Source organism: Polypterus senegalus, chromosome 14 (genome assembly GCF_016835505.1).
Source record: "Polypterus senegalus isolate Bchr_013 chromosome 14, ASM1683550v1, whole genome shotgun sequence".
Lineage (NCBI taxonomy): Eukaryota > Metazoa > Chordata > Cladistia > Polypteriformes > Polypteridae > Polypterus > Polypterus senegalus.
This window is the reverse complement of record NC_053167.1, coordinates 76,937,063-77,073,350: the sequence shown is the minus strand read 5'-3', so window position 1 is coordinate 77,073,350 and position 136,288 is coordinate 76,937,063. Positions and strand designations below refer to the sequence as shown.

The window sequence follows — 136,288 nt, the reverse complement described above, 5'->3', positions numbered from 1 at the left end:
TACAAGATTTCTTAAAGTAAGTTTAATGCCATGATTGAAATATTTTTCACTTGGCTGAGATTTCATTTTTGTGGTGTATTAGGATTTGATAAAAAGAAAACAAAAATTTATAGACGATAATAAGCACTAGCTATTAAGAAGAATAACTAAATAAACTTAAGAAAATTAGAAGGAAAGGGACAGGTGTGAGTACATATGAAAAGTATTTTAAGTAGCATTTAGATAATAGAAATGTAAGAGAAGTGCTGAAAGAGTTAACTCAATCCAAATACTCGTGCTTACTATATTGAAGAATAATTTGAGCCATATTTACAGTTTGCTGAGCAAAACAGCCCTGAGACAAGAGTAGAAAGAAAGCATTAAAAGAAAGATGAGGCAACAGAAAAATATGAGAGCACATACTGTAGACTATGTGTGTATGCTTATATTTGTATATTTATACGGGAAAAGAATATAATTAAATGGGACAAAAAGCAGCATGTATCATATTCAGTTCTGATGCTGACATTTGTGTTGTAGGTGTTATTTATTCTGTGTATCCGTGTGTGTGTGTGTGTTAGTGCTGAACCTATTCAGTGTGTGTGTGTCACCAGTGGCCTTTGTGTAAAGTCGCTTCTAAACCCCTTATCATCTCTCTAGTGCTGTGTGAGTGGAAAACAGTTTGTTGAAATTTATTAGTATATAAGCTTGGACAGAGCTGTATGTTTGTGGGAAGAGAAAATGAAACCTGGAGACTTCTGGGTAATGTAGTTCTATTGTAATAAGAGTGACTGTTCATAGGCTGAACTGAGTATTGAGGAAAATCAGAAGAGAGACATTTGGAAGGCTTACAGACTTTGAGCAAGTGATGTCTGAATGAAAGGACAGATGTTATATGCAGTGGATTAAAGATACTCAGATTGTTAATTGCGGAACAGTATGATTGTGGAGGAAACCATGTTGTGAGTGATTGTTTTAAACCAATGCTTTGTGTATTTGAAAGTGTATTTGTTCAAGCAATTGCTGAAAATATGTTGTGCACACAAATTTTTAAAATGTTGGATATAAATTTCCAGAGTTTTGATCTAATTTGGGTTGAAATGAATTTTTAGTATGTGCAATATTTGATAAAATGAAAATGTCTCCACTTTGGCTTATAAAAAATGTTTATGAATGTGCAAAATATCTTTCCTTCAAACCCTGAGCAAGCTTTAAGGAAAATGTTCTTTTGATAAGTATAAAATACAAGGGAGGCAATTTCTTTAAATTTTCTTCCCTTTATTTCCTTTCGTTTGGGAACTCTTACGATGGAGCGTGTGGTGGCACAGTGGTTAGCACTCTTGCCCAACAATGGGAAGTGAAGGTTCAAGCTTATATGTATTCTGTGTTGAGTTGGTATATTCTCTGAGACTGCGTAGCTTTTTCTAGGAATGGTTTCTTGCTGTGGTATCGTGCCACATGGTTTCATAGTGGTTGGATTTGTTCTTGTTGTTGCAAAATCAGATCACCATGGAAGATTATTCCTTGTTGTCGCCGACTTGGTTTGCCAACAGACTTTCCTTGATCTGGAGATGAGTGTGATATAGAACTGACCTGGATTGTGTTGTGTTCGCTATTTGATAAAGGTAACACTCGCTTGTGTCATGTGAGTTTGTTTGGTGTTTGTTTGTGCTGATCAGAACATATAAACATAGAAGGCAAGGAGTGTGTAAATGCGTTGAACAGTGAATACTTATAAAAAAAAAGAAAGAAAGAAAAACAAATACAACCTTGAGTGAGTTTAAATGTGTTAAAGACAGTATGTTGTGTTAAGAGGGTCCCTGTGAGTGTATTAAAACAAGTTTAAGTGTGTTTGAGAATGTCCGTATCAAAACAGTATGTTAAAATAAGTGGTGCTGTTTGAAAGGATGCAGTGATTGATAAAAATGTGTGTAAGATTGGAAACATGTTAATGTTTGTTTGAATTAATCCTACCTGAAAAAATATGAGTAAGTGGGGTAAAAGGTCTCCAGATTAGACATAATGCTGTATATCCACCCCTGTCTTTTTGAACACTGGCCAGGCTCAAATAAAATGAAGATTGTTTAATAATTTTAAAAAGTAAATTCAAAGTAAAAGGAGACATATTCTTTAAAACAGTAAGGAAGCTGAAGATAACCACTGGCTTCTGGTCGAGGTCGTATTCCATACTAAGGTATGCTTTGCAAAAAAGGGGGGATAACTAACAAAAAGTTAGACCGTGCCTTTTTCTACAGAGTCAACGCACTGGAAAAGATGCAAGAAACAACTCGGAAGACATCAATAAAAAAAATGTGCGTTGAACAACTAATCTTAACAGAAGGTAATGGTTAAAAGAAATTAATGTTGCTAAGTATCGATAATTTTTTATATATTGGAATATTTTGTTACTTTAAAGTACTGTGGTGTTAACTGGCAATCAATTTCCAAATTCAATATGCAGTGGTGAAATGTACTAACTATCCTGAAGGCATTTTAACATGTAAATAGATTTTAAATTATAAGGTATTTGAATGGATATCATATATCGATTTCTTTCTTCATTCCTTTCTTGTGTCATAAGTAATCTGTATATTTTAATGTTACATGCAGTAGGATATTGATGTATTGAATGACGATACAGCTAATTTTGTATGATTTTAAATAAGACAGAAATGTGTGTGTTGCTCTAATTAGTAAATAATAGCTTAAAGGGACATAACTAGGATGTGTGTAAAGAACATGTTTTAGTTTTTTGGATAACAAATTAACATATATATTAACATTATACACAATTATTAAAATTAACACATATATATGCTGCTGACTTATGAAATAATTTAAGGGATTTTATATTGGGAAGTATCAAATATATTTTATATGAATTGCCCTTTTGGCCTTAGACATAGTGAAATATAGATGTTTTCTGCAAATAGTCCGAGCTTTCACATATTTGAACAACATTCTGTCATTAGAACAATGTAAAAGGGGATGTGGAGCCTAATTGTTTTAGTTATTTGGTCTCGTTTCCAAAAGATAATTAGGAATTTAGCTGTCCAGACTGTAGATTTCTGTTTTGACTTCTGCTTCCTATGCTGACTGAGAGATATTCACTGGGGGACACTAGTGTATATTAGCTTCCATTGAGGGGAAGGTGTAGAGAGTGTAGAGACAAATTTGTACTTTAGAATAATCATCTGAAATTTCTTAATTTCGACAGGAACCTCCATGGAGCATGGCTCTTTTTCTTGCAACCTCTATACCAGGCATGTCAAACACGCGGCCCGCATGACAGATCCTAGTTAGCACTGAACTTGTACAAAATGATTACTATCATTTGTGATTGAATCATTCTGCATCTTCGGCATTACTTATTGACTTTTCTTACTTCTGCCTTCTGACAAAAGTGCATTTTCCCATGGTATTATGGTACTGGAAACATCATCTGCTAGTATAGCCACGAGCCTTGACCAAAGTTAATGAGCTGCAACGTCACAACTGAAGTGCTAGGCTGCAGCAGCGGGCAACAGGGGTGGCTTTAGGCATGTGCAAACAATGCACCTGCACAGGGCGGCCACGCCAATATATATTGAATATAAAACAGAAAGAGAAAATAACGACATAGCTGACGGCAATGTGGCCGAAAAAAATTGTGTTTCTTGTTAATTAGTATGCTGTATTTACTAATGTCGCTAGAATCGGAGCAGTAAGCTATATGTAGTATTATAACATTCTGCTGTAATGAGAATATCATGGGCCGCCACTTGGTTTTCAAGTTACGGACACGTGCATATAGAAGCGTGTCATGAGCACAAGGTGGCTACGCAGTGTCCGCAACGGACGTGGACATCCGCCATGCATAAGATACCATATTGACATTGGCAGGCAAAGGGACCACCAATTCTTTCTCTGCCCAGGGCTGCCATGAGCCTAGAGCCGCCCCTGCAAGTACACTACTGGCTGGGCTGCTGAGACTGGCCACTGGGCAGAACTGACCATCACGAGTAGTAATAGCCTGCACATTTTCATGTTTTTTTGCTCTAGTTTTATGTAATTTTGGGCTAGTATTGTAATGAACAATTAGTGCACACTACAGCTGAAGATCTGAAGTGGACGGGAGAAGTTGGTGAGTTGTTTATTAACATATTTTTGTGATTTTGAGTTTGTAAAATTAGTGTAGGTCAGGTGGCTTTTTGCATATCGGCTTATTTTACAATATAAACTTTGAAGTAAACTTAGTAAAGTAAACTTTGATTTTCTGAGAATTTGTTTTCCAACTATAATTACTGAGCAATGAGCAGTGAGCGTTTTCATGATTTCAGTTCCCACGAACAGAACTTTGCGCTGTTCTGTTACAACATTGAGAATGCGCCTGAGAATATTCAAATGGAATTAATTGAACTACAGTCAGATCCTATTCTGAAGGCAAAATACAACAAAGTTGGTGTGCCAGGCTTGTATATGCTTACCTGCCACCCTCGTATGTGCAGATCTGTACGTTGGCATCGACAGTACTGTCTATGTTCGGAAGCACTTACCTTTGTGAGAAATTGTTTTCGTTAATGAAAGCTACCAAAACCCACATCGCTTAAGACTTACTGTCGAGCAGCTTTCATCCCTCATAAAAGTTGCATCTGCACAAGATTTCAAACCTGATATTGACAAACTGGTTACTAACAAGAGATGCCAAGTGTCAGGACAAAAGAAATAGATCTCAGACTGTAAGACTCCTATATAAGCAATGAATATAATATAATGAATCTATACTAATAAAAGGCAAAACCCTCACTGACTGATTGACTGACTGACTCACTCACTCATCACTAATTAGGTAGAAGGCTGAAATTTGGCAGGCTCATTCCTGACAGGTTACTTACAAAAGTTAAGCAGATTTCATTTCGAAATTCTACACGTAACGGTCATAACTTAATCCTACTTACGTACATATATACGGCCATAGCCTGAAGCTCGGTCGCCGTGTGAGGCAGAGTTGTGTCCCCATCACCATTCCTTCCACGTAGTTGGCTGCCTGCCTATATTGCGTCCCCCATTCCCACACTTCCCGCGTAATTGACTGCCCAAAAGTCGTGGTACATTTTCTGATGCGGCTTGACGGAAACAAGTTCGTCACGCTGTCGCTAAATACTCGCAGAAAAATCCACAAGTTAATAGACACGCTGTCACTAAAATACTCGAGGGTAAATCCACAACTTCATAGAGACGCTGCCGACAAGAAAGCAGGAAAGAAAGAAAGCAAGGTAAAGAAATGGAAAGAATATCTTATTTATAAACGGCGCAAATATATTCACATGTACTTAACCTATATTACAACTATATACACGTATAAATTAGACACCCAGACACACACAATCCCAATACTTTCCCCAGTCCTTTATCTGAACTTTTGATTTATATAAAGGAGAGTTGGGATCCGAGAGACTGTGTTTGTGGAGGGATGGAGAGTTAAGGCAGGTGGGGGAGTCATGTCATCATCTTCCCTCCCATTCACGTCATTTCATTCACTTTATTTCACTCCGAGCTGAGCTCCACAGCTGACGTGGTCTTGCCATTCTTTTTTCTTAGTGTTTAGTCCACTCTCCTTTACTGATTTATATAAAGGAGAGTTGAGATCCGAGAGACTGTGTTTGTGTGTTTGTGGAGGGATGGAGAGTTAAGGCAGGTGGGGGAGTCACATCATTATCTCCCCTCCCATTCACCTCATTTCATTCATTTCATTTCGCTCCAAGCTGAGCTCCGCAGCTAACGCAGTCTTGCGGAAACAACTTTGTGACGCTGCCGCCAAATACTCACAGAAAAATCCACAAGTTAATAGACACGCTGTCGCTAGAGTTTCTCCACACTCTGAACCCTCCAGGCACTCCTGAGCATAATCTAATTTTGAAGACTGGGGCACCAATAATATTACTGAAAAACTTACAGCCACTGAAACTTTGTAACGGCATGAGACTTCAGGTCACGTGTCTGCAAAAGAACCTAATTGAGGCAACTATTTTTACTGGCAGTTTCTCAGGGGAGAGAGTTTTTATTCCTCGCATCTCCGTTATACCCTCTGATCTCCCATTTCAATTAAAATGCCTCCAATTTCCAGTAAGGCTCTGCTTCGCGATGACAATTAATAAGTCTCAGGGACAGACCCTACAAAAGGTTGCCATTCATTTGAGGCAAGATTGCTTTTCACATGGCCAACTATACGTTGCACACTCAAGAGTAAGCTCGCACAGCTTGGTCATATTACAACCAGAGTGCTGAACTGACAACGTGGTATACAAAGAGATCCTTAACAAATAATAATTGATATATTTTCACTCAGTTTAAAAAGGTTTACTTTTCTTCTTAATTAAAATTTAAAATCAGTACTTCGCCGCTGCGAAGCGCGGGTATTTTGCTAGTATAATATAATAATAATGTGAATTATATAATGTGAATATAATATAATATAATGTGAATTTCCCCTTGGGATTAATAAAGTATCTATCTATCTATCTATCTATCTATCTATCTATCTATCTATCTATCTATCTATCTATCTATCTATCTATCTATCTATCTATCTAATAATATAAGGACCGAGCTAAGAAGCTAAGACTCTAATTGTACACTGTTGTACAGAGTGAATTGAAATAAATAGCTTTTCTTTAAACCTAGTTACATTTTTTAAAGCTTTCAGTATTGGAAAGAAAGCTACAGTATAATGGCATAATAGTATTTGTTACAGTGCGGCCTGCTGACGCACACATGGCAGTTGAAGCGTCCCACCAATGGTAGTGAGTTTGACATGCCTGCTCTATACCATTCTGTCTTCTCTTTTCTTCTGTTTGGTTTACATCCCTGGATGTATTTGGATTCTCTATGAGAGAGTTATAACATTCAGTTTTTACTAAGCTGTTATGTAAACAGGATCGGTTTCAGGGTTTTTGCTGTCTGATACCCTCTAACTCCACATTTCCACTAAAAGGAAAGGAAGGTAATAATATCAAAATTGACACAATTGTCAATAAAGGGGGGTAGTGTTGTTATAATAGATTATCACTAGAATCTCTGAAGCCTGCAAAAATATTCATAAAGCCGGGCCACCTTAATTTTACTTGCACCTCCTCATCATTGCGTTAATTACACATCAATAGCATCTTTGTTTTGCAAATGGGTCAATCGGCCAAAGGCAGGCAGACTGCTATCCTATCCCCCACCAAGGCAGCTGAATTCAGACACAAACTTCTCAAAGATGAGGTCTCTTTATCTGGGAGTGAGGTGTCTGCAATTGTATAGGAAAATAATATATTGTTATTTAAAAAACACACATTTCATGTGTCTACAACCATCTGTGTAAATGTAGGATGAAATCCAAATATCAAATAAACACTTTCGCAAAAGGTACAACAAACAAGTTTCCTTTTATTCAAGACTAGCAAAATACCCGCGCTTCGCAGCGGAGAAGTAGTGTGTTGAAGAAGCAATGAAAAAGAAAAGGAAACATTTTGAAAATAACGTAACATGATTGTCAATGTAATTGTTTTGTCACTGTTGTGAGTGATGAGTGTTGCTGTCATATATATATATATATATATATATATATATATATATATATATATATATATATATATATATATATTATACACACACACACATAAACATATATATATACATATCTATAAATATACACATATATACACATACACATATATACATACATATATATATATCTACATATATACACACACAGCTATTTCAGATCAGTGCAATACGCTGCTTGTTAAAACGGATAACTCCCGCTCTTATGTGCAATTCTGCGTGGATATTGTCGTATTTGTTCAAGTTCTATTTAAATTTTAAATAGAAGGAATTTTTATTTAGTCGACAGAAATATCTTTGGTAGGAATGGTAAAAACAGACAGGAATATTATTCGAGAATAAATCAACTCAAACCTTAAATAACTTAAAAGAACAAACATTCAAATTTCTTTACTCTTATGTAAATTTATATAAAAAATAAACTTAGATTTTAAATATCCCAAAAGATTTTGCTCTCCATAAAAATATATCCTTTCAAAATTATACAAATTCAAATATGAACATGCTGCATAACAAAACCTGGAAATATAAATAAAATGTGTTCCTTTCAGCAATAACAAATCAAATCATTAAGTTGTCTTTGCTCATATGTCATTTTAGAGCTGGACGCCTGGCATCTTTTTTTGGCAACAGGTTCGTTTATGTTTGGTGTGAGGTTCTGTGTTGTGGAGATTCTCAGGATGGATTGCAGGTGCTCATCAGTGAGGCGACTCCTGTGTGCTGTTTTGTTATTCTTTATCACTGAGAAGAGCTTCTCACACAGATATGTGCTACCAAACATGCACAAGGTTCGAGCCGCATGTAGACGGACTTTTTTTGTTCTTCAAAGTCACCAAAGCGCCGTGCAAACTCAGTGCGCTCGGTTTATCAGCAAAGTGCGTATTTGGGAACACCGTAGTGACGACTTGGTTTAACATTACTTGGCAACAGGGAAAGTTGCACTGGTGCATTTGTGTCTCCCATAAAAGCAACTTCACTTGAAATCACTTTGTGATTGTGCACGGGTAAAACGTCCGCTGAAGTGTCAGATTCTTATTTAATTCTTCTGCTTTCTGTATCTTCTGCATTGCATTCAGGTCTTTCAGCCTCACTGATGAGCACCTGCAATCCATCCTGAGAATCTCCACAACACAGAACTCCCTGATGTTTTGTCTCATAGTGCCGTCTTAGATTAAATTCTGTAATTACAGCCACATTAGCTCCACAAATGAGACACACGGGTTCAGTAAACATATACTCAGCCTCCCATCGGTTTTTAAAGGCTCTATTTTCAGAATCAACTTTTCTCTTCAGCATCGTGTGAGCTAGCTTCGCAATAACTTGCAGCATCATAAGCTAGACTTGATTAATGTGGTAAGTGTTTGGCAAGGCAGCTGAAGTGCTGCATTATGGGATCTGTAGTTTATTGTGTTACCAGCGCTTCATATACCCGGGCCATTAATAACAATAATACAGTATATAAAATGATCTCGCGGGCTGGATATAATTACACGCCGGGCCGGATGTGGCCGCGGCCCTTGAGTTTGACACATATGGACTAAATAGAACTTGAAAAGATATATTTTTCAAATGTGATCGCGCAATTCAGATAGAGTTGACGCACTACAGCCTGCATGCCTCAATAAGTCATCCTCCCTCGCTCTTACTTTTTACCGCTCATCTAATGAATACACTGAGTATGGCTTTACCAAAACAATCATTGATGGCGAATAAAGTATCCATTATTCGAGTATGTAGATCGGGATATATATATACATATATATATACCCGCGTATCAGCGAGAAGTAGTGTGTTAAAAAGCTAGAAAAGAAAAGGGAACATTTTAAAAATAACGTAACATGACTGTCAATATACAGTATTTGTTTTGTGAGTGTTACTGAGTGTTGCTGTCATCAATGATTTGATTATCATTATTTCTTTCAATCAGGTTCGTATTTGTAGGATGTGTTGTGTTCAAGTTACATTCCGTGTTTGTCAATCGTTGTAAAGATGACAGGTTTCATTCATCGATTCGTTCTTACTGCATCAATAAACAGCTCGTCTTCTTCTTTATCCGAGACCTGACACACTGCATGCACAGGTTTTTTTTTACACTGTCTTCCTTTAGTGGGACATTGACTTTTTCCACCGTGTGCTTTGTTTCCGCAGTAGTTGGATTTATGAATATGCTTGTATGTATCAGACGCTTCATATTTTTGCTGCCTTTTCAATTGTGTAATTCGGTTTTTGTTCAGCTCTTTGGAACTGTTGCTTTTATCTGTGCACTGCGCCAGTTCACGTGAGCCGCTCGGTGTACATGCATCGAAGGTTCCCAGCTGTGCTGGTGCCATCTCGTGCTATGTCCATGGCTGTATTTAATGTTACCTTAGTCCTGGCACTTAAAACTTTCTCTCGCAGTTTCGCTGAGTTTGTGCCAAACACCACGCTGACCATCTCATCTTCCTCTGCATAAGCACAGTCCTTAACCCGTGAATATTTAGTGGGAGTTTGCTATTGGATTGCCGCTGACGGACGGCCTTATATGGGCAGGCACTAAATTACAAACGCCAGCGGCAGCCTGTCTATGAACTTAATTTAAAGTGTAGGTTTACATCGTGCTTTGTTTCAGTAGCAGAACTCATGAATATGGTTGTATATGTCACTCGCTCGCTTCTTATTGTTTCGCTGCCTTCTCAATTATATAATGCATGTTTTCTTCAGCGCTTTTTCAGGTCTTCCTGGTTTTCTATGTACTGCGTGATTACATGGGAGGCGTGATGATGTCACACGAAACTCCGCCCCCACGGTGTTCAAGCTCATCTCCATTACAGTAAATGGAGAAAAACAGCTTTCAATTATGACCATTACGCGTAGAATTTCGAAATGAAACCTGCCCAACTTTTGTAAGGAAGCTGTAAGGAATGAACCTGCCAAATTTCAGCCTTCCACCCACACGGGAAGTTGGAGAATTAGTGATGAGTCAGTGAGTGAGTCAGTGAGTGAGTGAGTGAGTGAGTGAGTGAGGGCTTTGCCTTTTATTAGTATAGATAAAATTTTAAAAAACTTTCTTTTTAAAAGCACATTGATATAAGGATTTCCTACACTGAAGTAAATTATATTGAGCAATTTGAGTTAAGGGTGTGTTATTACTGTGAATCGACAATTATAAACTTGAAAGTTTCCATAAAGGCTGAACGTTTACAGATAAGACTGGAGATGTGATGCAACCATTCTATGTAGAAATGTTAAAACTAATTTTGGCCAAAATGATTGTACCAGATTATCAGCAGCATACATTGTTCATCATTTGTCATGTCAATCAGACTGTTTTGACATTTTCTTCAAAGTTTTAAATATGGTTAATTCTGCCAGCTAATAAAAAATCTTAATTAAACACGTCAGATTGCCCTCGGACATTGTAAAAACTTTACAACAATACACCACTTGCATTTTATACCTTTACAGATGATCACCATCTTCATTTTTATTGTTTATGCACCTTTTTCCCATTGTTCTCAATTATTTCATGTTGTTTGTTTTCCAAGGGTGCCGGTAAAAATAAGATTAGTCTATCAGCTGCATAGTTCTAAATTAATAAACGGATGTTAGCATGCACCACAATGGTTAAAGCTGCTGCTGCACAGCTCCAGATCCCTAGGCTTTATTCCTGGTTGTTTAGATGGAGTTTGTTTATTCTTCCCATGTCTGCCTATGTTTTCTTTATCCTCTGTGGTTTCCTCCACATCCCAAAGACATGCATTTTAAATAACGGAGAAACTGAACCTAGCCATGAGTGTGCCTGCAAGTTTTTAGCACTCAAGATGAGCAAAATGACTGTGCATTTTGGCAAGACAGTTCTTGGTGTATCCATGCCAGATTTTTTCTACATGTGTGCAGAATTTCTAACATAAATATTAACTTACCTAATAATATTTAAGATACTGAGAAATTAATTCACACTTTTGTTTTTAGTCCACTAGATTACTGTAATGCACTCCTAATAGGCCTATTAAGAAAGACATCATTCGGCTGCAATTAGTTCAGAATGCAGCAGCAGATATCTTAACCAGAAAAAGAAAATCTGACTATATCTCTACAGTTTTAGCATTGTTACACTGGCTATCCGTGTCTTTTAGAATTGACTTTGAAATACTACTAATAGTCCATAAGCTTTAAATAATATTGCTCCTTCCTATATGTTGGAGAGTCTGTCCACCTACATTCCAAGTCATAACCTCAGATACTCTATTAATTATGTTTATAATTCCAAGAGCACTGTTTTTGTACTCCCAAAAGAACACAAATATATAGAATTATTGTATTCTTCAGGGATTTACAATCATTACTAATTTCTGCTTTTCTCTACACTTTCACCTAGTGTTTCAGGGGAGCATGCGGTTTTGATAGGCTGTCTCTGCTGTGTCTTACAACATTCTACCTTATATAAAATTGAGAAACGCTGTGTTTTTCTTTTTATTGTAACTTTTTGTATTACCAAGAGAACTTATATCAAGGCGCATACACACACATAATGGTTAACAGTATACAGTACTAATATACATAACAGTCTCCTCCTCTTGTCTGGGTTACAGTCTTCCATCCAACCCTGCTGGCATGCCAGCCCATCCATTTTGGTGTGTTATATCAGCCTCCTAGCTAACACAGGGAATGGGGTTCATCCCCAGCATGGACGCTACTCCACACATGCCATCCTTCACAAGTTTAAAACCACGCACTAAATTTTTGATGCACAATGTATTAGACTGGAGAAGTCAACAGAAATTCAGTCTTTGATCACAAGATTATTAACAGTCTGATTTTCTTTTGTTTTTATTTTTTGAAAAGTAAAATGCAATTAGCAAAATTTATCTACCCATCCATCTACATTCTGATCCTGGTTATCCCATATGCTGTAAGGAAAGCAACCTGGCTGGCAGTCGTACCAACCTCAAAGAGACAAACGTGGTCTCTGAAAATGTTCAGATACCTAAGAAATATTGCTTTACTTTGCTTAATGCACAATGATGTAATAATAAAGCACTGTCAGCTGAATGTCTGATAATGTCATCAGTGCCTAAGCACCAGTATATGAGTAAAAAACTAAAAACAAACAGCAAACAGCTCCCATACAACCAACTGAACAGCACACATTATTACAGTATTCTAATTCTAATTCACCTTATAAGACAATTGCACTTGGTTCCAATGTTGCTTTCCATTTTTATCCAGTGTTGCTGTACATACTGTACCTTCTCATCCTCATCAGCCTTTGATGAATATCCTGATGAATGGATACATTTTATATGCTTATACTAATGGCTTATATAGTGTTTGACTGTTGTGCAGTCATAATGCTCATGCCAGTAATATACGGTACAATCACCTGAATCTAACATAGAATTCAAGTTATATCATAAAGTAGTTAATTCTCTAGCTTTATTATTTGCTCTATCTTCTTTTACAGTATTCTTAACCAAATTAAAATTTGTTCCTTCATTTTTCTCAATGCAAGACTGAAATTGTCAGTATGGAAATAAATGCATCTCTGCGGTATCTTGAAACAGCGTTATATTTTGATGTATTGCCTCCTTTCTTTTACCACCCCCAGCTACTCCTTCAGTCACTCCTCATCATGAAGATGAGCTAAAAACAAATGAGCACACAACCAACTGGATGATCTGTACTTTGGGTATTCCACTTTTACAGTAGCGTTCTTTGAATCTCTTTTCACTGTGCAGCTGTTTAGTACTAGCCTTGTCTGTTACAAAACATCTGGATTTGATTTAAACAACCATTTCCTGCCCAGTAAGGCGGAGTGGAAACTCAGAGGCTAGGGATCTGCGCCTGCAATCGGAAGCTTGCCAGTTTGAATCCCGTAAACGTCAGAAGTGACTCTACTCTGTTAGACCCTTGAGCAAGACCCTTAACCTGCATATTGCTTCATCCTGGGTATGAGGTCAATCTGCATCCAAAGCAGGTCCTCCAACCTGTAGGGAAAACATGGGGGTAGGTGACCAGAACAAAACCTCACACTGTTCCAGTGTGGTGCTGATTTGTCGCCCATTGCACATCTGGACTCAGGTATCTGGGTGGTTTGTTGTGTGGTGGGTGCTCCAAACCTCTCTCTCTTTCTGCCCAGAGTTATTTGACCTCTGAAGAACATGTAACTTTTATGCATTGTCATGAAAACCAGAGCAAGACAAAAAAAACTTGTTTACTCAAAGATGACTGAAGATTGAATACAAATGTAGGCCATAGCACTGTGAGCTCTGGTTTATAAAGAACAAATACTCCTCACTATAAAGTAATAAACAGGAAAGGAAATGAGCCTGTCCTATCACAACATGACAAATGAGACAATAAGGATGGAACATAAAATGTTCAGGTGATAACATAGCATACTCATAATCAACTTCTAAGTACATAATAATGTAAATTGGTGTATTGCATAATTGAGAAATCAAATTAAAATTATATATTTGTAGGGTTGGGGGACACAGTAGTTAGAACTCTGGAATTCTGGGTCAGAACTCTAGTCTGGGGAGAGCTTGTGCAGAGTCTTTATGTTCTCCTCGTGTCTGTTTAGTTGTTTCTCCTGCTAGTTCAATTTTTTTCTTAAAGATGTGCATGACTATGGCATACCATTGAAAACTGTCTCTTGTCTTGCATCTAATTTTGAATTTCCCAATGGGATTAAATAACGTTTATGTAGTTTTTCAAATCTAATGCTGCTAGTATAGAATATTCACCCCATGTACAGTATGCCCTGTGGTGAACTAGTACTTTTGTTAAGGTATATACTATCTTTGTAGTTATTGTTGCCAGGATAGGCACTGACTCTGAGCTGGATAGGATAGTTGGAAAATGAGCAGATGGATGAATCTGCAATATTTTCAGTATAATGATTTTTGGAAGTCATTAGTTCAAATATTTATCATAAAATTGAATTCAATGACAAATCAAATATACATTTTGTGTAATGTAAGAAAATTTTATTATCATTTTTTAAATCTGTGCGTGCTGATGTTAGGATTCGCTCTAATCTACTGAGTCCCTCCATTGAATTCGTAAGCAGGCTTGAGAATGTTATGTTTTAATAATATTTTTCAGATGATTAGTCATGGTTTGCGTTATCTGATTAAACTCATACTTTTGTTTGCAATTGTGGTGCCCCATGCAATGGCACCATCGCACAATTTCAGACTCCGGACACCTAAAGCCATAACTGAACTACTAGGCGATAGGAGAGCTGAGACACACACAGTAATGACTGTTAAAAAAAACAGAATTCTGGTTTATTTCAGACGTGCCATTAACTATTTACAGTAATGTCCTGCAATTATATACACAGTTCCATACAAGAAAATTAACAAAAACAAGAAAATAAGTACACCTGCTATATACAATAATTACAGTGAGTCCAAAGCAAAAAGTAAAGAGAAAAATACAACAAAAAGTAAAAAAAGCCTTTCTTCCTCCTCTTTCTTCTTCTTTCACAAACAGTCCATGAAGGACAGACAGAAAAATAATCAAAAACAAAATGTGAAAAATTATGCACAAAGACAATAATGAAAAAAATAAACGCTCAGACTACTTCTACTCAAAAAATATATGTACATAAATTGAAAGTAAACTGTGTTTACTTATATATACAAAATTAGGCACTATTCTCTCTACTCTACTAGCTCAGAATAAAATAAGTTTCTGCAAACCCAAAGACAGGTCAGAAGACTATAAGAAATGTTTTCTGTAAAAAACAAAATGAAAACTTACATGAAAGTATACTGCAAAAAATTTAAACTAAAATGAAATAACATCATTCGCAATTTCATTTTCCACACACATGAATCCTTTGTGAAAGTTTCAAAAATAAAATGAAATCACCCTATTGTCATTTCAAGAGCATTTTATGGTCTTACCTGCTTTATATGAGAGATCTTTCACTGTAGTTTGACATGGTAGCCTAAAATTTGAAATGGTGTAGTGCTTATTTGCTGTACTGTTGTTAGTTCCTGAGCTCCACCACCCATGTGGTGTCTAACAATGCCACACACTCAGCCACTGATTCACATACTGAGAAGAACAGAGAGATCCATTGTCTGCTCTTTGGTGGCACCATTCCTTCTGTGTGTAAAGGATTCAGTGGTGAAGCAGATGGACATTGCATCTCTGTCATAGTACACAGGTAAACAGCATTTTAAATTATCCTCTTCTGCAAAGACTTTACTTCATTTGATGTACGCAACAGCAGTCAAGCAAATCAGATAGCTGACAAATGAACTGGTGTGCACTGCACCCAAACTATTGCAGGAGGTGAAAACACATTTCACTTCCATTCAATTCAATTCACTTTATTTTTGCATAGTTCAAGGTCAACTTGGAAAAAGTGAGAAATCAATCTGCAACTCTGAAAATGAGGCAACTACAAGTTTAGACCCCTTATTTGCCCTGGCTGAGGTGTTATCAACATTTGTGAGTTGTATCAACATTTTATATGTTAATAAATCCTTACAGTATTTGCGACCCGAGTTTTCATAACAGTTTTAATAGCGACCCCCTAAAGTTTTTTTGAAAGGAGCCCAATACCTATTTGTTCTTTTTTAATTAATGATATATTATAGATGCATATTTTATTACACCTACTTAACTTTTATTGACATTTATCTAACTCTATATTTATTTTTCTAGTATCAGAATGTAGTTTAAGTTAATTTGTTTTGGTTTCAATAGATGTATTTTTCATATTTTTGATTCTTATTTTCTTTTTTTCACATCTTCGCACCCCCCTTTTTGTTAATTCACGCCCTCCTAGGAGGGCCCGCCCCACAGGTTGAGAACCACTGCCTTACAGATTGAATGTAGGACTCTGCCGATGATATTTCTGGTATCCTTATAGAGAATGCAACAAATTATCCAATTTGAGAACTTCAACACTGTGTCATTGTTAGTCATGTTAGATATCAACCTTTTGGCCTCTTCTGTCTTCGATCACTGTCCCACATTGGTATGGTTTGCAGTCATCATGAAGCCATTAGCATGAGAATACAGACCTCCAAATTGGAGCTCATTTTTCTTTTTGGAGTAAGATTTTTTTTTGTGATTGTAAAGGAGGATAGGAGCAGCACACCCAAATAGAAAAGAAGATTAATTTACTTCGGTCTTATCTATAAGAAATAGTAGGGATGGCTGTCAGACTGGCACATGATTCAGTGAAATGGTGACATTACTGCAGACATTGCACTAGAACGTATTTATTTAAATGGGAGTTCACCTTGGATGAAGCTTTTGTTTTACCTCTCCTAGTGAGCTTAAGGCATTGCTCACAAATGTGAATTCACAAGTACACATGTTCAAAATGAACTGCCTCTGTAGGGCCAAGGACTTATGCCTACTACTACTGTTCTGGCCTGACAACAGTCACTTGTGGCAGTCTGGCCAATGAGTCAATTGGTCTTTATGAATTTAGTGGTATACAATACAGGGAGCTTTGCAGTCCTTACTACAAGTAGAAAAACTAGAAAGTATCTGTCTTCTATGATACATTTATCAGACCAAATCTTGAGATCCTCAGGAACGAGACCCAGGACAGACCCATAACATCTGGGAGGGAGAAGAAGGAGACAAGGAAGGCTGTACTGAGCCTTTGACCTTAATGTTGAGAAACACAAGCAAAATGAAAGAGCAAATATTCCCTACTTCCATACTTGTTTAACTACCTAGATTTGATACTACCATAATGTGCATGCAATCCACTGTTCAAGCTTGTATTGCAGTGTTTCACTGTAAAAGCTGTTTTATGTAACCTAGAATCTCTAATGGACTGTACAGACTGCACAACTGTCCTCCTGGTGTTAGATCTTGGCCGCAGCTTTAAATTTCTCAGGATCTTATGACATACTAATGAAATGCATACACCATATAGCATGTAGGTAATAAGTTGTGGCATGACTGCATCATTATCCGTTAATTGTACACTCTTTATCTGGCTTAAGATTGTGGCAGCTTTGGATGTAAAGTAAGAACCGACTCTGAATTGGATGCCATTCAGTTACAAAGCCAACTCTCCCCCTGTGTAGTTTTTATTCTAGAATTGCACTGTTGTGTGTCACAGCATCAAACCACTTGACTGTCTCAAGATCTTTATGTAGATTGCCTATGGTTTCTTTCCACAGTTGAAATTAACAAAACTTCTCTGAGAAAAAGTGATTTAAAAAAATGGAAGACTGGATGGTGTATAAAAGCTTGGCAGTCTTCTGCTCTGGACCTCAGATCACAAGAGCACAAGACGTGTTCTGGTGAGTAGCAGCCGCAACATGTGATGTTAAACAACATAATAAAAGACTAAACAAGAGAAGGTGGCATCATTATTGTCCTTTTCAATTACTGTACAGAAAACAAAGAGCCTTATTTTTTTCCCAGAATTCTAGACAAAAGGGTTTGATTGTAGAATGGCAAGCCTTTCTGCTTTCTCTTGCTATGTTGCAGTCTTCAGAAAGTTCATTCACTTGTCTTACTTTCGATGGCTTCAGCTTTATCAGAGGAAGTTCTTGCCAGTTGATTTTCCATATTTTTGTAAATATGCGAATTTCAGTTAGTTTCTCTATAAGAAATAGCTCTACTGCTAAGAAAGCAAATATATGACAGGATAACAATACTAAACCCTAAACCATATTTGGCAGGTTAGAGCTTGAAGACTAAATGGTATTTAATGGTTACTGGCAGGATATCAACCCACAAGAAGATTTTTGTTTCCTCTAAGTTTAAAGACAGGTCATTTTTTTCCTCAGCACATCTATTTACTGAAACTCACGTGGAGGAGCTGGAGCCTATCTTGGCACGAGACACAAACCATTTGTAGTCGTAATTCACATTAATATGGATACAATTGGAAAAACATCTTTTTATTTGCTTTGGCCTTTAAGTTCTATACTGAAATGTCATTTTCAAACTAATACTGTCCAATGTGTGTAAACTTTAAACTGTGGAGTCTCATGTAGATGTGTGAATGGGGAAAAAAGCAGCTTTTCAAAAATGCTTGTATGTTATTGTAATGTGATCAGGCACTGACTTCTTTTGATAATTCCCTGAGCTCATCTTTACTTGGTGGATTGTCTGTGCCCAAGTCCACTGCAAGAGCCGACTGGTCCTGTGCCTTGAAACACTCAAATATGTCCTGTATTTATTCCAGCTGGACTCCCAATGCGTATTTTCCCAGACTTTGGCAATCTTATATTCGATTGGAATCTTTAAAAGCAGTTGCATTTCATCGCCTACCCAGACAATGAAGTTGGTCTTGTTTTTCCTTTACTCTATTGCCATGTTTATTTGCTTTGGGTTTGCTATGAAAATAAGTGGTGCAATGATGAATTCTCAGCATGCTTTGTACCGAGTCTTCCCTTTCACAGGCCTCATTGTGTACCCTGCTGTGCAGTATATTTAGGATTTCTCATCTTTCATAACTTATTCTCGCAGCTTCTGTCATTTTACATGACTGGATTTTACTTCATTCACTCCAAGTTAATTTACTTTTATGTAACTGACTTCACTCCCCACATATTTGACCAGGATAAAGTAAATGAAAGTACAGTATCTCTGTGTCATTGTGGAATGCCATTATTCATCTACTTCCACTCAACAACAACAACATTTATTTATATAGCACATTTTCATACAAATGATGTAGCTCAAAGTGCTTTACATGATGAAGAAAGAGAAAAAAGACAAAGTAAGAATTAGAATAAGACAACACTAATTAACATAGAATAAGAGTAAGGTCCAATGGTCAGGGAGGACAGAAAAAACAAAAACAAAAAAAACTCCAGATGGCTGGAGAGAAAAAATAAAATCTGCAGGGGTTCCAGACCATGAGACCACCCAGCCCCCTCTGGGCATTCTGCCTAACATAAATGAAACAGTCCTCTTTGTATTTTGGGTTCTCATGGAAGGACTTGATGATGACAGTCATGTAGACTTCTGGCTTTTAATCCATCAATGTAGGAACATCATGATGCTTTGATTACATGGTGGTGGCGCAGGTCGCCACCATAAAAAACCGAGAAACAAACAGAAGAGAGAGTAGGGGTTAGTATGGATTTTAGAGCCACCATGAATAGTTATGATAATTAATTGAAAATACAGTATAGAGTATCAGAATTAAATTAAAATGAAGTTATGATAAGGCCATGTTAAAGTATGAGTTTTAGCAGTGTTTTAAAGTGCTCCACTGTATCAGCCTGACAAATTCCTATTGGCAGGCTATTCCAGATTTTAGGTGCATAACAGCAGAAGGCCGCCTCACCACTTCTTTTAAGTTTAGCTGTTAGAATTCTGAGCAGACACTCATTTGAGGATCTAAGGTTACGATTTGGAATATAAGGTGTCAGACATTCCGATAAATAAGATGGAGCGAGATTATTTAAGGCTTTGTAAACCCTTAAGCAGTATTTTAAAGTCAATTCTGAATAACACAGGTAACCAGTGTAGTGACATCAAAACTGGAGAAATGTGTTTGGATTTTCTTTTCCTAGTTAGGATTCTAGCAGCTGCATTCTGCACTAGTTGCAAACGATTTATGTCTTTTTTGGGTAGTCCTGAGAGGAGTGCGTTACAGTAATCTATTCGACTGAAAACAAAAGCGTGAACTAATTTCTCAGCATCTTTCAATGATATAAGAGGTCTAACTTTTGCTATGTTTCCTAAGTGAAAAAATGAATGTCCTAGTGATCTGATTAATATGCGATTTAAAATTCAGGTTACAGTCAACGGTTACCCTTAAATTCTTTACCTCCGTCTTAATTTTTAATCCTAATGCATCAAGTTCATTTCTAAAAACTTCATTATAACCATTATTGACAATCACTAAAATTTCTGTTTTCTCTTTATTTAGCTTGAGAAAATTACTATTCATCCATTTAGAAATCCAGGGGCTATTGATAAATACAGCTGCGTGTCATCAGCATAGCTATGGTAACTCACATTATGTCCTGAGATAATCTGACCTTAAGGAAGCATGTAGATCGAAAAGAGCAGCGGACCCAGGGTAGAGCCTTGTTGAAAACAATATAGAATATCATGTGTCTTTGAGTTGTAATTACCACAACTAACAAAGAATTTTCTACTGTCAGAGGTGGCTGGGGTGGCGACCCGGCCGGGACGCCCAGAAGGACCGGAGGAGGGCTTGCATCTTCCCCAGACCATTTGGGGGTGATCGCCCTGGTTCCTTTGGGGGCCACGGGTACAGAGCTTTGAAGCTCCACCCTGTAGGGGCCCGTGGTTGCTGCCAGAGGGCGCCCCCATGCCTTTGGAGCCCTGGACCTCAGCACTTCCGCCACACCAGGAAGTGTTGGGGGGAAGAAGAGCAGGGACACTGCTTCCGGGTATGCAGCCGGCACTTCCGCCATACGGGGGCGTGTCGGCGGGTGATTGCTGGGGAACACCTGGAGCATATCCGGGTGAGGATAAAAGGGGCCGCCTCCCTTCATTCGAGGCTGGAGTCGGGCGGAAGAAGGACAAGGTCAGGAATGAGAGAGTGTAGGAGGCGGCCTGAAGAAGAAGGCATTGTGTGGCCAGGACTTTGGGGGGTTTGTGTGTGCACTTTTGAACATTGTAAATAGCTGTAAATAAACGTGTGGTGGTGGAAAACAACATATCTGCCTGTCTGTGCCCGGGTAATGTTCACACGACCTGGCAGGTAGGATTCAAACCAATTTAAGACACTACCAGAGAGGCCCACCCATTGACTAAGGCAATTTCTAAGAATATTGTGATCAATGGTGTCAAATGTGGCACTCAGATCTAAGAGGATGAGAACAGATATTTCTGCATTTACCTGCAAGTCATTTACTACTTTAACGATTGCAGTTTCTGTACTGTGATTTGTTCTAAAACCCGACTGAAACTTATCAAGAATAGCATGTTTATTGAGGTGGTCATTTAGCTGCATAATGACTGCCTTCCCTAGAATTTTACTTAAGAAAGGCAGGTTTCTATTTCTGATTTCTCCTGCATTCTCAAAGCTGTGGTGAACATCACCATTTGCTTTGCTGAACACAAGATAGGTTGATTGACAACTCTAAGGGTGACCATTGGTGTGTCCTTGTGTGTGTTTCTGTGTGTGCTCTTCAATAGACCGCCACCCTATCTGGGTTTTTGGTTAATTCCATCAGGATAGTTTTCTTGAGCTCAGATACATTAATTGAATTGCCAAAGAAAATAAGGATGATGGACTGAATGGTCTTCTTTCATTTGTAAAACTTACGTAAATGAATGGGTGAATGGATTTATTTTAATGAAAACAATCAATTATAATAAATTTCCCAAGAATCAGGTGTACCATATATGTTATTATTTTAGAAAGAAAAGGTTCCAGGTCAAACTTATTTCTTGTAAATTATGACAAGAATGACAAAATACTTATTTGAAGCTGCCATTTACGGTACCATTAATGTAGCAGAAGAAGCAGATCAAAATTCTGGTTTGAGACTCTTACTGTAGCATCTTCTCTAGAAAGTACAAGCCATGCTCTCTTCATTGGAAAATGAGTTTGCTCACATACTTCTGAAAAGATCAGCATGTATTGACAGAAAGCATGATGCAAGGCTTTCTCAGAAAACATATGATATGCTTATTTTTCTAACTGGGTCAGTATCACAAATTAACAAAGCAAATTTTTCTATAGGTCATATCCATCTGCAGACCAATAGTATCCTTGAAGCTCTGCATAAGAGCATTTGAAGGTTTCCATGTTAGATGCAGTCATTCAAAGAAACATGCTCATCTGATTAATTCCTAACTACTGCATGTCATTATTTAATCCAGTCTTTTGTTAGTAAAAATATTGTTAGCTCCTCATTCTCACATCTTTCCATTTTATTTTTCCTCTTGTCCTTGTATGAGATTTGTCCTTTAATAGATCTGCTGGGTTAAAAAGGACATCTTCAATCATACACCGGAGCTATGGCCAGGATAAGATTACTGCAGGCTCAAGAAATCATCTGGGATTTTGTGAATGAGAGAGTCTAACCCAGGACCCTGAACTGGATAAAAGAATCATAAACTGAATTGATATATCATTAGTAAAGACATAATCATAGTTCTCAATAGCATTTAAAATATTTGCTATTTTGTATTACGTGTTAGATGGGTCTATCCTTTCATTTTAAGTCCACACTTCAACCAAATTCACTGTTGGGAAAGAAGGTTAATATAATTCTGGCAGCACTGGGCACAAGGCAGGAATCAATTTGGCCCACCTGAGTCACCAATCATCTTAAATGACATGACTCTTGATTGTCAGAGAAAAAATGGTGTGCCTGGAAAAAACTCAGTGCAGACACCAGGAAAACCTGTAAACTCCAAACAAGCATTGGCATGTAAATCCCGCTTCTTCATGCCCTGAGGAAACAGTGCTAACCTATATGCCAAATTACCACCTGTTCTAATAGTTTTTATCGGCAATTTAAGAAAATGCAATAGGTTGTATCAAGGCCTTATGATTATGTTGAATAATTCCCATTGTCCCAGTGTCCACTTATATGTAACAGATTATAATAACTATTTCTGGACTTTTTAAATTTTGTGCAGGGCCCTGCAGTCTGACACATGCAAATGTGGGTCCTATCTGCACATTAAAACAGATAATGCAAGGCCAGTATAAAATGTGTTAATGTCAGTAAATTAATAAGTAGTAGTAGTGTCACTGCTCCAATGTCTTACGACATGTGTTTGGGGGCTTCATGAGTGTCAGATTTGGTAGACAGCTTTCTCAAATTCAACATATACAGTTATCTATCAAAAACAGTCTAGTAAAAACAGTCCCAGCTCTCTACAATTCCATTTTAGAAATAACAAGCACAGAAAACTGGTGGACAATAAAACTCATTATGGCATTATAACATCCACACAAAAGCTACTTATGCTTTAAGATGTGTGATGAAATAGAAATTGTTTCCTCCTCCACTTTCCTCTGAAAACATCCACAATTGCACAACTGGGAATCTTCAACCTAAAAGAAAAAATTGGGACCAAAGGATTTAAAGACACACAGGCAGCAGTCATTGCTATAACTGCTGCAGTGTTGAAATCTGCGGTTGTTAGGAATTCCCCTTTAAATCTCATTGGGTGAATGTTTTCTTCATGTGTGGGAGGAGCCAGGTACACTTTAGGGTCTTTACTTCAGGAGTCCTTCACAGAAGCAGCAAACCTCTTTGTAGAACAGCATGGGCACAACTAACTACTTGTTTTTTTTCTCTTTATTTCTACTTTTGCCTCACTTAACCAGTTCAAAGATAGAACTGGTTGACAATGGATACAGAAACATAGTGATTGCAATCCATAAAGCTGTGCCTGAAAATCCTCAGCTCATTGATAATATCAAGGTAAGCCTTAAGCAGGCTGGGGTCCTGAACTCTGCTTATATGCCATTATAGATGTACTGTTAGTATTATGAAATCTTAGGTGGGCTTTACACTGCCAGTGTCGTGGTTATTTTTTAAAGAAGACTTTTGTTTATAAAGTTATTGATTTTTCTAATAAAAGAAAACAACATGCACAAGCAGAAAATAATGAAAGAATTGTGTAGGCTCTGCATTTTGGCAACTTTGCAGAAAGGAAGATGTTTGTAGTTTGAAGGATCAAGTTTTTGTTAGCTTTTTTGGGATTACCTTTGGTCTTTTTTTAAATTTCTTTAAAGGAATGTATTTAGTATTATGGGTGATACAGTAGTTAGCAATACTGCCTCAAAACTTCAGTCAAGGCACTGCCTACGTGATGGTTATATGTTCTCTCCAAGTCTGTCTGGGTTTTCTCTCCCGTATCCCCAAAGACATAGAGGTTACATTAATCGGCCATTCCAAACTGACCCTATTTGAGTGTGCGTCTGGAGGGTGTGCATAAGTGAGAATTGTGATGGGCTGATGCCCTATCCAGGGTTGTTTCTGACCACTTCCCGTGCTGCCTGGATAGGATCCACCTCTCATGGCCCTGAATTTGATTCAATAAGATTCAAGAAAGAGATGAATGGGTGATGGACTGGCAACCAGGTTTGGTTCCTTCCTGCCTTGTGCTTAAATGCTGCTGGAAACCTGTGAGCCTGAACTAGATTAAATTGGCCAATGGATGGGTTTTTTTATGGCAAGGTATTGTCTACAGTATAATGAAATTACAGCAATTTAAGGTTTCTATGATGGTGAATGAAGCATTTAGGAAGCCAGGCATGTTTACAATAAAGAAAGTTAGCAAATCTGAGAGTTTGCTGTCCCATCAGTACCAATGGATTAGAGATCTTGGGCGTGGTGAGCGGTGCTTATATCAACTGTACTGCCCATGCCAGGCTCATTAAATCTGCATGTAAACAAAAGCTTAGGTGTCATGTTTCAGGGGAGTGTGTTCATTCTTAAATGTTTAACGAGAGTGCAGTATTAATTATGATTGGGGATTTCTGAGAAATATTTTGAGCACGTGTTGTGGAGTTTCTGCTCTTTGTGCACTGCTATGCCCTCCAGCTTTTCCTTGTGATCCACATTCACACTACATTGAAATTGATCAAACAAAGGTTTATTTCATTTGTGTGTGTGTGTTTGCGTGTGTGTGTGTGTGTGTGTGTGTGCAGACACAAAACCTCATCCTGCTGTGGGAACAAGCTCAATCAGTAGAGCAAAGCACTGTGTGTTGTGAATCTTCAGCACTGCTGCTCTTTCACAAGCAGAAGATACTGCAGCCTCTTTCATTTGTTTTCCTTGTTTTCTCACATTATTCATACTATTGTGGAAGACTGCCGGCTTCCCAGGCCGGTCCGCACCCCCAGGCCGACAGGAGGAGCTCTCCCGACACCAGGATCGTGCCCGAGGTCCAGCAGGGCCTTATGGACTTTGTAGTGTTTATACACAGCCCTGCTGGATACCTTGGGGACCACCAGGAGTCGCTGTGGGAGGACTTGTGGGATCTGTTGTGCCCTATGACCCTTCACAGTCACGGACGGGAAGGAACGGGTGAAGTAAAGACTGATTGCCCTGACCCGGAAGGAATAGGGAACTGTGGACTGCTGGGACAGGAACACCTCCGGGTCAGGAGCTCGGTGCCTCAGTCCAGACACTGAGCTGTGCTGGGTGGGAGAGGAGCAAAGTGTCTGGGCGAGGAGGAGAGGTTATTGTGTTTATTGGAGTGTGTTTATTTGTGAAGAGTGTGGAAGGTGCTTGGTGCACTGTGGAAAGAAAATAAAAGAGTCTTGGACTGTTACCTGGTCTCGAGTCACCTGAGGGTTCGAGGGTGCACTACTGCCCCTACTGCCACACTATCCTTTAAATTCTTTTTCATCATTATCATTTGAGTCCATACATATCATTGTATTCCTCACTTTTAAAACAACAATGATTCTTAAAATGATCTGTGAATTTCTGTGTTGGGCTGCTAAGCTCACACTTAATGAGAAAATGTGGAGCCTAGAAGATCTCAGAGCAAAACCACTACTTCTCAAAATCAAGGGAATTCTTGTTGGGGAAAGGGTTCAACTTCCCATTTAGGAGTAGACCCATGGGGCAGACCCAAGATGAACTGAAGGGAGTATATCTACCAATTGGCTTTGAAGTGACCATGAATTTCCAAAGGGAAAACAGAAGACTTTTGCACAGGATAAGATGGTCTAGTTAGTTACCACTTTTTAACTCCCATGGGCCCTCACTAACATTTTAATTGTCTTTACTTTTTTAGGAAATGTTAAAAGAAGCATCCAACTACCTATATGTTGCAACTAAGTTCAGAGTCTTTTTTAAAGATGTGAAAATATTATTACCTGACACCTGGATGAAAAAGCCTGATTTGTATAAGAAAGCAACTACTGAAACCTACAGCCGGGTAAGAACAGGGACTTGTAAAGAAAGGTGTGGCGTAGATAAGCTTGATAGCAGCTGAGGATAACTAGGATGTGACGGAGAATTGTAAAATTTTGAAAATGTTATCTTCTCCTGTTGTTTTACACAGAATTTTAAGGGAGCTAAATTGTTAGCCATGTTGGTCACTTTCCGGCTTTTATTTAAATGAGTTCTGCTTTGCTGTTCTTCAGCTTATAAAAACCCTTTTTATTGTTTTTTTTTTTTGTATGTTCCAATAACTCAGCAACACATTGTTTGGAAAAGAGTAACTATTTTACTTGAAGAGTCGTAAACATGTACAACAATGTCTGCAAACACACCAATTCCTACTACCGCTTCTTGTATGTAAATTAATTAAGACATCACTATTAGCTCTCAAGTTCATAGATCAACATCAACTACCATTACACTCTTTATAGTCGCTTACAGCAGTGAATGGCCTCCTGTTATCTTTTCACACCCAATATGATGTCAAAAAACTGTATGCTTTAAATCCTTGTCTGCTAAGCCATGTGGGTGGTCCACATTTTAAAATCTGAAGCACACCAAGAATCTCACCTCTCATGTCTCTTAACCCTCAACCTTAACCTTTTTCTCCAGTCAGTGAGCCTTCACCTTATCTCCCTCCCAAAAAAAAGGCTCTATCAACTCTTTTCTGTGAGGTAGTCTTAAATCCGCTTTTGGATTCACATCTGTGGCAACGGCGGCCCTTCTAAAACTCCATAGAGACTTGGATATGCTTTACAATGAGAAATACCTTACTCACACACACCCACAATATAATAATAAGCTAACTAATTTCAAATACTTGGAAACTAATGTAAATCATAATGTTACAATCAATGTAAATAAATGCCCCACACAACTCTTAATTACTGGAGTTTCAGTAGTTTACCTGAATTGGTGCTCTGTAGCAAATGGTACAGTTATCTAGATCAAGGAGCACAACTTAAACATTGAAAAACAGTTTTCCTTTTCTATGATTTTGCATTATTTGATCTATGTTCTTTTCTGCTGTGTTTCACAAACTTTCCTACTTGTAGAAAATTAAAAATTAGAATGATTTAGATGAGAACAGGAAATTCAGTCTAACAAGTCTGCCAGTCCCATCCACTTAATTCCTCCAAAATAATATCAAGTCTAGATCTGAAGGTTCCTAAAGTCCTCCTGCCTAGCAAACTACTAAGTAACATATTCCATGTGTCTGTTGTTCACAAAATGAGGAAAAGCTTCTTAATCATTTACCCTTAACAAATTTCCAGCTGTGTTCCTGTGATCTTGTTGAACTCATTTTAAAATAATAGTCTCGATACACTGAACTGATTCCCTTCATATTTTTGAACACTTCAGTCATTTCACTCCTTAATCTATTTTTGCTTAAACTGAAAAGGCTCAGCTGTTGTAATCTTTCCTCATAACTCAACTCCTTTAATCCTGGAATAAGACTAGTCCCTCTTCTCTGGACTTTTTCTAGCACTTCTATGTCTTTATGATACCCTTAAGACCAAACCTGCACACGGTACACCAGATGAGGCCCTAACAGGGCATTATAAAGCTTGAGCATAACCTCTTTTGACTTGTATGATACACAACGATTTCTCTAAACTAAGATTCTGATAGGCTTCTGAACACTCTGTTTGATAGTTCATAGTGTACTGTGACTCCTAAATCCTTCTCATAAGGTTTACTTTCAATATTCACACCACCTACTCTGTATTCAAATCTAACCTTTTTATTTCCTACATGTAATACTTTAGTACATTCAGTTTCATCTGCCATAAATCTGCCTAGGTCTTTATGCTTCCCAAGCCATTAATGATGCAATAGCAATCTTCCCAGCTTGGTTTCCTCTGCAAAGTTGTTGTGTATTCTAATCCAAATCTATATATATATATGTATGTATTGTGAAAGAAACAGCCGGACACACAACAAAGGTTTGGGGCAGCCACCCATATAGTTTCCCTGGCTGCAAAAGGCTTTAAAGTAGAGTACAATGTGTACTGTTTAGAGCCCAAAACAGAACTATTCAAATATGGAGGATGAGGGTTTTTTATAGCTCTGCACTTACATTGTTTATATTCCTTCCTATTGCTGAACCTTTATGTTGCCACTAAGAACTGTTCAATGAGGTAGAATATTTTACGCCCTATTTCCTTTTTACTGAGAAAATTTGCTTACTGAAATTTGCCACTAGTTATTTCCTTATTCTCTTGTCTGTTTCTAATGCTTCTTGTGCCCAGGGAGCCCCTGTCTTAACCTCTTTGACGTCAGCCACTTACTTGAAGTTAAAATTAATGTTTTCTTCCTAAGGAATGAATGCATATACTGTATATCCTCACTTTCTACTAGCGCTAACACATTACTTTTCTAGTGCTAAATGGTGCTCTATCCAATTATTCTTTATATGCTGTAACATATTCACACCAAGGAATAACTGTTGCTTTAAACGTTTCAAGTGCAATGTCAGTTACAGTATTTACTTTAGCTACTGCTTTCTGCTCTGCCTTGCCTCCTTAGTGGTAATCAAAAAAAACAAACCTTTAGGGGACAAATTTATATTTTAATTAACTCTCACACAGCCATAGCACAACACACTCTGCCCTTCTTCATCCAGTTCAACTCATAAGGATGATGCCAGCATATCTCATAGATTTGTAGGCTCTTTACTGCTCACTGTGCTCCTTTGTAATGCAGCTTCTTCCTTTAATCCTTCTTTCTGTCACTCATCCCTTAAGAAACCTTCTGTACAGATCTGTACTCCTACTCTGGAGCTGTACCACGTCAGGAGTGCCAGGTGGTTGCATAAATACTCCCAATCTCTCAAGATGGGTGATTTGTATCTGTAATTTTTATGAAGAAAACCTGACAGTTACTTGACTGCATGTAACTGGCAACTATTCAGAGCATTTATTCTTCTAGTGATGGTGGGTAATGTGCCTGAATGGGTGCCACCTATTGACTTGTCATTCACTTTTGAGAGTTCTTTTGTTATTTGGTAACAGACACAGACAATTGCAAAGAAGTCACTGCAACAAATGGCTTATCTGACCTGAATCCAGGCAAGGAATCTTTTGTTGAATATCTAGAAATGGGTCATACATAATTTGACTACCTTTGGCACTCAATCAACTAAAAAACTCCACAGTTCAACACAAAATGTTTAAAATCAATCATTTTATTTCTCTTGACCTATTAAAAGCCATTTCTTCTTCCCTGATTAACATAAGGGGATATTATTTCATAAAAAGCTTTCTAAGCAAAAAACAAAATAGTTCAAGTTAGTAATATATATAAAATCATCCACAAGGCTAAGCCTGACTCTGGTTATTGGACTGGGAACTCTAGCAGTAATGGGAACAGAATAATTGCATGGCCCTATCAGGATGTTCTGCCAACTTCTGTGACCTTCAGTGAACTGCCTGCAGTCTATTGCAGTTTCAGAGTTATGTAAATTGTACAGACAAGTCTATTAAATTACCCATAAACCTCCATGAGTGTCACTAACCTGCACAAACTTCCCGCTGGCCTATAGTAGCATGTCTGGAACAACCAACATCTGCAGAGGAAGCAAAAGAAGCTGTGATGCATTCTGAGTTCTCAAATTATTTAAAAGTGTCTTCCGTCATGCTCCTCATAATTTTTTGCAAGAAGACAAAACAAACTGTGGCAATAAATTATGGTATGTTTGAAAGGAGGGTGCCTGAATCTGAAACCACTTCAGACAAAAGTTAATAATTGATACTGTAGTTATTTTAAGCTAGGACTGAGTTGTCAACTGTTGAATGGATTAATTCAGAAAAATGATAAATTCTACATACTACATGTGTTCAAGGAATGCTTAACTCATGCCTATTGTTTCCACTCCTTTTGTGAATTTCATGGAATATAGTACCACTGAAGCATTATGTGTATCCAGTTTTGGAGTTTCTCCGGTATTTGCAGGAGATGTTGTCCTTTCGTAGTGATCTGGCTGTTACCTCAAGCTTGCATCGGACAAATTTCAACTGAGAATAGAATCACTACTCACAAATCTGAGGTTATGGTGCTCTCCAAGAATGCATTGTTTGATTCTGAGAAGAAGGCTCAAGTGTAGACATTTAAGTGACCCAATGTGTGTTTTACAAGTAAAGGTGCATAGGACTGTGAGGCTGATCGAGGGATTGCTACATGAGTGGTAGCACCATGGACATAGGCCTTCACGGTCATGGTGACAGGGAATTCAACTCACAATGACGAAACTGTGTTTGTCTTTTCACAACTACAGTATGCCTTTTAGCTTAGGAGAATAAGTGAAAGAAAAAGATTGCAGGTTCAGTTGGATAAATTGACTTATTCTCTGTAAGTAGGTCACTTTTTAAGAAGGACTTTGAAGTGAAGGCCATGCTCCTCTAGACTGAGAGGAGCCAGTAGTGATAGTTTGGGCACCTGGTGATGGCACCCACTGAATGTCCCTCACTGGCAGTGTACCATGCACATCCTACTGGGAAAATACCTTGTGCAAACCTAGGAAATGTTTTCATGAAAGTACCTTATAGTTCCTTAGGAGAGGACTGGAGACTGTGGTTGAGATAGAAAAACATGGTCTGGATTGTTCATCTTTTTTTAGCCATTGCCATAAGCAAAAGAAATGGAAAAAATATGAGAAATAAATGTAACACATCAATACTGTAGGAGTGCAAACTATAATAGTGTAAACAGGCAACCCAATATATTATAAATGTTAAGGTTAAATTCAGCAGGGTGTAAAGATATTCCTAAATATTCTCTAGCTTCCTTTCCCCAAAACATTTTCATAGTATAAAACATATTTGACTGTGCAACTTCTAATTTTAAACTGTTAAAATCTTATTCAGTTTTTTATTGTCTTTTTTCCCCAATGATATTTAAGGCTAACATCATCATTGCTGGACAGAAAATTACAAAAGGAGATGAGCCTTACACATTACAGTATGAAGGTTGTGGTAAAGAAGGACTGTATATTCACTTCACACCAAATTTCTTATTGAATGACACATTTATGAAAACTTATGGACCAAGAGGTATGTGGGTTCTTTTATTTTTATCTAAACTATGTTTTGTTGCTTTATTGTGACAAGCCAAATTGACATTAGGAGATATTGATGGAATTATTCTAAAAATATTAAATTGCAGTTTACATGTTTAGATAACTGAAATTAATTTTGAGTTGTATAGTGGCTTGGTTAATAGGACTGTTGTTTCAAAGCAAATAGGGTCTAATGGAGAAGTGCTTCACATTATCAAGGTTTTACAGTAAGCTAAAGCAGAAGCAAACTGCAAAGGCTGGAGCACAGAAAAGTTAATCACTCTTGTTGAACAATCATTAATAGCAAATTATAAACACCAATACTTATCAATTAAGTTGAGAAAAACTTAAATATTGAATTAATAAAATTAGCTTTAAGAATTTATCAATACAATTTTATACTAGAGAGAATAAAAGTAACAGATTAATATATTATATCAGGCTAAAACTTCCTTGAAGTAACAGAAAACACTTTAAAAACTGCACAATGGCACCATGCTTCATTCAGTATAGCAAGTATGTCTCAGGATCGCCTGCACCCCACCTTTATTCCTCAGCATTACTGAAGCATGTATTCACAACCCATGGCTCTTCCCTTAATAATGCCTCCTTGAATTAAGAAAATATACACAGCCACATCTTTTTGAATCATCTTTAGATTCATCAGCAATAATCACATGATAGATGTAAGGACATACATGTAAATCATTTTTTTAGTTTTTGTGGGAAAAGGAAAGCAGCAGACTCAAAAATCATTTTGTATATCAAAGCTCGTTATTTTTGCATGTTTTACCAATTTGTTAACACAAGTCATAATTTCAGAATTATACTTAGCAATTTAAACAATTGCAAAAAATTACTGGTTTGGTGTCTATTCAGTTTCTCTGTGCCCATGCAATGGGATATCTTATTTGGCACAGAATATTACAACCACTTTAATATTAATATGCATGCAGTTTCTTTCAACAAAAGATAAATTTGTGTTATCTCTGCTTAGTTGATTTGAAATTGTGCTTTTTCTTTGATTTTTACACATCTGCATCAAATCTTGTTTATGCATTTATGTGCTGTCTGCTAACCTGGTTTTTTAAAACAGGCTCAACTCTGATGCTTCCAATCACTGAAGCCATCTGTCATGATGGTATCAGAATTACCTCAGTGTAGCTTAAAAAATGTCTACACGGTTTTCAAAAAAACTCCCATCTCTAATTGTGCTCTATTCCAGCATGAAGAAAAATGTTCAATTTTTTATTTTTTCAAATATTGTGTTGACTGGAAATTTTACCATAGCTTTGTTTGAGAGGGGCTTGTTCATTCAATCCTGATATACAGAATGGTGAAATACTGTAACATCCACATTGAGGATGTAATGTTTCTTCTGTGAGGACATTTTTCCCATTAATTTAGGCCTGAGAGACACGTGAGAGCTTGCTTTATCAAATTTTGATTTCTTCATGAAGAATTTAATTGTATTTTAATTTTGTTATTAATTGGGGGATTTGTAAATTCATCAGAATAAAATTATGCATGGAATGAATGTGATAAACCAAAGTTAGTTCAAAGTAAACTGCCAAACAAGGATGTGTTAACAAGGAGCAGCCATAAAATAAAAACACCAATAAACCTTGACTTTACCAACACTTTTCAAAATTATTCACCTATGGGTTTTCAGTATTCACTGAACACTGACCATAATATCTAATCATTTAGACAGGTGCAAAATGATGTCTCATGAATTGGGTGGGCTAGGCTTTTCAGCTGGGGCTAGGCCCACTGCAGCTCTACCCCTGAGCTAAAGTGTAGCCTCTTTAGTACAAAAGTCAAACTCTAAAATTCAGCAAGATCAGGAGAATTATTTAGCCAGGACAGTCTGATATAACAGAAATGGACTTAACTAACTGTTATGCACCGATAGACTGATTAAACTGACTTCCATAGGTTATTCAAGAATGATAAACTGTCTCAGTTCATCCTGAAAACTGCTTAAGGAACTACAGTATGCTGGGCTCCATTGGTATAACAGTAATCTTTGAATCATCCAGAGCTTTAACTAATTATCCATCCATCCATCATCCAACCCACTGAATCCGAATACAGGGTCACGGGGGTCTGCTGGAGTCAATCCCAGTCAACACAGGGCACAAGGCAGGAACCAAACCTGGGCAGGGTGCCAACCCACCGCAGGACACACACAAACACACCAAGCACACACTAGGGCCAATTTAGAATCGCCAATCCACCTAACCTGCATGTCTTTGGATTGTGGGAGGAAACCCACGCAGACACGGGGAGAACATGCAAACTCCATGCAGGGAGGACCCGGGAAACGAACCCGGGTCTCCTAACTGCAAGGCAGCAGCGCTACCACTGCGCCACCGTGCCGCCCCTTAACTAATTATATAATAAATTAAAAAAATCCATGACAGGTTCCGAATTTAAATCACTGCCTCTGTCACTCTCAATGTGTAATGTGTATGTTTTCCTCATGCTTTCTTTGAACTTTTTTTTTCCCCACGTCAGAAATGAGTGCATTTTAGTTTGATCACAGATCTGAACTAACAGTGTGAGTTTGTGATGTGCCATTTACTGGACTTGTGTCATATCTGCCATTGTTTTTAGCTACTTGGTCGATGCTGTTGGGATAGGCTTCACTTCCCAGTCTCCCAGTGAACCGGTAATGAATTCAGCAAGTTCAAAAAATTAACAAACGGATAAATTAACAAAATTCTGCAAATTGTATGGATAAATTTATAAAGTATAACAATAACCTGCCAGCATTAAGATGTCTTTCAAACTTTCAAAGAAGTTTCTCTTCTACTTTAAAGTCTATTAATATAGAGAATGAGTCTCATTTAAAAGAAAATTTTCTATGTCATCTAATTTATCCAAAATGTATCCATTTTTCTAACCTAGTTATCAAGTGCAACTTAAAAAAAATCTTAAGATGTCATTTAAAATGCATGTTATGTCCTGATACCCAAATATTTTTAGATATACACAATGCATCCTCTCTGAATGTTAAGTTCACCCGTGAAAGTCTCACATTCTTTCTTTTTTTTTTTTTTGTTAAAATAACAACAGCTGTGAATGAAGTCCTGAAAAGTTCCATTAGTATTTTTTTCCTCTAAGTTCTTGTTGTAGTTCTGAAAAGGGAACTCATCTTCTTGACACTTTTGGGTTTAATTGTTGCAAAGGGATAATTTAATGCTAGATTTATGTCTCTTCTTATTTTTAATTAGTGTTAGACAAAAAGAACTGAACTTTTGACTCTAAGGATGTCTCTCACCTGTAAGAGCTTTCAAATGTAAAAAATATACAAATATGTGTCTGGTTATGCATAGTGATGTGCAGGGTTCATGAAAAATCCTGCTGTGCTTCATATACTCAGTTTACGATATCTGACCTCAGTCATTTCAGTCAGTCAGTGCAGTACAGTAAGTGTTATTAGTGTGCTCTCCTGAAATGGATTCAATTAATTGTAGAATTTTACTGATAATCCATAATTCCAAATAATAACAACCAAAAATACAAATAAAGGAAGGGAGTGGTAGATGATGACTTAAAGTGACTAAGATATTTAAATGTAAACCAATAGACTGGTTTTTCATTGCCCACCACAGACTCCTTCTGTGACCTTGAGAAGGAATCTGGTCCAATTATAGAAATCTGGGGAAAAAAAGTATAATAAACACTTTTGATTTGTTAGTCACCTTGAAAAAAGCATCCATTAGACCAAAAAGAATTGCTTGGTAGAATGTACAGCATCGGGCAGCCAACGGCATAAAATAAGAATAATACTTTTTTTTAAAAGAGTTGAAATTCAGATTACTAGTGGAACTTCTGTCTTACACCAGTTTACACGGCAATGGCCACATTAAGTTAATTAACTCTGGCATTGTAGACACGCTCCTCACCCACAAGGCATGTTAACAAGCTTTTATTTTACTTATATATTTATTATGTTCGAGACAAGTTTGCTGCAATATTGCACTGCTCAGAATTTGGGGGTGTACATGGTTATTGTTTTTGTACTCATCTTGTGTCCATTGCTCCTGTTGTGTGGTCCAATATATAGCCTTAGAAAATTAGTCAATTGTGCTTATTCTTTTTTCTCCTTTTTTTTTCTTTTTCTTTTCTAATTATTTCATCTCTACCCTAAACGAGACTGTTCAATATCATTCCCTTGGTTTATTGTTATTGCTATTACTGCATTAAGACTTGTTATGCTTATTCTGGACACATTTTTAACACCATCCCCCGGGTTTATTATCTGGGTGTATCATCTTAATGTACTAAAATTGCTGAGGACTATATATATATTTTAAGTGCAAAACTCTTTTCTTTTTTTTTTTTTTTTTTAAGACTATATTGGTAAGAGATATCTCTATCTTTTAACCCTAAAGCGCCACTGCATGGGGGCTTGTTGTGCTTTGGACGTGCTCTGTCTCTCAGTATGTCAGAGGACTGGTACTGCGTGAAGTGGGTTTTAACCTCACTTGGGGAGGCAAAAAGGGAGGGTGGGGGGTTAAGGGGGGAGAGAAAGAGAGCAGGCCTGATCTATACCTAACCTATCCTCTCAATCTTTATAATTATAACTACCATCGTAATAATAAGCTGCATGACAACAACTCTTGGGGAAATAGGAAATTAAGACCGAAGCTGTCTCACTTCCAGTTAAGACTATAAAATGACATCAAAAACTCAGAATCAGTGTCTCCATGATGGGACAGTTAACTTTGTAAGCTGGAATGTTAAAGGCCTGAATCACGAATTAAAGAGAAAGAAAGTACTCTCTCACCTAACAGGTCTAAATGCTAAAATAGTATTTTTACAGGAAACCCACTTAATAAGCAAGGATCAGTTCCGGCTGACAAAAAGACTGGACTGGCCAAATGTTCCATTCTAGTTTTACGAAGAAAACTAGAGGTATGGGAATTCTCATACATAGAACTGTACCATTTGTAGCATCAGATGTAGTATTGGATCCTGAAGGGAGATATGTAATGGTCATGGGAGACTTATCTAACTGTAAAATGATTTTGATAAATGTTTATGCACCTAATATGATGATAAGGAATTTATACAAAATTTATTTGCATCCATTCCCAATCTGAACACTCATAAAGTTATAATGACTGTGGACTTTAATTGTGTTCTAAATCCACTATTAGATAGGACTTCCTCCACAGGGGGATCTAACATCTAACATAATTACAAAGTTTATAACTGATCACAACTTATCAGACCCCTGGAGGTTTTTAAACCCAAATTCAAGAACATATTCTTTCTACTCACCAGTACATCATTGCTACTCAAGGATTGATTACTTCTTTATAGACAATAACTTCTTGCCTAAGATTAAATCTTGCAAATACGATGCTATTGTTATTTCTGACCATGCACCTATGATCTTGGAGCTGAAATTACTAAGCCCCATACACTCACTAGATGGCCTCAACCTGCTTCTATAAGCTGACGAGAATTGTACTGAATTTATATCCAAACAAATCAAATTCTTTCTAGAGACAAATACATCCCCCGAGATCTCTGCAGGAATACTCTGGGAAACTCTTAAGGCCTTCTTAAGAGGACAGATTATCTCATATCTTTCCCACTTCAAGAAAGTAGCAGAGATAAAAGCGAAATTACTAAAATAGATGAAGAACATGCCAGACTACCAAGCGAGACTCTACATAGAGGAGGCAGGCTCTACATTCAGAATTAAACCTCTTGACAACTAAAGAAACTGAACAACTAATTTACAAATCCAGACATCATTTATGAACATGGAGAAAGCTAATAAGCTTTTAGCTCAACAAATTCACAAGCAAGAATGCATAGCAATCTCGAGATCTCTAATTCGGAGACAAAATCGTTGAACACATAAATATAATGCACACTTTCAGACTACTATAAATCCCTATATACTAATGAGTTTAAAGAAGACAATACACAATCTAATGCATTTCTGGATACATTACAGATACCACAAATAGACGCTTTTAGTGTGGAGGAACTTGATAAACCTCTGGCATTATCAGAATTACTAGATGCTATAAAGTCACTCCAAGGTGGAAAGCAGCAGGCCCTGATGGCTACCCTGCAGAATTTTACAAGAAATTCTCCGCTCAGCTAGCTCCCTCCTATTAGCAACATTTACAGAAGCCAGAGATAACCAATCTCTTCCACAAACCTTTCGCCAAGCACTAATCACTGTCTTTCCAAAACAAAATAAGGACTTATTACAATGTGCATCATAAGACCAATTTCATTTCTGAATAATGACGTTAAAATACTCTCTAAAATCATAGCCAGAAGAATGGAGAAAGTGCTCCCTCGGTAATATCACAAGACCAAACTGGATTTATTAGGGGCCGCACTTATCTTCAAATCTTGACGCCTGTTTAATGTAATATACTCACCAACTAAATCAAACACCCCAGAAATATTATTATCATTGGATGCAGAAAAAGCATTGACATGATTGAATGGAAATACCTTTTTACTACATTGGAGAAGTTTGGGTTTGGCCCAACATTTGTGCATGGATTAAATTACTGTATACTAACCCAGAAGCTTCAGTTTGCATCAACAACATTTGCTCAGACTACTTTAAACTAGAACGTGGCACTAGACAAGGATGCCCTTGTCACCACTGCTGTTTGCATTGCCATTGAACCACTGGCAATACATTGTCGAAATACTGATCAGATAAAGGGGATTAGCAGAGAAGGACTGGAACAGAAAATCTCATTATATGCAGATGACATGGTACTGTATATATCGGACCCAGAAAATTCTGTGCCTGCAGTCTTAGCAGCACTCACAGAATTTCAAAAGATCTCTGGTCTCAGAATTAATCTGAATAAAAGTGTACTCTTTCCAGTGAATTCTCAAGCATATAATATTAGATTAGACACCCTACCTTTTATCATTGCAGAACAGTTTAAATACCTAGGGGTAAACATCACAAGTAAACATAAAGCTCTTTATCAACAAAATTTCGCCTCTGCATGGAAAAAATTAAACAAGACTTGCATAGATGGTCAACCCTTCATCTCACACTAGCTGGAAGAATTAACACTGTTAAGATGAATATTCTTCCTAAGCTCCTTTTTTTATTTCAAAACATCCCAATATACATTAATAAATCATTCTTTAAGCAATTAGATTCAACAATAACCTCATTTATTTGGAATTCAAAACATCCACGCATCAAAAGAGCGACCCTACAAAGACAAAAGGCAGAAGGTGGCATGGCTCTACCTAACTTCCAGTTTTATTACTGGGCAGCAAATATACAGGCGATAAGAACCTGGACACAAATAGAAGAACATACACAGGCTTGGACCGCAATAGAAGTAAAATCCTGCAGTACTTCTTTGTATTCCTTGCTCTGTGCTCCAATAAACACACGCTATCGGCAATACACTAATAACCCAATTGTGCTCCACTCACTTAGAATCTGGAACCAATGTAGAAAGCATTTTAAGACGGAGAAGCTTCTATCTGTGGCACCTCTGCAAGAGAACCACCTCTTTCAACCTTCACAAACATACGCAGTTTTAATATCTGGAAAAATTTGGAATTAACTTGCTTAGAGATCTTTATATAGACAACGTCTTTGCATCCTATGAACAATTACATTCCAAATTTAACATTCCAGCTACACATTTCTTTCACTATCTTCAAATCAGGAACTTTGTTAAACAGAACCTTCCATATTTTCCTCATCTTGCACCCTCATCCATGCTGGAAAAAATATTGCTCAAGGACTTAGACTCCATCTCTACAATATATAAAATCATTTTACAATCCCTCCCTTTCAAAGATCCAAGAGGACACTGGGAAAAAAGATCTCTCAATTAATATATCAGAAAAGGAGTGGAAAGTAGCAATGCAGAGAATTCACTGAGCTCCATATGCAAAGCATACAATTATACAACTCAAAATTATATATCGAGCACATCTGTCTCGACTAAAACTCTCCAAAATGTTTCCAGGGCATGATCCAACCTGCGAACGTTGCAACCAAGCCCCAGCCTCACTGGGTCACATGTTCTGGGCCTGCACCAAATTAACATTATTCTGGACAAAAATTTTAATTACCTTTCAGACAGCCTTGGACTCACAATCCCTCCTAACCCATTAACAGCTGTGTTTGGTGTTCTTCCAGAGGGTCTTAAAGTGGAGAAAGACAAACAAATTGTGATTGCATTCACTACACTTTTGGCACGCAGACTTATTCTGATAAACTGGAAGAACCCAAACTCTCCTCTTTAAGTCAGTGGGAAACCGATGTGTTATATTATTTGAAATTGGAAAAATCAAATACTCAGTTAGAGGATCCGTACAGACTTTTTCAAAACATGGCAGGATCTAATCAGTAATATTTTAAAATAAGTTCATAAAGCACAGAGAATTTATTAATTTAGGTATGTTTACAAGCCTTAAATTTTAACGCTTTGGCTTGCTCTCTCTCTCAGGGGTGGGGATCGATCTGTTCTTAACTCAATTTTTCTTTTTGTAAAAACTTGATTGCTTTGTATTGATTGTAATAAAATTAATAAAAGAAAAAAAAAAGAAAATTAGTCGAGTAATTTATTATTGTTAAAATCCTGAAAATGTGGTACATTTTGCCTTAATAATAGCACAACTTTGCTTTGTGAATGGTGTAGCCTATTTTTGTTTATTTTTACACTTGAAGAGTATTTATGAAAGCGTCATTCTCTAAATAGAAAAGATTCTTCTGCATGATAAAAAATTTTATATACAATTCATCCATCAAACTACTAGACAGTCTCATTTTTCTCAGTTTATGTTCCCATGCTCTTCAGCTTATCTCAGCACCACTGGACACCTGACTGAAACCAATCTCAGATAGGTTACCAGTTAATCACAGGGGCACACTCATGTACACATGCACACTGGGCCCATTTAAACCTGTCAATTATCCTGATCCCTGAAATATGAAAGGAAATCTAGAAAACCCACATAGACAAAGAACAATGTGGAATGTTCATATAAACTGATCCCATGCCAGAGATCAGATCCCACAGTTATGGAGCTGAAGTCAGCAATGATCACTATGGCATGATTAGATGCTTTATGCTGCCATTATAATTGTTACACTTGAAAGTCTTATAACATTAAAACTCCAGTGTTGGCATCTAATCAAACCCTCACTCCCAAGTAATTAGGACTGCTTTGAACCTGACACTGAAAAGACTGCAACAGGGTATGGAGAAAGTCCCATCAGGCCACTTTTGAATACCCATAATAACTACGAATTTTTTTGTAGTTGTTGCTTTTTCTGTCCATTGTAGGAGAGAGTGACCCGGCAATGTTATGCTTTCCTATTTGTGCAGCTGAGTGCATTTAAAGAAGACATTAAAGCCTTTCAGTGCCCACAGAGTATGTGCTTCTGTTTGTCTGCAACTAAACATTAAGGACATGATTTTTGTAGCTGCATTTGTTCACAAATAACAAAGTTCTGCAGCTTTTAGTATGTTTCATAGGATGATTCAGGCAATTGTGTGACCCATGTTCCTAATAATTCCACAGACCAAATATCTTTGTTTTAAAAAAATTTAGTAAAAATAAAAGCAAACATAGAGAATTGATATTAAAAAAGGAAAAGTTATTATTTAAGAAAAGTTTTGTTTAAGCCTTATTTATTTTGTTTCATTTCTCTATGTTTGGCCATACAGTTTTACACTTTAGGCACGTTACGCATAGTCAGAAAACTGTATGCCCATCTCCTATTTGCAAACTGCAAGCTTATCTAACAGTCTATGCTAGCAGTGAGATTATTTCCTGACTGGTTTAATTAAAATTCTGTTTTATAGGTATAGCCACGAATGTTCTATTTCATGTTAACCTGCAGGAGGTAAAGAGCTATATCATAATCTAATAGTTATTAGAGAATTATATTCTATTCAAATTAATCAAATACTTATATGAATTTAACATTAAGCTTTAACTTTCTAACACTGGCTTTTACAATTTTATATGTAATGAAGAAATCCCTAATTCCATATAAATAGTGTATCGTAATTTGATTTTTTTTAAAACAAGATAATAGAGAACGATAACATATGCTTCTGTCTTGGTAGGTCAACAGTGAGAGAGTGACTTCTTATCCTTTTTACTAATATTTTGCCTCAAAAGTAAGATTATGTAAAAAGTAATCTGCAACCTGGAAATAATTTTAAAAAAAGGGTCAACACCAGAGACTGTACATTTATTAGCTACTTCAAACTTAAAAAAACTGGAATCACTAGCCACTGATTTGTGATAAGGTGATAAGGAAATGGGGAATGGATGCTTCAATGAACTTTATGTGTCACCCAGGCAGACAGAATGCAGCAAGCCATATTCACATCTTATTAATGTCTTTTGTTCTTATTATGATGTTTTAATGTTGATGTTATATTTTTTCAATTGACACAAAGCGAATAAATATATATTAGATACAAGGCTACATCCAAACTGGCAATTGTGTCAACCCTGGTGAGTATTCTGAATTCCTTGGGTGATAGAGGGTTTACGTCTACTGAACCTAGACTTTAAAACAAGCTCCTTAAAGTTAGATCTAACTCCATTCACATCTTTAAATGTCAATGTATTACCCATCTACTCAAGAAGGTATTTTACCGACACAAACAATCGCATTTGACCAGGCCTTCATGATGTAGGGTTATTTTTTCACACTTTGGCCATTCAGGGACAACTGGGCGACAGACAACTCAGCGAAAAGACAACTGGGTGACAGACAATTGGCAAAAAGACAACTCGGCGACATCCTTTCCAGTTAGGTAATAGTTAGGTTCAAAGAGATTTTGTAATAATATTAAAATGACAACGTAGGGGACCGGAAAATCCACAGAATCACCTGCTTTATGATAGTCACAATATGTTGTGAGCAAACATACTGTAAACACAAAATCCAGTTTTAAATGATGGTTTTATTATTTAGGGGAAAAATCCAAACCTACATGGCCCTGTGTGAAAAAGTAATTGCCCCTTGTTAAAAAATAACCTAACTGTGGTGTATCACACCTGAGTTCAATTTCCGTAGCCACCCCCAGGCCTGATTACTGCCACACCTGTTTCAATCAAGAAATCACTTAAATAGGAGCTGCCTGACACAGAGAAGTAGACCAAAAGCACCTCAAAAGCTAGACATCATGCCAAGATCCAAAGAAATTCAGGAACAAATGAGAACAGAAGTATTGAGATCTATCAGTCTGGTAAAGGTTATAAAGCCATTTCTAAAGCTTTGGGACTCCAGCGAACCACAGTGAGAGCCATTATCCACAATTGGCAAAAACATGGAACAGTGGTGAACCTTCACAGGAGTGGCCGGCCGGCCGACCAAAATTACCCAAGAGCGAGAGACGACTCATCCGAGAGGTCACAAAGACCCCAGGACAACGCCTAAAGAACTGCAGGCCTCACTTGCTTCAATTAAGGTCAGTGTTCACGACTCCACCATAAGAAACAGACTGGGCAAAACGGCCTGCATGGCAGATTTCCAAGACGCAAACCACTGTTAAGCAAAAGAACATTAGGCTCGTCTCAATGTTGCTAAGAAACATCTCAATGATTGCCAAGACTTTTGGGAAAATACCTTGTGGACTGATGAGACAAAAGTTGAACTTTTTGGAAGGCAAATGTCCCGTTACATCTGGCGTAAAAGGAACACAGCATTTCAGAAAAAGAACACCATACCAACAGTAAAATATGGTGGTGGTAGTGTGATGGTCTGGGGTTGTTTTGCTGCTTCAGGACCTGGAAGGCTTGCTGTGATAGATGGAACCATGAATTCTACTGTCTACCAAAAATCCTGAAGGAGAATGTCCGCTATCTGTTCGCTCAACTCAAGCTGAAGCGATCTTGGGTGCTGCAACAGGACAATGACCCAAAACACACCAGCAAATCCACCTCTGAATGGCTGAAGAAAAACAAAATGAAGACTTTGGAGTGGCCTAGTCAAAGTCCTGACCTGAATCCAATTGAGATGCTATGGCATGACCTTAAAAGGCGCTTCATGCTAGAAAACCCTCAAATAAAGCTGAATTACAACAATTCTGCAAAGATGAGTGGGCCAAAATTCCTCCAGAGCGCTGTAAAAGAGTCATTGCAAGTTATCGCAAACGCTTGATTGCAGTTATTGCTGCTAAGGGTGGCCCAACCAGTTATTAGGTTCTGGGGGCAATTACTTTTTACACAGGGCCATGTAGGTTTGGATTTTTTCTCTCTAAATAATAAATACCATCATTTAAAAACTGCATTTTTGTTTAGTTGTGTTATATTTGACTAATGGTTAAATGTGTTTGATGATCAGAAACATTTTGTGTGACAAACATGCAAAAGAATAAGAAATCAGGAAGGGGGCAAATAGTTTTTCACACCACTGTATTTCTTGAGCCCCACTCGCAGGCCACCTTTTGTATTCTAAATAACGTTATCATACAATTACAATCAATACAATTTATATAAAGGATTAGCAATTTTGGTTGCAGAAGATAACGTAAGATAGAGTTTGTTCCATCTGCAGAATGAAGTTTGTTTGTCAATTATATAAATTTGTTTTTAACATTTTAAATCACATTGACATTTAAATATAATGAAAAAATCTCTTTGAACCTAACTATTACCTAACTGGTAAAGGATGTCGCCGAGTTGTATTTTGCCAAGTTGTTTCTTTGCCAAATTGTCTTTTGCCGACTTGTCTTTTCGCAGAGTAGTCTTTCGCCAAGTTGTCTTTTCACCTGGTTGTCTTTCGCCGAGTTGTCTTTTCGCCAAGTTGACTGTCGCCCATTTGCCACCAAACCACTTTTAGCACTGTTTGTTTCATCCCTGTTTCATATCCTGACACATATCTGAGTTTCATTTGTTTAATTATTTGGTCATTGACTGTGTGCATCAGCAACCTTTGTTTAACTCATGTTTTGACATGTTTATAATTAAAGTCTGATGATTAACATTAGTTTTAACCTAATAATTTCAAGTTATCACAGTAAAGTACTAAAAAGATGGGGTAATTATATATTTGGGCCTTCTCAACATTTTCCAAATGATAGTACTGTACTTACAAAGAGAGATTTTAATGTTATTTCAAGTTATTATTTAGAAGGATATGATTAAAATCATACATTATTGTATAGTTTGAATTGGTCTATATGTTGCATTATCTTCAGCTCCAGGGGTCTCATGCATAATGCCGTGCATAGAACTCACACAATAACATGACGTAAGCACAAAAGCCGAAATGTGCTTAGGCACAGAAAAATCCAGATGCAGGAATCTGTGCATTCGCCATCTTCCGCGTTCTTCCGCTACATAACTCCTGGTTAGCGTGAAAAGTAACTCTTGTGCACGTGCATGCTGTCCCGCCCCAACTCCTCCCAGAATTACACCTCTTTGAATATGCAAATCAATATAAATAGCCCTTAAATTCAGCCTTCTGTGAAAAGACAATGGGAAAAGCACAGTGGAAAATATAAGAATTTCAGCGAATACCATGTGGGGCAAAGAAAAAACATACTATTTGTTGGTTTAAACCGTGGTATAATCAACAAAAGGAAGTTGATCGAGTGACATAGCGTGTTGGAGAAACTTGAAAGCTCAAGTTCACAAAGTCGCACAGTGCCGGAAATAAAAAAGAAGTTGTCACATATCAAAGTCACCGTGAAAAAGCGAGTCGTAGCCCACCGTCTGAGTGTCATATGAAAGCTTATTAGGGTACAGAGAAAAAAAAGGCACAGAGTGGGGAAAAAGCACAAAATGTCAACTTCAATCTCGAAATGTACACTTTAATCATGTAGTTTATTTTGTCATTAAAGTAGAACATCATAAACTTCATCTTAAAATCGTTTAATTAACCAGTTTCTCAAAGCACATCGTAATTAAAGTAGCACGTTAAATGCTTTGTTTTGTATTTGATCTTCTATGTGCTCTATTTGTATGAATCACTATGTGCTTATTAAACCGGCTCTCTTCCTCCAACAGGACGCAGAATCCATTACATTCGTGATATTACAGCTCTTTGAATAACTAAAATACTGAGATGTATATGTGATATCATTTTCATGATGATAGGAGTTAAAGCACGTTATTAAACATGGGTTTCACGGTGGCGCAGTGATTGTGCGCGACCTTCAATGAAATAATTTATTGCAGCAGTACTCAGGGGCGGCTCTAGTTTCGTGCCAGCCCTGGGCAGAGAAAAAATCAGTGGCCCCTTCGCCCGCCAATGTTAATATGGTGTCTTATGCACACCGGATGGCCACGTCCGTTCCGGACACTGCATAGCCGCCTCATGTTCATGACACAAACGTTTATCTTTTGTCGAAATTTGCTGCTGCGTTTTTAGCTGTGTCGTTATTTTTTCTTTCTGCTTTATATTCAATATATATTGGCGTGGCTGCCCCTGCAGTACTGTCTCTTTCAAATGTACTAACCTCCAATTCCTGTCCTTCCTTTTCTTTCTTCAAGTAAACCGATCGCCACACAATCAGCTCTGTAATAGACGTTAAGCCATCTGTAAGCTCAGAGCGCCGATTCTTCAAAACTTTTAAGGAACATTGTGAATATCTTCATAGTACATGTTTAATTATTCTATCCTTCACGCCAGTCCCAGTGAAGCATACAGTGCGAGGCAGGAACAACCTTTAATTATTAATAATATAGATTATTTAAATGAAGTTAAAGCTTTATCTGTATAATATAATAAACATATTTTGCTGCATTTCATCTTAAAAATGATATCACCATCATATGTAAATACGCGCTTTATAAAGTGGCTCAGGTTGTGCAATATTATAACTGTAGTGCAAGTTTACAGTGAGGTGATTGTACTTATAAGTACAGATAGATCTACAAGGAGCACTTGATTGAGTGCATTTAGAGGTCTTGAGATGAAACTCTTTCGGAACCGCGAGGTCCGTACAGGAAAGGTCTGAAGCGTTTGCCGTGTGAGCAGCAGTTCAAATAGGAAGCATGGCTGAAGCAGCGTGTGCTTGATGCTGTATACTAATAATTCTCTTTCCGATCAACTGGTCTGAGTGGTGCAGTGAGAGTAATATGGAAAAAGATGATCCGCTGTGGCAACCCCTAACGGGAGCAGCTGATAGAAGAAAAAGGAGGTGCAGCTATGGTATTTGGAATAGTTTAGCCATTCCGTGGACAATTATATTGTTACAGGTTAATTACAATCAGATGCCTTAAACTAATAAACAATATGCGGTTAATTTCAGTGTATTTATAAAGCCGCGTTAGGGATGTGGAGTGGATCAGAAAAAGAAACATAAACCACACAGGAAAGTAGCACTGCTTTGACGCTGGGTGCCGCCAGTCTGCAAAACTGAGCGGAGAACTTGCATACAACAGGGTATGAGGTACCGTGGAAATGTGCGTGGCTGTACGCGAAGTTTAGGTTTTTTACTGTACATCACGATTTGAATGTGGAAACGTTCTTACGCAACATTTCTGTGCGTACGCACCGTTTATACATGAGGCCCCAGGAGTTTCAACTTTCATATGATCAAGCTTTCTAAAACCACTTAAGAGCTAGCAAGTCCTTTAACACTAGAATTACCAAAGCCTACGAAAAAATGTGTAAACCCAGCCCACCTTAAATCTGTTCGCACCTCTCCATTCAGCGTCTTTTGTGTTGTAAATGTGTTGATAAGTCCAAGAAGCATGCAGCCTGCTATATTGTCACCTCCATCCCCATTACTGCAAAAACAGCAAAAATCTCTCTCCCAGCTCAAATCTTGTTTATCTGTGAGAGAGGTAATACCTAGAGCTGTATAGGCTAAAAAATATATTGTTATTTGGAACACATGCATTTCATATGTGTTTCTTGTCTACAAAGATCAATGTAAGTGTAGCATGACAGAAATGTTGAACTCATACCTAAAAGACAAACTTTTTTTATGTTTTACTACTAACGACAAAATTTTGAAATTAACTGTAGAACGAAACAATAAGAACATAAGAACAACGCAGCTGCACAAGGCGTACACTTACATAGATCTTTGTAGACATGGAACACACATGAAATGCATGTGTTCCAAAGAACATATTTTTTAGGCTATACAGCTTGAGGTATCTCACTCCCTGATTAACAAGGCTTGACCTGGGAGAGCGATTTTTGCCATTTTCTGCAGCAATGGGGGTAGGAAGGGATGTGGTACCTGGCCACTTGCTGCTGTGACAGATTGGGGGCGCTGTCGAACCCTTGAACCCTCAGCCTGCTATAAGACACCAGATAAAAGTCCAAATAATGGATTTATTATAATAATACAGTGCACAAAGCACCCTCCACTCCATAATACTCATAAACAATCACTAATCAATACAATAATCCTCCACACCTCCCAGCAGCTCAGTCACCCTTCCTCCCAACTCGGCTTACTGCTGGGATCTCCCACGGTCCTTTTATACGTTTTGTCCTGGAAGTGTTTCTCTCTCTCTGTCCATGTGACTTTGTAACACTTCCGGGTCGGGTGAAAACTCCTATTTCTTCAACACGGAAGTATGTCATTTCTTCTCTCCCCGTGACTAGGATGTACTATGTATGGAACATATAAGTCCTTGAGCCTCCCTGTGGCGTCTTCTGGTGGCCCCCATAGTATCCAGCAGGGCTGTGAGTTACAGGGAGGGCTCCATCTGGTGGCTTGGGGTTATTGGCCGGGATAAGTTGCCGGCCATAGTCCACACTGCTTAGGCTTATCAACACATTTACAACACAAAAGACGCTGAATGGAGAGGTGCGAACGGATTTAAGGTGGGCCGGGTTTACAAGTTTTTTTGTAGGCTTTGGTAATTCTAGTGTTAAAATGCATAGAGAGAAAGGAGGGTGGCACCTTCCTTGGTAGCAATGCTGATGAACCATCTCCAAATGGAATGCCAATGTATCAGAGGCCACACAGTCTGTGAATGCAACAATTAACATAACCTTATTATTTTTTTGGATGTGGGAGGTGGTCAAAAAACTTCACATGGAAATATACTTGGATGCATAAAGAATGTGTGAGCTTCTAGCATCTAAATCAAGACTTGAATCTACACAAGTGTAGTTTTAGGGGAACAATGTTAAACTACGGAAGCTCTGAATCGCACAGTGAAAAAAAATTATGGGATAACCTTATCTCGTACGTAAGTGAAAATATCTTGTACGTACAAGATACTTTCACGTACGTACGAGATGTTTTCACATACATACAAGATACAGATGTTTTCACGCACGTACGAGATGTCAAAAGAGATGTTTTCCGCACGCACGCGATAAACTTAGATTAAAATATTAAAAAGTGTGCTTCGGGGCTTCCTAATTACGACCTTACCAAGGCCGTGGCGCTTCAGTTTGACGTCACTTTCAGCGCTTGTAGCGTGGTAAAATAAAGAAAACAGATGGATGGGCTTTTATTTATTAAAGGAGTGTGGGATGGTTAGAGTTGGGTTTAACAGCAGCATGCAATACGTACGTCAGGCCCAGAACGTCAGTCACGAAATGCCCATCGCATACCCCATTACACTATGGTTAAGAGTAGGCTTGTGGGAGGGTAAGGGTTTAGTTTACAGGTATTCGTCTGCACACTCGTACGGAGCACCTGAGGAGATATGGTGTTTTGTTTCTTCCTGGGAAACAATTTGGTGCGTTCAACTTACTATCTCGTGCCCACCACTTACCATAGCCCGCGCACCAGGTTCTTTAAAGTCGCACCTGCCAATATTGCGTGTGCGCAGCATACTTTCAGATGAGCACCAAATGCTGTCGCGTGCTACTGTACAAACAGGACAAATCACTGAACTGTCTGATGTTTTCCTCACATACAGTAGTTACAGTCCACAGAAATGAATATTGGCAAGTTTATAAAGGCAGGCTATGCATTCAAGCCCATATCGTTAAATTCGCGAAGCAGCACCACTAACCAATGCACTAATTTATAGTAAAAGGAAATTACATTAGCCATTTACTTTCTAGCCCGCAGAACTTTTCATAACTTGTTATTCGCACAAGTTATGAAAAGAATTCATATTTCACGTATTAAGTGCGTGTGAAGTTTTACCCAGTTCAATGCGGGTTCACTAATTTAATTCTCTGGTAAACCTGGCACACTCGATCGCATATCTGAACTAATGAACTGTGTGATTTAACGTGCATCTAAAGAGTTAAATCCAAATCGGGCCACTGTAACTCCTGCAGTTTTCAGACAAGAAATGTACCCTTGTTAAAAAGCCAAACTTGAATATCCTAGTGAAATCCTCTGGCCAACCTGGCACACTGGGTCACCCGTTGCATTGTGCAAAATGAACTGCGATCTTTAAAAGTACAGCAGAGATCTAAATCGTGTTGCTGCCGTTTTTATTGTCACGTATTTGACAAGATGGATCACTAAGCTAAATTGCAGGTAATACTTGCTTAGCCCAAATGTAGGTACACTTGGTATATTAATTGGCTAACTTATGATGTCATTGTGTTTACGGTAATGGGAAAAAAAAAAGACACCTTCTTTCATTTTTATTACATATCAGAGGCACGGATGGTTATTTAACCTGATTGCCCCTTAAACAGCGGAATCTGACTTGTTGCTAATATGGGAATGTGTAAACTTTGCTAGAATAAAAGGACTTGTATCCGCATTTGGGTGTCAAAATCTAACTGCAGTCTCTCTTGTTACAGAACTGTAAAATGAAAGTGAGCCAAACTGATTTAACAATTTAGAGTGTGCACAGTAAAATCACCAGTGTTAAATCAACTCTGTAAGTGTTAAAATGAACACTTTTGCAGTGTTTATATAATTCTCTCTGGCCAGTGTTAATTTAACTCTCATTCCAGTGTAAGGAATTTAACTCTATCTCAGTGTTGTTCAATCTACTCTGTTAGTGTTAAATAAAAAACTCTCGATAGTGTTGTTTTAACTCTTACTAAAGGTGAAACGTTTAGTCAGGAGAGTAAATAAGTAACTCTAATTAGTGTTGTTTTAACACCATACAAGTGTGATTCATATCTACAAAGAGTGAATAAAATACCCTGACTGGTGCAGATTTAACACTGATTATCGGTTCATAATACATATGAAGAGTGAAAGCAAACTCTGAACAGTGTTAACATTAGGCCTGCATCCATTGGAATAAAAATTTTAAAAATCTAATAAATTGACATTTTAGTAACATTTCTGGACAAATGAATTTCAGTTCAATTTTTCTTGTCTTGTGTTAAGGGTTTAAAGATGGTAATAAATCAAATCTACTCATATTTTACTTTTTTTATTGAGCAAAAAAAAAAAAAAATCTGGGCTTTTTAAACAAGCCTCACCTTTGACTAAATACAACTTAAATAACTTACTGTCTGTAATTACACTCAGATATAAATCCAGTATAAAAGTTTATATCAAACAATGGAGAAGCACCACATACATGCTGTCATCTGGTCCATATGAACACTGAAGATCAAACGGTCTATAAAAACGCAAACTCTGCAACTCAATGACAGCTTCTTTTTCTTCCCCATCACATAAAGTAAAGGCATGGTAATGCTCATTGAACGAAAGTGTTACCAGAGAATTCACTAGAAAATAAATACTATCACGCATCAACAGAATTTATGTGATTCTGGAAAAGACTGGAAGCTCGTGCTGTATCTCATTACAAACAATAAGACTGATTCGATATTCTGCACCATCATTTTAACCCAATTAGTGCAACAGACATTTTCATTATGTGGAATTGAAAGAGACATAACCAATTCATCAACAACACAGACTCTTCAAAACGGTACAAAGATATTGGACCATATTCTTTACGTTGGAATGTCAATGTGTCCCAATGATACCCAATAGCCATCTGGTGTTTTTTGGCTAAAGACTTGGTGATGTTTTTAAAGTTCTTGAGAGTGTTTTTGAAAAGCTTATGCTTTGCTTCAAATCTCATACTCCAAGTGTGCAAAAGAGGACCAATTTTCCTAATGCAAGATGGGTAATGTATCATGAAATGATGTTTGGGTATTAAATTTCGGTCTGGGTACAACAGCTTAAAAAATTGGTGGTGTTCATGAATTAAGTGCTTAAGTACTACAGTCATCCCATAAGTAATGCTTGGTGAAAAAATAATGTTCATTATTTGTAACAAAAGAAGCAGCAAGTTCCAGTTTTGATTTGCAAGTGGAACAACATCCCCAAACAGCAAGGGGGTGTTCCTTACAAGGCATAGAGTTTGAACTGAATTCAAGCCCAAACTGTTTCCAGTGTGGTCCAAGTTCACATCTGTTGGACGGTTTTTACGTTCCATGTAACCATAGTCATATGAATTGATACGTGAAAGCAGCTCTTGCTTTGAGAGAAAATGTTCAGTCAAATAGGCAAACAACAACTTGAGCTCATACTGAGCCACTCCTTCAAGGACATCATGCATGATGTCAAAGGAAAAATTGTTGCACACATGAAAAAACTGTAAAGTGTTTAGTGCTGAATTTCTCTTGACCCCATAAACATTGTTAAGCTGTGGGTCTGATTGAAGAGTTTCACAATGCATTTGGAAACTTTGCTCATCACGCATTATGACCCTGTGATCATCCTCATAAAATACATCTTGAGCATCCCATTTACTTATCAAACACAATCGACAAAAATAGTGGCTACTGAAGGACTCTGTAAAGCCAAGAATGGAGTGAAGTCCTAAGTTATCGCCTGTAATTTGACATATTGTTCCATATGTTCTTTCAGATGATATAGGCAAATGCACTCCTTCACTCTCAAGAGTTTTAAGGTCCAAAAGCAAGGGCTCGAGAATCAAATCAAAGCCGTATTTCTTAATATCTAAAGAATGAAACAGAGACACTAAATGAATGTTTAGTACTGATGAATTAAATTGTGGGGGTAAATTTCGCAAAACAAAATACAGACATCCTACTTTGTGAATTCCATGTTTTGAGCCAAGGGGATTGGCGGTTTCAAATTCGTCATAATAAAGCTGTATTTGTAAATAATGTGAGCATCGAGAGAACAGTGGGTGGGTTTTACAATAACTTCCATCCCTGAAGTCTTTGTATAAATTTGGAATGGATGCGATGCCTGCTTTGGTCATATTACAAATCTCTGGGTTTCTGAACATGAATTTCAAACTCTCTAAAACAGGAATGTATATAAATGTATCATTTACAGGCACCTGGCAATAAGTCATTTTTTTGTTCCATCTACTATCATACCGAACACCTAAAACTATTTCAACAGGCTCAACAATTCCCCATTTTTCAGTAAAGTAACTATTTCTTTTAGAATCTGTATTGAAACAAGCAAAGGGGTTTTCAAAGTCATTTAAACTATGTTCTACTTCTGACTTTAAAGAATCGTTCACAGGAAAAGCAGAGAGTACTCTGTGCTGAATCTCAGAGTGTATCTCAGTTACCAATTCCTCTAGATCACAAACAATTGATGATACTACATTACTGGAAGCACCACTTCCTTGTAGTTTTGCTACAATATCTGCACACATGTTTTTCACATCACCTGGTGAAAAACCAGACTCACTGTTCTCAAGATTCTCTGCATCGAATACAGACTCATCACCTAAAGTACATAGTGTCTCTGATGTATTGTCTTTGGAAGATACATGTCTATTTTCATTCACAATGCTTTCAGGGATGTACAGGGATGGATGACTAGTATCTAAATGTTTTCTAAATCCAGAATAAGTGCTAAATTGTTTTATGCATGTTTCTTGTCCACAAATCAACTTGAAAATTTTACAGTGGGATAAAAGGCATGCTCAAACCTTAAATGTAAAATGAGTGACTGACTAGATGTATATAATGCTTTGCATTTAAAACAAGACGGCATTCTCAGCTGCTTTACAAATATTAGTCATTCAGTAGTTTAGCGCGAAGCTCTTTTACTCTTGGGGACTCTCTCGTCTTGCCTATATCAATTTTGTAGATGGTCGTTTGAATGAAAGTGTAGAAGTTTATGAGTGCATTGTCATATGTTAAATTAAAAACAAAGTGAGCTTTGAAAAGCTCGTCGAATGCACTGAGGGAACCAACCACCTGACAGGGGATGAGATTTTTGTCAAGGACTACATAAAAGTTGTCAATCTGGTCTTGGCTTCTTCCTACAGCAAGGAGGTAGGGCTGCCATCCTTCTCTTTGCTGAACATGTTCATCAATGCTGTTGCAAGACTATAAAGAAACAAGAAAGTATTACATTAAATTACATTACATTGCATTACTTTAAAGTATTACATTAATCAACTAGGCCTACTAAGAACATGTGTAAAACAAAAACAGTTTACACACACCCCTTTACCTTATGAAACACAACAAGGCGATCAGCAGCATCAGCAGCACTGATTCTGGCAGTTCTCTTGCCTCCCGGTTGAGGTGGAAGGAGATGAACGAGCAAAAGCAGAGTGGCCAAGTCACTGTCCCATTCTGACAATAACAAAGATGAATTAATTAATTAGCCTTAACCCATCATATACATTTGTTGCTACACAGGTCTTATAACTAAAAAATACTAAAATCTTTGTTTCTGATATAATAATAAGGTAATAGTATACGGAAATACAACTTACTGCAATTGTCTTCACCGATTGTCTGTTTTCTTGCTGATGAGATGAGGGAACGCACAGCAAGAGTTAAAGTCAAGCCCATGGCTTCCTCAATGATTCCTGGCTTGAATACAGTGTCCACCTTTTCCAGCAATGTATTAGCTGTTTCAGGATTGAAGAGGAGTGTGAAGTCTTGGTTAACCTTTAAAATACCAAAATCATTCATTTCAGGACCATTAGGTAATTTCACATTATTATTTTCACATTATGCCAACCACTGGATAAGCCTACCAGTCTTTTGGTGTCTAAAAACCGTGGAAATGTTTTCAGAATATCCATGGTTTTATCTGGGTCATGGACAAGTCCATGTCTGTGATGGAACGTTTCCTTCATCTTAAAGAAGATCAACCCTTCTTCATAAGTATGGCGGAGCAAGGCAATGGCCTCTCTCACTGCGTCTTCATCAAGGTGCTCTACAGGGTTGATGGATCTCTTCAAGGAAGGTCCTCCCAGTTCAGAGCTAGCTGTATCACCCTTAGCAGCACGATGAGATGTATTCCTCTGCACCGTCTTTAGTCGCCAGGCAAGGTAGCCAGTTCCGCTGTCAACATCATAGAAGTGCTCCTGCACAATTAAGAAACAAAAGATTCACTTATCACTGTGATCACAGTCAAAGCAAAATACACAACAGAATTCAAAACCAAGTACACTCACATAGCCCTTCTTTGAGTATGGATCTCGCAATGCTGGAAAAAGTGTCACAATACCAAGGGCATACTGCTCTCTTTGGTTCCGTGTAGGAATCCGCCTTAAAATAATTGAAAGGATTTCAAAAGAAAGGTGTATTTAGCCAGTATTTTTAAGATCAACAGCTGGTACATCCCAGATACTGCCTGACTGCATAATTATGCAAAGTATAGAGAATATTAAGGTTAAATTCAGATCAAATTACATAGGGGAAAAATAAATGGACTTACCCATGCATCTCTACCATGTGTCCAACCAGTATGTTGACAAGAACACGCCTTGTTTCACTTGTCAGAGTGTTTTTTGACCTGTACTCAGCAAGTATGGCATCGCCACCGGCTTTGTGGTTTAAGGCAGCAAGGACAACCTTCAAAACAACTCAAATACAACCAACCATTGTCTAACCCGCTGAATCCGAATACAGGGTCATGGGGTCTGCCAGAGCCAATCCCAGCCAACAGGGCACAAGGCAGGAACCAATGCTGGGCAGGGTGCCAACCCACCGCAGGACACACACAAACACCAAGCACACACTTGGGCCAATTTAGAATCACCAATCCACCTAACCTGCATGTCTTTGGATTGTGGGAGGAAACCCACGCAGACACGGGGAGAACATGCAAACTCCACGCAGGGAGGACCCGGGAAGCGAACCCGGATCTCCTAACTGCAAGGCAGCAGCGCTACCACTGCGCCACCGTGCCGCCCACTCAAATACATGAGTTCTGAATTCAGTATTTAAAGTTGTTAACTGATTAGATGTGATTAACAATATAGACTTTAAGTAACTTGTACAAATGTAGAAAGAGACCAATGTTATAACTAAAGGGCACATAATATGACCGTATGGCAAAATATGACAATGCTAACAAACAGAGCAAGACAATGACATTTATATTTTGATGCTGTAGGATTACAAAAAATGCAAATGCAATGCAGAGATAAAATTTAAAACCTCTTTGGTGGCTGCTGCTGAATCTTCTAATTTTTTGGACCTCTTGGCTGGATGCTCCTGTGTTTGGTCTTGGTCACTTAATGAACGGCTAGATAAGGACAAAGTATCAGTGCAGGAACTGCTTCCTGGAGCTAACATCTCCATTTCTGGAAGGAAAAATAAGCATTCTAAGGGATGAGGATATGACAAAATGAAAGAGAAGAGAACCAAGCCTACCAGTATTGTTGTCTCTGACTGTTAACATAATGTCAGGTTTTGCTTGAAGTAAATCATGTAAAATGTCCTCCTCAATCTCAGTTTCAGTGTCATCATAAATACGAAGAGCTGTCCCTGAAGGCAGTCCAAATTTATTGTGAACTAAAAATGAAGTATAAAAATTACTCCAAGCATGAAAAAAGTACTACAGCAAAGAACTCAAATCAGATATGAAACTTACCTTCATTTATGAAGTCCACATATGTAAATCCACCTTGAAGCTTGATGAATTTTTTGGAGTTCCAAAACTGAACTTTAACAAGCACGTCTTACACCTGAATGAGAAACAGTAAAAATCGCACAAAATGAGAACAACTTGCATTTAAAATAAATACCGCGTATGCAAAACATAAAAAAATCTTTTTAGAGCTTTGTGGATTCGTTTTTTCTGTTTTAACTTGTATTAAGTTACATAAACGGCTCTTGGACAGGAGACGTTCACGACCAGCACACAGGACTTTTCCAACCGGCCAGTCCGCCACTGCACTGAACCATGTCACGCAAAAAAGTTTTCAGTATATGCCAGTTAAATGTATTTCTCGTAACACACTCGCTACACATACATGCACTTTAAATGCAAATTAGCCAGTGTTAAAATGGAAGCCCGGTTTTTACCCTGTCTTCATGTCTGCTTCAGTGGTGTTGGCTAGACAAATGTACCTAGCCTAGCAAAAGAAGCCACGAAAACTTGCTAGATATAAAATAAAGGCACAGACAAGTACTGGAATTGTAATACTATTCAAAGTTAATGTTGGATTACCTGCGTAATTTAAGTTATGGCGAAAACGGGTCGAAAAAAATAAATGAAATTCATGACAGCATATATGAAGCTGATATAAAAATGAACAGTGTTCTGTTTTAATGCATTTACCTCGTGTGGTGTACTTCAGAATCATAAAATGGTGCCTAAAAGAGAAGTACGATAACAATTAACTATTTCAACTAGAAAGGTAATACTGTTAAAACAATTAACATGCAGCAAATTTCACAAAATTGTACATACTTATTCGTAAAACCATAGATTAAAGCAAAAACCAATCGACATATGGATTATTTCTTTACCTCTGTAATTTCAGCTGCCTTAGAACTTGTCTTCCACGCCTAATGAATGGGAGGAGCTTCAATTAACTTCTAGCCAGTGTTTTCTGATTGGAACGCTATGAAACAACTCACTTACTGGGGACTTTTCAACTATGTTGGTGTTAATAACATCTTAATGAACACTGGAATCAACTCCAGGCAACTCTGACATGAGTAACACTGGAAATTCAACACTAGCAATTTTGCTGTGTATAAATTAGTGCATTGGTTAGTGGTGCTGCTTCGCGGATTTAACAATATGGGCTTGAATGCATAGCCTGCCTTTATAAACTTGCCAATATTAATTTCTGTGGACTGTAACTGTGTGAGGAAAACATCAGACAGTTCAGTGATGTACAGTAGCACACGACTGCCTTTGGTGCTCATCTGAAAGTATGCGGCGCACACGCAATATTGGCAGGTGCGACTTTAAAGAACCTGGTGCGCAGGCTATGGTAAGTGGTGGGCACGAGATAGTAAGTTGAACGCACCAAATTGTTTCCCAGGAAGAAACAAAATACCATATCTCCTCAGGTGCTCCGTACGAGTGTGCAGACGTATACCTGTAAACTAAATCCTTACCCTCCCACAAGCCTACTCTTAACCATAGTGTAATGGGGTATGCGATGGGCATTTCTTGACTGACGTTCTGGGCATTACCTGACATAGGTTTTGCATGCTTCTGTTAAACCCAACTCTAACCATCCCACACTCCTTTTTTTTATTTTACCGCGCTACAAGCACTAGAAGTGAAGCACCATGGCCTTGGTAAGGTCGTAATTAGGAAGCCTCGAAGCACATTTTTGTAATATTTTAATCTAAGTTTATCGCGTACGTACGTGAAAACATCTCGACGCGTGCGTGAGCGTATCTCGCACGTGCGTGAAAGTATCTTATGCGTGCGTGAAAACATCTCGCGTGCGTGAAAGTATCTTATGCGCACAAGATATTTTCACGCACGTACGAGATAAGGTTATCCCATAATTTTTTTTCACTGTGCGGTTCAGAGCTTCCGTAGATTCCTTATACACAAGGGTTAAAGAATTCTCAACCTTGCTTCTAAAGTTAACAACACACTGTTGCATATGTTGATGCTTCCCAAAGTTAACCAGCTGCTACAATTTGTGGTGCTGGTGCTTTGCCTAAACATTAAACACTGCTGTAACAAGTTATATGTATCTATAACTTCTTTTTTAAGTTCTTTAACCTTCCTCTGAAGGTGCTTTGAATCTTTAAAAGGCGTGCCTCATCTTGCAGTTCTCGTTTTAATATCCAATATTCTGTACTGCTTTAGATGAAAACATAATTATCAGAAAATAAGGGTCCAGAAGATTAGACATAATTGAGAAAGATAGCACCTCAAGGGTATCGTCCTTAAAATAGAACTGATGAAATGATATCACACATAACAGCAATTCACATGTGGTGGTAACCTTAGTTCCTTTGATGCGTGGAGTTTTTTTTAAATTACATAAAATAGGCACTTTTTGAAAATCTATCATCTCTTCCCTATATAGGTGATTAGCCTTGGTTTATGGAGTATACAATCATTTTGGAACTGCAGACACTATTAAAGACAAGCTGCAATCTGCCTTGTCTTCAGGATATTCAGACATGTTGAGATGAACTAAAGAACATACTTTTACTTTGCTTTTCATATTCAGAAAATTATTTACTCAAACTTCTTAATTTATGTGTTTTCTGTATGTCTAAGAATTCTGCATCAAACTAACAAACCTGGTCTATAATCATCAGCCAGACAGAATGTGCTTGTGCCTCATGAACAGATTTTGTGATCAAGGTACGACACAAACTGCTGAGTTTTTTTTTGTTTTGTTTGTTTTTTTTGAGAAAAGCTATTGATCACTAGAGTGATTAGCCAACAAGATGAGGTTTGAAACACCATGTGAAAATACTGGCATAAAGGACAGGCCAACTGAAGGTCGAGAGAGACCTCATCCAGAGGCACCATCCATTTGTCTGCTTGGCTTCTGAATTTCAATACAGCTCCCTATAACAGATGCTATCCCTGATGTAGCTTAAGCTTGCGTATGCTAATGGAAAATATATTCCCTTTTATTTGTCTGGTGTGAAGCTAATAAGTAATACAAGGCCCCACCGCAGGTAGATAGTCACTTCTTTCTTAAAGGAGGAAGGTCACCTTTAATAGTGAGCCAGCAGTATAAAAATAAGTAAAACACCTTCTAAGTTGCCAAAGGTAAGGTGCATCAGCCTCCAGTGTCCATAGGACAGCTGCTGGACTTCTCAAGCCAAAGCTAGTGAGTACCCATATGGAATACTGAGGAGTGATAGCCTAGGCTAGGCAGGCATCACTCACAACCAGTGCTTAAAGGATAACTTTGGTATTTTTCCATTTTTTCTTTCTTCACAATAATGATATATATTAATTTGTCTCATGAAACTGCATTCTAAAGTGAAGCATACTTCATAAATTTTAAGAAATAGCTACTTCATTCTTGTATTTTATACTGATATAATTTGTACAGGAGTCCCATTGTAAACAAAGTCTTAAAATTTAAAGACTTAAAACCAAAGGCGTCCATTTTCTAAGCCAAAAATGTTACCAACATTACCACGTTATTGAACTGCATCTCGAGATTATACACATACTGCAAAACAGTGTGTCTATATCATTTTTAGTAGGAATAAAAAAGCAAAAAGCCAAAACATTGTGAGGTTCAGCCATTTTAAAAGGAGACCAGCAGTGCACTTCACTTTGTCTTCCTTCACATAACCCTTCAATCCCAGGGTATGAATTCACCTTAAAAAGTCCCCAAGTGCTGTTATTGACATTATTGAATGTTGATGTCCAGACATGAATTGCTGATCCTGTCCTGTTGCTTGTTTAAGCCAAGGGTTTTAGTGGCTCCACAGGATTTTGTAGGCTTCAGGTCTTTGCAAAGTGTAGGCCTCAAGCCTTTATTAAAGCATTCAGGTTAGGCCTGAAATTTATAACATTTTTTCTTATGATATTAATTACTTTTAGTCATGCTCTCACTTTTGTGATTTCCCCTTTTTTAGTAAGTCCTACAATCTTTGATTATTTTTTTTTTCTCTGTTGTTTTGAATTTAGCTTTGGCATTTCTGGATTTTGAATTTCAGATTGGCATAAGTTTTGTTTAAGAATTCTTTTAGTTGTTTATTACTCTCTACTCTTTGCGCTGTTCATTTCTTTAGTTTTAATTTTGGTAGTTTTAAAAATGTATCTATCCATTTAATAAATGACATATACATCTATTTAATAAATAACTAAATGCATTAAATTAAGTATCATGAAGCAAGGGCATTTGATGGCTTTGACCTCATTTTGTGTGTAGATCAAAACAATAGTCTTCTGTCATTTTTGCAGAGGAAAGTGGAGACACTGTGTCTTCCATATCTATACTTACCTGTTCTCAGTTTGAAATGTTAGACTTATTTCTAGACATGGTGTAGTAACTCAGATTTGGCTGCACTCACTGCTTGGTCCCTTATACTGTATACTAATACCATGTTTGATAAGGTTATGAAGCAGAATAGATTTTATTCAGTTTGAAATATGCCTTTGTCTCTCTTTTCCTTGGTTCTACCTCTGTCTCTTTTCATCTGTGTTCTTTCTTGTTTTCTTGCTCAAGTTCCCCTTTTTGTATATTTCCCCTCAGTTGCTGCCTGCGATATATTTGAGACAATAAATTTGTATTTTTAAAAATTATTCTCACACAAGAGATGGGTGATTTATTTATTAGCGCATTGACTTTTCAGTGGTAACTAATGTTTCTAGATTTGAGACATGGGTAGCTACAATGAGAACTGGACTAGTACTGGGCTTTGCTGTGTGCAGAGGTTTAAAGAATGAGTGCAACATATAAGTGCAAATTGTTCTGAAGAAATAAGATTGTGTTTATAGTGTGAAGAAACAGTATAAAGTATGTCTCAGGGATATTAGCATTCATTCAGTCACAGTATTTATCGAAATAAGGAAAAACTGTAATATCCTTAAAATGATGAGAAGAAAAAAATGGTGCCCTGATCTCTGAACATCTTCTTGAATTAATAAACACAAAAAATAAGGAAACAACAGATCTCTAGAAACAGCCTTCATGGGAATTGTTCATAGGTAAAGGTAAAGCTTCCATTTCTGTAGTTTATGACCATTTATTGGAAAAACAATAAATGTTTATATGATCCTTTGTAAATTTATTTCATATAATAAAAATCCTTATACCTTATTTAACAGAGAATTGAATTGTATTTGTTTTTCCAGGAAAAGTGTTTGTTCATGAATGGGCTCATCTACGTTGGGGAGTATTTGATGAATACAATGAGTATCAGCCATTCTACAGAGAAGGAGAACACTACAGAGTAACAATGTAAGTTTCTTTCAAATCATAGAAATCTATTGTCTGCAATCAAAAATAATAAAATTTTACATATGTAGTTATCAGTAATATTTTTTTAACACAATATTTTTCTTTGTCAAAAAATGACTTTAATTTAGTATAGTTTTGCATTTTATGTATATTTCAACTTGCTGCATTACAATATGTTAGAATGGAAATAATGCAATCAGTCTGTATGATATCTTATACTTTTTACCCCAACTACCTACAGCCTGTGTCATATAACAAAATTTTCCCAGAGTATATTAGTTGTAGACTTCATTTGCATAATCTTAGCGAGTCAGAGGCAGCCAGCAGTGCGGTCCCATGAAGCAGGCTGTGTAATATGAAATGCCCAGCTACTCACTCCAACTACTCCACCACTCACTCTGACAAAATCAAGCAGACTCGATTTTGTCTTTAGATGTAGGAGCAGACTCTGTATGCAAGAGAGATAACAAACAATGCACAGAATGCAGCATTGACAAATAAAAGATGCAGGTATTTCTGACCTCACAAATAGAAGAGTGGCTTGTCTGTCTAGTGTTTCATATTTTATGTACCAAAACAGAATAGAAAATTTGCTATACATGTTAATGCTTTGTACAGCACCAACTCCCATCAGGCAACAAGTTACTGGCTGTCATTAAAAGGGGCAAGCATGACTATACCAGGAGGTCAGCACTCAGTCAATAAAGTAGACATGGGCAGTGATTTTCAGGTGCATACATTTACATGGTCCCGCAACAAAATCAGTCACTGCTGATGCCAAATCTGGCATCCCTGACTACAAGAAGTCACATAATATATCAGCTTAATAGAATAACTACAAGGGCGGCACGGTGGCGCAGTGGTAGCGCTGCTGCCTTGCAGTTAGGAGACCCGGGTTCACTTCCCGGGTCCTCCCTGCGTGGAGTTTGCATGTTCTCCCTGTGTCTGCGTGGGTTTCCTCCGGGCACTCTGGTTTCCTCCCACAATCCAAAGACATGCAGGTTAGGTGGATTGGCAATTCTAAATTGGCCCTGGTGTGTGGGTTTGTTTGTGTGTGTCCTGCGGTGGGTTGGCACCCTGCCCAGGATTGGTCCCTGTGTTGGCTGGGATTGGCTCCAGCAGACCCCTGTGACCCTGTACGGATTCAGCGGGTTAGAAAATGGATGGATGGATGAGAATAACTACAAAGTAAACAAAAGTACAGTATAACATAACAGTAAGGCAGTGCAAAAAATGCCTTAAGGTACACATATAAAAAAAATAAGGACTTTATCCACACAGTTGGTGCAATGGTAGCCCTTATTAAGGAAAATATGGATTCATGTCCCGGGTGCTCCCAGAGTGGAGTTTGCAAAGCACTTTGAGTAGTAAGAAAAGCACTACATAAATGTAAAGAATTTGTGTTATTATATAAATATTTAAATTTAAGAGGAAAGTTAATGAAGGTAAAAGAAAATTAACATATAAACAAATAATCAGGGTATAGCAGTATAGGTATTATAGTCAGGCCTAACAGGTGGGTAATTGTGTGGGAGCAGGTTTACCAACAGTTTTACTGCATTTCTCCCAGACTCACCTCCCATAGATTCACTGCCTATGTCCACCTCTTTCAGTCTATTTCACTCTTGGGGCCTCACTTCTTTCAGTCAAGGGCTTGCTCAAGGGCTTGTGTGAAGCACAAGCAATTATTCATACATCTACTGAATTTCCTAACCCGCTCATCCAGCCTATTCTAGCAAACACTGGGCACAAGGCAGGAACAATCCCTGGACAAGGCATCAGTCCATTGAAGGGTGAACACACACACACACAAATTCACAAATAAAAGTAAAATACACTAAGACACACTGATCAACTTAAAAGGGACTTGCTGTTGTCCATTTGAGAGGTAATGGAAGTACTGCTATGCTCTGATGATCTTTGGTAAATGATGGAAAGAACCCTTGACTACAGGCAACATGAAAAATGCTAAATTTAGTCTACTGAAAAGTAAAATACCATGGCGAAATTGAGGATTCGGTTATAAGATGTTTAAATATTCTGCAATTTGCCACTATCATTTATTCTTTTCTATTATAAGGTGCCCCAAACATCTGTTAGGAAAAGTATGTCTTGGAAATGACTGTTCCAAATGTAATCTGGAAAATGCAAGTGACCCACCAAAGGAAGGCTGTGTTTTTCTCCCAGAAAAATATCAAGAAACAAATTCATCTATAATGTACACAACTTTTTTAAAATCTGTAAGTTTAAAATCCAGTTTTATTTTGTTTTTTTTTTCTGTAAAAATGTGTAAAAAAACTAATCTGTAATTAATTGTAATGTATCACAATTATATACTGTAGGTTGCCAAAGCAACTGCTAAATACATAGTAGTAATCCACCCTTAATTTGTGCCATGTATACTCCAGGACTTCCAAATGTTCTCTAGGACTCCAAAATGCACATAAATTATTTGTTTTTATTTTTTTTTTAATTTATAAATGAACAAGGTTTATTAAATAGACTATTTAAGCTTTATTAAAGTAGCCTAGTTAATGTTATGCCTATCTGGTTTTGACTGGCTAATTTCAATAAGATAAAGGTTTACATCTAGAAAACACAAAAATCAAAACAGTCAGTTCCGTGTAGTTAAAAACATACTGGTTCCGGTTGCAGTAGAAGTGGGTGCTTGTGGTAAAGTGAGGTCCGTAGCTGATTCTCATTTTGAATAAACAATCGCCACACTCGCTTTTTTGTGTGTGCAGGGGGGCGTGGCAGCGTAGCGAGTGGTTCCCATGTGTGATACAGGAGCGGATGGCTCTGCACTTAGTGAACAAGTGTAGAATCATCCCCGTTCTTAATTGATGCCATGAGCTGCTCATTACCACAGCTGTGCTGCGTCCCCAGTTTAAAAGAGAAGCATGAGTGTCATAGGGGAGAATCAAGAATTGGGAAAAGACCAAAACAAAGAAAAGAGAGAATCTGAGGCAAAGAAGGACAGAGCAGCATTGGGGTGGAGAGAGAATACGCCAGCCAGCTAATGTGAGAAAAGGTGGTCCAGCAATGGAGCGAAGGATTGGCACTCTAGGGACGGATTGTCCCCACTGATTGTGCAGAGGAGTGGGAGCTATTAAGGTGGCATCCTCTCCAGGGATCCAAGGTATGCCGGAGAGAGCGAGAAGGAAGACGAGAGAACAACCGATCCAGAGTGGTCTGCTGAGGCAGCTAGAGGCAACCAAGATGGGAGTCGGGACGGAGAGGACCGCAGCTGCTGAAGTCTTCACCAGCTGAGCAAGGACTGAGAGAACTGGGGAGACTTGGAAGGAGTTGTGCTCAGCTCATTCAAAAGTGGAGGCAACACTGACCCAATGACTGTTGGTTTTTATTCTCATTTTAAATCTTGTTTTTAATTTATTATGGAGTATTTATTTGATCACTGCACTTTTGGAACACCTTGATTTTGATTATTTTTAATAAAAGCACTGAGCACTTTGCACCTTCCCCTTGCCTCATGTATGTTTCGTCCTCATCTGCTCAGTTCATCCAAGTCATGACTATTGACAGTGTCGAGTGCAAGAGGTTCCCAAATATGGATGAGGAAGCAAGGAGCCAAATTTGCACCATCACAATGCTGACATGGAGGTTTTCAGTTAAAAGGAATGGGACAAGGTAAAGGGGATGACATGCATCAGATGAGGTTGAGGAGAATGAAAATTCCAATATGAGTGGGCTGCCCAGGGTGTGGACAGCAGGAGAATTTTCCATTGCAAGAGATCCAAGTGAAATTCTGAATTATGCGTGTGAGTATGAGTTTAAACAGTTCTGATTTCACCAAATTCAGCATTAACAGGGAAGTGCTCCAGTGCCTAAACTGCTGTCACTGACCAGACCTGTTTCACCCTCAGACAATCACTTTGAGCTCAGGATTTACAAATTAAACCCTGGTAGTATCTGCAGTTGTAGTAGTAGTAATAGTACTTAGCACTGTTCATTTAACAGGTCCATCATCTGGGGCACAAATCCCAAACATTGTATAATCACTCCCTACGTGGAATTTGCATGCTCTACCTCCACCTATTTGGGTTTTTCATTTCAGAGACTTTACATGTTATAAGATTTGTATTTTATATTAATTGGAAGTTGTAAATTGGCCACATAGGAATGGTGTGTGTAAGTGGAACTGGTTATGGATTGATATTCCATTCAGGGTTGGTTCATGGCTTCTGCATGATTCCATCAGGATAGTCTCTAGTCCTCTGTGTCCCTTTCTTTAGTTAAGCAGATTTGAGAATGTTATGGTTTATTAATATTTTCCAGATGATTAAGGATGGATTATTTGAATGTCAACATTTTAAAATATTCTTTGTTTCCTGTCTTTTTTTTACTTTCATTAGAATCATTTAAGACAGTTTTAAGACCAGTTTGACAAGAATGATTTTAAGTTTCAATTTGCTTTAGAGTACATTTGTGTCACATTTTGTGTTATATTTTTACCTTATGTACATTAATATATTGTTTGGGGTTAAACGTTAAATTCAAGCTATTGTCATTAAACTTTACAGTAAAGTGGTGTTAAAAAATGCCAGTTCAATAAAGTTGTAAATTCAAGCAATTGTGGTAACCAAATATAGCAAAGACAATAAACCATAGCCAAAAATATTAATAATGCAGTAAAATGAAAAAAACAATTTTAAAATGTAACATTAATTAAAAGATGCACATTTTATTAATATTGTTTTATCATTTATTTAATTAAATATTTGCTACCCAGGGCAGTATGGTGGTGCAGTGGGAAAGACTGTTGCCTCATTGATTCTCAGTTGTTGTCTGTATGCTGTTTCTGTGTTCTCCCTGTGCCTGAAGTTTTTCTTCCTACATCTCGAAAGACAAGTGTGTTAGGTTAATTGACAACACTAAATTAGTCCTGTTTGATTGTGAGTTAGACCCTGTAAGAGTGGTACGGTTTTGCACTGCTAGCACTGCTGCCTCACAATATTTAGGATGGGGTTCACATCCCGGGAGCTCTCCCTCTATCCATGTGGGTATTCTCTGGGTGGTCCAGTTTCCTCCCACAGTCCAATAATATGCAAGTAAGGTGGAATGGTGATGCTAAATTTGCCCTAGTATGTGTTTGCATGTGTGAGTGTTCACTGTGAGGAACTAGTGCCCTGTCCAAGTGTTGTTTTCCGGCCTTTTGACTAATGCTGGCTGAGAAAAACTCAAGGTGTCCTGCATCTCTGCCCTGATAAGTGAATTTAGAAGATGAATGCACCCAGCAATAGACTGGCATCTTACACATTAGAAGTCTGAACTCTTTAGAGACTGTCTGTTAAGGAAGTTTGATTTATTCAGTGCTTATTGACTGCTCACACTGCAGAAGGCTTGAATTACTTTCTGCTTACTCCATAGCAAGTGTGGCTAAATAATCACATTTCATCTTCCTAACCATTGTGAATTTGTCATAGATCTCTACTGTGTCATTATGACTGTGTTCTGCCTGTTTGACTTTCCTTTTCAGGTAAATCAGTTTTGCGATAAAAGCAATCATAATCAAGATGCTCCAAATGATCAAAACAAGTTTTGTAAGTTAAAAAGTACATGGGAAGTAATTCTGGAGTCTGAAGATTTCCGAAATACCCATGAAGCAACTGATTCAGGTTCAGTGGAACCGCAGTTTACTGTGATGCAGGAAAGAAAGGCTGCTCTATGTCTAGTCCTGGATGTATCAGGAAGCATGAGTGGGGTAGGTTATGCATTCTTCATTTCTTGGTTCTGTTCCTTTATAGATTAATTTGTAAAGAAACCATTTATAGTTTCAATTTTTGAAGGCACATAATGAAGAGTACCTAATGCAATAAATAATATTTACTACAACAACAGCAGTTTAAGATCAATTATGCTAGAAATATATGAACTTTTGAAGGCCTCTCTGCTTTCCGTAGAGTCATCTTACCAGAAAATTTAATTGCATTAGCGCACTAACTAAAATCATAATATCCCCCACTGAACCTAAATATGTTATGCTGCAGGTTACTCAAGGACACTAGAAACAAAGTAAATGGGAGCGCATTCAAAATGGAGTCACATCTGACATCAATGTCACTTTCAAAGATTCACCACATTACAATGGAACTTTATCTTCTCAATTGTAGGTTACTTTTCTTGACTTCCTTACATCTCCCATTTTTAGTTTGCCTTCCGATCCTTTAGCTTATCTGTTCCTGCTATGCATCTAAGCAGACAGAAGTTATGGCAGGTCCCACTAGAGTTTATATCCATTAATCTACAAACCATTTTTGAAGACATATCATTTACCTAAAGGGTTTAGAGCAATCTAGCATTCCCAGGTGAGATACACTGAATTCTGTTTCTTCCATTCCACCAGCATTTTTAATTCTTCTGTGCCTGGTATGCCATGGGAAATTTCCTAACATAGCATCAATCTGTCTGAAAACCTAAAGGTGGATTTTTTGTTAATCTGAATAGAAAAAAAATTGTGAGTTCCAACTCATTACAGAATGAAGTGTCATTGTCGTATATATATACAGTAATGCTATACTGTCAAGGTAACTGTGTTGGCAAAAATACTGATTTTATTACATATATTATATCATATATTTTATATTATATTCTTACTTGAATACCATGTTTTTAATTTGTATTTAGAGTGGGAGACTTGAGAGATTACAGCAGGCATCAACACTGTTCATTGAGAAGATCGCAAAAGAAGAGTCCTTTATTGGCATTGTGACCTTCAACAACGCCGCTTATGTCATGAAAGGTTTAACATATGTTTCTGGGGATGATGTTAGAAAAACACTAGTGAATGCACTGCCTACCAGAGCAGATGGGGGAACAAACATCTGCAGTGGCCTCCGGGAGGCATTGCAGGTGAGATTTTTAAAGAATCTTTTATTTATTTTTTTTCTAGCAGACAGTGCAGCCCTACAGCTCGAAATTGTAAAATCTAAAGCTGCTAGTTGAATCCCTGCTTCAAACTTCATTTGCCCTAGTAAAAAAAACTTCAGACAAGCACACAGCTTGGTCATATTACAACCGGAGGGACGAACTCACAATGTGGTATACAAAGAGATCCTTAACAAATAATTATTTGTATATTTTTCCTCAGTTTAAAAAGGTTTAATTTTCTTCTTAATAAAAACTTTAAGGCAGTACTTCGCCGCTGCGAAGCGCGGGTATTTTGCTAGTATTTTTATAAATTGCAAAGATGCTATTTGAGTCTTCAAGTCTGATTAATAATTCTTCTGGAATAGAAAAAGGTGGAAGGTGGGGAAAATTGGGCAAGTTCTGTTTTACAAAGTTCCTAGCTTGGAAGTAGGGAGGAACTGTGTTGATGGCAAGTTGTATTTGAAGCATAGTTATTTGTAGGATGTAAAGACATTATCTAAGTACAAGTCTCTTAAGTATTTTAATCCTGGACATTTTCCAGACACTGAATAATGTTTATGTTTGACAGATTGGAAAAAAGATGGATGTTATGTAGAAGTGCAACAGATAAACTCTTTTCAGTCTTATCGTGCTTCCTACATTGGTTCCATATTCTGAAAGAACAAAGGGTAATTGGATTTTCAGTGTAATGTCGGTAGTTTCTATTACCTGGGGCACAGAGCAGGGAATATAAAGAGGTACTGCAAGATTTTATTTATATTGCAGACTAGGCTTGTGGAAAGTCATCAATTTGTGTTGAGGGTCAGGGGCCTCATGTATAAATGGTGCATAAGCACAAAAATGTTGTGTATGCATGTTTCCACGTTCACATCACGATGTATAAAAGCTAAACTTGCCATGCTGATTCTCCCTGCTAACGTAAGGTGGAGGGGAGACCATCAAATCATGTCTTGTTTAATTTTTTCCATGCAGACAGAAAAATTTTGTTCAAAATTAAATTGGTCGGCCAAGATAAACGGGGAGGTACCCAGACCTATATTGCATGCTAGAGAATTCACTGGGAAAAGTACTCTTTTATTCAAATTGATTGTAAATCCATTTATCTTTTGAAAATCTGCTAATGTTTTTTCAACTGCTGGCACAGAATTTTGTGGGTCCAATATATAGAGTATCATATCATCTGCATATATCAATATAGCGATATTTTCTGCTCAAGTCCTCTGAAAATACCCTTAATCTCTGAAGCATTTCAAAAGTATATAGCCAATGGTTCAATGGCGATTGCAAGGAGCAAAGGTGATAAGGGGCATCCTTGACGAGTACCACATTCTAGTTTGAAGTTGTCTGAAATCACGTTGCTAATATGAACTTCTAGACTAGTATAAAGTAGTTTAGAACGGCTTCTTGGAATTGCGGATCGAAGAAAAGGTACAGTTAGCAACAGTATTCCATTTTGTCCAGGAGTGGTACCATTTACATTAGTAGAGCTAGAAAGAAAATCCCCAGGGGCCTCATGTATTAACGGTTCATACGGACAAAAATGTGGCGTACTCCCGTTTCCACACTCATATCGTGATGTATAAAACCTAAACTTTGCGTAAAGCCACGCACATTTTCACGGCAACTCAAACCCTGGTGTACGCAAGTTCTCTGCTCGGTTTTGCAATCTGGCTGCACCCAGCGTCAAAGCAGTGCTACTATTCTGGTGTGGCTTCCCTTTCTTTTTTTGATTCACATCGCTGATGCGGCTTTATTAAATACACTGAAATTAACTACATATTGTTTATTAGTTTAAGGCATCTGATTGTAATTAACCTGTAACAATTGTGGCAGTAGGCGGCGCTAGTGCTCCCTTGAACCCTCAGGTACAACTCCAGACACCAGGTAAAAGTCCAAGACTCTTTATTTTTGTTTAACAACAATGTGCACAAAGCACCCTCCACACTACTCATTCAAAACACTATTCTCTCCAACAATAAACTCTCCTCCTCGCCCAGACACTTGCTCCTCTACCTCCCAGCTCAGCGTCTGGACTGAGGCACTGTCCTTTTATAGCCCCTGACCCGGAGGTGTTCCTGTCCCAGCAGTCCACAGTTCCTTATTCCTTCCGGGTCAGGGCAAACAGTCCTTTTCTTCAACCTGGGAGCATGTCGTTCCTTCCTGTCACATGACCGTGACGTACTCCCGGGTTATAGGCCACACAAGAGCCCATGATCCCCCCTACAGCAACTCCTGGTGGTCTCCAAGGTATCCAGCAGGGCTGTGTAAAAACACTACATAGTCCATAAGGTCCTGCTGGAACTCGGGGCACGATCCTGCTGTCGGGAGAGCTCCTCCTGGCGGCCTGGGGGTGCGGACCGGCATGGGAAGCTGGCAATCCTCCACACAAAATAATGGTCCACAGAATGGCCAAACTTTTCCAAATACCATAACTGCCTTAATGTTGTTACTCTCACTGCACCTTCTTCTTCTTTTAGCTGTTCCCGTTAGAGGTTGCCACCGCAGATCATCTTTTTCCATATTACTCTCACTGCCCCACTTTTTTTTTGAGTATTTATCCCACTTTATCTGAGTGTGAAATCACAGCTTTACAGCGGCTGATCGGAAAGAGAATTATTGGTATAAAGCATTTAGCACACTCTGCCTCAGCCATGCAGGGCCAGATTTAGACTTGATAAGGCCCTAAGCTATTTGAGACATGGGGCCATTTATAAGTCCAGATATTCCATGTAAGTGCCAAATATGATTTGTTTTGGGGGCCCCCAAGAAGGCGGGGGCCCTAAGCTATAGCTTGTGTAGCTTATACGTAAATCCTGCACTGCAGCCATGCATACTGTCTATTGAGCTGCTCTCATGCGACAAACAACTTCAGAGCCTTTTCTATACGGACCTTGCGGTTCAGAAACAGTTTCGTCCCAAGAACTATAAACGCACTCAATCAGTCCATCAATTGCTCCTTATAGAACTGTTTGTACTTATAAGTACAATTACCTCACTGTAAACTTGTGATACAGTTATAATCTTGCACAACCTGAGCCACTTTATAAAGTGCATATTTATATATGATGATGATATCATTTTTAAGATGAAATGCAGCAAAATATGTTTATTACATTATACAGATAAAATGTTAACATTATTTAAACAGTCTATATTGTTAATAATTAAACATGTGAGGACATGGTGTCGCAGCGTTAGCAAGGACCTGGCGCTCCGTTCACGGATTGTTCCTACCTCGTGCTGTATTCTTCCTGGGACTGGCATGACACTAGAAGGATAGATGGATAGAATAATTAAACATGTACTACAAAGATATTTCAAAGTTCCTTGAAAGTTTTGAAGAATCTGAGTTCTAAGCTTATAGATGGCTTAACGTCTATTACAGAGCTGATTGTGTGGCAATGGAGCAGCAAAGCATCTTGCGAGAGGCATGAACAAACTCTGGATGGGGCTCCAGTTCGTCACTTTCACTTCGCCGCTGTGTTCCCATGTTTAATACATGCTTTAATTGATATGATATGAATACTGAAATGATATCAAGTATACATCTCAGTATTTAAATTATTCAGAGATCTGTAATATCATGAATGTAATGGATTCTGTGTCCTGTTGGAGGAAGAGAAAGCCTGTTTAAGAAGCAAGTAGTGATTCACACACATAAAGCACATAGAAGAACACATATAAAAAAAGTATTTAACGTGCTACTTTAGTTATGATGGGATTTGAGAAACTAGTAAATTAAATGATTTTAAGATGAAGATTATGATGTTCGATTTTAATGACAAAATAATCTGCGTGATTAAAGTGGAAATTTCAAGATTAAAGTTGACATTTCGTGCTTTTATCCCACATTTTTTTCTCTTCTCTGTACCCTAAGAAGCTTCCATATTACACTCAGGGCACGGTGGCGCAGTGGGTAGTGCTGCTGCCTTGCAGTTAGGAGACCTGGATTCGCTTCCCGGGTCCTTCCTGCGTGGACTTTGCGTGTTCTACCCGTGTCTGCATGGATTCCCTCCGGGTGCTTTGGCTTCCTCCTACAGTCCAAAGACACGTAGGTTAGGTGCATTGGCGATTCAAAATTCTCCCTTGTGCGTGCCAGGGGTGTGTGTGTGCATGCCCTGCAGTGGACTGATGCCCTGCCGGGGTTTGTTTCCTGCCTAGCACCTTATGTTGGCTGTGATTGGCTCCAACAGACCTCCGTGACCCTGTAGTTAGGATATAGCGGATTGGATAATGGATGGATGGATGAAACTCAGATGGTGGGCCACGACTCGCCTTTTTACGGCGACTTTGATATCTGACAACTTCTTTTTTATTTCAGGCTCTGTGTGACTGTGTGAACTTGAGCTTTCAAGTTTCTCCAACACTCTATTTCACTCGATCAACTTCCTTTTGTTGTTTATACCACTGTTTAAACCAACAAATAGTATGTTTTTCTTTGCCTCCATTTGGTATTCACTGAAATTCTTCTATTTTTCCCGTGCTTTTGCCATTGTCTTTTCACAGAACGCTGAGCTTAAGGGGCTGTTTATATTGATTTTCATATTCAAAGAGGTGTAATTCTGAGAGGAGTTTGGGAAGTGGCAGCAGGCACATGCACATGCACATGCGTTACTTTTCATGCTGACCAGGATTTATGGAGCAGAAGAATATGGAAGGTGGCGAACGCACAGATTTATGCATCTGGATATTTTTGTCCGTACGCCATGTTTAGTGTGAATTCTATGCACGGTGTTACGCATGAGGCCCCAGATGTTTATGCTTGAGAGAAGGTATTGCACTTCTCTTCTATTTTTGTTAACAAAAATTTGAACTGACATCTGCTTACTTAATTACATGTCTATTACATAATAATAGTTGGCTGTATTTTCTCTGAAGTTAATTTTGTAAGTACTGTTTCTTACAAGTGTTGAAGTTCTTAAGTGTTTGAACACTGTATTTAATCATTTTTAGGTACTACGTAATGATGATGGAAGCGCTGAAGGAGATGAAATTGTTCTGTTAACAGATGGTGAAGATTCAGGAATAAGCAGTTGTTTTGAGGTGGTAAAGACAAGTGGAACCAAAGTCCACACTATTGCATTGGGTCCAAGTGCAGCGAAAGAACTTGAAATGCTTTCAGAAATGACAGGTATGCTTTTATATTTTATGCTTGAAGTACATTTTATGTTGGAGATTTTTTTTAATCGTATAAATGAAGATAGGGTAGGTATTCACTTGTTGGATTTGTAGTGTGTAAAAACTCAAATGTATTTATTGAACAGAAATCCCTAATGTGTTAGCAAAAACCTCCTCTCTCGAAAGCATAGTTATTTGTAAAATTAAGTGTAGTTTTTCTCCATCAGATCACAGCTTTAGCTTAGTCCATTTCTTAGATGAATCAGTGTTACTAAAATGCCACCGTGATGGTTTTTTGGATATCAAAACTAAAGTTTTCCCTCTTCTGCCAAATGATTTTAGATGGAAAGAAATATTACGCCTCTGATAATTTTAATTCAAATGGATTACTGGAAGCTTTCATGGAATTATCAGAAGAACAGATACAGGTATGAGCAGTAATTACTTGCTGTCTTTAAATGACAGCTGGAGTGTAGAATATTTTATTTTTCTCCATACCTTTTTTAGCTTTATATCATGTTTTACAATATTTTTCTCATAATATAATTTATTTTTCCATTTTTTTTCTGTACCTTAATGTTATATTCTATTTATGCATATTTTACCCATAATTGTTGGATGATGTTATGTCTTGCTTTGTTATAGTCAGATTAGATGTAATTATACAGGATTTATTAAATCAGTAAATTTAAAAACAGTAAACTTTAAAATAAACCATTTTAACTGTAGTGAACATTTATAGTTTGGTTAATTTTAAATATTGAAAATGTATTTAAAAGTTTTATATTATTTAGATGTTGAATTACATACATATGTGTTCCAACATTTATCTAGTGTTTAGGGTCTCTAAACTTTGGTCAGGTGTTTATTGCAATTTGGAACAATTTCAAGAATATGTTGATTTAAAACCTCTGGATTTGTAATAATAGATTAAGTGAAAGACCTTATCTTTGCTGAAAATTGTATGTGCTAGAAAAATTACAGCCGCTTGCCAGAGATATGTCTTCTTACTTAAGTGGAACAAAATGAGTTGTTATAATGTACAATATCAACTTTTTAAGTTTTTTAACTTCTTAAAGGAATACTCCACATAATACATGATATTTCTATTTGTTAGTTACACCATATAATTTGTCGTGGTGCCCAAGAAAAAGTTTTAATGTCATATTTTCAACCAGAGTAAGAGAAAAAGGTTTATGATATGATGGATCCTAATTGTGACCTGCGCTGCACAATGACAAACTATGTGAAAATTATCCATAGAAAAAAACAAACAATTATCTTACCTCTCTCCATTATCCATTGGTCAAGAGACCTGTCTTCAAAGCAAAAAACAAAGAATTATAGGAATACATTTTCTTGTTTACAAAGTAAACTGTTAGTAATATATCAGAAAAAAATGGATGCATTTCCGTCATTTTGAGTATATGACTAAATAATGGATAAGGACAAGGACAAGTAACATGAGAACATTTTCCTGTTTTCCATGTACATTTTTACATAATTTGTCATTGTACTTTACTGGTCACCATTAGGAGCCATCATATTATAAACGTTTTCCTCTCAAGCTCTGCCATAAAACATGAGATTACAAATTTTTCTCAGCCATTGCTACAAACTACATGGGGTAAGTAATATATAAAAATATCTTTATTGGTGGGCAAATTTCTTTAAACTTTAAGAAATGTACAGGAAAATATGGTATCAGTTTAAAGCAACTAAAACAATTCTAACATTGTTTTTCTGTTGATAAATTAAGTCACATACTCTAATTTCAATAACCAAGAACATGTGCAATAAAATGGAATACACCACCTTAAAAATGGAGACAACAAATACACAATAGTGTTTGTCATCAGTTTTAAAAATGACAAGAACATTTTTTGCTTAAGCACTTTACTTACCATTGCTGCTTTGTGTCTTCAAAGTGTGTGCCTTCACTAGTTGTTGTGGATGTGTGCAGTTTCCATTTGTGATGGGGCACTGGTCCTTAAAGGCTTGCCAGGGTTAAAATAAGCAATAAATGTGAGTTTAACAACAACAACAACATTTATTTATATATTTCATAGAACATTTTCATACAAACAATGTAGCTCAAAGTGCTTTATAAGATGAAATAAAAAGGAAGTTAATATATAAAACATAAACAAACAAGATTAGGAAATAATATTATACAGTATGTAACAAAGGAAAAGTTAAGATCGGATAACCAGGTGGACAGAAAATAAAAACAAAAAACTCCAGTTTGGTTGGAGAAAAAAACTAAATCTGCAGGCGTTCCAAGGTCAAAAGACCGCCTAGCCACCACTGGGCATTCTACCTAACATACTGTAGATGTTTAAATTAGTCCTCATGATTTTCAGACTTCACATGGAATAATTTGATGATGATGCTCATGTAGCCATCTGCAGTTGTGCTTGAAAGTTTGTGAACCCTTTTGAATTTTCTATATTTCTGCATAGATATGAACTAAAACATCATCAGATTTTCACTCAAATTCTAAAAGTAGATAAAGAGAAACCAGTTAAACAAATGAAACAAAATATTATACTTGGTCATTTATTTATTGAGGAAAATGATCAAATATTACATATTTGTGAGTGGCAAAAGCATGTGACCCTCTAGGATTAGCAGTTAGTTTGAAGGTGAAATTCGAGTCAGGTGTTTTCAATCAATGGGATGACAATCAGGTGTGAGTGGGCACCCTGTGTTATTTAAAGAACAGGGATCTATCAAAGTCTGCTCTTCACAACACATGTTTGAGGAAGTGTATCATGGCACGAACAGAACCTCAGAAAAAGAGTTGTTGATGCTCATCAGGCTGGAAAAGGTTACAAAACCATCTCTAAAGAGTTTGGACTCCACCAATCCACAGTCAGACAGATTGTGTACAAATGGAGGAAATTCAAGACCATTGTTACCCTCCCCAGGAGTGGTCGACCAACAAAGATCACTCCAAGAGCAAGGCGTGTAATAGTCGGCGAGGTCACAAAGGACCCCCAGGGTAACTTCTAAGCAACTGAAGGCCTCTTTCACATTGGCTAATGTTCATATTCATGAGTCCACCATCAGGAGAACACTGAACAACAATGGTGTGCATGGCAGGGTTGCAAGGAGAAAGCCACTGCTCTTCAAAAAAAACATTGCTGCTCGTCTGCAGTTTGCTGAAGATCACATGGACAAACCAGAAGGTTATTGGAAGAATGTTTTGTGGATGAATGACACCAAAATACAACTTTTTGGATTAAATGAAAAGCGTTATGTTTGGAGTAAGGAAAACACTGCATTCCAGCATAAGAACCTTATCCCATCCGTGAAACATGGTGGTGGTAGTATCATGGTTTGGGCCTGTTTTGCTGCATCTGGGCCAGGACGGCTTGCCTTCATTGATACTTTTAGGACTTGAGTGAAAACCTTATGATGTTTTAGGTCATATTTATGCAGAAATATAGAAAATTCTAAAGGGTTCACAAACTTTCAAGCACAACTGTAGGAACACCTGCCATTCAGTCCATAATCGCAGGGGGTCAGCATGGTGCTTTAATCAGGGTATAGATATAAGTAAGAGAAAAATCTATGAATCATTATTTACGTGAGCCTCCATTACAGGAGCCATATTCAGGCATCCGTTATAAACAGAAGAAACAACACAATATGGAGTGGCATGTGCAAGATGAAGTCACACTTTACAAACACTTAAAGTCACCAGAAACTAATTAATATGAGGACGCTAGATAAGGAAGTAGCCAAAGAAGGCCCCCAAGGATCTTGTATAAGAAAATTAAAGTTTTAATTAAGGGTAATGGATTATTGTTCTTTACAATGAAGAGTAATTTGGATGTTCCTCCAAAATATTATACCTAATGTGAATATGTTCACAAGGGAGATAGAAAGAGGATAAAATGTTATAGTTACAGAAATCAATCAATCAGATGTCCTGCATGTAAATTTGACTGAACTCTCCCCACTTTTGTTTTCATTTTCTGAAATCCTTCGGCCATAGTATTACTTACCTGGGGGAAATGTGAGGAGGATCAGAGATATGATGTTAATAAGAAGGTATTTCACCATTCTGAATGATCAATTTCTAATAACCAATTGTTGAGATATATACATTATTTATACTTGCATTGTGCTGATAAGTGAAAGTGGCAATGGAAAATCTAATATTTCAATGTTATAATGATTATCTTACTTTTTTTATCAGTTGGAAAGCACTGGAGGAACACAGGAACCAGGGGACAGTTTAGTTGGAGACACTTATATTGACATTGGAGTTGGATTTAACACAAACTTCTTAGTGACCTGGCAGACTGATGTCAAACCAGACATTTCCATTAGCGATCCTGATGGAATCAAATATTCAACAAAAGATTTCAAATTAGAAGAGAAAGCAACCGTTGGCACATTGATCATCCCCGGAAAAGCAAAGGTACTTAAAAACTGAATTCAATATTGGTATTAACAGCATGATTGTGTTTATTGTATGCAATATGGTGAAACAGTTAGAGACAAAGGTCAAAGACCCTGGGTTCAAATGCCAGTTGAAACATTCTGTAAAGTTTAAAATCGACTGAAGTTTGTAAAGGTTTTCCTGTGGACACTCTAGATCCTTATTTCAAAGTCTTTACAAAGCAGTTTAGATTTCACGGTGACTATAAAGTACTCCTGTATGAGCCTGTAGATATTTGTGCACCAGTGTGCCCTGTGAAGGACTTGCACCCCAGGGTTGATTTTTGCCTTGCACCTGATGTTGCCTGAATCCTTGAGCAAGCTGTGACCCTATACCTGGATAAAGTGGCCTCAGACAGTAAAAGGGTGAAAACAAGAGCTACTGAAGCAGTAGTTAAGAGGCAGTGTAATTAAGACAGAAACCAAGAGGAAGCACTTTTTCACACAAAGGCTGATGAAGCGTTGAACAGATCATTCAGTCATGCAGTTAAAGCAAAAAATGCATTAGCTTTCAAAAGCCCTTTTGAAGGAGATTTTGAGACAATTTATGTATTAGCCAACAACCCAAATTTAATGCGTTGAATAATCACATTTTTATTGAAGGAAAATAAATAAAAATGTGATCACAAGTTCTAATTTTGACAAAGAAGCAAATTTATATGTAAATGAACATTTCTCAACATGTTTCATTCCTTCTTTACCACTTTGTTACCTACTAAATAAGCACAGAAAGCCCATAATTAATTAGTTGTCATTGTTTCTATCAAACTGACAAGATAAGATTTTAAAGTAATATACGAAGTTAAATGCATTATATCAAGACCCCATTAGATAGTTTTAAGGTAAAATAAAGTTATGTATTGTATTAATTTAATTTAATTTCTGCACAAATATTTTTTTAGGTTGGAGTAAATTTCTCAAATTAGTTAAAATTCTTATCATGAATTAATCCAGGGAAAATTCTAGTTGAGAATAGTGAACATCTTTTGCAAATTGTACTTCTCTATATATAGTCAGTGAAGAATCCACAAAGACAGTTGGTCACTAGAAAGACAGTCTAATCATGTAAGCCAAGACTATTACAACACCATCATTTAAATTTTGCATTTCATGCAGTTCTTTAACTTAATTTAATTTAACTTACATCAACATTTAAACATTTAACAAGTTCAAAAACAACATTTTAGCTCCTTTTGAAAGTAGCTGGAAAACAAAACTCACATTTTAAAGCACTGAGTGAAAGTAAGTGTGAGTGCTTCTGAATAAACCCCATGTTAAATTATATAATTATTGTGTTTTACATAAAAATGGACACTGCTGTTGTTGTGCACCCACTGTTGGATCAGCTGCAATTAGAGGATCATATCGCAGACAAAAAATAAGATTGTGTAATCCTACGTAATGCGTCAGATGTGTCTCTTTTCATTTCTAACAGTACTGTATGCTTATAGAGAAGTTTGTCATCTTGAATAAGCAGTGTTGTATTGTAGCAAAGTAGAAATATTTCAGTATTGTATTTGAGTGTAAAATTTTCTGCCTACTTTCACTTCATTTTCAAACTCAAATGACTACTTTTAGTAAAATATATTTTGCTAGACACATGCATTACTGATTATATTATAAGTGACATGTTTGCTTTTACAAAACAGTCTGGATCAGCATTCAGAAATTATTCTTGTCATCTTTATGGTGACACAATTACAGTTGTGTTTGTGTTGCAAGTACAACTTTTCCACCGTGCAATGCTTCAGTCAACCAGGTGTGAGAAACCAAGATGGACTTGAAGGGAGGCTAAGACATGAACTGCATTCTAAAGTTGTGCTCTGGCTCAGCATAAAACTGTTTCAGTATTTAATCACATTAAGGGCCGGTTTATACTTCACGCTCAGAACGCATATGCGCCCGCATCATGGCTGCCACACATTCCCAGCGTTCATTTCACGCGTTCTCTGAGCAGGTCCTCAGAAATTAATGCGACGTGTGCGCGAGTTGCAGTACCAGCAAAAAGTCGCGGGGCGCAGTGTGCTAAAAGTCGGAACATGACATCAGAGTCTCTGTTTACTATCTACATGTGACAGAAAGCCTCTATGCAGATCCAACGGGATGAATGCTTCAATGTGGTGAAGCAAAATGCCAACATACAGGTGCATTCATGGTGCTTTTAAATTCAAGCGTCGCATATTCCCGATTGTAATGACACGATACATTTTAAAAGTCTCACATACCATCTTTTGTGTTGTCTTTTTTTTTTTTTTTGCAACTTACATAATGTATAGCGCTGTATTTGAGCCACTGAGAAAAAAATAAAGGACACGGTGAAAACGTGTATTTTGTGATTAAAGTGGAAATTTCGGCTTTAATCTCGAAATGTCCACTTTAACCTCTTAGTTTACTTTATCATTAATGCAGACCATCGTAAACGTCATCCCAGTTTTTAATCGCTATGAGCTTCTTGGACCTGACAGCAGCGGCAAACAACAATAGATCGCCACACAGAACAAATTAAATTTATGATATTCCAACCCTCTGCACATTTAGAATCTTTAGATTTCTACTTGATATCACTTTCATGATGAAATGCATTAAAGTGTGTATGCTACATTTTACATATAATTTTGTTTAAATATTGAATACTGTTAATAATTACACACATGGGGGGAATAATTACACACATGGGGGTGACACGGTGGCGGAGCGATAGCACTGCTGTCTCGCAGGGAGTTATGTTGCTGGTATTTCCTGCTTGTATTCCACACTGTGCTCCGGTTTCCTTCCAAAGATATGCAGATTTGGGGATTTGGTGCCGCTAAAATGACGCTAGTGTATGTGTGTGCTTGTATTCACCTTGCAATGAGCCAAGACCTCGTCCAGGGATTGTTTTTCACTCGTGCTCAATGCTTCCAGGAATGGACACATCCCTGGATTGACAGATTTAAACAATAAACATAATTTTCAGAGATATTACGGTAAGGTGTCATCAGAATTTAATGAGTGTTCCAGGCAATTCACAACACAGAGAAGCCGAACATGTCTCACCTTGATAATATCTCACACTGCCACCTGGTGGATCGCTCCAGATTTATGTAAAGTACGCGCGCAAGTATTAACACTACAACGCTTGTGTAGCAGGATCGTCCACTGCAGCATGCGTCGCGTGACCGGCCTAAGCAAACAACACTATTCACTTAGCTGGAAACATACAACACTACAGTACATGAAACTTTCACCTCTATCTGCAAATTTCACAGAGTTTGTAATCTAGTGAGATAGACTGTTTATATTGTCCACATCAGCATTTGGTACTCAGCTTGGCAGTCTGTAAGTGGCTCCGGTACTGAATATGGTGGCACTCTATTCAATTTTGTTTTGTTGTGTTTGTATTGCCATTACCACTGCATATTATCAGTGGCTGTCTGCCTGACCATCTCTTGTGTTGCCTTTCATTCACAGTGAGGTGGAAGCTGCCATCTCATTGTGTGTACCATTCACTTTAAAGCAGGCTTGTCTTTTAGGTAAGTAGCTATGCAAAGTAATGTGAAAATATTGTTAGCAGTGACATTTATTCCATTGCCAGTGAATGGCTTAATGAGTCACATTACCACAGTCATATTCTGTCTTTCCCTGAATGTTTTCTTTCTCCATATAGGTAATGCTATTTAGCTTAATTGTACTATTTCAATCAGCAACTTTCCAAAATTTGATTTCAGACTTGCCAGGTTTGCTTTATAGTCACCATGTGAAAGGGTATTAATGTTTTATTGTGTTTAATTGCAGTTTAACAGTTATGTTCTGCTGTTATTTATAATGCAAGATGTACATCTTTATAAAGTGTGCCAAGTGCATTCATTAGCAGCTGTCCGTATACAAAGTGCACAACCAGCATCAGTTTTAATGTGGAGAAAGGGCAATGCATGAGATAGCACAAGTCTTTTTCTAGAAAGATATCTCTACTTTCACTCCAGTATGGCTGTTGAGTACTTTATATAACAATGGGAATTAGTGTTATGTCATGATTGTAGGAAGAAGGAATATTAAATATACAGTACAGGCCAAAAGTTTGGACACACCTCCTCATTCAATGTGTTTTCTTTATTTTCATGACCATTTACATTGGTAGAGTCTCACTGAAGGCATCAAAACTATGAATGAACACATGTGGAGTTGTGTACTTAACAAAAAAAGGTGAAATAACTGAAAACATGTTTTATATTCTAGTTTCTTCAAAATAGCCACCCTTTGCTCTGATTACTGCTTTGCACACTCATGGCATTCTCTCGATGAGCTTCAACTGGTACTCACCTGAAATGGTTTTCACTTCACAGGTGTGCCTTATCAGGGTTATTTAGTGGAATTTCTTGCTTTATCAACGGGGTTGGGACCAGCAGTTGTGTTGTGCAGAAGTCAGGTTAGTTGGACGATCATTTATTTTTCAACAGGACAATGACCCCAAACACACCTCCAGGCTGTGTAAGGGCTATTTGACCAAGAAGGAGAGTGATGGAGTGCTGTAAATGGTCATGAAAATAAAGAAAACACATTGAGTGAGGAGGTGTGTCCAAACCTTTGGCCTGTACTGTAAGTTACAGGTCCAGTATTTTATATGAAAGTTTACTTGCTTACATTTGTAGACAAACTCATCAGTTGCATTCTTTTATCACCCAGCAAAGATGAACTCATTTTTTGATAAAGTGGCAGTCACAATGATCTCTCTGCATATTAAAATTGTTCTTCAGATGAATCATAAATGCTTTGTATTTTATTGTCTAAAATAAAGCCTGTATTTTTTTCCTCAGACTGGCAAATGGTCATACCGCATCGAAAATACTGCCCGTCAACCTCAGTCCATGACGATTAGCATAACATCACAGCCATCTGGTGCACAATCTGAACCGGTTATTGTGAAAACAAATCTACAACAAACAAATGAATCATCTTACACAGCTGCTATTTATGTAGAAGTCTTCAAAAACCTCATGCCTGTCCGCCATGCTAATGTTACTGCAATTATTGAACCAGCCAGTACGAAAATTATTCCAGTCATTCTGAAAGATAATGGAGCAGGTAAAGTTTATATTAATTAATGTTCTTTAGATTCTAGAACATAAAAACTTTGTGAAGCTCACAATATACAATATAAAGGATTCCATTTGTTGGTTGGATTCTCTATGATAATTTGGTCTTATTGGGATTCATGGCTCAGTCTTAAGCACAACATGATTGTTCAACTTAGAGGTGTCCTAAATAAGAGCCACAACTAGCTCAGGTGTTGTAGGATTCAGATTGTACTGCATATAAATATACATTACTGTACATCATGGACTTATGTTTATTTAGATTGGTAGGATAACCATTTTCACTTGGCATGCACTGTATGAGAGTCAGAGCAGCAAAGAGGCCACAGGTATAATTAAGAAGTGTGGTTGCTGGGATCCCATAAAACTCAAAAAAGGCTTTAACTCAAAAACTAGGCCCCGGAATTCCAACAAGACCCTGTGATGCCCCATGACTGCAGCCAAGTGAATAATAAATAAATGCTGTGTTTAAAAATCCCAATCAAGATCAACTTCGTGACAGTTACTGTCTTTGTCATTGCCAAGGAAACTCCATCCTACAAAGCCCATAATAATCTCTAGACTGCAGAGCACAGTCGTCCTGTCAAACCCTTCCTGAAACCATCAAAAACTCCTTTCTAGCTCGGCTCCCACCTCGCTGTCACTAAAATGTACAGAATCTTTCCTTCTCTCTCTGCCACCTTAGTCAGTACCTGCACAGAAGCCATCCTGCCTAAGTCTCCCCTTTCAATTGTTCATCTTTGTCGCCGCGGCACTTTCAAATCCAGAGCAGACTCAACCCAGACTGTTCTCAATGGCATAAACACAAACACTGTCCCTGCTATACAAAAGTTTCCTCAGCAGTTCCGATGATGTCTCAGCTTGCCACGAAAGGTACATACCCTGTACTGTATATTAAATGGCAATTAATTAATTCAGCTGGTGCACATGAGTGCCAACCCCAGTTAAAACACCAGGAAAGAGTTAAAAGAAAAAAATAAATTAATCTAAACTAAAGTAAAATCCTCTTACATATTCCCTGTGACACACCGTATCACAGACCTAAAAAGTACAAAGTAACTCTGGCCTCTAAACTCAAGAAGGTATCTTTGCAGCCTGCATACACCAAAAAAGACAGAGCCTATATTTTCTCAAATAAGAAAATGGAGAGGGAAACCACAGAAAACAGCTGATTCCAAAATACTAAAACATTGATTCCTAATAATTAAGTTCATGTAAAAGATTCAAAAGCAAATCAAGTGCATAAACAAATGTAAAAGATGCAGCCAGACTAGAACAATGTCAAGTCGATAAATACAAGATTCAAATCCAAAGCTGAGAGCAGAGAGTCTAGAAACCAGATGATCAAAACAAATACTTAACAAAGAATCAACAATAAAGGGAAGTTGACGGACACAACTGAATGGTAAGGATTGCATCAGCAAAGTACTGAGGCCACTAAAGTGTTTATGAAGGTTGAGGACAGTCCCTCAGCTGCAATATTAAATATCACCCTCCTGGAGTACAATATACATAGGACAAGGCACATAAAACAAAGGAGTAATAAATATACACTCAGAACAACAGAATTATGAAAAATAAGTAATAAACAAGACAATACTTACAATGAAATAGTAAAACACAAAAACAAAAGAATGCAAAAATATGTCCAGCATAACATACTGTAAATTAAAAATGAATACTCAAAACACAATCAAATAAATAAATATGAAAGAAGCTACAGGCAGGGGCAGAGTCCTAACAAAACCATAATACAAAAGAGTACAGTATGGGTTACCCCGATGAAGGAAAAAAAAAAATAACCATTGATATGGATACCCAGTATGTGAGGCTTTAGTGGTTTAGCATTAAAGAATATTCCTGCACATCAATAAAATAAATACTTGTATTCGACACACCCTGCCTCAGCACTGGATAAACACTTCAAGGCATTTATGTATTGAAACCTTACAGATATAATGAACAGAAGACAAGAAAATGAAGTAAAATCCATTCAAGAATAATATGAATATGAGCCATAAGAGATTAAGAAGCTTTCTCTGTCTCAGTATCCAATTGATGTAGCTCAGTCACCAGATTTGACTATTATAGTGTGTGATTGCCAGATGTCTCAGTTGGTCTAATGCTTTGTTTAGAATTTCTAATCTTTAGAAAATGATTTTGTTATTTGACATCACAATGTATGGTAGCGGGCAGAGTGCTGCTCCCTCGCAGTTAGGAGACCCAGGTTCGCTTTCCGGGTCTTTGATGACATGTTCTCCTGTGTCTGCGTGGGTTTCCTCTGGGTGCTCCGGTTTCCTCCCACAATCCAAAGACATGCAGTTTAGGTGCATTGGCGATCCTAAATTGTCCTAAAGTGTGTGCTTGGTGTGTGGGTGTGTGTGCCCTGCGGTGGGCTGGCACCCTGTCAGTTGGTCTTATGCTTTGTTTAAAAATTCTAATCTTTAGGACATGATTTTGGATATTTGACATCACAATATATGGTAGATAGTAACAATTCAATGAATAAGGTATTTTCATGCTCAGCTATATTTATCATTTGAGTACCCTTTTTAATTGGCGTTATTTTCAGGTGCTGATTTGGTCGCAGGTGATGGCATTTACTCTTCTTATATGACTGATTACGATGGAATTGGCAGGGACAACTTCAAAGTCCAAGTCTCAAAACTTCAGAATGAAATTAAGGCTGCAGCTGGACACACCTCAGGTGCCATGTATGTGCAAGGATATCTGGAAAATGGTAAGAGTATCATCCCAGCTGTACAACATGCTATGATATATTTAAAATTCAGATTTATGAAATTTTATAGCAAGTAAATGTAAATGAAGTTTTAAAACTTAGAATGCTGTCTTGTCTTGGTGCATAATCAGTAAGATAAAGCAAAGGGAATATTAATCATGCACTTCTATAAGCTTTCAAATACCTTATTTTTTGTGTTAGAAAAATTTACATTTTTTTGTAATCAAGCTAATGTTTATCACTGATACTCTGTATTATAATCAGAATTAACTAAATTAAGATTAAATAATTGCATCTCATAATTTTTTATATTTTTTATATTTAATGCATGGTATGTCTTTCTTAATCTCAGTCATGGCCATTAAGATCCACATTCACTAGATAAAATATGGTAACCAAAACGTGTGACAAGTTTAAATTTAAATGATTTTGTAAGGTATTCGTGCATAAATTGTAATATAATATTGTGATGGGGTTATGTTGTCCATTTAGGCTTTAACAATTTAAAAATTTAAAAATATCCAAATCTTATTATGTGATATCATCTACTGTTAAATTTTGCTCCGTACTTCTAATTTTTTTTTTTTATACTGCATTGAGAATTTGTTCTGTTCTGTGTATTGCATTGTATTGTATTGACCCCTTCTTTTGACACCCACTGCACACCCAACCTACCTGAAAAGGGGTCTCTCTTTGAACTGCCTTTCCCAAGGTTTCTTCCATTTTTCCCTACAAGGTTTTTTTGGGGAGTTTTTCCTTGTCTTCTTAGAGAGTCAAGGCTGGGGGCTATCAAGAGGCAGGGCCTGTTAAAGTAACAGGCTGTCTTTTAATGATGTGGCTACACATACACTACGTGGCTCATCAGAAGTGATCAAACGTCATGGTCACTCTCTGTAATCTCTATAATGATCAGCTATGTGATTTTATATTTAGGTACTGTCCACCTGAACCCACCAAAACCAGTTGTTGTTGATGATGAGGACTTTCCTATTGAAGATTTTGTCAGAACTAAATCTGGAGGAACATTCATGGTGAAAGTGGTACCTCCTGCCAACCAAGATGTTTTTCCTCCTTGCCAAATTACTGATTTGTCAGCAGAATTAATAAATAATACTGTTAATCTGGCATGGACAGCACCAGGTGATGACATGGATAAAGGCACAGGTAACTTTTGGCACTACAGTATATATGAAAGTTGTGGTCAGTCTCTATGCTGCACCATGTACAAATGTTTACCAGATCAACCCTTACAGCTTAATGGAACACTGGGGCTGGTGTGAAATGGTGATGAGAATAACATTAAGAACTAATCTTTAGTAAGAAGCATTTTAAAGTTCATGTTGATTTAATATAATATGTTCGATCCATTTTGACACCTAGCATCATAAACACAAAGAGTGAATTCAGAATAAACAAGAAGTCTACCTTTATAGTGTCCAGAAATACTTTGGAGCTCTGGTATACTGTGTTCAAATGACCATCTCTGTGGATTTTTCACATTCTCCACATGTTTCACCAGGGTTATTCTTGGTTTTGTCCACATCAAAAAGATGCGCAGATTAGACAGACTGCTAACTCTGTGCATTACATTGGTTTAGAGTCATGTGGAGTACATTCCTGCCTTGTAGCTAACACTGCTGGATAGACTCCCAAACCACTGCAACAGACAAAGTGAATCACCAGAGCATTTTAACGGTAACATTGAAACCTGAGATGTTCTGTACCGAATAAATTGCCTTCCATTGCTTGGAATTCATTGAATTATTTTAAAACAATACACAATGGAGCCAGCTTTAGATAAACACCTAAAAGTTTCCAGAATCATGCTAAATCTTACCTACAGAATTGGAACCAATTGCACAAACTGTGCCTTTTGAATGAGAGTGAATAATGCGTCAATGCATGAGGCTGAGGTTTAGGGCCTACTGCATTTAACTCCTTCTAATATTCTGCATTATCTGTGTTTCTCAGTGGCAGAGTATGAGATACGAAAGAGCAAGCAAGCAGTACACCTGAGAGACAATTTTCACAATGCTACCCAGGTCAACACTTCCAGCATTATTCCATTGATAGCAGGATCCAGAGAGCAGCTGTCATTTGACCTGGAAGAGGAAGAAAAAGTTAACAACAGTGTCATATTTTTTGCTGTTGTTTCACGTGATGAAAGTCTTCTTGCTTCAGATGTGTCCAACATAGCCCAAGTAGTGATTTATCATCCAAGTCCTAAAAGCCGGGATCCTGATACTAGCAATCAAAACAGGAAGCTCACGGTGGGCCTAGCTGTGTCTTTAGTCACAATTATTTTATGTTCTGTTCTTGGCCTAATTGCCTTAATTATTAACAAAAGGAATAGTGGAATGATGGTATTAGATGAAGAACATGTTAGGAAAAAGTTAAATATAGTCGCAGAAGCATAATAAACAAAGAGCTGTTTTATATGATATATCTAAATAAGATCATCTACTGGCACTCAAAATGAAAAAGGACTGCAGGACTTTTTCTTTTGGCTTTTTTTAACTTATATCTGGCCATATTTTATGCTTTTTAATGCTGGTGCATGTGCTTTGTAAATATGTGGTAACTTTTAATGAAGAATTTTTAATTACATTCTAATATTGTATTACCAAAAATCTGTTTGTAAATTGGAGTTTGCATTCGTTTTATTTTTAGTTCTTTGATTTTCTTCCAAGGTCCCAAAAGATGCGTGCATTAGGTTGAATTGTGATGCCCAGTTGGCCATCTGTCTATGAGAGTGTGGGTGTGCGCATAATTGGGCACTGCAAAGGAGTAAGACCCACTCAGGGCTGTTTAATGCTCTGTGGCCTCCCACCACGATCACAAACTAAATTAAGCAAGGTTGCAGAATGTTGTGCTCAGTTATGCAGTAAGCTTAATTATACAAAATTCCAGAAACAGTTACAACTGTAAGTAAAGTGATTCTGAATTGATGATGATTGCATTAGCAGAGGATAATGGATTGAACAGACTAATTTAGACATGCAAATGCTTTAGTTTATGATTATCACTGTATTTGTTGATTCTTTTTTATATATTTAGTAATATGTTCCTACTGAGGTGTATTTGAATTTATTTTTGTGAAGTAATATTTTTTCAGTATGTGTGTGGTATCATAAACAATGCTGCTCTATTGTACTTTGTTTTAATTTAGAACTGAATTGAGGTCAGTTCTTTGTGGAGTGTTTAAGTTGTCCTCGTGTTGAAGTGGAGACCACAAAGAATTTTCTGTTGGACTCTATCAGCTTGGTGTATCTTAGTGCGGTTATGAGTGTCTATAGCTAGACTAGTACTATTATCAGCCAGGGTGGGCTCTGGGTTGAAATTATTCTGAATAGCTAAATCAAGGACTGACAAGGTGTATAGAATAACAAAGATTTTGTCAGCTTTGTTATTATCAGTATGCTTCTTTAAACTTATTTTGCCTTATTAGGACATACCCAGAGAGCTGAATTCATTTAGTATTTAGAGTATACATTGAGTGCAGTGCAGTGGCGTAATATCTAGTGCTGCTGCCTCACAGTATAAGAGTTCTTGCTTCAGTCTGGTCACTGCCCTTTCGGTCAAGGCAACTGAGCTTTTCTCCAGATACTCCGCTCTACTCCCAGACCCTAGAGATGTGTGTACTTTGTTAATTAAATTGGACTGGTATGTGTGAGGGTGTTGGGTGCTCTGTGATGGACTGACATCCCATAGACAGGTGGTCCCTGCTATTCAACCAATGTTGCTAGGATGGGCTTTGGCATCCCAACACCCTGAACTGGGATGAGGATGTTTGGAAAGTGGATGGATGGGTACTGTGCATAGTTTATAGATATTTAAAATAAGGAAGAATACAAAGGCAGCATATCAGTAGTCAGAGTTAGACCAAATAAAATGTTGGAGAGGAAGGAAGGAGTTAAGGCACTTGGACAGATGCATTTGTAGTATTTTTTTTTTTCTCTTTTTAAATACACATATCAGCTCTTAACAGTTCATTACATAAATATATTTATACAATTTTCTAATATAGTATTGTATTTCACAGTGTTAAGTAGAACCTAAATGCTTTATAATAGACAATACATTTAAAAAATGTGTTCTGTAAGATGTTTTATTGTACTTTTAAGTATTAAATATTTGACAAGACATTTGAAGTGCCTTATGTTTTATTATATTTCAAAATTACTGTGATCTTAAGATATCCTTTTATGTACATATAATGAGGAAAAAAATATATTGTTGTACCAATATTGTAACACCGATGTGACATGGATTTGAGTGAAGATGTGCTGCAAAACAATGCTGTACTGTCAGTTCCAAACAACATGTGTACAGCGCCATGGTGGATAAAAGGTGAATACTTGCCTGACCAGGAGACCATGACGGAAGGACAACATGAGAGGACATTAGCAATAATCTCAGAGAAGTAGTTGTTACTGCTCATCAGTGTAGAGAGGGATTATCATCTCTTTCGAAATTATCTGAAGTCCATCATTATGCAATGAGAATATTATTTACAAATGGTAAACATTCAAGATGGTTGACAATCCTTATAGGTGCAACAAATTAAATTCATCCAAAGCTAACACCAGTTGATGCTCAGAGAATCTGCAAGGAACCCAAAAGGCATCAGTCAACATTTCAGATATGATAATTCATACCTCTAACATCAGAATAAGTCCAAACAAGAATGGCTTTAAGAAAGTGTAGCAAGTAGAGAGCCTGTTTCTCTAAAAATTGTTATTGCAGAATGGCACAGATTTGCAAAGTTACCTGAATGAACCACAAGAGATTTAGCACAATATTCTCTGGATTTATGGGGATGTTATGAACAATACCATATTTGGCAAAAGCCCAAACAAAACATATCCCTACGAGAACCTCTCATCCACCATCAAGGTACTGTGGTGCAGGCATGATGATTTGAAGCTGTTTTGTAGTCAGAAGATATGGGGTGCCTTAGAGTAATCAAGTCCAACATGAAGTCACATTTACTGTATGCCAGAATGTTCTACAGGAAAGTGTGAGGCCATTTGTCCAAAATCTAAAGATTGAACAAAGCTGTATCATACCATGGGACAATGATCTCAATCACACCAACAAATGTAGAAGAATCAAATGGAATGGCCATGTCAAAGTCAATACCTCAACTCCATTGAGAAACTGTGGCAGGACCTTTCAAGGTCTTAGATTTACATGTGCTGAATTAGCGTTGTGAAGAGGAGCAGGCCAAAATTCTTCCAATAAAAAACATTACTTCAACTTATTAGTTTTACATCCAGCCCTACAAATTACAGAATCACAGAATGTATACTTCTTTTCCACACTTGGCTTCTGCTTGCTGGCATATTTTCTGTTGAAGGAATAATTTCAAAGTAAATATGTTACGTGTTACCTGTAACTTGAGATTGGATTTGTGTAAATGATTAGGTGATTGCTAGCAAATGGTTAAAGCTATAGAGAAATTACTTAATAATATTTATGTTTGGTAGAATGCCCAGAGGGGCTAGGTGGTCTTTAGGCAGCTCTCTCAGCCTTACCGCAGGTGCTGTTTGTTGTGATGCTGAAGGATCTCCTCAGACTTTTCTTTTATTGCACTGGAGTCCTTGTTTGACCAGGAATACAAAAACATTCTTTAATTTGTATATAAAAAGGAGCCATGCTTCAAGATCTACTACTAAAAATTATTATAGTAGGATTAACTTCTATTTATTAAAGGTAACTTATAAGATCAGGATGCACTGCACTTGGATCACAGGCAGACTAAGAATATATGCTCAGGGTTGCATTGATATTTACATTCTTTTGCTTAGCAAACACTTTTATCCAAAGGATCTTGCAAAGGAGGTCAACATAATCAAGTAAACATCAGTCTTTGAAACAAGTATTGCAGGACATGAGTACACAATTGATGATACAAGTGAAGAACATTCTATGTAGTGGACAGAAGTGGGAATCCAACAATCATCCTTATGGTGTGAGGTCCAAAGCCTTACACCCCACAATACACTGTCTGCCTGGATAAAATCAAAGGACAGCCAATACATATTGGTATCCTCTGTGAGCTTCAGTGCTTCCTGTTGCTTGTAATGTAAGTAAGTGATTTAGTTTTTTATGGTTTTAGCCTGGGCGGCACAGTGGCGCAGTGGTAGCGCTGCTGCCTCGCAGTTAGGAGACCAAGGTTCACTTCCTGGGTCCTCCCTGCGTGGAGTTTGCATGTTTTCCCCGTATCTGCGTGGGTTTCCTCCGGGCGCTCTGGTTTCCTCCCACAATCCAAAGACATGGTGGATTGGTGATTCTAAATTGGCCCTAGTGTGTGTTTGTGTGTGTCCTGTGGTGGGTTGGCACCCTGCCCATGATTGGTTCCTGCCTTGTGCCTTGTGTTAGCTGGGATTGGCTCCAGTGGGTTGGAAGATGGATGGTTTTAACCTTTTGGCATAACCCTTTAAGTTTTGATTGCCATTGCAAAAAGGAAAATATAGTGTTAGATTTATTGACAGAAAAAAATATTTCCAAGTATAATAAATACATTTTGAAGTGAACAGATCTTTATGTTTTTAGAGCCAAAAGGAAAATGTATCAATAGTGATGACAGTGTTTCTGTAGCTTTATGAATTTAAGATTTATCAGTTGCCAGGTTTTTTTTGGCATCTCAGATATTTTCTCCACATTTAGCATCTCACTTACTTATGGTAGGAAATCTGAAGTGAAATGTTTTACTTTTTTCAGTAACATTGGATTACACATTCTGAACATGTCCTATACAGGCTACATTTTTTTTTTTTTTAATAAATGTACTAGCATCTAACCTTTGCTGAGAGTGCTGTTTGGTTTTCCGCTCTTTAGTGACTCTTGGAATTTCTAAAGAGCTACATTGTCAGGAAATCAGGAGGGGAAACTGGGCATTTGTTTGGGAGTTTGCACATTCCCATGCACTAATATGGCCTCATTGTGACCCTCACGCTCAGTACACTCAAATGAGTCAAACAAAGGATTATTTTATTTTCATCTGTGAGCATTGAAACATCTAAACAATGCCCTGTTCTATGGAATAATTACCATGCACTGTAATGCAATTATTTATTTATTTGTTTGTTTAGTCTTTTTCTGTGAGGAAACTGTCACTTTTTGCAAATGCTTTACTGATTTGTTAAACACATTTTGGATTTTGCCAATGGCTTCTGTCATAATCATAACCACACATTAGATCTAATTATTACTTACAGAGCTGAGATTCAAAATTTAAGTATTACTACACTACATTCTGGAATAACCTGTTCTTAGCATTAGCAATAGTTCATTAATGAATGGTGTAGTTCCTGATGGACTCAAAGTGCCAGTTATCAAATCATTATTTAAAATACCAGGGCTAGACTCACATATGCTTAATAATTATAGACCCTTTTCCAATTTATTCCTCTCTAAAATACTTAAGTAGTTGCCATTCAGCTTCAGTCTTACCTTACACATCACGGTTTATTTGAGAAATTTCATTTCAGCCACAGTGGTCATAGTACGGAAACAACACTAACACACATTATAAATGCCACTCTAATATCATCTGAGGAAGGAAATTCCACAGTAATGATGTTAGATTTAAACATAATGTTTGATACCACTTATCAGTCCATTATACTGCACTGGCTGGAAGCTGGCATTGGGCTCACAGGCACTATGCTTGCCTGATTTAGTTTGTATTCATCAAATCAATTCCACTATGTACAGAAATATGCAGACAGTACTCCATCATTATACTCGGAAGTTAAATATGGTGTCCCGCAGGGCTCAGTACTGGGACCTTTACTGTTTTCACTTTACATATTCCATTGGGGACTATCATTAGAAAATATCATGTTAATTTTCACTCATATACAGTCATACTTTCTTTTAGACCAAATGATGTTTCTCTAATGCTGTCCTTAAGATACAAGATGTTTATTGTCATATACACAGTAAAAACACATGTTAAAACCATGAAATGAAATTCTTACTTTGTGTCAAGGAATTAAAGGAGTTGATGAATGGAACTTTTTGTCTCTGAATACAGAAAAAAACATAAATGTTAGTTACTGGAAGGAATGATGCTCACCACAACAACATGTGGTCACTTTTGAACTCAGTTGGTATCACCTTTAGTTTTGCTGAATCAGCACGCAATTTTCAAATCAGCTCACTCTGAGAGAAACAGAGAAAGGACGATTTTGGTGGTACCATTTGAGGGTAGTTGGGTCAGTCCTACTGACAGGGGTGAGGCTATTTCATTTTGCATATACCTACCCAAATAATAGTGCCCAAGCATGCTGGGTATGTTCCAAGAAGTTACTGGTAAGGGAGTGCTTTCAACACTGTCTAAGTTTTGGAAACTCAATGCCTCATTGCCTGCATTAAAGACAACTGACAAAAAGAATATTCCAAGAAGAGACTGAAGTGTCACCTCTTAAAGTATCAGGCAGATCATTCCACGGCTTCTAGGCCCTGTAACTAAAAGCTCAACCTCTTACTGTGATTTTATTAATCCTTGGATTCATTTGAGTCCAAACTCAGACATCTATATGAACAAAAACAGCTCTCTGATATTCTTATTCTATCCAAAAAGAGATAAATCACTATTAACAAAAATTAAATCACTGTAATCTATCAAAACATGGGATCCAAAAATAAGATCTAAAATAAAAAACAAAATTTAGAAAGAAAGCTGGCATTATTTGTGTTTTTGTTAATGAGAGATTTTAATACATACAGTATGTATAAAATCATTTTCTATTGTATAGCAGAATTCTGGATCATAATAATTTATTTTTCTTGTTGAAAGTCTCATGCACAAAAAAGTTGACATATTGTACCAGATGGTTAATTCTTGTAGTTTCCCAAATAACTAGCCCATTGTTGGCACTTTATGGTGGGGAAAAAAACATTTGATTTGATGTGTTATGATGTGAACTCTTGCTGTTAATATTTGTTTGGTATTTCATGTAACCAGATAGGAAATCTTTTATTTGCTCCTTTGTTAAGTTATGGTAAAATAAAATATGCACAGTGGAGTGAGGACGGTGTTTTTTCTGATAATCTAACATAATCTGCAGGTATGGGCAAATACAGGGTGGCGGAGGGAAACGGGAAATTTTGAACTAGTTATTGGCGACCCTGGGGCAGTGGCAGTTGTTTGGGACCAATGCAACCTCGTTTAAAACCCCTTGTCATTAGTTATAATGGAGCAGTGCACAACGAACGTTCTCTGTGAAAGCCTTTAATAAGAATGGTGATAGTGTGTCTGCTGGGCAAAGGGAATTTCAGTGTCATTGCCAGTTAGGACATCATGATCGTGTTCCATCTGCTCATGCGATTACAACGTATGTGTCCAATTCTAAAGAAACGGGTTTAGCCTTAAAAAAAGTCCCCAGGTGGAGCCACTTCGCATACTGCCCGACGATCAATGGCAGCTATTCAACGATTGTTTGGAAGGTGAGTCATTTTGACACAACGGTGACTTTCCATGGCCATCATTAATTGTATATCCTGTACAATACTTTTCATCATTAGATGTATTTTGTAATGTGTTTATTCGTGCATTGAATGTCAATTGAAAATTTCCCGTTTCCCTGCTCCACCCTGTATTTGTTGACAAGGTCTTAAAATATTATAATGTCCATGAAGTTCAATCTAAATTCCTGTGAAATTAAAAGCATAGTAATAAAAGTGGGCACTGATTTGTGTTCAGGAATAAATTATAACAAATCCTGTCCTGTAAAGTTCTCCTTTGCCCATTTTGAGCCACTACCTACCAAACATTCTGTGCTTGTCAATGACCCCATCATTCATGTTTTGGAGATTTGCTCAAACCCCTGCTGCAGGACGATAATTTACCAATGAATGTTAACAAAGATCAGTAAGTATAGATTTCCCCAGCAAAATTGAGAATTTCAGAAAACTTTCCTGGAGGTTACACCTGCTCTGCTAAAAGAATGTAATCTTTTTATTTTAATTGCCACTAATATGAACCAATTTTTCCTCAGGCTAATAAGTGTTTTGATTTATTACATTTTTAAACAAGCAGAAACCACAAAGATGAAAATCAAGCCAAAGTTCACATGAGATAAGCAATTTCAGTTCCAACTGACATATCTTGCAAAATCGTCCTCTGAGAGGAAAAGACACATCTCTCTACATTGCACAACCATTGTTCAGTACAGCACCATGTGGAATTCATATCCTTCAACTATATAAAAATGTGTTGTGATTCAATGTCTCTTTTAATATACCTTTCTTTATGAAAATCTCTGTGTATGCTATAACTTGGTATTTATATATTTGTATACATTTGCATTTTTCTGAGCAATTTAAGATTCAGTGTGTTCGGGAAAATACTAAATAAAGAAGAGACATAAGCCACCATTATATGTGAAACTCAAACATGGCTGCCCTTTATTTGAACTTGTAGGTGGAGCCCCCATGTACCTTCTTCAAAGCATCATGGCAGACTGAAGACTCTAACAGAAAGGCTTCCTTTATCAGTTAAGTTACATTTACATAACACATTTTAATATATTTTAATTTATACCATTCCAATTTAGATGAATGGTATACTCCAGAAAAACATCTCAGAATGAAGTACTATGTGAACTCGCAAACTAGTTAAACATATTAAAAGTCCTAGGTGTAAGAAATATTTAAACTGTTACCACAGAAAAAGTACAAAGTTAAATGTTATAAATGATTTCATTTTCTAATCTGAAATATACTGTGTGGTATATGGCTGGCCATTCATCTCGGCCAATACCCCCAGGCCGCCAGATGGAGCCCTCCCTGCAGCATGGAGGTGCTCTGAATTCCAGCAGGGCATCATGGACATTGGAGTTTTCCTTCACATGTTCGATATAGCCCGGAAGTATTCCGTAGTCACGAGGACGGAAGAAATAAAGTACTTCCGGGCTGAAGAAAAGAAGAGTTTTAGTCTGACCCGGAAGTGATAAGAATCACATGGACTGGGGGGATCAGAAGCACTTCTGAGTCAAGGAATATAAAAAACTATGGGAGATCCCAGACGGGCGAGCTGAGTTGGGAGGAAGGGAACAACGCGTCTGGGTGTGGAGGATTGATTATTGATTTAATATTGTTATTGTTTATGAGTATTGTGGAGTGGTGGGTGCTTTGTGCACAGTATTATTATAATAAATTTAATTATTGGTCTTTTATCTGGTGTCTGGCGTCTGATCCGAGGGTTCGAGGGGACGACAGCGCCCCCTATCTGTCACAACTGGTACAAATGAAGTCAGGATATCCTCGTTTAATAAGAAGGCAGTTTCAAGTACTTTCTTTTCCCTTACAAGTGCATAACCTGTTTACATTTGATTTTAAAAACTTTCTTTTTTTGTTACGATGTTATTATGAACTCATCTGTCTTCATGCTACTAACCACTCTTAAATCCTAAATCCTTAAAACAAGCAGAAACCACAATGGGATGTCTGCCAAGTGATGGAATAGATCCATCCTCTCCAGTCGAAAACAAGCAGGTTAGGTGAATTGGCCCAAGTGTGTGTTTAGTGTGGGTGTGTGTGCGCCCTATGATGGACTGGCACCCTGCCCAGGGTTTATTCACTGCCTTGCGCCCCATGCTTGTAGGGATAGGGTCCAGCGAAATTCCACTTAGGACAAAGTGGGTTAGAAAATGTCTGACTGACTGAACTCAATTATGGATTTTATCAGCTGTTCTAAGCATTAATGTTCATTCACTGTTCATAAAAAAAACACTTTTAAACAAAATAACAAAAGTTATTACATCTTTATCTGTCGTTTTCTTTAGTTTTCGCTAGTGTCATCATTGCTCAATTTAATCTAACACATGACATTTGCACACCCACTTAATCCAATTGAGTTTTTCATGGGTTTGGAAGCTATCCCAACAATACTAAATACAAGTAAGGAGAAACTTTACACAGACAACAACTTGGCAGAGAGTTTGAACGAAGAATACTTAATTCATGGAGCAGTAGCATTATTAGGGTAATAGCTAAACATTACTTTTTTGGGGGGTTATCATCATGCTAGAAGAGCAAAGAAACTTTTCATGTCCTGCAAAATACACGAAAATTGAAATATTATCACTCACATAATGATTAGCTTCTAAAACTTTGAAAATCAGGCCATATAACACAGCAGCAAGCCAAAGATATTACTTTTTTTTCCCTGGAAGTATTACCCAAACATTCCTTCTAGAAGAAGAGAGCTGTTTGTAACATATGTAAGTTTATGACAGAGGGCACAACTTTAATCTAAAGTATATCTGAAAAGCAAAAAAATTACCCCTCCCCCCAATCCTCCATTAGGGAAGAAGACAGCTGTAATTCAAAAACATTTTTCACCTATCGCGGGGTGTTCTGGAACGCAACCCCCGCGATCGAGGAGGGATTACTGTGTAATTTTTCAAATTGCACATTTTTATGGATTCCTCCTGGGTCAGGGTCTTATTGATTATTAATCATCAACAAATCCTACAGCACCAACAAGGTTGACCCATTTAATGTCCAAAATTATACCAAAAAATAAACACTCTTCAGCATAGGTGTACCACAAAATCAAGGCTAAAATTCAACTTAAAGCAATTGGCTAGTTATTCACAAGTTAGGCCACTCCAAGGTTATTATAGTTTTGCCTTTTTATATTAGTTTTTATTTCTATATGTTTTCTGATCTTACTTGGAAATTCAGTTTAGTTTTAGCTTTCCTTCATCATGTATTTTTAGTTTTAGTTTAGTTTTTATTTCACAAAGACATTTCTACTTTATTTTTATATATATTAGTTTCAGTTTTAGTAATTATGGCATAAAGCTACTACGGAGTTAGTTTTGTGTCACAATCGGACAGAACTGTACACTTAACAGATTTGGATATGAGTTTAATGTTAGTGGAAGCTTACTATACTGCCTGGTTTATTATCTGGTTTTATTTTTGTTTGATAAAAACAAGCATAATCAAAACTAGATACTGAATATGAACAATTTTACACAATTTTATAATTTTAAAAATATTTTCTCATGAAAATCACAGGGGCTTAGGAAGAACAGGGCTCTTGGACTTGAATCGGTGTGCAAACCCCACCTGGCTATACGAGTATTGAGGGAAACAAAGAACAACAAGCATGTAGTGTCAAGGTTAGGGGTGGTGAGTCTTGAATAGCCCACAATAAGAACAGTAAATCCATAATGAGCAGGGCAAGAGCAGGTAATAGGAGTACGGACAGGCACAAAACAACAGAGACAGCATCTGAGATTAAGAACAACATATACATTATCTAAACCTGTTTATCCAGAGTAGGATTTCAGAAAACCTGGAGTCTACTGCGGCAGGTTTGGATGCAAGGCAGGAAAAATCCCTGGTATGCAATATATATGATAAGGTTGATGTTAAGAACAAGAAGAATATGATATTTCTACTGTCTATTTTGGGAGAGAGAGAAAAACATTGAAAAAAGGGAGACAAATATTTTAAAATGTTCTGCTAATGGATTACTTTCACAATATCAGGTATTTTGAGTTGTGAATATGAACTAAAAAAGATAAATGAATAAGCATGGAATAAATACAAAAAACCATTAGTAGTTTTTCATCATTTGTCAGACCTTTGTATCGCTTTGTTGTTAAACGATGTTTTTAAAGCAAAAGTGATTGGTCAGAAACAATATGCTGATCTTGTATGATGACCTAGTCAGTCTCTCGATCGGCGCCGTTTTATTTTTAAAAACCGTGAGTGGTCTCCCCTCGACTTTCTTGTATACTCAGATATGGGGATGGATATTTGAGGAGTAAACTGCAAGACAATAATTATATTTTTATATTATGTACATTAAGGAACCATCAAAAACAAATCAAATTAATAATATATTGAACAATTATTAAAAAATTAAAGTTGAACAAATCGGACTCTGCAGCTGTATAAATAAAAAAAAATCGAGTATGTGTTCAGGTAAAGTACCTCTTCTGGGTGATGGATTTGGCCCAAACGTTAATACAGATCTACAATTGTGGTGTAACAACCACATGCCGAATTTCATCCATCTATCTAGTTCCGTTTTTTGAGTTATCATGTTTACACATGCACAGAGACGCGCACACACGCAATTCCAAAAAACAGTATTGTTGGACACTGGCTAGTCTATAACGTTAAGATTCATCAAAACATCGAGATCGAATTTTTTCATGATTACTATACTTTCTGTATACTTCGTATATGAGAAAGTAAAAACGATTTGTCCTGTGCGAAGTGGCAGGTGAATTGCTGTCAACAAATAGCAGACACCTGAGAAATAAACTGAAACGTTACTCACTCGTGATTTTTCTATGGTAAACGTTTTGTTGACCAGCACATTCTGATTTCAGCCATTTGAATTACATCTTGATATACAAAAAGTACAAAGAAAGGCGGCACTCAAATCGCTTTCGATTTCTCATGCTTTACACACCGTACTTGGCTTGCTCTGTCACCGCAAATGCTGTGTGAACTGCCGCCCTCCTTCACCAGCTGCGGTTCACTGGATGAATATATGCGAGCGGCTCGTGGTGGATGACTATCTGTTTTAGAGTTAAAACTTACAAGGGTTAAAGACTAACGGCAAGAATATTCATTCAAAAATGAAAACTAAAAATATTTTAGTAAATTATTATTTTATTTCAGTTAGTTTTTCCAGCTACTTTAATAGTTTCGTTTAGTTTTAGTTTTTCATTTCGGTTTTGTTAATTATTTTATTCCAGTTTACGAAAATGTTTTTTTAATAATAGTTTCAGTTTTGATTTTAGTTTTCGTTAACTATAATAACCTTGGGCCACTCTTTAGTGGAACTCCACATGGCAGGTAGCTCTTGTGAAAAATGACGCCTCCTTCCAGAATGCTTGGTCTTTTACAGAGAGTGAATAGAAAAGGCAGAGTCAGTTGGCCTTACTGGATGGTTTCTTGGCACCATGGAGAGAGAAATAGATGACAATGTTAACGATAAAGCTATCTCTCGTCCCGGTGGTTATTACAAAATGCAAGTTGTACATTTTGGCGTTTAAGCAGTTCTAACATCTGTTGAGGAAACTGTAGTTAAAAAATGATTCAGTACAGTTCAACTGAATTCAGACTATTTTTATAATGCTTTTCACAGAATGCAGGCTCAGAGCACTGCAATGAGTTCAAAGGTAAAATGCAAACTTTACAATTCGCTAATTACATAATGTATACACACAAAGATACAGATTTCCTTAAGCACACAGTAAAATAAACCAGTTCCAAACTGATTAAAATGGATCCGAACAATATTTTTCAATTAACGTTATTGTTGATTTATGGCCAGTTGACACAAAGAAAAGGAAACAAAAACTCCAGTCAACAGCATCCCCAGGGAAAATAAACCTCTGGAGGGTGCACAGGCAGATATATTGTAAAATCAAACACAAAGTCTGCCACAATTACCGCCCTGGAGAACTTGGCCAACAGGCTGCACACCCCCTCTGGGCAGTACAAGTGTAAGACAAAGTGAGCATTGCCCATTCTGTTACATCTTTAGCACAAAGGCCTGTTAAGATAGCAGATTTAACAGGGATGCAGACATCCAGATGCACCAAACCCCCACTTGCATTCCAAAGGAAGTAGCTGAACTGCAGCCCATACCAGTCTCAACCCTGTACTTCATCTGATAACAAAGATGTAAATCAGAGTTGAACTGACATCTTTGCAGAGGCTCCCATAGATGAGAAGGTGCCAAATGGACACCCAAGTCCGAAGAAGGCGTTTCAATTCAACAAGTGACAGCTCTGATGGACAAAAAAAAACGCACCTATGAGCAAGCAATCTATAATTGGAAATGACTTTAATCCAATCATGAGAGCTGCACTTATCTCATTGGGGGGGTATCTAGCTTGAACTCTGTTTGAAAGCAGAGAATCCCTCTTTGAATCCTAAAATTTTATGAGCTACTACCTCTATGTGGACCTAAAAACTGAGATTCATTCTGCCAAGCCAAGTTCTGTGCCAGTGACTGAACCCAGTCTAAGAAGACTGAGAAGCAGCCAATACATCAAGAAGAGAACTACAGCATATAATCTCTTATGTCAGAAAGACTAATGCTTTTCCCTGTAATGCTGCCGAGGACACAGCTAAAAGCTTGACTGAGAAAAATACTGCACACCATGAACAAAGGACAACATTTCAAAGAGAAAGAGTGCATTCCAACACAAGAAGAATTCTCCACTAGTACTTGGAGCAACATCAGTGAAAATTCCACAAAATGTCAGATGTCATTCTTAAAGATTTGGCATTATAAAGCTGTTAATGCTAAGATAAGTTAAAACTCTAAATAGCCAGTAAATGGCCATCCTGTTCTGTGATATACAGTCATCTGTCGTGTCTGTATTGCATCCTGTCTTTTATGTCAATATACAGTATGTGCAGCATGGAGCTGTCATATTTCTATAACCCTTATATAGATAGATAGATAGATAGATAGATAGATAGATAGATAGATAGATAGATAGATAGATAGATAGATAGATAGATAGATAGATCCTATTCTCTTTCTCACTCCCTTTATCAATACACCCCATAAGTGCCGAATCATCCAAGAATTTCTGCAATTGCCATAACCTGCTGTTATATTTATAGTCCGAGGCATACAGAGTTAAGAAAAAGAAGACAGAAATGTAAATTGTGGTGCTCCAGTGCTGCTCACACTACACCAGGAACACAGTCCTTAAGGCTCATAAGCTGTGGCCTGCCTGACAGTTAGTCTGTTATTCAGGACACCATAGGCTCATCCACCTGCATATCTTGAAATTTACCCCTTAACAGGGATGGGTGGGTGGTATTGAAAGTGCTGGAGAAATCAAAAAACATAATCATCACAGTGCTACCAGCTTTGCCAGGTGAAAATAAGCCTTGTGGAGCAGACGGATAATTGCATCTTCTACTCCAATCTTTGTTTGATAGGCAAACTGCATTTGGTCTAGATGGTTAACCACAACTGGACTCATATAGTCCAGGACTAGTCTCTCAAAGGTCTTCATGATATGAGATGTAAGTGCCTCTGGTCTGTAGTCATGAGGTTAAGAGGCCACTGCCTTAGTTTGTTAGTAATCCAGGTGTTGTGGTGTGAAGTTTTGCATATAAGTTGATAAATATTTTGTATGTCTTTATTTGTAACTTATAACACTAATGTATATCATTGATAAGAACACCAATGGTTAGATGGTTAAGAAACCCTCCCCTCTTTTAGAACTGTCTCTTTGTAATTTTACGGCAGGGTTGGTGGAAGTGCCACAAACCAGTTTGGCAAGTGATCCTTAGCAGGACTCTTTCAGTCAACCCCGGCATGGAGGCCAACCTTAACAAATGGTTTTGGGGGCAGGTGTGAAACCATTGTGTCGCACCAGAATTCCGTTGGTCTAAAGTTGCCTGAAGCCATTAAGTACCACAACGTCCTATTGGATGTAGGGTTTAGCCAGAGAGCCTATAAATGTCCTTGTTTTACCCATCCCTCTCTTTCTTACCAACTGATGAAGGAATATCTCACACAACATGAACTGAAAAGGACAACACAATGAAGAACACAGCTGGGCAGCCAAATTGAGACAGGCATGAAGCCTGTTCTCAAGAAAGCTGACCAAAATGATGCCTAAACTAAACACATTTTAAGTAACTACAAGTCTGTGTGCCACCTGAAACTACACATCAGCATTTTATCAGGTTGTATGGTTGTCAGTATTCACTTGTGCTTTGCATATTGTTATTATTTATCAAGTCAAGTCAAGTTGGGGAGCATGTACTGGTACAGTGCTTTGCCACACCCACTACAAGACGAAACAGCTTGGGATCCCGGTTGGCAACCCCCCAGGCAGACACGCAGTCCAGTCCCACCCTCCGGAAATTACACCCTATCTGCCGCAGCCAGGTGTTACGTGGGTGACCCCTTGGCCAGGTCCAGCCACTCGGGTCCCCAATAATGAGGATCTTATGAGCCGGATCACCCTCGGGGAAATGCGCCACATGGCCGTAGTGCTGTAACTGACACTCCCTCACAATGCAGGTTATGTGCCTCCATGAGCAACCGCTCATTCGACACAAAGTCAAACCAACGGTACCCAAGGATTTTCCAAAGACACACAGCATCAAAGGAGTCCAGTCTTCATCTCAGGACACTGGATAGCGTCCATGTCTCACAACCATATAGCAAGACAGGAAGCACCAGGACTCGGACCTTCGTCCTTTTGCATAGCTATCAGGAGCGCCACACACCCTTTTCCAGCGCCCTCATGACCCACCATGCTCTCCCAATCCGTCTACTGACTTCATAGGAAGAGTCACCAGAGACATGAATGTCACTGCCAAGGTAAGTAAACCTCTCGACAAGGTCTTGTCAGCAAAGTCAAGATCCGTGAATCTTTCTTCACCAACAGATGCCCCACAGCCACTGGACCCCACAACCTTGCCCAACACCCAGTCCATACATGCATTGAACAGAGTAGGAGCAAGAACACATCCCTGATGAACCCCAGAATCAACTGGGAAAAACACAGAGGTTCTGCCTCCACTCTGCACAGCACTCACAGTACCAGTGTACAGGCCAGCCATGATATCCAGCAACCTCGAGGGGATTCCATGAACCCTCAGGATGTCCTTCAGGGAAGCTCGATCAGCTAAGTCGAATGCTTTGTGAAAATCGACAAAGGCTGCAAAGAAACTCTGCTGATATTCGCATTTGCACTCCATGACAACCAACAGTGCCAGGATGCGGTAAATGGTAGACTTCTTAGGTGTAAAACCAGACTGTTCCTGTCACTGGCAGGTGAGCAAGTGATCACGGATTCTATTGAGGACGATCCTAGCAAGGACCTTACCCTCAGCAACGAGAGCAGTGTTATCCCCCTGCAGTTGCTGCAATCCAGGCGATCACCCTTCCATTTCCAGATAGGGACGACAAGTCCAGTTTTTCAGTCAGTTGGGATGATACCAGTCTCCCAAATGGAAGCAGTATCAGTGCAAGTAGCTGATTACAAGAATATTTAATATGACCCGTGTTTTATCTTGGTAGAGTAATATATGTATTGCTCTACTTTCCCCTATTGTATTATTAATATGCAGCCTTAGAATGCCTAATCTCACAGACTTACCACTGTTTATAACATATTATTTTATATAACTTCTCCCCACCTTCCCTTCTATATCTATAACCTCAGGCAATTAGATGTAGTGAAAAGACAAGCAGAAGTTAAGTTACACATAAAATAATGTATTACTGATAATATTCATAAATAATAACAAAATGCAAAGTACATTTGAATATTGGCAACCATACAACCTGATAAAATGGTGATGTGTAACTCAGGTGGCACACAGATTTGTAGTTACTTAAAATGTCTCTAGTTAAAGCATCGTTGGTGCTCAGCTTTCAGCCACATGTCTGTTCAATACAGCTGCTGAACTGTGCTCTTCATTGTGTTGTCTTCATCATCACAGGTTAGCAAGAGAGATGCTTCTTCATCATATGTTGGTTAGAGAGAGAGAATGTGGTTGAGCAAGCAAATTTATAGGTTTTCTGTCCAACACCTCCAGCCAATCCAGACAGCCATATCTCAGACCAATGGGAGAAATAGTATATTTTAACACCTGCAACCCCCCAAGACCATATGTTAAGCTAACCTGGCTTTGTGTGGGGGATGAGACAAAGACTTTAGCAAAGAAATACTCATCAAACTGGTTTAAGACACATCCCCCCAAATCCTGTCATAAAATTACGAAGAGACAGTCTTAAAAGGGGGGGAGGGCAAACAAGAATAACCCTCTCACCAAAGTAGCACTAAATTACATTGGTTTGCCTAAATTATAAATAAAGACATACAAAACATTTATCAAGTTATATGCAAAATCCCACATCACAACAACCCACTTTCATTTTCCCAGTGTCTCTAACTGTTTCAGGTGTAGATATAAGGCAGCCTTCAGGTACTCTTTGTGACTTAATTTAAGTTTGCAGTCTATTTTAAGTGCACTCTTGACAAGCCTGCACCTGGGTTTGTGTGCATTGATGTTCATGGGTATATTTGAAATCAAAGTAAATTATCTAACTTCTAGTGGATACTATCAGTGACAAGCCATGAGCCAGATCAATTTCTAATTTAAATAAGAGTAACAACTAGTAAATAAATTATTTCAAAAAAAAGAAAATCAGTGAGAAATACGGAACTTCTGCAGAAAGACTGCGGCCTGCACAGCACCCGGAAGTAGAAATTAGAAAATTATTTATAATTATTAGAAATCTGAAGTTTCTCAAAATGAGTTTGTTTCCGTTGCTTTGAAATAGGTCTAAAGGCTACCAAAGAAAGGTAAGGTAAATAAAGTACTAGACGTAATGAATTATTTAATTACTTTCCAGCAATTCCGAAACCAAAACTGATGATTAATTAACCAAGTTAAAATTTCTCTTTTCTATATTTTAATTGCTGTCCCTTTGGGTTGGGCAAGTTAAAATTACTTCTTTTTCTTACACAAGTCTGTGCTGGGCTGTCTAATAAGATTCAGAGACAGAAATGCAGACTCAGGATTCAAAAGATTTTCTTGTAGGGTTTTCTTTATTGCAGCTGTCCCGTCTCCTCTCAAACACACCAACCGCATTAATTCCTGTCCTTCCTTTTACTTTCCTACCATGTGAATCCATATAAATTTGCAATACATAAAAAGTCTCCATCAAAGTAAAGCAAGCAGGAACCTTAGAAAACAGATTCCTCAAAATGTTGAAAGAACATAGAATTATATACATTAACATATAATTACTAACAGTAGAAACTGTTTACACTGAATTAACAAATTAACCTTAAAATATAAACATATAGATGCAATTACGCATTTAAGCATGAAAAAATGTGTCTAATCCAGAAGTTTTCAGAGAATGGTCATGTTGTGAATGTTCTCTCTCTGATGACCAATCGTTGTGGTTGTGTTGGACAGAGGCAGCCAGTTTAAGAACCATTTAATGGCTAATGAGTGCATCAGGGAGCATGTAGACTATGAAGGATTTAACATGCTACTTTAAGTAAAATCAAAATTGCTAAACACTTGTAAATTAATGAGTGATCTTAACAAGGAGTTTGTGACGTTTCAAAGACTACAATACTTTCAGAAAAATCACCCCCAATATCTGCATCAACACCACCATAATCGATGGTAAACAAAGACTGGCTAATTTTATTATATTGGTGGCGAAACAGAAAATAGACGTAATACCTACCTTTTTAGCCGCAACAGCTTTGCAAAATAATCAGCTCTTTCAGGCGGGTCTGTATCTGAGAACTTGTTCATATGGAACATAGTTCCACTAACTGAGAAGTTTTTTTTCGTGAGTCCTCAGATTTATGTTTCTGGACTTCTCTAGCGCCTTCAACACTATCCAACCTCTGCTCCTTAGGAATAAGCTGACAAAGATGGGAGTAGATTCATACCTATCTTACAGACAGACCTCAGTATGTGCATCTCGGGAACTGCAGGTCTGACATTGTGGTCAGTAACATAGGAGTGCCGCAGGGGACTGTACTTTCTCCGGTCCTGTTCAGCTTATATACATCGGACTTCCAATAAAACTCGGAGTCCTGCTACGTGCAAAAGTTCGCTGACGACACTGCTATTGCGGGCTGCATCAGGACTGGGCAGGAGGAGGAGTATAGGATCGTAATCAAGGACTTTGTTAATTGGTGCAACTCAAACCACCTACAACTGAACACCAGCAAAACCAAGGAGCTGGTGGTGGATTTTAAGAGGCCCTGGTCCCTCACAGACCCTTTGATCATCAGAGGTGACTGTGTGTAGAGGGTACAGACCTATAAATACCTGGCAGTGCAGCTGGATGATAAATTGGACTGGTCTGCCAATGCTGATACTCTCTGCAAGAGAGGACAGAGCCGACTTTACTTCCTTAGAAGGTTGGCGTCCTTCAACATCTGCAATAAGATGCTGCAGATGGTTTGTCAGATGGTTTTGGCGAGCGCCCTCTTCTACGCGGTGGTGTGCTGGGGAGGCAGCATAAAGAAAAGGGACGTTTCACGCCTGGACAAACTGGTGAGGAAGGCAGGCTCTATTGTAGGCATGGAGCTGGACAGTTTGACATCCGTGGCAGAGCGACAGGTGCTGAGCAGGCTCCTGTCAATCATGGAGAATCCACTGCATCCACTGAACAATATCATCTCCAGACAGAGGAGCAGCTTCAGCAACAGACTGCTGTCACTGTCCTGCTCCACTGACAGACTGAAGAGATCGTTCCTCCTCCACACTATGCGACACTTCATTTCCAATCGGGGGGGTAAACGTTAACATTATACAAAGTTATTGTCTGTTTTACCTGCATTTTTATCACTCTTTAATTTAATATTGTTTTTTTATCAGTATGCTGCTGCTGGATTATGTGAATTTCCCCTTGGGATTAATAAAGTATCTATCTATCTATCTATCTATCTATCTATCTATCTATCTATCTATCTATCTCTATCTATCTATCTATCTATCTATCTATCTATCTATCTATCTATCTATCCCAACCAGATAGGCATGACTTAATTAAGTGGGTGTGTGACTGGCGTGCCTTGGGGTGACTTGGGAGGCTTCTTGCAGCTAAGGAGGAGAAAAGAAATGATATGGTTAGTGCTGGTGGCCCCTCTTATCCCAGCGGGTTATTACCTACCTTATCAGATCCTCAGATGCCCATGAGTGACTAATAATTCTGTCCTAAATAAAAAATATGACACATCAAGTTTATCAGAAACAGAACGACTTTTTCATGGATGTCCATCACCAGATCAGGCGGCACTCACAGAATGCGCATACTTATAAAGACTGGATGATGGGTTGGCTTTACTTTAATGTGGTCATCTTAAAATCAAAGCAATTTCATTCTAGTTATATTCACAATAAAGTTGTGATTAATTGTTTCAATTTTATGCAGCATGTAAAATTTCCCACTCAAAAAAAGGGCCATGTGCACCTAATAAATTGCTCCAAGAGAATATTCTGCTTCCTGGGATGCTCCAGTGAAATTTTTAGGGCTGATACTGATCCCTGATACCAATTCCAGTTATCTTTTTTTTATTTCTTTACTTTTTACACTAAGCTCCTGCATAACTAGACACAGAGAAGCCTTATGTCCTATATTAAATTATGAAATTTGGAATTTTTATAATAAAACTATTGACCACAGGTGTTTCCTGTTCATTATTTTAGTAACAAAACTAATTTATGTAGGCTTATTGTTCAGTGACCATAAAAATACTAAAACCAATAAAACTTCTAAAAAACACCAACTTTAAAAAAATATGACATTAACTGCGGTGGACTAGCACCCTGCCTGGGGTTTGTTTCCTGCCTTGCGCCCTGTGTTGGCTGGGATTGGCTCCAGCAGACCCCAGTGACCCTGTGGTTGGGATATAGCGGGTTGATTGATGGATGGATGTATATATGACATTAAAGAAAATAAAATGCTTCTCATAATCACAAACTGTCCTGTTGTCTATTTTATCTTTAATGTAGTTATCTGCAACAAAAAGAGTAGTTTTGACCATTTGTTTAACAAGAAATATACAGTCTCACACATTGATTCAATTAAGTGATATTGACTGTTAAACATGGCTTAAATGTAAATATACTGTACAAGTATTTATGTTTAAACCATTTTCAATCGTTAATTGCACTACAGCTTTTTTACTGTTAAAATATATACAGGTAAAATTCTGTTACAACAAATATCTTTACAACGAAATTTTCATTACAACTGGTCCTGACAGTTTCCCCATATGACACGAGTCTTTAGAAATCTCGTTACTATGAAGTACATTCAGCAGATACTTTCATTACAACAAAGTGCCCAAAAGTTTTTGAAATGCCTGAATGAATCATCTACAGAGCAGTTAGTTCTGTGGTCACAGCTCAGTTATGTACAGTAATCCCTCCTCGATCGCGGGGGTTGCGTTCCAGAACCCCCCAGCGATAGGTAAAAATCCGCGAAGTAGAAACCATATGTTTGTATGGTTATTTTTATATATTTTAAGCCCTTATAAACTCTCCCACACTGATAACATTATTAGAGCCCTTTAGACATGAAATAACACCTTTTAGTCAAAAGTTTAAACTGTGCTCCATGACAAGACAGAGATGACAGTTCTTTCTCACAATTAAAAGAATGCAAACATATCTTCTCTTCAAAGGAATGCGTGTCAGGAGCAGAGAATGTCAGAGAGAGAGAGAGCGAGAAAAGCAAACAATCAAAAAATCAATACGTGCTGTTGGGCTTTTAAGTATGCGCACTGCGATAAAGCAGCCGCAAAGAAGGGAGCAATGTGAAGGTAGTCTTTCAGCATTTTTTAGAGTAGTGTCCGTATCTTCTAGGCAAACAGCCTCTGTGCAAACAGCCCCTCTGCTCACACCCCCTCCGTCAGGAGCAGAGAATGTCAGAGAGAGTGAGAAAGTCAAAGAAAAGAAAACAATCAAGCACCGCTCGGGAAACACATTGTATATCATTGAGGAGATTTATTTAATACGTAATACATGCTCTGATTGGGTAGCTTCTAAGCCATCCGCCAATAGCGTCCCTTGTATGAAATCAACTGGGCAAACAAACTGAGGAAGCATGTACCATAAATTAAAAGACCCATTGTCCGCAGAAATCCGTGAACCAGCGAAAAATCTGTGATATATATTTAGATATGATTACATTTAAAATCCGCGATGGAGTGAAGCCGTGAAAGTCGAAGCGCGATATAGCGAGGGATCACTGTACAACAATACCCAAACAGAAACATTGTAACAAAAATTTCTTTCTTCAAACTTTCCTCGTACTGGTTTTTTTTTGCTGTGTCTGTTTTCTGTGGTTTTCAGTGATACCTTTTGCTTATTGCTCATCAACATTTGAAAAACATCCATTGGAATTTAACTCACTGGCACCCTCCTATAGAAATGGCAGACATGAATAAACGACCACAGTTCATATTAGGAAAAAAAATGTACATTTTTGCAGCTCTCGAATGTGGCAAAAGAAAAAAAACGATGGTAGTGAATTCGGAATTTTGCCATCGACACTGTCAACTTTCTTGAAAGACCGAGCAAAAAAAGAAGAAAAATCTCAGGTTGCAAATGTATACGAACTGCAGTTTTTATGTGGTTCTGTGAGGCTCATTCAAGAAACATTCCTATTAATGTGGTACTCGTTCAAGAAATTGTGAGGTTTCTAAACTCTCTTGGGATCTCCTCCAACTGGACAACATGTTGAAGAGCGTCCCGAAGTGTGATCACCGTGTCAACAGCAGGTTCACAGCTCTGCTGCGGCTCTTCATTGAAGGAAACAGAAAAGATCTCGATGGGTGATGCAAGGAGCATTGTAAATGCAGGGAACAGGATTACTTGGCCACTAACCCGGCCACGACCCTGCCTGGCTGCTGTGTCTGTGTATAGGAGAGTGGCAGATCACGATAAAATAAATAACCGCATTGTCCCTGTTTCAAGCCTCATGTTTTGGGGTGTAAGACAGGGACTTATAGTGTGCCCACAGTTTTTTAGGATTTGCTTTTGTGGCGCCTCACTGCACCGGTGTGAGCCTGCTGTTGCCCTGCCCCGGCAACAGACAAACAATCTTCCACAAATGTGGCAATCGCGCTTCGGGACGCACTTCAGCTTGACGTTCCCATTGGGTGGGGGGAATCCCAAGTGGGGAGGGTTCCCAAAAGAGTTCAGAAACCTCACAATATGAAGAAGAAGAAAAAGATGATTCGGCTTCTGATTGATAATTGTGCTGCCCACAACACTCTTCCGCATTTAGATAATGTTCACGTTGAATTCCTCCCACCCAGTTACACAGCAGTGCTTCAGCCATTAGGTTTGGGCATCATTCGCACCCTGAAAGTGTATTATCGCAAGGAAATGCTTAGAAAAATTCTCATCAGCATAACTTGTAGACATGAGAAGATTAAAATTAACGCGAAAGAAGCTATTGAAATGATTGAAAATGCCTGGACGCACGTTAAAGAAAGCACTATAGAGACAAATACAGAATCTCATTACAACAAAATTTTCATTACAACAAAATATTTTTAGATCCCTGGCAGTTCGTTCTAAAGGAATTTTACCTGTATTTAATATATTTATAGCTCTCTTTTTTAAACAGTGTACCAGTTAGATGTTCCTAATTATTGAGGTATAATTATAAATGTGGATTTCTTGATTCTTACCAAAACTGGGTCTTGCGTGACACACACCAACAATTAATAAACACAGTAAAATCTTTTAAAAAGCTGCAAATCTATCAAAAGTTCATAAAATGTTTATCAAGGCTAACATGCCTAATAGATTTACAAATACATTAAACAAATGTTGCTTTAAAGCTAACAGGCCTATTGCTTTCTCATCAGAAATTTCATATTCTTCTTTATCTTTTCTTTTTCCTAATTGAAAATGTGAGTTGCTGTACATAACACAAGCTCACTCACCATCTAAACTCAGACAAGCAGTATTCATTTCAGCTAAATGAGAAAATAAAAAGGTCTGAATTAATTAAAGTAGCTTTTCTTGCAGTTTGTCTAATTCCACAGGATGGATGACTCTTCTGAATCATTTATCTCCCTTTATTACAATGCTTTTTTTACTGTAAAGGTTAATATTCCAATATTCTGTCTCTGTCAAAATTTGCCTTGCTGATCTCTGTTTACAGGACATTTCCAGCAAGAAAGGATATTTTCTATTCCAACCACCATAACATCTCACGCAAAGGAGCACTACAACTAATTTACCATAAAGCCTAGAAAAGCAGACACTGAAAAAAAATCAGTTTTCATGATCATCAATTTACAGATCAACTCTTTTTTGGTAAAAAAAAACGGGCAATTTAAATAAACAGCCTATCGATCTGAATTTCGCTATCTGTTGCTCTTCTTTTCCATTTAATCTCTTATTATCATGTGAATCATTCAGTATTGCAACTCATATTCAGTAAAAATGATTAAGTACTTCTTCAAATAATAGGCAGGTTAGGATTAGTATTTGTGCTGCATCAGTCTCAGAGACTCAGATTTTATTCGAACCAATTTAGACTCGTTGGAGTTGACCTATGTTACAAGAAAACATTCTGCCACTGCCTTTTTTCATCTTATGTCACTATTCACCATTTTCTCACTACTGTAGTATATTAAAACATACAAACCAATATTGCTATTTTTAAAGAAAAAATGACCAGACTTGCAACTGTAAAATAATTCTGGAAGACTATAGTGAAAATTTGTGACAATTAACATCCAAAAAGTCAATGAAATATAACACAGTTCAATTCTGTTGTCATTATAAAATACAGCAGTTGTACGTTCTGAGTGAGAAAACACTGAACACGCAGAGACAATTTAATACACGTTGAAGCAAAAAACTACAGAAGATGCAAGTCAAATAAAAGAGCAATGATAATAAAGAATAGAAATAAATATAAATAAACTTGTAACATTATCAAAAGAATTAAGAGTGAACTCTGCTGCAGTCTTTTCAGAATTTTTGAACCATCAGATTGGCTGATTTAGGCGTCTTTCATAATCCAGTAGAGTCCTAGTTGTGAGTCAACCAGATATTTGTATGCAAGTTTATTGGTTTAAGTCTTTCAATGAGGTGTATGCAATCCAACATGAGGAAAATTTATTTGGTAAGAAAAAAATAAGAAGGTTGGAAAATAAATAAATAAATTACTTGGGATTTGTTCTTCAAATGTGATTTAACTATATAAAAAGAGATCAAAGTCATAGAAGGCTTAAAATAAATTTAAATGTAATTCTCAGAAAAAATGACTTTACGTTTTATAGACTGAGAGAAGGAGATATGAAAACTTTCCATTGAGGTACTCTGAATGGGTGGATAGGCAACAGTCTGTGTGCAGTGCCAAGTCATTACCGCTTCATGTTCACACTGCATTGAATCGTTTCTTTAAACTGGACAATACAGAGGAACTGAGCATGAAAGATCTCCCGTCTGGAGACACCACACTGAATAATATTTTATTTCCAATTAAGTTTTGTATCTATTATTCAAGTGCAGTAATCCTCACTTTTGTGCTTTATTCTTTATAATGTTTATGTGATTTACTCTTGCCAGTAACCAGGGATTACACCCTATGAACCTTTTATTTTGCTAACCACGGTAAAAAAGCAATGTTTTTAAGATTTGCTTCATAAGAATGAAATGAATTTACCAAAATCCTCACATTAGATAAAGAGAAAAAACACATTTTCTTCCAGTTAGAAGATGAGACATGAATTCTTGTGTTTGCTCTCTTCTAAATACTTGCCTTAATGCATAAAAAAGCCTTTGAAAATGACATTAAATCCCCCTTGGCACAGATTTATATGAAGCTGGTCAAGTAGTGAACAGATGATATTACCTTGAGAAGGAGCAGTACATGAGACACATTTTTTCAGAAATTAAGTGATTTTGTTTTTGTTTCTTTTTATCATTTTTAGAGACTCCATTCATCACATCACCACCACTGCAACTTTTGTCTTGTTGTTTTGATGGTACATATTGTTAGGGTGTATTAACAGTTCCAGTGGTGAATCTTTTAAAAGGCAGAGATGCAGATCATTGACACTTGCACTTTGTTTCATCACAGAAAAACACTTAAGAAGTTCAGCTTCTCGAGTAAGTTAATTTGTTTTCAGGTTTTCTTTCGGTTTTTATCACTTCCCTGTTTAAACTAAACAAGAAAGGCTAAATTAAACAACAATTTAACGTAACAAATCACTAAATAAACAAGAACTCCAGCAACACAGAAGATATACACCCAAGAATTAATTAAACCTTATGGCAGAATTCTAAATAAGAGAAGTACCAGAGAATTCTAAGTGTAAAAAAAACATCTAAATACAAATGAGAGGTGAAAAGGAAACATTTTTTTCTAATCTAATTCATTTATTTCTCATAATTATACTGGAACTTGAACAGAAATATGAATAATTGTCATCAATAAGCCCAACGCATAGACCCTGAATATAATGATATGAACTTTGTCTAAAATACCAAAATCTTAAAATTACTGTCAGGCTTCAGTTCAGACTGTCCAGTTTTTCAGCTACCTGTCCTCCATTTGACAAAAACAATCTATATCAACAATCTATCAATATTATTATTGCCATGTTATTGACTCAAGAACCTGTTAAACAGAATAGGTTGAATTTAATGGTTTACCAGCATCACACACTGATGTAGGGTCTCTCAACTGATCAGAAAATCAATTGTACTAATATAGTTAGCCTAGCTATATGTAGGTCCACTCCACGCTGTCATTCAAAACTGCCAGCAGACTAGACTTCTAGTTCTGAGTGGTCCAAAGAACAGGCATTCATTTAGGACAGTAGGAAAGATGAACTACATATGTTCAGCACACTGTGCTGATGTGGTGTGGTGTTGGATAGTATCAAGGCAGAATTCCAAACATGTATCAGTTTCTCAGAATAGTGTACCACAGATTCTGGACCGATACTAAATTCTTTCAGAAGGGAAAGAAAGGACTAATATATCACCAGTAGGTGTGATTTTAGATGAGTAAAACAATTAAACTCTCAGATTATAAGCAAATGTCACTTGAAATTAACATTAGCTCTGTTATACAATTATGGTTTTGGAAGTGGGAGTAATGGAATTACCCCCAACTTGGAAGTCCTAATGTATGATGATTCCCTGCACATATAGACTGATAGCATAATTGAGGGCACCAAACCAGAGAAAAACAAAAACACAGAGCAAAATGAAGAGAGGGGCCTGACACCAGTGTAGTCCTTTTAGCAATCCCCAACACCAACCAAAGTGGGGATTCTAGAAAACCTGAAATAAATTAAAAACAAAGGTATCACAGAACCTGTGAATTTTGAAGGTTTGATGTGCCTGATAGATATTAAGCAATGTCATAAAGATTGAAGTAGACAGGGGTACATTCCTTCTAGGGTAAAAGACACTGAGCTAGAGAGCGGCCTTACCCGGGAACATGGAGTTAATTTCTGGTGCACCTTTCCTGGAGATGTTTGCAGCACCCTAAGTATACCTCTTCCTGGGGTTGTGCACAGAAATCTGGAGCAGCAATAGGAAGTAACTCTGGAGTACCCCAAGATGGGAATGGTGGAAGGGAGTCATACTCCATGAAGCTCAGGCTGGGTGAAAACTGAAGGCTCACCCTAAGCCTGTGCTTAACTCTAACTCTGACGGTGGGTCTACTCTAACCTTTGAAACTCTCATCTGGAATGTCTACAATGCCCATCTCAAACAAAATTTGGCAATTCTGCAATCAAAGGTGTAGCCTCTTGGAGCTCTGGAATGCCTCCAACGGGGACCTAATGTAGTTCTGGCACTGGTAGGTTGGGAACACCCTCAGGCAGGGATTATGTGTGCACTTAAACAAATTTAGTGTCTTAAAGAGCTTTCCTCTGAAGACTGTTTATGTTTGTGTTGGCTACTCTCAAACTGGCACACTAATGTTATACTGCTAATACTACAAAACTCAATGTAGTTGTGCATCTGGGCCTTCCACCTCCTTTTCTGTTCTGGACACATTAAGTTCTCTCTCTTCTCTCAAGACAGTAACAGACACTTTTGTATGAAATATTCAGTTCACTCTTCATTTAGCATTTGAAACAAATTCCAAAGCACTTTACTGATTACCAAACTGGAAGCAATCAAAAGGCCATCTAAAAAGCAATCTACAATTTCTTTGTCACCATCACTTATGTTTCTGGATAACAGAGCATTTCTTAGTGTTTAAAACAAGCCATTTTAGGTGTTTATTCTCTGAGTCTTAGAATGGCGTAGTTCTAAATGGCCAACAATGAGTAAAGCAAACTTCTGTAGTGCATTGCAAGGAAGCACAGCTCACTTGAAATCTTAAACCTCAGCTTCAAGAGACTTGATTATCTACTTTTACTTAAAAAGGGTAAAGCAGTGGTTCTCAAGCTGTGGGGCGGGCCCCCCTAGGGGGTGAGAAGTAACAAAAAGCGGGGCGTGAAGATGTGAATAAAAGAAAACAAGAATCAAAAATATGAAAAATACATCTATTGAAACGAAAACAAATTAACTTAAACTACATTCTGATACTAGAAAAATAAATATAGACTTAGATAAATGTCGATAAAAGTAGGTATAATGAAATATGCATTTATGATATATCATTAATTAAAAAAGAACACATTGGTATTAGTGGGCTCCTTTCAAAAAAACGTTAGGGGGGCGCGATTACAACTGTTGTGAAAACTCAGGTCGCAAATACTTATAGGTTGAGAAATGCTGGGGTAAAGGAAAAGCTCCCTCTTGTTGGATTATCTTGCCATCATAAGATGCCAGGCTGCAATAACGCATTTAGCAACTGCTGACATATTTTGCCTTTAAAGTTCTAAAGTGTTTCTGCCTCTGAATATGCAATATTTTGTCCTGCTTTAGCTCTGACATGCATTCAGAAAGTTCAGGGTCTACACTTGGCGTTTCAAGAGTTGATGTGAACTCACTAAAGCATTATTGCAACTCCCTTTCACTAACATCTTCACTTTTAAAGCACTGGGCAATGAAAATGAAAGATAATGGGCAGGGGAAGCTGTCATTTAGTGTGAAAGGATTCTTTTCATTACATTTGCTCTCTTAGTTAGATAAAGTGGAGCATTGGGGTGGAGTGGTCTGGACATGGGAGAATGACCGTGGTGTTTTTCAAAAATATATTGTGGTAGGAAGCTGGGGGCCAGACCCAGCCAGGAGGCCTGGAAGGACCGGGAGGCAATTTGTACGCCCCCTGGACTGCGAGGGGGTAACCGCCCTGGATAAGGAGGGAACCACGGGGACATAGCAAGGAGGCTCAAACCCTTTGGGGCCCATGGCTGCCACGTATCGTGGAGCCCGGGAGACCTGCACTTCCGCCACACCTGGGCAGGTGGAGGAAGGACCTTCAGCCAGAGTGCTTTCGGGTGCTCGTGCGGCACTTCCACCACACCAGGAAGTGCCGCCAGAAGATCATCAACAAGCACCTGGAGTGCATCCGGGTGAATATAAAAGGGGCCGCCTTCCTACAGTCGGGGAGCCACAGTCAGGTGTGGGAGAAAGATGAAGCTCCTGAGAGAGGAAGAAAGACGGCCCACAGACATTTTAAAGGTCCGTGTAAGGGTGCTTGGTGCTGGAGCACTGTGTGTGTATGGGGACATTGGGTGTAAGGACTGTGTCTTAATATCTACCTATCTATTTATCTAAACGTGTGTGTTTTTAAGAACTTGCCGGTGTCTGACTGGGTTGTGTCCGGGCTGTCTCTCACAATATGTTAAAATGCTCTCCTTTGCTCTGTCTTGTTTCTTCCTTTCACTGAAATCCAATAAACAATTGATCCATAAAGAAAAGAGTGCAGCAGTTGGATTTACAATATTTAAGAAGGTGCAGAAGGTGTGCCTTAAGCCTTAGTAACTTGATGGCTCATTAACCAAGCAAAGCTTTCATGAAGTGACTTGAGTATAATCTGCTCAAGAGGCTTGGTGTGTGTGATGACTGTAACTCTGCTTCTAAATAAGACAAATATGGCGCAGCATCAGACGGGTACTAAAGGTTACAGCAACTTTAAATAATGCTCTGGTTTGGACTAATAAATTCTGTACAAGATGGTAAGCCCATCCAAAACTGGCTCAAAAGATCATAATCTCTTAATTATATTTACTTGCCAACCTGCGGCGTACCATACGCCGCATAATCAGGCCGGTTTTTTAATAATTTTTAAGCACAGGGAGAAAATGTAACATTTGCAAAATCGGTAATGTAATAAATCAGCAAGAAAAGCAACATTGTAACAATGCACGGAACGAACCAACACACAATCGTCCGTGCGGCGTAGCGAGGTGGGAGGGGTGTGTGTAAAAAGTGCAGGAGCATCTAAGAAGACGCATATTTGTCATGGATGCGAATTGCTGTATGTAGCGTGTACAACACTTTGCTATGCTGCACGCAGCCGTGCGTTGTAACCGAAAACTTGTTTTTTAAAGACTGCTCACTTCATTATGTTTTAACCTCAGTTGTAAAGGAATGTTTTAATGATCTTATGGGATACCCCTCGCAAACAGTTTCGCACGCTGCATATGGCGATTCACCTCCACAAGAAACATGCCTCTATTAACAGTCAACGTGTGGGAGGGGGCTATGTACAAAGGGTAGGGACGAAAACAGTGAGAGCGTATGAGTCGCACTTAGTGGCAATTCCACAGTTTGCAGCCCGAATGGGGTTCAACGGCTTACCCACGCCTAGACACACGCTTAATCTCATGCATAATTATTTAATTTTCAGGACTGTGTATTTCAACAATAATGTTTTAAAAATCCAAATAACAGATCTTCATTGTAAAGGGTTTAAACAATGTTTTCCATGCATGTTCAATTAACCATAATCAATTAATTAACATGCACCTGTGGAATGGTCGTTAAGACCTTAACATCTTACAGAAAGTAGGCATTTAAGGTCACAGTTCTAAAAACGCAGGACACTAAAGAGACTTGCCTACCGACTGTAAAAAACACCTAAAGAAAGATGCCCAGGGTCCCTGCTCATCTGCGTGAACGTGCATTAGGCATGCTGCAGGGAGGCATGAGGACTGCTGATGTGGCTAGGGCAATAAATTGCCATGTCCGCACTGAGAGACGCCTAAGACAGCGCTACAGGGAGACAGGAAGGACAGCTGATCATCCTCGCAGTGGAAGACCACGTGTAACAACACCTGCACAGGATCGGTACATCCGAATATCACACCTGCGTGACAGGTACAGGATGGCCACAACAACTGCCCGAGTCACACCAGGAGTACACAATCCCTCCATCAGTGCTCAGACTGTCCGCAATAGGCTGAGAGAGGCTGGACTGAGGGCTTGCAGGCCTGTTGTAAGGCAGGTCCTTACCAGACATCACCAGCAACAACACCACCTATGGGCACAAACCCACCTTCACTGGACCAGACAGGAGTGGCAAAAAGTGCTCTTCACTGATGAGTCACGGTTTTGTCTCACCAGGGGTGATGGACGGATTCGTGTTTATCGTCGAAGGAATTGAGCACGTCTGGGACCTGTTGGATCGCAGGGTGAGGACTGGGGCCATTCCCCCCAGAAATGTCCAGGAACTTGCAGGTGCCTTGGTGGAAGAGTGGGGTAACATCTCACAGCAAGAACTGACAAATCTGGTCCAGTCCATGAGGAGGAGATGCACTGCAGTACTTCAAGCAGCTGGTGGCCACACCAGATACTGATTGGTACTTTTGATTTTGAGCCTCCCTTCATTCAGGGACACATTGTGAAACATTTTTAGTTTATGTCTTATGGTGTTGACTCTTTTAGTGTTCATACAAATATTTACACATTAAGTTTACTGAAAGTAAAAACAGTTGAAAGTCAGAGGACGTTTCTTTTTTTGCTGAGTATATTTATTAAATGGTAAACACTTCTGGAAAGACACAGTTGTCTAAAACAGGTTAGTGTGAATATACAACAGTAAGTGAATGAAAAGATGGAACTCTGGAGAGAGCAAAATACAACGCAATAATGAACCCGCGGCATAACAAATGCCGCATAATTATTTATTGATGGTTGAACACTTCTGGAAAGACACAGGGACACCCCTCGCAAACTGTTCTACACGCCGCATACAGCAATTCACACCTGCGACAAGCAAACTGTTTTACACACTGCATACAGCGAATCACATCCGCGACATGATTTTTCCTAGATGGTCCTGTCGCGTCCACCCTCGCACTCAAAGCATACACACTGCCTGCTCATGTGCCCGGTCGCAAGCCGCGTCCAGCCTCGTTCTCGAAGCATACACACGCCTGGTTATGTGTCCGCTCGCAAGAGAAACTCACGGAGAGCCGCCCACCAGCTGCCTGTGTGTGTGCCTCTGTCTGTCTCTGGCGCGGCTTTCTCTTGCGCTGCCTCTGTGTGAACCGGTCAGGCACAGAGAAGGTCAGCTGCTGACAGAGCGTCTCGACTGTTGCAGGGCCTGCATTGGTGAAGCAGGTGAGACGGTAATGAAACAGAGGCACAGGGCTTATTGGTTTTTAAAGACTGATTCCTTCATTGTGCTTTAACCTCAGTTTTAAAGGATTGTTTTAAGGATCCCATGGGATACCCCTCGCAAACCGTTTCACACGCTGCATATGGCAGTTCACCTCCACGAGAAACATGCCTCTATGAACAGTCAACGTAGCTCGGAGGTACATGACATTAACGTGACCTGCTCTGCATGTGGCCTCTACGACAGACGAACATAAATGACGCCATTTTTTCTGTGTCGTCGCGTCCGAGTTGCTGGGCGTGGCCCTGCGAGTTGTCGTCGTATCCAATGGTCTTGGAGTTGGTGTGCGTGGCTCCTTCCTGTGTGCGCCATAGGTGTCTCACTTGTCGGCGGCTTAGTGAATCCATGCCCCTTCCGGCGTGCTTTTCATGATTGTCTTGCCTTAGTGAATTATAAATATAGATCCTACTATTCTAACATGTAACCCAGTCTGTAAACAGCCTTCTGCAGCTTTGAGATGTGGCTATTGAGGATTTTCATAGTGATCCAAGAGTAGTATTGCAGTATTTTGGTTGAATGCATTTAAATCCCTGTTAGGTATTTTGAATGTGAATATGTTCATAATTAAATTTTCGTTTAATTCAAAATAGTCTTCCATTCATCCCCATTCACGTTGTATATGTGAAATAGGGTGTATGTGTGACTCTGTTATGTGATTCATTTTGTTTTGTGATTCACATTTTGGGGTAAGGCATCTGCCTTGGGTCCAGTGCTACTGTAACAAGTGCTGGCTTGCAACCCTGAACTGGATAGGTTCATTAGAAAATGGGTGGATATACAGAGATGGATGGACAGTTGCAGCCTTACCTTGCATTACATGTCATTAAACCACCAAGAAGATGTTCAGAGTAATGAAGAGGATAAAACACACAGGGAACTGTACTAATCTAGATCATATTTTCAGAAGAACTACAATAAAATCAGAATGGCACAGGTTCACAAATGTGTATTCCATTTTATTCCAACACAAAAATTACAGTTGACCACTGTTCTCACGGTTTATCTTTGAAAGGAATGGTTGAGTCATAACGAAAGTAGCAGATGCTGTCATCCATTGCCAGCGGAAGTTTTGAGACACACCTTAGTAATGTGGCTACCCTAATATGCACAAATTATCTTGTCAATTAGCAGATTTTGCAAAAATAAAATTTAATATAATCATCTACTTGTAAGTGCATGTGCTGCAATGAGCAGGTCTCTGTTTTAAGGCTCATTGACTGCACATAATACAGACATCTTCTTGCAGGTCCCTCCACACTGCCTGCAACTCAAGTAGGTTTCAAGTTACAATTTTGCTTTCATTTCCATGAATAAGAAGAAGAAAAAAAAGCAAGTCTGAAATCTTAGCCAAAGATAATACCTGAAAATGGCCTATCCTTTAATACATTGATAACTGTAGACTTTTGAAACAAACCCAGATTTGAACATTTTCTTTTACACAATAGTGCACACCAGCAGTGAGTTTGTAAAAAGTGGATGAATAACTGTTTTAATGCATATATGTTTGACATGTTAACAGAATGCCATATCATGACAATTTGTTATATAAAGTGTTTACATTATTGCTGCTGCTTTTATAATCCTAAATAAATTCAGCCAGCAAAGTACTCGTAAATGAATTCTTTCAGCCCACTTCTTTCTGAAGAATTCCTTCATTTTAGCACATTCGGCTATCATTAAAATGCTTTGTTTTATACCCTCTGTATTCAAATGCACACTTTACTCTGGTCTATTCTGCTTTCAGGTCACCAAAGACCTGAGGTGTCTAATTCTCTTTCAGAAATTCTCAGTTGAAAGATCATATCATATGCATTCTCACATTCAACTTTGTTTCTTTAATTAATGTTTTAGTATATGTTTTCTTTCATTTTAGCATTTGTACTGTTCATTCACTATTTCATTTTTAGCCAATATATTTAGAAAAACATTTAATTATTTGAATAATATTTATTTTATAAAGCTCACTTAATATATGAGTACTGTCCCATACCTCTTACTAAAAAGAAATACTGTGGCCAAATTCAAGAACTGAAACAAAGTATGGCTTGGAGGGAACCTGTGGTCAAGAAATGGAGTCTCTTTTTAAAGTAAGCCACAATCATAGCATTATACAGCATTATAGCATTATGTGCTTCTTTCGACAAACTTTGATGATAGAATTAAATGTATAAACAAAGCATCCAGACAGAAACAGCAATATTGTGCGTGTGTACAATTGAAAAACAGAACAAATAAACCTACAGATTAACTTATTTTGAAAGAAACATGAAAGTTAATTAGGAACTACAACTTTGCTATGGTATCATTAATGTGCTAAGAATGAGATATCACGCTCGAAACAAACAGCTGGTGTAGCTGAGCTGGAGCTGCACCCTGGCTCTACCCTTCATCTTGGTTTTGGATTTTCTACCTTCAGGTTCCTCTCATTGTTTAATTGTTTTGCCAGTAAAAGTGAGGGGCCTTTAACTGCTGCCATTCGCTCAGGGGTTGCAGTCACCTGAGGTCTGATAAAAGAACCAATTCATACCTCAGACCTCTGCTGATGCATTGTGTGCTGTTCTTCATCTTCCTAACAGCTTATCTCTAAGATATGTTTAATAAGTTTATAGGTTTAAGACTGCATCGCTCTTTTCAAATTCATGGATTGGTTCATGGCGCTGTCTTGTTTTGCATCTGGTTATAGGATAATTATAGTGTATGGGTTACTATTTAACTCTTGTTAGTTTCTGGGTTTTCAGGAATAAGGTATTTATTACTTTGTTTTTCTGTCATTTACTTGAAACTGTATAAAAAGAATACCATCTAAATATTACAAAAGTTGTGATTGTTTTAAGAGCGTGAAGGGCGCCCACCAGATTTAAAAAGATAAGAACAACCATTTTGTAATTTTCTAACCCGAGTAATCCAGACCAGGGTTTCGTTAGGTTGGGGGTGGGTCTGGAGACTATCCCAGTTAACAAAGAGCAAAGGCAGGAACAAACCCTAAAACAGACACCAGAAGATAGGAACAGTTACACATAAAATTCCCAATGCATATTGTAATCCTAAAACATTTCAGGAAAATATGAAAATGCTGCCATCTGCTGCTATAAATGAGAGAGCTTTGTCAGGTTGAGTAAATTCAACTGGTCATTTTACATTTATTTTTATATTGTAATAAATGAATTAGCAAACAGCATAAAGGTTTGGGGTTTCCGGACCCATATACTGAATGATTCTCCACAATAAACAAAATTCAGGTCAATACATAAATTCAAAAAATAATACATATGCACGACACCCAAAGATGGCGTCGGCAGCCATTTTATGAAGGAGGAGCCGGAAGTGGAGGAATGCTGGGAAGGGACCGTGGGGGGAGATGGGATCGATGACATCAGGAACAATGGAGGAGGAAGGGCGAAAGTAACATGTTGCGGGAAGAATGAGGCTTATGATGGCGGAGCGTCTTTTTTTCTGTAAGAAAGAAAAGGAGAAAGGTTAGTACCCCGCCACTCCTTGCCAGCGAATGTCTTCCCAAGCGTGTTAAGGTCTGTCCGCGGTCTCCTACTCGCGGGTGCGCGGACCTAACCGAGAGGTCGTGGATATGAGAGAGGGCATCGGCATTGGCCTGAAGGTTGCCACGAAGATAAGTGACAGCGAACTTATACGGTTGCAAATACAGAAACCACCTGGTGATCCGCGGATTCGACTCTTTGTGTAGGGATATCCACTGAAGCGCAGTGTGATCAGTCACCAGAGTGAATTCGCGACCCAACAGGTAGTATTGGAGATGGGTCACCGCCCACTTAATGGCCAAGGCCTCCCTCTCCACTGCCGCATACCTGGTCTCCCGGTCCAGCAGTTTCCGGCTTAGGTACATTACGGGGTTCTCGACACCATCGACGCTTTGGCTCAACACGGCGCCCAGGCCTGTGTCCGAAGCATCAGTCTGGAGAATAAAAGGCAGACCAAAATCAAGCGTCCTTAATACTGGTGTCGACGTTAGGGCCTTTTTGAGGTCACTGAATGCATGTTCCGCCTTGTCGTTCCATACCACGTATAAGGGGGCGCCCTTCTTTGTTAAATTGGTCAAGGGTGCTGCCCTTTCGGAGAAACAGGGTACGAACGCGCCAACCCCAAGAAAGCCTGCACCTGTCTCTTGGTATTCGGACGAGGCCATTCCAAGATGTCTTTGATTTTTGAACATTATGGTCTCTCACCTGTCCTCGTCCCACCAGGTAGCCTAAATACTTGGCCTCCTTCAAGCCAAAAAAACACTTATGAGGGTTTATGTGGAGGTCGGCTTTAGCTAGTGTCGCGAGGACAGCAGAGACCTGCAATAGATGCTCCTTCCAGGTGCTGGAATAGATGACTAGGTGGCGGCACTATAGGACTGGTGGGGCTTCAGCACTCTATCCACCAGACGTTGAAAGGTCTCCGGGGCCCCGTGCAGCCCAAATGGGAGGACCTTGTATTGCCAATGTCCGCTAGGGGTGCTAAAGGCCATTTTCTCTTTTGCAGATGCCGTTAAGGGAATTTGCCAATACCCTTTCGTCATATCAGGAGTAGTCAAGTATCGAGCCGTACCTAGCCGCTCAAGTAGGTCATCTATACGGGGCATCGGGTAGGCATCGAGTTTGGAGACCTGATTTAGACGTCTAAAGTCATTACAGAACCTCCAGGAGCCGTCCGGCTTGGAAACAAGGATGATAGGACTGGACCAGGGACTGTGACTCTCCTTAATAATGTACATATCCAACATCCGTTGCACCTCCAGTTCCACTTCAGCACGTTTTGCCTCCGGGAGTCTATAGGGTCTCTCCCGGACGATTACTCCGGGGTCCGTGACTATGTCGTGCTTAATCAGTGCGGTTCGGCCCGGTGATTCGCTCACTACTTCGGGGACGACCCGGATTGCGTGGGTTATCTCCTGCCGCTGTAGGTGTGTCAGCTCGTCACCGAGGTTAAGGGCAGTCGTGCATGTGAATAGGGAGAGGGATCTACGTGCATCGGGAGATTCCTCCCTGTCCTTCCAGGGTTTTAATAAATTAACGTGGTAGATTCTCTCACTCGGCCGACGACTGGGCTGTTTAACCAAATAGTCGACGAGTCCCTTTCTTTCCTTAACCTCGTATGGCCCTTGCCAGTGAGCTAGTAACTTAGAGTGGGAGGTAGGAACGAGCACCATCACTCGATCCCCCGGGTGGAACTCCCAGAGGACGGAGTTACGATTGTAACACCGGGCCTGCGCTGCCTGCGCATGAGTCACATGGTCTTTTAGGAGCGGCCTGATTTTAGCGAGCCTGTTGCGCAGTTGCGCCACATACTCCAATATATTGCCTCAGCCTCCCAGCCCTCTTTTAGTATGTTCAAAATTCCTCTAGGTTGTCGCCCATACAACAACTCAAAAGGGGAGAAGCCCGTAGAGGCCTGGGGCACTTCCCGGTAGGCAAAAAGCACGAGCAGTAGGAGCTGGTCCCAGTTCCTGCCATCCGCGTTGACTACTTTGCGGAGCATCTGTTTAAGCGTCTAATTAAAACGCTCTACCAACCCATCTGCGGGTGATAGACAGACGTCTTCAGGTGCTTTATCCGGAGTAATTTGGCAACCTCCATGAACGTATCCGAGGTGAAGAAAGTACCCTGGTCCATGAGGACTTCTTTGGGAATACCCACTCTAGAAAATAAGTTGACTAATTCCCGTGCGATATTTTTGGTATTAGCGGAGCGAAGGGGAACCGCCTCTGGGTATCGGGTGGCATAATCCACCATGACCAATATGTACTTATGGCCACGGTTTGAGGCTTCCAGGGGTCCTACTAAGTCCACCCTTATTCTGTCGAACGGAGAATATCGATCAGGGGTATAGTGACGAGAGGAGAGCGGTCCCTCCTAGGAATCTGGCGAATCTGACATTCCGGACAGGATTGGCAGAAACGGCGGACCTCCTCGTTGATCCCAGGCCAGTAAAAGCGGAGTTTTATTCTCTCTAAAGTTTTTTCGGCCCTGAGGTGGGCGCCTAGGAGGTGAGCGTGAACTAGTTCACATACCTCCCGCCGGAAGGTACGCGAAACTAGCAGCAGCTTTCTCACCTCGCCCTCGTGGGTCGCCACCCGATACAACAGATCGTTCTCAAGCACAAAAAAGGGCTTGTGTGGTATGGATCCGTCAGCTTGTGAGCTGCCTGGAGGAACAACCGCATTCCGGGCAAACCGCAGGGAATCGTTATTCCACTGCTCCCTTTTAAATGAGGCAGGCGTGGACCGAAATTGGTGATCCAAGTTACTCAGAGGGTCTTGTGAGCTGGTCACCGGAAGAGTTCCCCGGCTCGTCCCTTCTCCGGTGGATACTTCCGGGTCGGGTTCCGTTGCCGAGGAAGCGTCCCCCGATGTGCCTGCGCCATTAGGGCCTGCCCCAGAGCACAGCGTGGAGACCGCGGGAAGGGCGCCTCGCCCCTTCATAGTCAGACCCAACAAGGCCCCGGGAGTGGTGTGTGTCTTACCACATTTTTTGTGTGACCAGTCTTGTCCCAAAAGCACTGGATAGGGGGGTTCGGGCAACACCGCGACCACCAACTTAGTCAATTCCCCCTTCCAGGTGATATAACATTGTGGGGAACGGTACGACTTGGTCTCCCCATGCACACAAGTGACTTGCAAATGTTGCTTTAGCCACTGTCGCGGTAACACATAACGGCAAGCCACAATGGTTATGTTGCTGCCGGAGTCAAACAGAGCCACCACCAAATGCCCATTTAGTAACACCACTCCCGTGTTCGGACTCGCCAAGGGATTCGACGGGGTACAGTACCTCTCTGCTGTGGCCCAGGTGCAGTCCATTGGCTCCGTGGCTATGTTCAAGGGACAGGTCGGCAGCAGGTGGCCGGTCTCACCACACTTGTAACAGCGCAGGGAGGTCGGCTTTTCTTTGGGTTTTTGTAGCGCGTCGAAGGGGGCTCAGGGGTGGCCCGCTCGTCCTTGTCGGTTCCCACGAGCTTGCTTTTCTGACCCCCCCGATTCGGAGGACCGCGAGTTGACGTTCGAGGACTTCCAGGAGTCCTGGCATGTCCTTATAAGGATGGCACCGGACCTGCTGGGCGAGGGAGCTAGGCATGGCGTTAACCAAGCCCTCACAGGCCACCTGCTCCACCACCTTCAGGGCTTGGGGACCCTTTGGCCGTAGCCAATGCCCCATTTTTCCCCAGAAGTGGAAGGTCTGTGCTCGGGCTGACTTGTCCGGGTGAAATTGCCAGTTCCGCCATTCACCCGTCTGCTGGCCCGTCGTGATGCCGTAGCGTGCCAGGATCTCCTGTTTTAGGAGGTCATAGCTCGCGGCCTCCTCCTCGGGGAGATCATAGTAAGCCCGCTGCGTGGGTCCCTTCAGGTAGGGCACCAGAATGGATGCCCACTCGGACCGCTACCACTCGTTCCAGGTGGCCGTCCTTTCGAATATGCCCAAGTACGACTCAACGTCGTCTGCGTCCGTCATGGGTACTAGAGGCGGAGGCGTTGGTCGAGGCGGATCGGGTCTTACCCTCTGGGCTTCTGCCAACCTGGCCTTCGTTGCCTCCAACTCCCGGGTGGTAGTGGCTTGTGCTTGCTGCAGGGATAGGATCTGGGCATTCATCACCTGCAGCACTGTGTTGAGGTCCTGTCCTTCAGTCATCTTTTCGGAGCAGTTATCCTGCCGACTACGCCACTGTAATAAATGAATAAGCAAACAGCATAAAGGTTTGGGGTTTCCGGCCCCGTATACTGAATGATCCTCCACAATAAACAAAATTCAGGTCAATACATAAATTAAAAAATGAATACATATGCATGACACCCAAAGATGGCGTCAGCAGCCATATTATGAAGGAGGAGCTGGAAGTGGAGGAACGCTGGGAAGGGACCGTGGGGGGAGATGGGATCGATGATGTCGGGAACAATGGAGGAGGAAGGGCGGAAGTAACGTGTTGCGGGAAGAATGAGGCTTATGATGGCGGAGCGTCTTTTTTTCTGTAAGAAAGAAAAGGAGAAAGGTTACTACCCCGCCACTCCCTGCCGGCGAATGTCTTCCCAAGCGTGTTAAGGTCCATCCGCAGTCTCCTACTCACGCGTGCGTGACAATATTTATTGGCATAGCAGATACTTTTATTCAAAGCAGCTCACAAAAAAGTCAACATAATTGAGTAACTTCTGCCTGGTGACTGTTTCATAGCAAGTGTTACAGGACAAGGCTACAAAATTGATCCCCACAAGTGAAGTGCTGGAAACAAAATATAAGCAGGGTTACCTTTCCTAGATTATAAAAACACTAACAACAGAAATTCACCAAACAAGAGAGCATCCAAACAATTTTTAAACACATTACAACAAAATAATGCTTTTTGCATGCCTTTATTATTGGGTAATTTGCTCGTTGACACAAATATTCTGCTTCTCCATCTAGTCAATCATGTGTTTAAACTTCACTATTGTCATGCGCCGGCGCATGGAAGACAGTTTAAGGGCTCAAGTGATGGCAATTCACCAAACCAGGGGGGATGCCGTTCTCCCTCTTCCTCCCTCTGCTGACTTGAACATTGATAGCTCTCTTCCACCAACATCACTTCTGCTGTCTGTCCACCTGCACCCGGCTGTTCCTGTCCATATGCCATATGACCAGATGATCAGCCATCTTGACCATTTTCACCAGACCTATTTTTGGGGCAGTCCAGATTCTGGCATGTACATTGTGGGTCTGTTTGAAGGCCTTACCTTTTTGCCATTTGTGCACTGCAGCAATCATGTTACAGCCTGTGGCTAAACCTGTTGCCAGTTTTATCCAACGACATTTGCCATCTTTGCTAAGGGATCACCAAGAGTGTCACCTCCTCCTCCCTGTAGCTAAACAACATGAGAAAACTTGGCTGTGACACACATATTTTAGACGCTGGCAATTACAAACAGTGGTTTGTAATGCTCAGTAAAACATCTTGTTGCCAACTGAGATTCTCACCTGTGAAGCCGAAAGTACCGTAATGTTTACTGAGACGTGAAAGTACAATCCAGAAAAATTTACTGACATGAGTGATTCGGACAGGACTAAAATTAAGGTTTAAGGTTTCTTTATTTAGTCATGTTTACACAAGAAAACGTGAAATTTGCCTTCTCAGTTGCAATTAATAACAGACAGAATGAAATAAAACAGACAAACGGAAACAAGAAAGGTTAAGGTAAAGCAGTTAGATAATACATATTTACACCAAAAAAAAAAAGGTTACAGGTTATATATCAAAACCTTAATCATTATCTCCGATATTTCTTATTGAAAAGTCGTATGACACTAGGAAGAAAGGAGTTTCTGGAGCGATTTGTGTGGGTTTTAAAAGCGACTATCCTTCCTGATTTACGGTGGTCCTCTGCTAATAATTAATTAACCCCAGTGTAAAACTAAATAGTGGTATAAATACCTTTATTAAAATCCTCCAAAGATTTCTGCATAATATAAAGCATTTAAAAGAACAATTACCTACTTGTTTAACACTTAATAGTCTCAATAGTGTATATATTTGTGTGCAGTATGTAAGTAAACACAATACTAATACAAAAATTCTAGTTTTGGATACCAATTATTTTTCTCATTCTGTACTGAAATACCTATGTACTGCAATATAAATAATCATTCAAAACACATAATGAACCCTTACAACATTTAGCAAAATAAGGTAATTTTGTAAGAATGGTTACGTACCAATTGAAGAATTAAGACTGTTTGGGTGGCAAGAGGAGGAGATGGTGAAAGCATAGTTGCACTCTTCTTGTCCACTTTTCAGTCATTTCCATTTGATAAAGAGGCAAAGGTAATGAATTAAAAAATGTCAACAATGAGAGGAGGAAATGCATCCCTAAGGGCAGATGCAACTGTCAGTGGCACACTTTTCATCCTCCCACTGGTCGGAAGGACAGTTTAAACGACTTTACTGGCGAACATTTTGAAATTATTTGGATGGACATTCAGAATATGGGGGTTTCAATGTGGATAGTGAACTTTGGACACTAATGTTTAAGAGCTGTAACAGTGAAATTTTGGATAGAAAGATTACAAGTAGTGAAGGATTGGTGTACAGTTAAGCAGTTAAATGCAGCATGTGCCTGGTGTATGAATACACTGAGCTTGAAACATATTGCATATTCAACTTTACTGTTCTGCAGATAATGAATCTTTTCACCATGATAACTCTTTATAGTGATAGTCTTCTCCGAAATGTTATAAACTGCAATAAATGTGAGGAAAGCAGATTGCACTTTCATATTATCAACTCTCGGTGCACTGAAGTCAGTTTTAGAAATCTGGAATTTCTGATGATTGATCAAATGCCTTGGAAGTTTGCATCAGGTGTTCTGACTGGAGTATATCAGAATCAGATAATATACAAGGACAACACTGAAAACAAAAGATAAATATAAGAAGATAAAATATAAAATTATAAAGTATGATGCAGCACACAAGGGCAATCCAAAAATAAAGAGACAGTAGGATTAAAATGTCCAGACAGTCTATTGTTGTTGTTGTTGTTACTGTCCCACTTAAAGTTTTGTGACAGCACAGTACCCATAAACTTAAATGATTCTGTCATCCCAATGGCTGAGCGATTTATAGCAAGTGATAGGAGATCAAGTGACTGTTACCTGTAATCTATGGTTACTTCCTGTGTTTTTTTTTAATGTTAATGTCCAAATTATTATGGCTGCACCACAATGTCAGATTTTTCACCTCTTGTCTAGACTCATCATTGTTTGAAATAAGGCCTATTAGTGTTATGTCATCTGCAAACTTAAGAGGTTTGACAAACGAATCACCAGAGGTACAGTCATTTGTATAAAGTGAGAAGAGTAATGTAGAAAGGAAAAACATCCCTGCAGTGCACCAGTACTAAAAGTTAATGGGTCAGAAATGTGTGTTTTCTTTTTGAAAGAAAGTCTGTGATTGAACTAGGCAGGTTGAACTTGGTGAGTTTCTTATCTAGGAGCTCTGGGATGATTGGATTGAAAGCAGAGCTAACGTCCACAAACATGATCCTCACATATGCCCCTGGCTTATGAAGGTGTTAAATAAAGAAGGCATCATCCACGGACTGGTATGCTCTGTAAGCAAACTGAAATGGGTTCAGGAAGTCTTTTGTAGCATTCTTGAGGTAATTCAGAATAAAGCGTTCAAAGGTCTTCATTACCACAAAAGTTAAAGTTACTGGTCTGTAGTCATTTAGGCCTGTGACCTTGGATATTTTTGCTATTGGAATGGTGGTGGAGGTCTTGAAGCAGATAGGAACAATGCACAGATCTGGAGATTGGCTGAAAATGTCTGCAAATACTGTAGACAACTGGTCTGCACAGTGTATGAGTGAGGAAGGAGAAATAAGGTTCAGGCCTGCAGCTCTTTTAATATTTTGCTTGTTGAATAAGCTGCACACATCTTTTGCTGTGATGACAGAAGGGGTAAGTGACCTGTGTAAGGCTTCTCCAGAATGATTTGCTGTCATTTGATCCTGCAGCATATCTGACTACTTTCTATTCACATCATTGATCCCTTTCTCAAAGATATATTTAGCCTTCCTGTATTCCTCACAACTACCAGATCTGAAAGCACACTCTTTGTCCTGGTTCAGTGGTCCGAGCTCTGGCGTGAACCATGCTTATCTTTGCTAAAGTTCACAGTTGTCTTTGCTGGAATGTAAAAATCATCACAAAAAGTAACATATGAAGCTACAGCATCAGTGTATTCGTATACTGTATATTGGAGGTGGCAGTTTTGAAGGCACTCTAGTCTGTACAGGCAAAGCAGTCCTGAAGCTCCTCTATTGCATTGCTGGTCCACTTTCTAACTGTTCTTTCAGTGACCTTACAGTTTTCAGCCTTTTGTTTGTAAGCAGGAATAAGGTGAATCACAGAATGGTCAGAATTACCAAGGGAACAAGGGAGAAGGTATGATAAGCATTCTTAATAGCTGCATAGCAATGATCTAGAATATTTCCATCTCTGGTAGGGCAATTTATTTGCAGATGATATTTAGGGAGGACGTGGTTAAAATCACCCAAAATAATGACTTGTAAGTCCGGGTTGTCTTTTTCAATCTCAGTGATTACATCAGTGAGTCACCACTGCACTTTGTGAGCATTAGCATGAGGGCAAATGGAAATCACCGACTAGAATTACTGAGGAAACTTCATGTGGTAAATAAAATGGCTCATAGTTTATAATAAGTAATTCTAGGTTGGGAGAGCAAGATTTAAAAAGAACTCTCACACCATAACACCAACCTTGGTTAATGTAGAAACACACTCCTTGGTTTTGTTGCAAAGTTTAGTAACGAGGTCCAGTGAGTACAGCATGAAGTCAAGTAAGTCCAATGCAGTGTCAGCAATAGAGTCATTCAGCCATGTTTCAGTAAAGCACAGAGCAGATAAAAAAGAAAAATCCATTTTAGTACATATTAACAGCTGCAGTTCATTGTTTGCCAGCGAACTCATATTAGATAAACATATTCCAGGCAGTTGTTGCTGTAGTCTTCTACCTCTGCTCCTCCACCATCAGGCTACCTGTTTAGCTGCTTGAGCACCTGTGATCATTGAAGCTGTAAGATTCACGGTTGTAGTTATAATATCTGGAGTCACATCAGGTGGCTCACTGAAGATCTTCCTGTGTATATGTTATATGACTTTGCATGGTGAGAACGAATTTAACACAAAAAGACAGAAAAAGACATAGCACCAAACTACCATGGCTACCATCCTCAGTGCAATCTCAGAACTGTAACAGTAACATTAATGTGGCAGAAGCAGCAGATCAAAAGTCCGCTTTAAGAGTCTTACTGTATCATCCTTTCTAAACAGTTTGAGCCATGCTGTGCTTATTGCAAAACGAGTGTGCTCATGGACTGCTGAAAAGAGCAACATGTAAGGAGAGAAGGCATGATGGACACTGTCTTTCTCAGAAAGCATGTGGTATGACCTAAGTGGAAGTCTGCTATGCATATTTTTCTAACTGGCTCAGTAGCATAAATTAACAAAGTAAAATTTTATCTATGGATTAAATCTATCTACCGACCAATAGCATCCTTTAAGCTCTGCATAAGAGCATTTGAATGTTTACATGCTAGATGCAGCCATTCTAAGAAACATGCTTGCCTGACTAATTCCTAACTACTCATGTCATTTAATTCAGTGTTTTGCTGGTAAAATCACTGTTAGCGCCTTATTCTCATAACTTTCCATCTTTTTCTTCCTATTGTCCTTGGGTAAGTTTTGACCTGTAAGAGGTCTGCTGGACTATAAAGACACCTTCACTTTTACACCTGAGCTATGGCCAAGATAAGATTATTGCAGGCTCAAGGCATCAACTGGGATTTGATATATCACTAGTAAAGACACAATTATAGTTCTCACTAGCACTAAAAATATTTAATATTTTGTATTATGTGTTAGATGGGTCCATCCTTCAGTTCATCCATCCATCCTTTCATTTTTAGTCTACACTTAAACCAAATTGACTGTTGGGAAAGGAGGTTAATATTATTCTGGCAGCACTGAGCACAAGGCAGGAATCAGCTTGGCCCACTTGCTCATAATCTGAGTCACCAATTATCCGAAAAAATGCAGCACTCTGTTTTGAGAATACAAATGGTGTTCCTGGAAAAAAATCAATGCAGACACCAGGAAAATCTGTAAACTCCAAAAAAAAAAAGATTGGGAAGTGAATCCAGCTGCTTCATGCACCAAGAAAATGGTGCTACCCTATGTGCCAAATTACTGGCTGTGCTACAAGCTTTTAAAAACAAAATTAAGAAAACATAACAGATTGCACCAAGGCATCAGGATTATATACATAAAAAAGCCAGACATTCTTGGGAATGGAAATATTTCAACTAGAAATTTTACAAATGACTGAAGTCTGCTAAGTCCAGCAAGTTCGTGTAGTTACTCAATTGGTTGTCACTCAGATATTTGTTAAATAGCTGTCCAAACTTTTCCTTCAACTGCATGAATCAGTCATTCAATCCGTATTACAACAGACCTTTGTTTTTCCTCAAGAGTGCCTTGTAGTGTCTACGTTGAACAATTACCATTAATTTCCTCCAGTATCTACTCATATTTAACAGATTGCAATAACTATTTCAGACTTCTTAAATGTTGAGTAGAAGGCCTGCAGTCTGACTCTTAGGAATGTGGGTCCTAACTGCAAACTAAAGCAGATAATGCAAAATTTTGTATAAAATGTTAATTAAGTTAATGTCAGGACATTAATAAGTAGTAGTAGTAGTATCATTGCTCCAACATCCCACCATATGTGTTTGGGGGACTTCATGAGTATCAGATTTGGAAGACAGCTTTCATAAATTCCACATATGCAGTGTGGCATCCGGCCGGGGCTGGAGCCCAGCCGGGACACCCGAGAGGACCAGAGGAGGGCTTGTACCTCCTCCAGACCGCGAGGGGCATCCGCCCTGGTTATGTTGAGGGCCACGGGTAAAGGGCATGGAAGCCCAGCCCTGTAGGGACCCGTGGCCACCGCCAGGCGGCACCCTGGTGCCTGAACAACCCTGGAGCACAGCATTTCCGCCACACCAGGAAGTGCTGGGGGAAGACGACAGGGGACACCCGGACGGCTTCCGGGTGCGCAGCCAGCACTTCCACCACACTGGGGCGTGTCTGCGGAAGAGTGCCGGGAAGCAGCTGGAGCCCATCCGGGTTCCTATTTACGGGGCCGCCTCCCTTCAGTCGAGAGCGGAAGTCAGGTGGAAGAGAGACGGAGCTGGAGAGGGGATTGGAGGCGGCCAGGAGGAAGGCACAAAGACTGTGAGGCCTGGACATTGGGGGAACAGTGCTGGAGGCACTGGGGTTTGTGGTGCACGTAAATTTTAAATGTTAGTGTAAATAAACAGTGTGTGGTGGAGCCAACGATGTCCGTCTGTCTGTGTCCGGGTTCAAGTCCACAGTGGCGTAGTCGGCAGGATGCTCCATCTGGTGCGGACGGGGACCTGCATCCAAAAAACATATTTCTGTGGACAGCCCGGCGCAGCAGCAGACCCCACACACTCGCCGCGGGAGCAGCGCGTGCATAACCCCGCAGGAGCGGTTCACCCCACGGACCGCCACGGGTCCGCAGTATGGCCATGTTCCCCGGGTGCGGAGGAAGGAAACCAGGCGTTGCCAGACTACAGCGAGCTCCGAGAGTCGCGCTGTCAAGAAGGACGGCCCGGCCGGCGGTTCGACGCCAAAGGCCACACCGAGGCAGGAGCCTTGAAATGACGGGATCCGGGAGGTAAGTGCCCTGCCCTACGGTAATCGGCCCTGCGGGGTCAGCTTTACCTTGTTTCCCACAGGGAGGGATGATCCGGATCTGCGTCTGTGGCAGGAGCACGCCTGGCCACAGGCTGTCGACAGCGCGAGGGCGGCAGTCGCGGAGGCTGCGAAATCGGAGCCGCTGCAGCTCGAAGAACCGCAGCAGCTGCGAGGCTGCAAGGAGGCATGCCCCCACACCCAGAGAACGGGAGACAAGATGGCCGC

At 38.6% G+C, this 136,288-nt stretch overlaps 1 protein-coding gene across 1 annotated transcript; it reads left to right on the top strand.

Annotated features, from left to right (window-relative positions):
• Positions 1-23,732: 23,732 nt before the first annotated feature.
• On the top strand, positions 23,733-89,835 carry LOC120514691 (calcium-activated chloride channel regulator 1-like). The gene is made up of 14 exons (XM_039735192.1): positions 23,733-23,921; positions 26,251-26,394; positions 31,300-31,450; positions 61,317-61,422; positions 63,503-63,662; positions 66,920-67,144; positions 68,068-68,292; positions 73,264-73,441; positions 73,771-73,856; positions 77,636-77,860; positions 82,674-82,941; positions 85,525-85,692; positions 86,626-86,856; positions 87,664-89,835. Exons 1-14 carry the CDS (start codon positions 23,763-23,765, stop codon positions 88,107-88,109), a joined length of 2,772 nt encoding a protein of 923 aa, XP_039591126.1. The 5' UTR covers positions 23,733-23,762; the 3' UTR covers positions 88,110-89,835.
• Positions 89,836-136,288: the final 46,453 nt, after the last annotated feature.

Bases quoted from the DNA above. Each gene is read 5' to 3' on its own strand.
- LOC120514691 (XM_039735192.1), top strand. From the start codon at position 23,763: ATGGGCACAACTAACTACTTGTTTTTTTTCTCTTTATTTCTACTTTTG. The intron at 26,395-31,299 runs GTAAGAACAGGG...ATGATATTTAAG, and splicing joins CTACTGAAACCTACAGCCGG to GCTAACATCATCATTGCTGG. The intron at 67,145-68,067 runs GTAGGTTATGCA...ATTTGTATTTAG, and splicing joins TATCAGGAAGCATGAGTGGG to AGTGGGAGACTTGAGAGATT.